The sequence below is a fragment of the Gorilla gorilla genome, chromosome 2 (assembly GCF_029281585.2).
Source record: "Gorilla gorilla gorilla isolate KB3781 chromosome 2, NHGRI_mGorGor1-v2.1_pri, whole genome shotgun sequence".
In the NCBI taxonomy this organism is placed as follows: domain Eukaryota; kingdom Metazoa; phylum Chordata; class Mammalia; order Primates; family Hominidae; genus Gorilla; species Gorilla gorilla.
This window is the reverse complement of record NC_086017.1, coordinates 52,159,242-52,303,420: the sequence shown is the minus strand read 5'-3', so window position 1 is coordinate 52,303,420 and position 144,179 is coordinate 52,159,242. Positions and strand designations below refer to the sequence as shown.

The 144,179-nt window shown below is 42.9% G+C and overlaps 2 protein-coding genes, 1 long non-coding RNA gene and 2 pseudogenes across 8 annotated transcripts in view; 2 read left to right on the top strand and 3 right to left on the bottom strand.

Annotated features, from left to right (window-relative positions):
• Window positions 1-28,713, bottom strand: part of LOC129532331 (uncharacterized) — a 40,705-nt gene extending 11,992 nt beyond the window's left edge. Inside the window, exons 1-4 of one of the 3 annotated variants that reach the window (XR_008678025.2) lie at window positions 28,483-28,713; window positions 5,756-5,852; window positions 1,766-1,903; window positions 898-1,009 (exon numbers count right to left, since the gene is read on the bottom strand). This is a non-coding gene — a long non-coding RNA (uncharacterized lncRNA). Of the gene's footprint in view, window positions 1-897; window positions 1,010-1,765; window positions 1,904-5,755; window positions 5,853-6,009; window positions 6,147-8,123; window positions 8,457-28,482 lie in introns of those variants that run through there. The other 2 variants (XR_008678023.2, XR_008678024.2) reach the window with 2 other exon arrangements.
• The window catches only part of LYZL4 (lysozyme like 4), a 49,736-nt gene extending 12,519 nt beyond the window's left edge, over window positions 1-37,217 (top strand). For 3 of the 4 annotated variants that reach the window (XM_055381389.2, XM_019023543.4, XM_004033918.5), the window contains one exon: window positions 800-1,051. In XM_055381389.2, the coding sequence (XP_055237364.1) occupies window positions 800-869 (70 nt within the window). In that variant the 3' untranslated portion in view covers window positions 870-1,051. Of the gene's footprint in view, window positions 1-799; window positions 1,052-36,797 lie in introns of those variants that run through there. The other variant, XM_055381388.2, reaches the window with a different exon arrangement.
• Window positions 37,218-57,130: 19,913 nt separating this feature from the next.
• On the bottom strand, window positions 57,131-58,936 carry LOC109026101 (eukaryotic translation initiation factor 4B-like; annotated as a pseudogene).
• Window positions 58,937-76,794: 17,858 nt separating this feature from the next.
• On the bottom strand, window positions 76,795-134,081 carry LOC101149813 (sal-like protein 4; annotated as a pseudogene).
• On the top strand, window positions 133,608-141,933 carry CCK (cholecystokinin). The gene is made up of 5 exons (XM_031009881.3): window positions 133,608-134,110; window positions 134,357-134,525; window positions 134,888-135,098; window positions 136,163-136,378; window positions 141,520-141,933. The coding sequence occupies exons 4-5, from the start codon at window positions 136,165-136,167 to the stop codon at window positions 141,651-141,653; spliced, it is 348 nt and encodes a 115-aa protein (XP_030865741.1). The 5' UTR covers window positions 133,608-134,110; window positions 134,357-134,525; window positions 134,888-135,098; window positions 136,163-136,164; the 3' UTR covers window positions 141,654-141,933.
• Window positions 141,934-144,179: the final 2,246 nt, after the last annotated feature.

Here is a 144,179-nt window from a genome sequence, read left to right as displayed (position 1 = left end):
TACCTGTGTGTATGTTTCCCTGCCACTCTGTAACTACGAGGGGCCAGAGGTCCACAGCCCTGTCTTCCACTGTGGGACCTCCTACCCTGGAAGACCCGTGGAAACCGGCCCACTGAGGGGTGGGATGACCAAACAGGATTTCTAATGGCGTACAGCTGGCCTGAGTGACTCCCCACCCTGGAGGTAGGGACTGGAGAAGCTAAAGTCTGGGTGCTGGCATGGGGACCCAGAACAAGGGAATCACTTTTACAGGCACCAGGAGAAAAGGTTAGAGAAACTCAGTGCAGCTGACTTAGGTGGGGCTAAAGAGTTGGAAGGAATTTTGGAAGGTGAAGAGTGGAGCAGGTACATGGAAAGGTGAAAGGGGCCCTGGCCCAGGGGACAAAGTTTCTATTTGCAGGCCTAGGGTCTGCCAAATACTCATCATGTGACTCTGGGAAAGTCACGGAACTTCTCTGAAGCTCACTTCAGAGAAGCAAATGATACTTCCGTTGCAGGGTTGGGGGAGAATTTCACAGTTCACAGTTCAGCCTCCTCATCTCACCATGTGGGGTTTATGGAATGAGGTGGGGGCTGATGTGGGCACTAGGATGGAGGAAGCACCAGTATTCAAGCCAGGATGTGATGAAGACAGCACTGGAGATGCACAAAAGCCTTCAGAATCGTGCCCACGGCAGAGGTGGCAAACTCAAAGGCTCCAAGAGGCAGGCAGGTGTAAATGGCCTGAGTGGGGCTGTGAAGCCCTGGAGACCCTGAGTTCTGACTTTGAGGAGCCCTTCCTGTTCACTTCTCTCCACAGGCCCACCTGGTCCCGGTACTGCCAGTACTCCGACACCCTGGCGCGGTGGCTGGATGGTTGCAAGCTGTAGCCGCCTGCATGGCCCCTGCAGCACTCACCAGTTGCATCTGGTGAATGAAGGTGCTTTTCTGCTTGCTGCTTCAGTCAATCCTTTTGATGATCTCACCACTTTAAGAGCTCCAGATGGAAAAGGACAAAAGTTTGCTTCATCTGGGGATGCAGGATGCAGAATAAACCAAACTAGTTACTCAACTTGGGCCAAAGGTCTCTGCTTTGATTATGATTATTTCTGTAATCACCATTATTTACTATTATTGTGATTTATTATTATTTAATCTCATATGGAGGAATTGAAGGAAGGAAATTATCTGAAAAACGAGATGTGTCCATGAATGTCAATACTAAACAGGAAAAGGAAGAACAGGTACAGTGGAACCAAAGAAGAAAGAAGAGAGGAAGAGAGGCTGGCACAAGCAGGGCCTCCAGCCAAGGCGTGTCCACACTGGGACACACAGGGGGAAGGGAGAGACCACAGAATCCTCTTTGTACATCCATGAAGGGAATCAAATGACAGTTGCTCATTTCTTATAAAAAGTCTCTGAAAGTTATAAATAACACATATTTGCATTAGAGAAATTTGGGAAAATACAGAAATGTTAAAAAGGAGAAAAATTTTCCTATAATCTCAGTACTCAAAGACAATTGCTGTTACGTTTTGGTTGCATTTCCTGCTGATCTTTTTTCTGTATAGGTTTTTATTCTTTTTCAAAAATGCCATGATAATGCTGTAGTTAGAGAATTTTGCACCTGACTTTTTAGAAAGAAAGCAAACAAATAAGGTAAGACACTTTCCCCCTATATCTGTTTCAATTTTAAGTAGCAAGGGGTTTATTTTAAAAGCTTAGTGGCTTACAGCTTCTTTCATGGGATGGAGTACAGCTGTCAGCCTGGGCTTCCTGGACACACCTGCCTGAGATCCGGTAGCAGCAGCAGCGAGAGCACAGGTATCTGCTCAGCAGGTCAGGTCACCTATGGGACCACACCATCATGGGGGTTGGAGAACATAGTTCTTCACCTTTCAGTCCTCATACAGGAAGAAAAGAACTAGAGTGGTAAGGAGAGAGCCTGTCAGTCACATGTGCTTCACCATGGTGTTGTAGATTCTTCAAAGTGAAATTTTAGTGCCAGTGAATATTTCAGTATATGACACACCATATTTTATTTAACTTTTGCTCTACTGTTAGATGTTTTCTTTTTTTCTTTTCTTTTCTTTTTTTTGAGGCAGAGTCTTGCTCTGTCACCCATTGCTGGAGTGCAATGGCGTGATCTCGGCTCACTGCATCTTCCACCCCCCAGGTTCAAGCGACTCTTCTGACTCAGCCTCCCGAGTAGCTGGGATTACAGGCACGCACCAACAACACCTGGCTAATTTTTCTATTTTTAGTAAAGACGGGGTTTCACCATGTTGGCCAGGATGGTCTTGAACTCCTGACCTCAAGTGATCCACCCGCCTCGGCCTCCCAAAATGTTGGGGTTAGGGGTGTGAGCCACCGAGCTCGGCCATGTTAGATCTTTAGGTATTGCCATTTTAAAAACCATTACAAAGAGTGCTGAAGTCCCTGTTTGGGGCTGCCCCTTGTTATTTCTCACATTTTAAAAAATTACCCCAAAAACATATATTTAATGAAGAAAACCTGGGTAGCATAAGTAGTCATAAAGAAGGAAATTAAGAATATCCCCTCACTGGAAACAGAAGTTTTCATCATTGTCATGTTGCTAAAGTGGGGAATCCTGACTTAGGAAAAGAAACTTTTCGTGTGTATGTCTTCCCTGCTTTCGTGTGTGTGTGTGTGTGTGTGTGTGTGTGTGTGTGTGTGTGTGCGCGCGCGCGCGCATTTTTCCCCTTACAGACATGGACTACTACTAAACATACAGTTTTGTATCTTCCTTTTTTCACTCAATATTTTGCGATCTAATATTTCCAGGTCTACAGCAGGGATCCTAGCACCATTTTTAACAACTGCACAGCTTTCCATTATATAGACAAACTATGATGTATATAACTCTTTATTGTTACTCTTTGTAATTTAGGAAAACAATTGAAGAAATTAGGTAAAAAGTGGCTACCTGAAAGGCAGGCAAGATCCAAATCAATTCAGCCTTTCTTTTTGTCTTAACCTTGGTTACTTTCAGAAGGAAGAAATGGCTGTAAGTTAGAATTTCAGAGACAGAACTTTTACTCAAGTTCAGTAACGATTGTTGAGCTTAATCAAACAGTTTTGTGTGGCTTTCCCTCCTCTCTAGAGAAGAGGGTATTCTATATTCCCCAACCACACAGCATGAATCATACAGTAAAATTACTGGCAGTGGCACTTGCAGTTGAGATCAATGTGAAGCTTTGATCAACTTTTTTATTGAGCTGGGAACCCCACACTGTTTCCGAGGGTGGGTCCAAGAACGATAATGCACATGACCTCAATCCAATCTTAACCCAGAATTAATAACCTGCAATTGATGAAAACACTATCTCCTCGAGTGCCAAATCCAGCGTGCTGCCGCCTCTTTCCAGCCCATTGCGTCTGCTGCGGCTCACCATCCTCTAATGGGCACTTGTGTCAACATGGGCGTGAGGCATGAGGACAAAGCAAATGTTAGTGTATTGATTGGAACAGCCTCTCTTGGGTTGCCCAAGCCCACTGATAATGGGTGTTACAGTGAGCACTCATTCTGGGGGCAGATCTCCTTGTCTGGTTTACAGAATGATCCAAGCTGGATTAGGAAATCTCAATAACAACAACTCCTATTATTATTACTTCTGTTACCATCAGCTATCATATTAACTCCAACTGTATAAATATTACACAGACCTTTACACAATATTTCCAAGCTTTACAAAACCTCCTAAGGTAGTTATGAAATATACCCATATTACAGATGGTGAAATTGAGGCTTAGGGCTAAATAATGTGGCTTTACTCCAGTTTGGTAAGTGATGAAGTTGGGATTGGTATCTCCTCAAAACCTATATCCCCACACAGAGCTCCCTTCCAAACCCTGGTACTATATTGGTATTAATTTTCTACTCCATTAGCTGGAAAATTGGGTCTCTAGCTTTTTAATTAAGATGCTGCACTTAAGAGGTATTAGGCAACTAGTGCAGGACAATGGTCATCGTGTTGGTGCCCAGTTCACAGGCTGGGAAATTGAGTGAATTTTCTCAACTGCACAAAATAAATCGAGAAGACAGTGTGGAAATCTACAGCATTTCTAAGCTTCTGTCATAGTAAAAATCACTTGGGGCAGGCCGGGCACGGTGGCTCATGCCTGTAATCCCAGCACTTTGGGAGGCCGAGGTGAGCGGATCACCTGGGGCCAGGAGTTCGAGACCAGCCTGGTCAACATGGCCAAACCCCATCTCTAGTAAAAATACAAAAAATTAGCTGGGTATGGTGGTGGATGCCTGTAGTCCCAGCTGCCCGTGAGGCTGAAGCATGAGAATCACTTGAACTCAGGAGGTGGAGGTTGCAGTGAGCCGAGATCACGCCACTGCGCTCCAGCCTGAGAGACAGAGCAAGACTCTGTCTCAAAAAAACAAACAAACAAAAATCACCTGGGGCGACTGTTAAAATGCTGATTCCTGGGCCATGTGTCTGACCTACTGAATCCATATTTCCAGAGATGTGGTCCAGGGAATCTGTGTTTTCAAAGTTTCTCCAGATAACTCTGATCTTTGGGAAACTTGGAGGAAACCGGCTAGTGCGAAGAGTACAGGGTTGGAAAATGTCAGAAGTCATAGGGATCGTTCCTGGCTCTGCCACTTATCATTGAGCCAGTTAATTCCTTGAGCCTTATTTTTCCTACCTGCAATGAAGTGAGTGACCCTGGCTGCACTGGCTACACAGTGGTGATGTTGAGGGGGCAGCAGTGAGGCCATGGGGGTCTTCTGATTTCTGGGCCCTTCGCCTGCTTCCCAGCACCATGCTGACTTTATGAGTAAAAACGCTGCTACAGATCTGCCACCAGGAGGGCCTGGTTGTGTGTGTGTGTGTGTGTGTGTGTGCACGCGCACACGTCTGGTGCCATGTGTATCCTGCAGCACAGCCTGTCCAAGTCCCTTACTGGAGTAAGAAGATTGCATCTCATGCACCCTCAGGACACTGGTTTCCATGATTGTCCCTAAGTTGTGGCTGGTTTTGCTTTGTATTTCAAACCCTGCATACTTCTGAGCTAAAGATGAGCCAGGCAGCCTCTGCTCCCCATTGCTGCTTCCTCCTTCCTCCCTGAAGTCCTCTAGGTCCTTTGAAGTAAGCGTTCCTCCTGCATTCTCCTGTTCCTGCCCCCCATTCACTGAAGATTTTGGCTTTTGGCTCACTATTTTTCCACCACTACTGGAGTTATCATTCTTGGTGGCTTCAGTATTTATTTAGGCAAGTCACCAGCACCCTGGCATCTTGGTTCCTTGAGTTCATCTCCTGAAAAGATCTTGTCCTCCACTTCACTTCAGCCTATCAGCCTTGCCATTACTAGTAACTCCACCACCTTAAAAATCTCAATTCTAAGACCCCACTCTTCGAACGCCATCTCATATCTTTCCATTGCATCCCTCAAGCAGCTCTCTGATGCCAATAATTCTTTGGCTCCACTGGAATCTCTTAGGATTGGTCCTATCACCCTCACACTGTCTCTCACCTCATGTCCTCACTTCTCTCCTGCCCTGGCTTAGATTCCACAGCCACCATCATAATGATGTCATGCACGCACCCTCATCCCCTGTGCTCTTCCCTCTGACATACTCACCTGGCTGCCCAATCCTGGTTACAACCAACTTTACCTATTTTGTGTTTGCACCCAAGTAGCTGTACATATTTAAAGAAGAAAAAATCCCACAAAATCCTGTTGACTAGTGTCACTTTAAATTCTTAAAAACCATTATCAAGTGCACCTTTACATTTCTGACCTCTTAGATGACTGTTTCATGCTTTCTCCTCTCTCTTTAACTCTCCCACGCCTCCTTCTTCATTCACCTTTAGCTGCTGCTGCTGCTTCCTAGTTCACTGAGGAAATAGAAGCCATCAGTTAAGACCATCTACAGCCCCATCCCCACAACTGTCTACCCCCACACTCTGCCATTCCCCATGTGGTTATGAACTGCGGGTGCTCCCAGCTAAGGCAGGCCTCTCCACTTGGTTCCTGGATCTCAATTTCCCTTACCTTGTCTCACTGATAGGCCAGGTGCAGTGGCTCATGCCTGTAATGCCAACACTTTGGGAGGCCAAGGCAAGCCAATCACTTGAGCCCAAGAGTTCAAGACCAGCCTGGGCAACACGGCGAAACCCTGTCTCTACAAAAAAAAATACAAAAAGTTAGTTGGGTGTGGTGGCGTGCACTGTAGTCCCAGCTACTTGGGAGGCTGAGGTGGGAGGATCGATTGAGCCCAGGGGCAGAAGTTGCAGTGAGATCGCGCCACTGCACTCTAGCCTGGGTGACAGAGTGAGACTCCATCTCAGAAAAAAAAAAAAAAAGAGAGAGAAGTGATAATATACGGTCACTTTCTCCCTCCCTGCTTGATTGCTTACACCATCAAAAAAACATATTGTAATATCTCCTACTTAAGGCAATCTCTCTCGGCCTCTGATTTCCTACCATTTCTTAAAACTGATATTGTAATATCTCCCACTTAAAACAATCTCTCTCGGCTTCTGATTTCCTACCATTTCTTTAAAAATTCCTCAAAAAACGTATCCAAGTTTCCTCTCTTCTCTGTATTACCTTCCCTTCTCTCTTCAATCCACTTTATTGGAAGCATGTTTATTATAAGCATTATGGTCTCATATTGCAAAATGCTATGATCAATTCTTAGTCCACATCTTAGCCCTCAGCAGCATTTGACATGATTGCTCATTCCCTCCTTGAAACACCAGATTCACTGTCTTTTGGGCCACCTATATTCCTGGTGTCTCCCCTCTTTCTGGTCACTACTCCTTGAGCTCCTTTATTGGTGTCCCCTCCTCTTCCTGGTCAATGTTGGAGGGACCTCGGCTCAGTCCTCAGATTTCTTCTCTGTTTTCATCTACTCCTACAGTTTCAAATAACATCAGTGTTTTTATGACTTCTAAATATGTATATATTTCTTCCCCAATATTTCCCTCAAACTCCAAATTCACATACAAAAATACCTGTTATATGTTTCATTTGACTATTGAATAGACATCTGTACATACAGTACAATAGTAGCAGAAAATGGATATGCATTGAAAGGGGCCCAGATAGCTCAGGTGCAGACTTCTTTATCCTCACAATGCTGGGTCACACTGGACATGTATTGTCTCCAGGTCTCTTATTACCATGGGTACATATGTCAAACATCTCGGTAGCAGAGAACATGGTTGTGGTTGGGGTATCTTAAAATGAGCTGGTCATATAAGCATGCTGTAGCTATGTGGCCAGCCTTAATAATTGAAATCCCCCTTCCAAGGCTCCACCAAAACCAGGTGCAAACTATCAGTCCAATTATTCTGGCATGCTGATCCATCTTGTTCCAAAGTAACTCACTGACCCAAGGGTACAGAACATCAGTCTTAGTTAATACATCCCATGGTATCAGCCAAGGGTTATTTGCCCTAGAATATAGGCATGTAGTCAATCTCCACCACTTGCAATTAACCTATGCTATGCAGATACCATAACAATGGGTAAAGCCATGGATGGTGGAGCTGGCAGAAGTATTGCAAGCAGGGCAGGCACATATTCCAGTAAATATAAAAATAACTGCTCCCCTTGCAGTGAGCCGAGATCGTGCCACTGTACTCCAGCCTGGGCGACAGAGCGAGACTCCATCTTAAAAAAAAAAAAAAAAATAGCTGCTCCTGCCATGATGAAAGGGGTCCAGTGTAATCCACCTGCCACAAAGTGTCCAGTTAGTCCCTCTGGGGATTGATGTTATATTAGGGTCTTTGCTATTGGTAGGTTGGGCAGGCCAGTCTTGGAGAAGAGAAATCGTTGTTGTTGAGAACATGCAAAAACTTCATCCTTGTCACCATAGCCACTTCGTTTGTTCACCAGGTGTGGCTAGGGAAAGAGGCTGCTGACATCTATAGCTCATCTTGTCTATCAGATTATTAAAAGCTTTTCCTGCTGTGGGCATCTTAAGGCAAGCATTCACACAGCATACAGATATCCTCACGTTGTGCCGATTCCAAAAGGACTATCTACAAATCCCTTTTCCAGACCTTATAGCCACCAATCTCTTAGTCTTGTTCCTTCTAAATCCCTGACCATCCAGCCAAATCATTAGCTACCTCCCATAAATCAGCATAGATCTCTACCTGTAAACATCTTTCTTTCCAGGCAAAATGAACAACCAGTGGTCTTTTTTAAAGTATTGCTCAGAGGGAGAATTTCCCTCCCCATTATGTTCCGTATAATGTGTAGCACTCTTCATCTAGTTGGTGCAGCACCCTGTGCAGATCCATTCGTAAACTTTGTCGGAGCTTTTTCTTCCTCAGTCAACTGATCATAAAGAACTCCCCATGAAGTCATAGGTGAAGACTGAGGGAGTGGAGAGAGGTACTATAGGAATCCCGCTTATGGATTCCTATAAGTAGGAAGGCACCTACTGGTGCCTTCAGGACCTGACTGAGACCAATGTTACTTCTGTCACTGGATGATGCCATGCTGCTGCATACATAAAGCCACCTTTGTGACTTGGGCATCAGAGAACATCTAGTTCACAGTAGCCCGTTCAGATCATGTGGTCTCCTACAGTCAGCCCTAGGAGCAAGGTAGGAACTGCTTCTCAAAAGGAAAGTAGTTATTTCTGGAATAGGGCACAGCTTTGCTTTAAGACCCTATGGTGCTATGCTGTGACTCTCCTATCAGGGTTTTCCAGAGGCTCTGTGGAATTAGTTGCCGGCAAAATTAACAGAAGAGCTACAGGAGCAAGTCAGCCACCTGTAGGGTTTACCATTGCGCCTGTGGTGCGGGGAGTCAGAAAGTGGCTGCTGCTTCTAGGATGTCTGAAATGTGTAGGAAACTGCTGCCAACTTCCCAGCAACTCAGCAGCCTTGAGTGAGGTAACTGGCAGGGAAGCCGTGGCCTACTATAAGAATTCTGGCCTGTGAATCTAGGGTCACATTTTCTGTCCAGAACAGTTTCTGTCAGAGGAAGAATGTCTGTTACCTCCCTTCTGCCTTCTAGATCTCCATGAATATATATCTGTGGTGAAGCCTAGACTGTAAGCAGAACCCTGTCAGCATGAGCACCTCCCAGGGCCCTGGCTCCCAGCACCCAGGGGAGGACATAGAAGCAGGTGCAAGTGGAGCTGGATGCCAATAGACAATGTCTTGGCCATTTGCACTTTGAAGTTAATGAATAACGTTTGTTTTGCCCAGGCACAATCATATGGCTTTCAGTCCCTCAGCAGCCTAAGCTTCTTGGCAAGGCACATAGAGCCCTCCTTGCTGGGGCTCTCCAATGCCTCGCAGCCACCCTCTCTTTGCTTCCCTACCTCCTCTCCACCACTCACCCCTCCCCAGTTCCCAGTCAGGGCAGCTGTCATCACAAAATGTTTTTATTATCTATTGGTCACCCGTTTTGAAGGAAGATGGAATTTTAAATTCACATGTCAAAAACAGCCTCAGCAGGACTGATTGTCATTTTTACAAGAGATCCCATCTATGCAGACACTCATTAAAAATAAGACTCACACAACTAGCTTAGCAGTTCTGAATGCTTGTTCAGCAAATGTTCAAAAATTTTACTGGTTTCAGTTTATGTCCAGGTTCCGTGGGAGCCGCCTCTCTAGTGCTGAGCATCTCAAGAAGCGTTCAACTCTGCTGGCATTCATGACTCTCTGAGGGGCCCTCTGCACATCCTGTTTAACTTCCTGAGACAGCCTGTGAATAATTGAAAAACAGCTTCTGAATAACCCCAAGCCTGGTAGAAGGAGCTTGGGTTGAATCATCAGATTGATCTGTGTCTGTGCTGTTGCTCACCAGCCGTGAGCATCCACCAAGTTGCTTGTCTTTTGGGAGTTTTTTTTGTTGTTGTTTGTTTGTCATTTCCACTTTTAAGATCAGGATAAAATCCAGGCGTGCTTGATTACTGGGAGGCTGATACAACATCTGACCCTTGGACTGGGGACTCCAGAAAAAGTTCTTTTCTTGACAAGAGTGCGCATAGCTAGGTGAAGGATGTTTTTAACTGCCCACATTTCATTCTACACGTTGTTTCCTGTATATGACTCCCCTTTTGTTTTTTCTTCTGGCCACCCACTGTCACAATGAGCTCCGGGGAAGGGAGTCCCACTTACAGGATGATGAATGAACAGGGGGGAAAAGGAGAGATGGAGCTGTGCGAATTGCTCTCCCGCTCACGACCCCTGGAGGCTGTGATGACCGACCTTGTGGTTGCAGTGTTTGTTGCTACCTTGGAGCCTGGGAGGTGAAGACCACTGCTTGGCTGACAGGTGGGAAAGGTCTCCGTGGCCCGGTGAGATTCGTCCCAACAATCAGCTGAGGAGAGGCTTCCCCCTTTAGACAGAAGCAGGAGGAGATGGAAAAAGAGGGCCGAGCTGGGTGGGAGGGGTAGCCCTGGCTGGAGACAGGAGGACCTAGAGGTGAGGGAGGTAGGCAGATGATCCATGTTGCTGAATTACTGAGGCAGAATTTCTGAGCTTGGAAAGTGAGGCAAGTTTCATGTTCCTGGCAAATTTTCTCTTCCTTTCTCTTTTGTTCTTTTTGAACCTCCCACCCTGCACACCTGTCTAAAAGGAAATCAATGGCAGCAGGGAGAGTTGGGGTGCTGGAGCAGGGACGGCGATGAGGGGTTGGGGGGAGGCGGCATGTGGAGCACCAAGGGACGGCAGGTGTGGAGATAAGGATGCTTCACCCTCTGTGGCTCTCCCTCCACAGCCTTGGGTGAGATCTGTGTTTCGCCTTCACAGAAGTCAAACTGTTACTGTTGAGAGGCAATTCATGTCCTATCTTCTCTTCGTCTCTCTTATAGTTGTAAGAAGTGACACCACGAAATTCTCTGTTTGTATGAGGCCCACGCTAGGTGGTTCACATAAGTTATCTCATGAAGTCCTTCATTGCAACCTTATGAACCAGGCATTTGGATTCCAGCTCTATGACTTCCTGACCTTGGGCACGGTACTTAATCTTGTTAAGTCTCACTTCCCTCGTCTGCAAAATGGAGATAAATACCGACAACAATAGCAATGCACGAGGGATTGCTGTGAAAGTTAAATGAAATATTGCACAGTATGTTGTTATTATTATTATTGTCCTCAGGTGAGGAAATGAAGAAATAAAATAGGAGTAAAGGTAAAGTGGGTGACTGGAGTAATATTAAGCCTTGAGGTGGTGGAAGTTAGCAGAGAAATAAAACGCAAATATAAAGGCGAATTTAAAAAAATCTTTTCATTATGGAAAATTTTAAACATATAAAGACAAAGCACAGTGAACCCCCACATACTTATCAATCAGCTTCTTCTATAGTCAACTTGTGGCCAACTTGGTTACTTCTATTCCTACTCATTCCTTCAATATAAGATTATTTTGAAGCAAATCCAAGACATCATAACATTTTATCTGTGAATATTTTAATACATGTCTCTGAGAAATAAGAAACCAAAAAAATATGAGCCAACCATTATCAGATCCAAAAAATTAACAGTAACTTCTTAAAATTAACAAACTTTGTTGTTCAAATTTTGAAGAAACATTTTTAAAAGGGAGAGAATAGTGAAATCATCTAACTTTTTGTTACTTCTGAAAATCAACTTCATCCTTGTGATAGGCAGAATAATCGGCTCTGCAAAGATATACATGTCCTAGTCCCCCAAACCTGGAAATATGTGACCTTTTATGGAAAAAAAGGGGGGCTTTGAAGATGTGACTAAGTTAAGGATCTTGAGGTGAGAAGATAATTCTGGATATCCATTTGGGCCCAAAGTAACCACAAGGGTCCTTAAAAGAGGGAGGCAGGGGTGGGGCATGGTGGCTCAAGCCTGTAATCCCAGCACTCTGGGAGGCTGAGGCGGGCAGATCACTTGAGGTCAGGAGTTCAAGACCAGCCTAGCCAACATGGTAAAACCCCGCCCCTACTAAAAATACAAAAATTAGCCGGGCGTGGTGGCAGGTGCCTGTAATCCCAGCTGCTCAGGAGGCTGAGGCACAAGAATCTCTTGAACCCGGGAGGCGGAAGTTGCAGTGAGCCAAGATCACACCACTGCACTCCAGCCTGGGCAATAGAGTGAGACCCTGTCTCAAAAAAAGAAAGAAGAAAAAAGGATGCAGGAGTGAGGGTCGGGGGGAGATGTGATGGTGGAAGCAGGAATCAGAACGGTGCAGCCTCTTGAAGCTGGAGAAGGCAAAGAAATGGTTTATCCCCTAGAGTTTCCAGAAGGAACACAGCTCTACTGACACCTTGATTTTAGACCTCTGACTTCCAGAACCCTCAGTTAACACAATTGTGTTTTTTCGAGTCACTAACTTTGTGGCCATTGGGTACAGCAGCAATAGAAACCAACACAATTGTGTTTTCTTAGTTCATGCTTTATAATATCTACTATTTATCGGGTGCCTGACCCTCAATATTATAATCCTTTGAAAGCAGACAGGCGTTAGTATTACCGTTTTACAGAAGGGGAAACTGAGGCTTAGAGCGTTTTAATAACTTAGAGTCCGCAAGGCTAGAAAGTGGTGAGGGTAGCATTTGAATCCAGGCTCTTTGTGGTCCCCATAATCCCACAGGGCCTCCCATGGTGCTGAGTGAATAGCATCATCTCTTCCTCAGTAGGGGATTTATTTAGAGTCATGCCTTACTTAATGATGGGGATACATCCAAGAAGTGCATCTTGAGGCAATTTTGCCATCATGTGAATATCACGGAATGTATTTAACAAACCTAGATGGCATAGCCTACTATGCACCTAGGCTATATGCAATATAGCCTATTGTTCCTAGGCTACAGACTTGCACACCATGTTACTGTACTGAATACTGTAGGCAATTGCAACACAGTGCTAAGTATTCGTGTATCTAAACATAGCTAAACATAGAAAAGGTACAGAAAAAATATGGTATTGTAATCTTATGGGACCACCGTTTGTATGGGACCGCCGTTTGTATGGGACCACCATTTGTTGACCAAAACATTGTTACGTAATGCATGACTGTCCTTGAAAAGAGGCAAAAGACTTTTATTTTTATTTTTTAAAAGAGGCAAAAGACTTTACAAATCCTGAGAGAGGGCAGATTTAATTAGGTTTTTTTTAAAGTAATTATCACAGGAAAAATATTTAAGTTAATGTAGTTTGTTTCTTTTAATTATTAATTTTCCATCAAGTTATATAAGCTCATAATAGAAAGAGCAAAATAGATTTTGTCGTGAAGATCAACACTCCTTCATTTTTCTCTCTTGTTCCACTCCTTAGGAAAGAAAAAAACATGTTCAACTCTTTCAGCTGATGCTTTGGGTATTTACCTCCAATTCTCTAAGAATATGCTCTTTTCCTACTTCTTGGTTTGTGTGAAATCAGGGTTTGCCTTACACCAGGAAGATGGAGATCCAGCTGTCTTTTGCTCCTTACCCTCATCACACACACACACCCCATCCTTCCAGTATAATGCACCTTTAACTTGGGTTCCATCGATGTTTGGCTTTCACTGTGACTGTGAAAATGCTCTTCACAGCTGAGCCACAGAGTGCTCTACTATAACTTCTTTTTCCTGAACAGTGTTTTTCTTCTTTAGTGAAGCATTGTTTTTGCTTGTTTGCTTAGTTTCCTACGTACTTATCATTCATTCAACCCCAAAAGTTTCTGCAGTTGTCTAATTCTCCTCTCAGGATGTTCAGATTCATTGGGTTTTCTTTCAGTTCATCTTCTCGAAGAAACCTCCTCCTCATGACTTCTGACTGCTTCAGTCTTCACTGGTCTCTTCACCTCATGCACACCTGTCATTCTTGAATCTTCCTTTATCACCATCAATTTCACCTCTCTCCTGAGATCCCTTGTTTCCCAGAGCCTATCCCTTCTTTATCCTTGGTTTATACCCTTGTTTTATTGAAATTCGCCCTCCACAAGCTTTCTTAGAAAGAGTGCAAGGGACTCTTGAAATTTTTTGAGATGTTGCACGTCTGAAATGTCTTTATTCCACCTTGATACTTGAGATTGATACTTTGGTTGGGTGCAGAACTCTAAGTCAAAAATAATTTTCCTCTAGAATATTGATTACATTGCTCTTGATTAGCCATAAGCCATTTTTGATTCTAGTTCTTTGTATGTCTTTTCTTTCTGGAAGGTTGTAGGATTGTCTCTAACACTTTGAAATTTCACAGTGACATGCCTCAATGTGGGGTCTATTTCCTCCAATATAATGGGGCTTTCAATCTGGAAACCTGTGTACTTCACTTCTAGACAATCATCTTGGAATGTTGTATAGAATTTTCTTTTATGATTTTTGATTCTCTCTGGAATTCCCATTATTTGTGCATCTTGTATTTGTCATTCATTCATTCATTTAATAGTTTCTCCATTTTCTATTTCTTTCACTTTTTCCTCTACTTTGTGGGAACTTTTCTCAATTTTCTCGACTTCTTCTTTCAAACCTTCCATTTATTTTTCATTTCTATTTTCATGTTTTTTATGTCTAAGGGCTTTCTTTGCTCTCTGAATGTTTCTTTCTCCCTTTTTTATTAGCATCCTATGTTGTTTTGAAGATGCAATTCTGGTTTTTTCTTTTTATGATACATTTTTGTTAGTTTCTTCTGGCAGCAGTCTCTTTCTTTCTACCTATTTATTTTATTTACAGTCTTCTCTAAGACGTCTATTGATCCCTGTTTGGTTATTTATATTTAAGAAGCTGATTGGAGCTTTCAGTTAGTCAGGTTCATCAAGTTATATAAGCACATAATATAAAGAGTAAAATAAGGTTGTTTTTTTTTTTTTTTCGTGGAAATCAGTTGTTACTGGAGATACTGGAGATGATGGGGTTCACCATGGAGCCATCCGGCTGGACAGTTTCCCTGCAGACATCACTGATGTCAGGTCTTTCACTCTGCCCTCCTAGGCTGCCCTTGTTCCCCAGAGAAGGCTGCTGCAGCCTCCCACTTGGAGTATATAGGCTTGGCTGCCCCTTTCTTGGAGCCAGTTTGGGAGGAAGATTGAGCAGTAGGCTGGGTCTCATATTTCACATGTATAAATGTTTATTTAAACCTCTTGTTTTCAGTATAATACTCTTGCCCTAAACTGTGCCTGATGCCCCCAGTTCAGAAACCCCCAGCATTGACCTCTTCAGATAACTGAATGATAGTTTTCTGCTAGAGTAGTGGGGGACAGGCACCTGGCTGTATGGAGTGGAAAGGAAAGCTGGGGCCTAACTGACTCTTAGGCAGACTTTGAGCCACTTAGCCTCACTTTACCCTCACTGCCAAGCATCACTGCTGCCGGTTGTTCATGAGTCTCTGAGGCCGCCTAGGGGCAAATCCGGCTGTGTCTGTTCTATGCTGGCCAAAGAGTCAGCTTTCTAGGGTCTGCTACAGGAGGTGCTATGCATCCTCTGCTTTCCCACTTCTAGCAGGCTGTCCAGTTGTCTCTTCTGCTTGTCCTTGAAAGTTTATGTATTTAAAAAATTCCTTTAAGCTAAAATGGAGGCCATTCAGGGAGGCCGTTCAGAGTAGGGACCTTGGGGTTCAGTGGATCTGGGCTCTAGTTCCAGCCCCATGGTTTACTAGCTATTGGATCCCCTGGAAAGTTGGTCATCTCAATTTCCTGATCTATATAAACAGGGCAATCAGTAGAGAAATTGGGAATTTAATATAATGATTGGGGTTATATGAGGATTAAATGAGATGTCCCCAGTGCATGGTATACACTCAATAGTCAATACATGCTAGCTAGCGTACCTCAATAATAGCAATAATATTTTTCTTGATAAATATTAATATGACATATTAATATGACATATTAATATGACATATACTCTGGAATAGATTGAAATCCTGGTAAATAAAGATTTGTCAAAGACTGTCTCTTCCCTGGAGCAAAGACTATCTGTCAAGACTACACGCACACACACACAGAAACACAATTTCTATATTGTCTGCTATGGCCTAATTTAGCACATTCTATGATTAAGGAATATCTTTCTAAAACTTTGTTGAGCAAGGGAGAGAAATGGGTCAACCACTGGAACATTGCACAGCCCAATCCACCAAAGCAGGCTGCAAATATCAGTTGTAGTTATTAGTGAAAGACTTTGTATGTACAACACTGAGCTCCGTTTCTGGCAAACAGTAGGTGATCCGTATGTGTCCTCTGACATTGGATCTGCGTTCTTACTTCTTCTCCTCTCTAGAATTGGCCTGCTCTGTTTTGCCATGGTGGATGCTTTAAAAGTTTTAAAGTGCTTGTTGGAATACAGTGTGATCCCTAGGATGTTTTTCCCCCTCACAGAAAGCTACAGTTTTCAGCTCATGTGCTTTAGAATAAGATGCGCAAGTCAGAGTGTAATCCACTTAGATCCTAATGAAAGTCACTGGCCAGGACTCCGCCTTTAGGAGGGAGGTCTCTCCCACTGAGTGTCTTGAAGGGTAAATGTAAATAACAGTTTCCATGACCAAAAGGTAGATTTATTTCTGTAGAATTTTATATTTTACAGTGATCTCCACCCAGTGAAACGGGGCCTAGCAAAGAAGCCAGGAAATTGCTTACCCTTTCCCATGAGACTTGGCCTTTAAAATACTTACAACTTTTGGTCACTTTTTGCCATTTCAGATAGATTTTCCTTCCAGAACGTTCCAATTTATTACCTTGGCAGTAAATTCTTGCTCCTTCTGGATGTGCTGTCGTTTCAACGCTGGCTTTCATTTTCTGTAGCTTTTTTCCGAGTTCAGGATCATATGTCAGTTTTAAACCAGTTGACTTTGATCACTTTACACAGCCGGCAAAGAATATGGCCTAGTTCATCCCTTCTTAATTATTTTTAAGTGAAATTTTAAAATAGTCTCTTGGTTTAGTTCATTCCTGGGGGGCAGGGGATGACTTTCTTTAGATGAATTGATATAGACTGAAATACTAAAATCTGAAAAAAAATTCAAAATTTCATGCAGGTCTTGGTGTAGGCATTTATGAAATGAAGGGGGTCAAGGAATAGTTTAAAGAACAGGAAAGGTCCAACATCAGTCACTGCATCAATTAGCTTTTATCACAACAGTGTTATGTAACAAACCACTCTAGACCTCAGTAGCCTACCATAGTAGGCATTTATCTTTCTCTCCCATGTCTGCAGGTGACCTGATCTAATTTGGGCTCACTAGGACTTGGCACTAGCCAGTATTGGGTTCAGGTCTGCACCATTGAGTTTTTCACTTTTCTGGGACCACTGAGCTACCCTCAGAAGCACTTCTCAAGGCAGAAGCATAGGAAGGCAAACCCAACCACACAAGTATATTTTATGCCACAGCTGCTAACAGCCCATTGGCCAAAGCCAATAACATGGCCAAATACAAAGTTGGTAGGCAGCAGGGGTAGACATCAACCATGGGGCCAAAATAAGACCCAGGGCTCAGCCCCACATCGGTGGATCAAGGAAGCACACTCCCCCCATGGAAGTGTGGTGGGAAAGTGAATATTTGTTAGCAGCCATCCTTGACTAGTTTACTCCAGAAGCTCCAATAAGAAGAAATCCTGTAATGTAGATATCTGTTCTTTTAGATCAGTGGTTCACAAAATATGGTCCCTGGGCCAGCATCATCATCATCATCATCACCTGGGAACTGGTTAGAAAGCTGGTCTCCGGGCCCCACCCTAGACCAACTGAATCAGAAACTCTGAGGGAGGGACAATTATATATACAGAGAACACTCTGCTGTTTTGATTTTAATACAAAGGGATTGAGTTTACATTGACAAGGGAAGTATTATTTAACATGGTTCAGCTGCCCACTAACCATTTTCACCAAGAGAACTTGGTAAATGCAAGGGCTGCTTAGCTCCAACGTTTTATTTACTCCATGGCCCTTTAGAGGAAGCAGAAAGATCATGAACATAACTATAGGATTTACAATTTATCAGTTATGTGACTTTGGGCAAATAACTTACACTCACAAGATTCCCAGTTACTTATCTATGAAACAGGGCAGTAAACACTGTCCTTTTTTGGGAAAGTGCCTGAAGTGCAGACATGGACCCCCTAGCCATAGGTGATGAATCCAGGATGGACAACTGATCTGTCTTAGGTTCCAGCCACTGTTACAGATTACTACAGGCTGGGTGGCTTAAACAACAAACATTATTTCTCACAGTTCTGAAGACTTGAAAGTCCAAGAGGTGGTGTCCGATGAGGGCCCACTTCCTAGTTTGCAGACGGCTGTCTTCTGCAGTTGCCCATCAATTGCTTACACTTTCCCATGAGACTTGGCCTTCAAAATACTTACAATTTTTGGTCACTGCTCATATGGCAGGAAGGAGAGAGAGAGATCCTGTGTTTCCTTCCCTTTTTATAAGAGCACTAATCCCAGGATAAGGGTCCTACCCCCATGAGCTAATCTAATCCTAATTACCTCCCAAAGGCCCCACTTCCAAATACCATCACATTGAGGATTAGGATTTCAACATATGAGTTTTGGGAGGGCACAAAGTTTCAGTCCATAAGAGGATCGGAGTGAGTCAATCTGATTGTCTTTTTGAGGAGTTTGGGATTTTGCAATGAGAAACACAGAGGCTGGAAGACAGCAGAGCTGAGTTTCTTTGATGGCAGAGTTCTGGAGAGGAGAGACATAACTCCCAGTGATGAAGCAGCTGGGTCTTCTCTTGGTTCCTGGCCTTCTGGAATTCTTGAGATAACATGAGGACTTCTAATAAACTTCCCTTTTGCTTGAGCTAATGTAGTAGTTTGAGAATATGGCTGGCCACATTCTTTGATATCCCTCCTCTCAAGAGGCAAGGTCAATGCCCCTCCCCAGATTCTGTTAATTGGTAATTGAATAACTATTAGAATACAGTGGAAGTTACATTGTGCCATTTTCCAGGCCCAGGCCTTAAGAAACTGGCACTCACACTTTCTTTCTCATGGTGCTTGCTCTTAGAACCCAGCCCCTACGTTGAGGAGTGTCCGAGCTGCCCACAGGGGCACCCAAGTGGAGAAGAATGAACAGCCAGCACTGACTAACCAGCAATATGAGTGAGGCAGTTTGGAATTAGATCTTCCTGCCTCAATCCAGCTGTCCCAGTTGATGCCATGTGGAGCAGGCATAAGCTGACCCTGCTGGGCCCTGCCAAATCACAGACTTGTGAGCAAACAATCATTGCTATTGGTATAAGCCACTCAGTTTGGAGTGGCTTGATATGCAGCAATAGGTGAATAGAGTCACCAGCTGCAGTTTTCTTCTCTGTTGCTCACAAGCAGAAGAGCAGCAGCACAGAGATTAAGCACTTAAGCTCTGGACTCAAATCCTGCTTTGCAACTTGCTAGGTGCAATTTTTGGGCCAACTGTGACATCTTTATATAATTCAGTTTTCTCACTTGTCAAATAAAAAGAGAAATAGAAAAACAGTGGTTTTTCATCAGATTGCTGTGAGAATGAAGTGAGATTATGCATGTAAAGTATTTAGTGTGGGTCACCAGCACAGTGAACAGTAAGCACTAAATCTACACGTTAGCTGCACTCCATCTTATTAATATAGAGATGAGTTTCAGGAATGGGCTGCAAGGTAGTGCACCTTAACACATGGAACCAGCTGAGTTGAGGTGCACTGGGAAGAAGTGAGGCATCCCTAACCCCAGCCTGGGGTGCTGGCAGGCCTTTTACATACAGGGACAATGCAATCCATTAAACAACCTTTTATTGTCTCCCAGAAGCCAGACCATGTGGTCAGTGGTGGAGACTTGGGGACAGACCAGCAAAATATCAGAGTATTTCAGGGATTAGAGATCGTCTACAGACTTTAGTAAGTGACTCAAGAAGGATACAAACTCCAGGCAAGCTGGGATGGCCACTTGAAAGCAGTGTGACAGCAACAGAATGGATATATAACTTTGGCAAAGGAAATTCTTGCTGTCAACCCTCTGAGGCCACTAGGAGTTAAACAGTTGGGCCTTGCTAAATTTCAGAGGCCACATTCTCTGCTACCCGTAAATAAGTGCCTTGATGAACACTGTAGGCCCCTGTAATAGAGATGCCTGGGAGAAACTAGGGGAGATGGGAATGGAATGCTGATTTTGTACCAATCTCAACACTTCCTGTTGGGACACTGGGGACTTTGCCACCACCAAAGTGGCTGTTGGCTCACAAGTTCTGCTCCCCTGGGAACAGCTCATGAATCCTGTGTGGATGAGCCCTCATAGGCTTTGTTTACAAAAAACATACCCACCCCCTTGGCCATCCCTGATAGATCCAGGGGAGAACCCAATCTTGGCTGTATCTATCACACTCTTTGTCCTTGAACTGAGGTCTCTCAGACATAGACCTTGGCGAGCTGAGTCATGGTAATGTCAGTGCACCAGAAAGGCAGTCAGCAAACCCACTGCTGAGTGAACAGATCTGCCGAAGGCTCCTGCCTTTCTCCAGCCTTGGTTGGAATTATGGTTGAAGTGATTCTGAGGTTCTTTAAGATGACTAAGCTGCACAGGACCTTACCATGTATCTGTTGGCATGTGTGACTTGGGGTGAAAATATCAGGCCCAGATAATAGTCAAATTGCCTCACTTTCTGCAAGCTAAACACAGTCTAACTGCATTAGTGACACACACACACACACACACACACACACACACACACACACACAGAGAGAGAGAGTCATGCATCACTTAATGATGGAAACACGTTCAGGTAATTTCATCACTGTGTGGATATCAGACAGTGCCTTTACACAAACCTAGATGGTATAACCCACTACATACCTGGGCTTTTGTGTTTTTCCCTATCACTCTGTGGGACATAGTATTTGCCTAGAATCCCTACATGTAAGGGAGAGAGAATAGGATAAACTCAGAATGGCACCTGGTATACCCAAAGAACTGCTTGGGGGGATAGTTGATTTTCAAGCTAGCTGGAATTGGTTTCTCTCTTTTGCCACCCAAGGAAACTTATTATAACAGAGATTTTTAAAACCCAGAAAATGATCTACCCCATATGCAGACAGTGAGGGTTAAAGGAGATTACATAGTCAAGTTTACTAGCCTAGCTCCTGGACAAATTATGCTCAACACACACCCTATTCCCTATTCCCTGCTTCTCCTGGACACATGCTCAGGAGACTCACTTGTCACCAAAAGGTCAGACTGCTCTGGAATACCGTCCTACTGCTTCAGGATCCTGCAGCCCTTTGCCCCATCTCATTTCCATGCCTAATGTAATTTTAGAGCATGATGTGTAGTAAGCATGGCTAAAAATTCTGGAAGATTTATTACATTCCCTTGTTCTATAGATCAAGGACAATTTTTAATAAATCCTTGCTTTTGCTGAACGATTTAATATGCCATTGTCTAGGCAACAGAATTGTCTTCAATTAGATTTTAAAACTAATATAGGAAGAAACTTTCCCCTTTCCTTGCCAACATTATTAGATAAGGCCATAAGTCCTGATCAAGAACAAAATTTGCTGGTGCCTCATGGGGACCTTGAAACTGGATTCTCTTTTGCAGCAGTATGGCTCCCTACCTTTTATTCCAGGGCAGGCACCTTGTTGAGGTGGTTGAGGCTACCAGTGGGAAGTGCCCACAGCCACATAGGGCCAGGTGCTGCTCATACAGAGAGATCCCCCCCACCAGAGGAAACTGACTTTGGAGAATGAGTCACTCGTTGGGGTCTGGCCCTCAGCCATGTAAGCTCAGAAATTCAATCTTTTAAGTTCCAGAAGTTATTGGATGCTTGAATAAACAACCACTGAGGGACCTGAGAACAAACTGGAAAGAAAATTGACTAATTCTAAGCAGTCTGGAGGTTCACATCAGCCAGATGAGCACATGTTCTCCCTGGAGGCATTGATCCTGGGAAGCCATGTTATCCCACAGTGGCTTCCTACCCAGGAACTGGCAATGAAGGGCTATCGATGTAAAGTGATGTTTTAATGGCCCCAGGCTTCCCAGGGCAGAGGGTGGGGGGGCACCAAAAATGTTCAGCCTCTACTTCCCCATCTTCAGGCTTCCCTGGTCAGCCATGGCCTCCATTGATGGTCCCATTCTCCCTGCGAAGGGTGGATTCCACTGCAGGCCTGGAACTTGTCCTTGGGCCTCTGCACTTCTGTACATTCCTTAATGAGCTGATTTTATGGCTTAACTCTCAGGACATCCTTAATTCCTTCATTTCCACAACCCTGAGGGGTCTGTTTTAGTCACCCTTATGTGGGTAGAATCTTGGTTTTGACAGCACATGAAGGTGGGGAGGATTGTGGATTTGGGTGGCAGGCGGTGCCATTCTGAGTAGTGTGATAACAGGAGTCACAGTGGGGTGCTGTCGATACACACCTCAGAATCATTAGCTCCTTTAATCCTTCCCACAATCCTGTAAGGAAAGTACTAGTATATTTCCCAATTGACTGAATTCATTCCATCTTTATAACAATGTCTTAAAAGAACATCCAATGTCCCCGCTCCTGCTTTCTGCTGCTGCTGGTGGAGCCTGAAGATAAAGAGGGGGAGTCAAAGGGCTAAAGAGAAGCATAATATATTCTTTAATAAGGAGAACTCTGATGAGCATATTCCTCATGCTTTCTTGTTCATATTACAGGGCATATTTTCATGAATGTGTTCTCCTTATGCCTCCTCAGCCCCCAGCCTGCCTCTCTAGTCCTGTCTCTCCGGCTCTTCCCTCAACTTCCCTCTCTCTGGGTACTTCAGTCTTCAGTCGAAGAGCAGAGTGCTAAGGCAGACCCAAGTTGCATATTTCATAAAATCCTATTATGTATACAAGATGAAAGCTGGCTAATGAAAACAGAATACTTAAAAGAATCAGATAATTTGGTGGCTCGCTCATTTGGCAGGATGGCTCCCAGTGTATTGGGCAAACTTAGCCATTTGGCTTGACTTTTGACTGTCTTTAGGTAAAGTAACCAGGGCTTGTTTTCCAAATAAGGCAAGCAGAAGCTAGAGAGGCTGAGGAAGTTGCTGGATGTCACAATAACAACTGTTAGATCGACAATTCTACAAAAGTCTGTCTGAAGCTGAGTTGGTGTCTTTGTGCCATTCAGCAGGATAAGAGCACAGGAGAGAAGACAGGTTAGAACTCAGAATGGCTCTTGGTATAGCTGAAGAACTGCTTGTGGAGGGGGGGGATCCTTGATTTTTATGCACCAAAAAGTCAGATACTAGGCCAGGTACAGTGGCTCACACCTGTAATCCCAGCACTTTGGGAGGCTGAGGTGGGCGAATTGCTTGAGCCCAGGAGTTCAAGACCAGACTGGGCAACATGGTGAAACCTGGTCTCCACTAAAAATACAAAAAATTAGCTAGGTATGGTGGTGCACCCCTTTAGTCCCAGCCACTCAGGGGAGCTGAGGTGGGAGGATGGGTTGAGGCTTCAGTGGGCTGTGATCATGCCACTGCACTCCAGCCTGGGCAACAGAGTGAGACCCTGTCTCAAAAAAGTTAAAAAAAAAAAGTCAAATACTATGAATGCCAGAAAGGAGAGAAAATAATTGAGGAGCAATTAGAAAAACTTAATTTATTGTAAGAAAATACGCAATGCAAGGTGTGATGCTCTGTGGCTCCTGTCACTTGGCACCAGTGGCGAGGATACAGCAGGGACAGGTGGGGACTGAGGTGAGCTGAAGGGAGGGCCGTATCAGTGTTGTTGATTCTGTAATTTTTCAAAAACAGCTAGAAATCCTGATTTTGATATTAAATCTCCCAAGTCGTAAGTGTAACTTCAAATTAATTCATACTGGCTCAGGATATCGGTGGCCTCGACAGTTGGTTGGCATGAAACCATCACTAAATCCCAAAGCTGAGTGAAAAGTACTGTGCTGTGGGGGTTGAAAATTCTGACTACAGTGAAGAATAGATGAAGAGGTCAAGAAGTACTTACAAGAATAATATTTTACCACTAAAAAGAAATCCATTTCAACTATGTCACCCCCTGCACTTGGAGTGAATAATTTAAAGGACAGGTTTTGGAACCAGAAAAGTCTGTTGCTGAATCCCAGCTCTACCACTGATTTGCTCTGCAACCCACAGCAAATCGATCAACCCTTCAGTGCCTTTGTTTCCTCACACCTTAATTCCTGAGCTTTCAGTGCAATAAGATATATGAAAAGCAAGATAAGGAGCAGATGGAAGGTTCTTAAACAATGGTACTTGCTAAAATAGCAATACTGAGAATTATCATTGTGATAATAATGATAACTATTATCAGTAAATTTATAAACCTCGAGGAACACTCTACTGGGAACTCGGTTTCTAAAAGTTATTTTCCTGGGTGTTTTTTCCATGAGGATGATGAGGCACTTTGGTCTTACTTTTTCATTTCATTATCCTTACATTTAGAAGTCACAAAGCCTAACCCATATATATATATATATACATATTAGCAAATATATACATGTATTTGTATTTCTGTCTGCAAAGCATTCAGGGAACTCAAGTAATCCATTCAAATTCAAACCCAGTGGGAATTTCTGACACTGGACTTTAACAGCTTAAGGCATCTCAAAAAGCTTCTATCTACTGACCTTTAAGGGAAGGTGTGCTTTGGGAGGATTCACACAGAATTCAGCCGCTTTCTGATGCACAGGGCTTCTTAATTCCATTCTTCATCCCTTCCTGATTGTGCATGTCTTAGTGTGCTACTCAGCTTAGCCCAATCTGTAGCCATTGCCGGCAATGAGAAAAGTGGTCGTTCTTAAGGTTCTCCCCCAAGGACCTGCACACACACATGCACACCCTCCCCCACGCCCATGCTATGGCTAAAGCTAAACAGCTTGTACTAAGTGCTGGGTAAGGGTGTGTGTGTAAAATAGTAACCCTTGTGTTTTGGAAAGAGTAAGAAATTCTCTCAACACAGTCCCATGTTGCCCTAGGTCATCCCAATAGAGAGAAAGCTGATCTGCTACAAATGTGGCTGGCACCCAGGAATATAGAGTTTGGGGCTTCCAAGGCAGCTGATGACAAATGTCCAGGGCCCTCACCTCATTCCTGACTCAGTTTCCACCTCCCCAGGCTCTCCGCACCAGCTCCAAGCTTTTAGGTTTTGCATCCTAACTCTTTTTTTGTTTTTATTTTGAGACAGAGTTTTGCTTGTCGCTCAGGCTGGAGTGCAGTGGTGCAATCTCAGCTCTCTACAACCTCTGCCTCCAGGGTTCAAGCAATTCTCCTACCTCAGCCTCCCAAGTAGCTGGGACTACAGGCACTCGCCACCATGCCCTGCTAAAATTTTTTTTTGTGTTTTTGTGGAGACAAGGTCTCACCATGTTGGCCAGGCTGGTCTCAAGCTCCTGACCTCAAGAGATCTGCCCTTCTCAGCCTCCCAAAGTGCTGGGATTACAGGCATGAGCCACCACACCCAGCCATGCATCCTAATTCTAGCCCAGTTGGGACATAATATGACAGCCCTGGCTTCTCCTGATGAGCTTTGGAACCTTGTAATACATGCTATGGTTGCCCCACACTGACCTTTCCCATGCACATGGACCCCATATGTCAATTGCCAGCAGCTGCAACTTGCTGCCCAAAGCAGGCTTTCTCAGGCTTCTTAAGCCCATTAAGCTGTTGCAAAGAGCAAGTTGTGCTGGAAAGTTAAGCCCCACTCCCCAGCAGCCATGACCAATGGTGGATGGGAGTTGGGGTGGATAAATACCTCAACTTCCTCACCCTTTGCTGGCGGGGACAATGCTGAGGCATGCTCCACCCTGACTCTTAAAGGTGCCCAGAACTCTCACTGTTCTCAGGGTAACCTACACATTAAAGCCTGCTGTATCGCTGTCTTCCTTTCTGTAACTCACTTCCCCACTGTCATACTGGTGTTTCCCAGAATCACCTCCAAATCAACTCCTTGTCTCAGGGTCTGCCTCTGGCAGCCCTCTTTCTTATCTTATGCAGTAACACAGTATTCACTAACCATCGCTATATGTCAGACACAGTATTCATCTCACATCAACTCTTTGAGGCAGGTGCAGTGATCACTCGCACCTGACAAATGAGAAAATGGAGCCCACAGAACCAGCAAGTGGCAGAGTTAGGATTTGAATTCAAATCTTTCTGGTTCCAAAAGTCTTTCCTATCCCATCACATGATGCTCACCTGATTCTTTTCACTCTGGGTCTCTCCCCTGCCTGACCAAGCCCTGGCTACCAGGACAGAAATGGACGTGGCTGACCAGTTACTATGACACCAATTATCACCAGAAGTAGGAAATTGTAGTTCAGGAACCAATTGTGTTGAGACAGCTGGCTCCAGCCCACAGAAGCAGGCAGCACTATTATTTTAAGAATCCTCCTGGCCACAGAATAGCAGCCTTTGTGACTGTGGAGGTTGGCACAGGAACGGTGATGCCCTCCCTATTAACAGGCTGTGTAGGAAGACCCAATGGAAAAACCCAGCTTGGAGGCTCTCTAGTCTGTTTTGTCATGGAATCTTCTACTCCTTGTAAGGAATAGAGAACTGACAATTTGGAGGTCTGGAGTCCAGTTCCCATCCTTGCCTTTATTGTCTGCATGGGTTTCAGATTCCTGCTTCCCTACACCAAACCTCAGTTTCATGGATTATATGTACTGAGCCTGCAAGCATAGGCCATTGTGGTCCCATCAACTGTAACATTAAAAACTGTGTGAATTTTAAGTGTCGGGTGCTTCATTTGGATGTTTCTCAATAATATTTGGTCTGTGGTTGACACCCAGGTCTTGGCAGCTGTCCAAGACCCAACTTCATCTTTGGACAAGGTGAAAAAATCATGGCTATGTTTCATCCAGATCAAAGGAACCACGTGATTGGCCAGGAATATATCTCTATTACGTACTCAGATTCTAGAAAAGATGGGCATTTGTTCATTCCTGTATTCAAATAACCCTTTAGAGTACACCCTTGTTCCAGGCCCTGAGCTTGGCATATGAATACAAAAGTAGACAACACAGGACCCTTGATTTCAAGTGTCAGGAAATCCCACTGGAAAGTGATTAATGGGGATGAGTGACATTGAACAAGATTTGGTATTTCTCTGCCTCCCCGAGTGCTGGTCTCCATAAATTCTCCTCTAGTAAGGCAATAAACCACAGCAGCTCTTTAGAGAAAGATAGGCACCATCCAGACTAGGACAACTAGGGCAAGTGCATCCAGTAGTACAGAGGGGAGGTGGGAGTTCCAGGGGAGAATCAGGAAGGACTTCCTCAAAGAGGTGATGTTTAGAAGATTCACAGGACTCAGCAGTTGAAGATAGAGAGAATGCTGCCACCAGACCAAATGTGTGCAAAGTCCTCCAGGGAGGAAACAGGGAAACCTGTTCGGGACACAGGTTGTTTCAGTTGGATGCAGCCGAGGCTCCCTGAAGACAAAAGGAGATGGGGAAAAGGCTGGAAATGACCATTCAGATCATATGAGGAAGGTTCTGAATTCAGATGGAGACATAGTCAATTCTGGAGAGGAGATTTAGTAGACGAACTCTACCAGTCAGCATTCTGAGTTGCAAGCAACAGAAATCCATTCCCACTAACTTTAGCAAAGAGAGGAATTTATTAGAAGAATGTAGTAAAGCCTGAAGATTTGAAAGAAAAGCTGACCAAGTGGGCCTCAGAAGATACAAGTATCGGGACATGTAGAAGGAAATAGTGGTAGTGAGTAATGAGCAGTGTATTAGTTAGGTATTGCTGCAATAAAGTTGCCTAACAAATAGTCCCTAAATCTTAGTGGTTCACAACAACAAACATTTCATTTTTCTTTTTCATTGGCCTGGAGATTGGCTGGCATGACTCTACTTCAGGCCACAGCTGAGTTTAGGTCTGTAATACGTATCTCTTTGTTCTCCCTGGACCAGGGGCTACCTGGGACTTTTATTTTCATAACAGAGGGCAGAAGAGCAAGCCAAACCACAGAAGAATATTTAAGGCCTGTGTTCTGATCAGGCTCAGTAATATTCCCTTGGCCAGGGCATGTCCTGGAGAAAGAGAAGGAAAAATAAGGAGGTGGGAGTCCATGGTGGTGGGGTGTCTGTGTGGGAAGGGGGTGGGGTTTCAAGGGAAAATGCTGTAACTACTAAATAGGGGCAGTGTTGCCAGTGGGATTGCAGTATACTGAAGTCCAGCAAGCCAGCTACAGTCCCTTCCTCTACTCAGAATCTTAGTGACTCCAGAACTCTAGTGACTCCAGCTTTTCCTTACATCTGATGATGGATGCAGAACATCCTGGAAGTGTTAATATTATCCCCCAGCTTCACAGCGTGGGAACCCCTGGAGTCTTTGTTTTGTTTTGTTTTGTTTGAGATGGGGTCTTGCTGTGTTATCCAGGCTGGATTTGAATTCCTGAGCTCAAGCAGTCCTCCCACCTCTATCTCTCGAGTAGCTGGGATTACAGGTATGCACCACCACACCCAGTACATATTCCTGCTCAGACCCAGGTGGTAAAACTGAACTCGCAGGGAGCAGCCTGCATCCCCAAATGCTTGCATGAAGCCTCAAGCCTTGTGGCCCCCCAGAACTGACCAGGGTCCCAAGAGATCAGATCATGCAGGGGTTGTGGGGTAGGGGAGTTAAAACCTCTTTTCTGGATCCAAGTCGAAAGCATTCCACTTGCCATTGCCCCTCCGGATGGGGAGCAAAGCTCCCAAAGTTTGATGCTGAAGCCATCAGCCCTCCCCAACTCTGCGTCTGGGCCTCCGAGAGCCTGGAGTTCCTCTGGGAGGACAGCTTGGCGACTGCATCCTGCTAGGCGCTGCACCTTTGGCTGCTCTCTAGTTCAAACATAAAACTTTTTATTCCAACTGGTGATTTTCCTCTCTTGGCCAGGGCCAAGGCTTCTGTTTCTATAAGCAGAGCCCTGGTTGCTAGGTGACAGCCTCACTTCAGGTTCCAGAGGCAGCTAAGGCAGAAATGAACCAAAGACATCTGAAGCCTTCACTTTAAAGACAAAATATGAAACCAAAAGAGAAAATAAGACCCTAAATTAATTGGAGAGTTACATAACAACCAGACATGGTTCTGATGTCCTTCCTACCATGCCGCCAAGACCAGTAGGATATATTTAAATGTATTTTTCAAAATAGGAAAAAAGTAGGAAGTTAAACTGATAAATATAGTTGGCTTTTGACTGAGAAAGGAAACTTCTAATTACATAGCTTTTCCAAGCTCCACAGATCAGATCTATACCTTCATTAGGCTTTGAGTCTTTGTGGAACTTATTAAAACAATTAGATCTGCAGAGAACTGCAGCCATCAGCGTTTCTCACAGCTGTGCTGGGGATTTAAGCTTTTCATTAAAATTGGATGGAGGCTTGCAAATCAATAAGAAATAGATGAACATTCCAAGTGAAAAACGAGTAAAGAATGTGAATAGGCAATTCACAATAGAACCGCAAGTGGCCAATAAACAAATAAAAAAATTGTCAAACTCATTAGCAGCTGAGGGAATACATTAAAACAATAACGAGGACACATTTTTAATCTACTAAATGGCAAGTACTTTTTTAAATGATAGTATACAGATGGGTGAATATACTATGGGTGAACTGCCATTTTGCTGCACTTGGTTAGAATACAGTTAGAGAAGACCTTTCTAGAAAGGAATCTGGGCACATATTGAAAGTCTTAAACATATGCACACCTTTTGGCTGAGCAATATGGTGCCCTTATTTACAAAAATGTTCACATAGTATTATTGATAGAAATTTGAAAAAAAAAATCTATCCAACAATGGAATATTAGCTAAATAAAAAGAAATCACTTAAATACAGGCATAAGTATTCTCAGATTGTGAAAGGGAAGAAAAGCAGGTTATAAAATTCCATATATGTCATGAGTTCATTTTGTAAGTGAAAAAGAAGGTGGTATACACCTGCATAGAATACTATCAGCTGGATGTTCTAAAACGTTCTCAGCCCATGGAAACTTTAGTATCTCAGCAATTCTTTACAAAGCCCCTAGACACCCCTCGACATCCTCGCCCCACCAAATAAAAACCCAACAGTTTTATTTGTTAAGTAGTTGGATCCAAACAACTTAATAGTAGTAATTAATCTGTGGCCGATAGCTATTACTATATTTCCATTAACTATTTGAAATACCCCATAAGTTTACTGCAGAGCCCTGGGGCTCCACAGCAACTAGTTTGGAACTGCAGCTGTAAACCAAAATGGTCCTAATGGTTAAGAAAGAGGGTTCTGGAACTCAGGCTGCCTGTGTTGGAATGTGGGCTCTCGTTTGCTAATCAGTGGTCCTGTGCAAATTGCTTATCTTTCCCAGGCCTCCGTTTCCCCATCTAGCAAATGCAGCTAAGAGTACCTGCCTCTTAGGATTCTTGTGAGACCTGTGAAATGCTGGGTGCTCCACTCTCAGCAAGAAATATCAGCCACTGTTAACTCTTGCAGAAGACTGTAGGTGACTTTTATTTTTTTCCTTATGCTTTGTTGAGTGTTCCAAATATTACATAATAAACATGTATTTCTTTTGTAATGAATATTTTTTAAATGTTTAAATTAAAGAAAGATAGCATTTTAGCTCACCCTGTCCCGAGCACTGTACCCAGCAGAGCCAAGGATAGAATAGGTCACACACCTTGGCAATCATTCAAGAAAGCCCCTCATATCCTGCCTTGGGAAAGCAGGACTTCCTTTGGGCATCTTATTCTTTAGAAACACTGGACAGCTTAGCTGCCTCTTCCCCAGCCACAGGCATCCCAGCCTTTGCCATGGCTCCCATTGCCACCTCTGCTGGGAGCACCCTTGACCCTCCTGTGCCTGGCCTGTTCTCATGCCCTCCAGCCAACTCAGTCCTCCAGCCCAGTCTTGATAGGCCTTGGAAGCTGTCCTTGATGACTTCATCTTTACTATATTGAAATTTTCCATGTCTGTGTCCGTTATTCCTCCCACCTCATGCTTCCTTGATGGGGAGCTATATGAGTTTCATCTGCCTGTACTTAATAAACATTTGTTGACTTGAACATTTGCTTCTTGGAGGGGCCCAAGTATCATATCAGGGATTTATATTTGTTGTTGTTATAGTCCTTGGGGACAAGGTTGCCCTTGGCACACTCAATTTTGTCAGAAGGGTAGGGATCCTGGTAGGGGGTCAGTGGGCAGGCAGCTGTCTTCTAGGGTATGTGTGTGGGGTGCTTTATTGGGTCATCGAGGCAACCGGTGCTTCAGCCCTGGGCTTAGGGAAGCATTGACTATTTCTGAGAATGAATGGCTAGCTAGAAGGAGCTGATCCCCATGGCACTGGTCTAAGGCCACCAGGCCATCATATCCACACAAGCCATCCACAACTGATTGCTGTCTATTCACTTGATCACTCGGCAAATGGTGATTAAGCACAAGCTATAAACACAGCCCTGCACCAGAAACTAGAAACGAGATCAGAGGTGGGGTCTAGGTCTCATGGCGAGACAGACACAGACACCAGTGTGGGTTGTTCATGGATTAATTATTTCCCAATCACTTCTTTGTGTTTTCTGTCTCTCCCACTGGAATGTTGTGTTTGCAGTTGCATACCCAGGGCCTTAAAGCAGGGCCTGGCACATAGTAGGTACTTGGCATGTTTGTCTAATGAAATGAGTAAACAGCATTTGAGTGTGAGGGCTGTGAGCCCCAGCCCAAGCCATGGCTGCTGGGATGGAAGTGTGAACAAAGCCTGCTGAAAACCAAGGCTGGAGATGGAGAAGAGACAGAGAAAGGAGGGGATCGTTTGGTGTGAGGAAGATTAAGACTCTCCTGCCTGGAGGGTGACACTGGAGTCAAGATGTAAGGAGGAAGAGAGGAAGGGGAAGCAGGATCCCAGGCAGTGGTAACAGCCTGAGCAAATCAAGAGTGAGGGCTTCCGGGGAGGGAGACCCAGCGCAGCAGTGGCATAGCTTCTGCCTGGTGCCACCACAACCTCCCCTCCTCAGGAAGTGTGCCAGGGAAGAAAGGCAGCCCCAGGCCCACTCAGTGCTCACTGCTCTACTCCCCGTGTTCTGGCAATGGGCAGTGGCTTCCAAGGCTGGGGCCTCACAAGGTGGATTCTGAAAAGATCAGGTCAAAGTTTCGACAAATGGGAGACACACACGAGGGCCTGCCGTTCAGAAGCACTTCCTGGAGGTCCTGAGACAAGCCCCAGGGACAGGCCAATTGGTCTGGCATCCTTCCTTCCCATCAGCCTCCCAATGTGGACAAACATGGCCTTTTATCTAGTGGCTTGGGGAGAGAGAAGTCTCCTTCCCCTACCCTTCCACAATTCCCCACTCCCTAACCCCAGTGCCTGGAACAGAGCAGCCTCTCCAGAAGTAGGTACGTTTAACTAAGTAGAGTAAAATCTTCCCAGTTGATATGAAATTGGAGGTAGAGGGCTTGGAGTGATAAGGTGGAACTTCTAAGTAGCTGTTTACTTATTTAAGTTTTAAACTAAAATTGTCATTATTTCAATACACAGTATATGTTTATTACAGAAAATTAGAAAAATGCCAATAAGTAAAAATTTAAAAAATGTGAACATCATATTTCTACTACTTAACTGTTACTGTTGTAACTTTTGTCTAGAGCATACCCTTTGTGGTAGATTAAAATATTGGTACCAATTCTCCATTCCCCTGGAGTAGTATTATATATCCACACCATGTCGTGGCCTTGTGGTGGGTAGACTAAATCACTCTGCCCCTTGATTTTGCACCTAGCTATGTGACTTGCTTTGGCCAATGGGATGTTAGCAAACAGGGTACAATTAGAGGCTCGATGTGTTCTCACATGGTTGACCTTGCCAATTTGCACTCTAGCCTCTCACCAAGAAAAGGATGTGCCTCAGGTAGGAGTTGGTCCAAGGAGGATGAGATGCACATGGAGTAGATCTAGGTTCAACCTTCAGCCCAGTCAAGGCCAGCCTAGATAACTACAGAGAACCTACAGATGAGAGAGCATGAAATAGACGCTTATTATTGCATGCCACCCAAATTTATTTTGTTACACAGCATTTTGTGGCAATTGGTGACTGATACACCCTTTAAGATATTTTTCTATACACATTTGTAAGCCAAAATAAAATCATACTATGCAGTTTTGTAAGCCACTTGGTTCCAATCTTATATTTAGATAAATTTTTATTAATACTCAAACCATATTCAAATTTCCCCAAATTACCATGAAATACCCTTTATAGCTGGTTTATCCAAACCAGTTTCAAATCAAGGACCTGACATTGCATCTGATTATGTCGTTAAATCTCTTTTAGTCTAGCACAATCCCCTTTTGTATGACACTGACATGTTGAAGATGAACATAGTTTGGCTAGAGTATGCTGCGTGCTTCATAGCACAGCACTTTGGGGAGCCATAATGCCCAGATGACCCTTTTGTCTAGCTCTCACATACAAGACAAGGCAAGACCAAGGCTAAAACCTGACCAGTTATATCAGTAAAGTCACAGTAGGCCACTTTTAGACTTAGGCAGCTTATTACCTACTAAGACAGTGAAAGGAAGTATGCTAAAGGTACCAGTTACCCATGGTTCTTGTGTCACACGCCAAAAAGATGACACTGAGGCTGGGCATGGTGGCTCATGCTTGTAATCCTAGCATTTTGGGAGGTCAAGGTGGGAGGTCCACTTGAAGGCAGGAGTTCGAGACCTGCCTGGCCAACATAGCAAGACCCTCTCTCAAAAAAGAAAAAGAGGCAAGCACAGTGGCTCATGCCTGTAATCCCAGCACTTTGGGAGACCGAGGCGGGCGGATCACCTGAGGTCAGGAGTTTGAGACCAGCCTGGCTAACATGGTGAAACCCCGTCTCTACTAAAAATACAAAAAAATTAGCTGGGCGTGGTGGCGAGTACCTGTAATCCCAGCTACTTGGGAGGCTGAAGCAGGAGAATCACTTGAACCCAGGAGGCAGAGGTTGCAGTGAGCCAAGATCGTGCCACTGCACTCCAGCCTGGGCGACAAGAGCAAGACTCCGCCTGAAACAAAAAAAAAGAAAAGAAAAAGGAAAAGAAAAGATGACACTGAAACAAAAGGGGCCAGATAATTGCAATGCAGGTTGTAGGATACCCCATTGCTGAGGAGTCAAATGTAGACTGTAGTTAAGTGGAGTTATATTCTGCAGCAATGTTCTGAGGCAGGGAGCAACAGGGGTGGAGCAGAAAGCCCCATACCTCATCAGTGCCGGGGAGGCCATGAGAAGCTCTCCCATGACTGCCTCCCAGGGGAGATAGGGAGGTAGGTGGGAGATGGCCCCACAACCGCTCTTTTCTTGCCTCTTACCATCTCGTGTTCTGGGAGGGTCACAAGGTGTTCTACCAAGACTCAGATTAGCTGTGGCTCAAGCCTTTGCCTGTGTGGGTCATGCCAGGTCACCGCATCACAGTGGAGCTGTTTTCCTATACCTTCCTGACTGAGCCTAAATTTCACTGTTGGGAAAGGGTGATGATGGTCTGAGTCCTTCACTAGAGACGATCCGTGTAATGTTCCTATGGCACCATACGAACGCTTAGTCCCATCAACCATTCATCTGATGATTGTAGTAATAAATACTTCTTGCTTGAATCAACCATTTTCATAGTGCTGGTGAAATGATGTTTTTTCTGTCCGCCCTTCCTTCTACATCTGTTACCTCAATTCTTCTGTGACATAGAGCTTTCCTTCAGCAACTTGGGCTATCTGGTTCCTCTGAAATAAATTTTCAACAGAGAATGTGGGATTGATGCTTGATTTTTACAACCGCATTTTCCAACATTTTATTATAAGGAAATTTCAAATACACAGCAAAGTTGAAAGAATAATACTGTGAACACTCCTATACCCACCAACTAGATTGAACAATTGTTAACATGTGTATATATTTTATTTTTGCTGAAAATAGATTGCAGATATCATGATACTTCACCCCTAATTATTTCAGCATGCATCTCCTTAGAATAAGGATATTTTGCTACATAAACACAATGTCTTTGTGACTCCTAAGATAATTAACATTAATCCCTAATATCACCCAACATTAGACCCAAATTTAAATTTCCCCAACTGTTCCCCAAAAATGTATTTTATGGCTGTTTAAAATAAATAAGTGAAGTTTAATCAAGTTTCATGTATTACAATGGTTATGTCTATTTATTTTATCGTAGAATAATCTACTTTTTTTTTCCCATGGAATTTATTTTTAAAGAGACCATGCCAGCTGTTTTATAGAATGTCTCACATTCTAGATTAATTTAATTGCTTCTTCACAGTTCACTTGACTTGTTCTTCTACCTCCCTGGGTTTCTTTTAGATTCAAATTTTGTCCAAAAGCTTGACTGGATCTCAGTTAAACAATTTTGGCATCCTGGGTAATGCTGTTTCTTTCATGTTGCATCTTTCAGGACATACATAGTGTTAGGTTGTCCCATGGTAAAGGTTGCTACGTTGAATCACTTAGTTGAGTTAGTGACTACCAGATTTCTCCATTATAAAGGCACATTTCCCCTTTGTAATCTATGGGGTGATACTTTGGCAGTGTAGATATGCATTCTCCAACAGCCTTTCATTATCTGCTATGGCCTGAATATTTATGTCCCCCCAAAATTCATAAATTGAAACCTAATTCCCAATGTAATGGTATTAGGAGGTGGGGCCTTTGGGAGATGATTAGGTCATGAGGGTGGAGCCCTTGTGAATGGGATTAGTGCCCTTATAAAAGAGGCCCCAGAGAGCTGACTTGCCCCTTCCAACACGTGAGGACACAGCTAGAAGTTTCCATCTATGAAACAGAAAGCAAGCCGTCATGAGACCCCAAATCAGCTAGTGCCTTGATCTTGGGCTTCCCAGCCTCCAGAACTGAGAAAAATATAATACATTTCTATTGTTTATAAGCACCCAGTCTATGGTACCTTGTTATAGCAGTTCAGTGAACTAAGATAACCTCCATGAATTGCCTGAATTTGTTATTACATTGGGGATCGTCAGATGGTGCCTTTCTAAATCTATTGTTTCTTCTGTTTATGAACTGGCATTTTTCTGTAAAGAAGAGCTTCCCCTAATTAACTGAGGATGAACTAATGTTCCTACACACAAATAAGCAGGATGGATGTCTTTTTTGTTTTTTAATTATAATTTTCAGAATAAGGACTTGGTATATTAGTTATCTTCAAGGGCAGCAATTAATATTTTTTCTTTTTTCCTCTCTCTTATGGTTCTCTGTTTATTCAGTGTTTTATAATAAATTGTAGTCATTGTCAAACTGTTTCAAATTTGGCCACTGGGAGGGCTTGCCAACTGGCTCTTGTGACATGTTCCTAATGTACACCTCACCAAGATCCTCATTAGTTAAAATTCTTTTAATTAAAAAAGGAATACAACAAAAGGGAACCCTAATAGAAACTACGGACCTTGGGTGATAATGGTGCGTCAATATAGGTTCATCATTTGTAATAACTGCACCACTCTGGTGTGGGAGGTTGATAGTGGGAGAGGTCGTGTATTTGTGGGGCAAAGGGTATATGAGAAATCTCTGTACCTTCTCCTCAATTTTGCTGTGAACCTAAACCTGCTCTAAAAAGATAAAGTCTATTATTTATTTATTTATTTAGAGACAGTGTCTCACTCAGTTAACCAGGCTGGAGTGCAGTGGCGTGACCACAGCTCACTACAGCCTCAACCTCCTGGGCTCAATCCACCCTCCCACCTCAGCCTGACAAATAGCTGGAACAACAGGTGTGCACCACCACACCCAGCTATAAAAAAAAATTTTTTTAAGAGATGGGGTTTCACCATGTTGCCCAGGCTAAGTCTATTTCTTTAAAAGAGGAATACATTAATTTTTTTTATTAGAAAACATTAAATAATAATTATATAGAATACAATATAGAAGTATAGAAGTCTTTCACCTCTCTTCTGTCCTTCCTACCCTCCCTTTCTCTCAGTCCCTTCTCAGAAGTAAACACTGGGAGCCATAGAAGACACCACTGTATCTGCACCCTTGGTTTGCTATGAAGATGTGAAAAAGAATGAGGAAGACCTCCATGTGTTCCTATGGAGTGACTACAATACATGTTGTTAGATGGAAAAAATCAAGCTGCAGAACAGTGTATATAGTATGTTACCATATGTAAAAGAAAGGTGGAGAAATAAGAACATATACACACATATGTTACATACACATATTCATTTGCTTAGTTTTACAAAAAGAAACACTGGAAAGATAAACTAGAAACTAATAAAAATTGTTGCTCATGGGAGGTGGAATGGGAAAAGTGAAGGAGGGGATACGAGTGGAAATGAGACTTCTCTGAATACGGCTTTTCACATAATTTTGACTTTGCATTCAAATTTTACATATTCACAAAATAAATTAAATCAAAAAGAAAGAAAAGACAAACTTGAAAATTGAAAACATATCAGGCTTGGCTAAAGGAACCTAATTGCGTACCAAATTAGTAACACAGATATGCCGAGAAAAGAAAAAAATTCAGACATCTCTAATACAGTTCTCTGGTTCTAGTCCTCTGTGAAAAATATTCCAAGAGTAAAAAAAAAACTGCACACAAATATTTAAGGTTACTTTGTAATTGTATTAGTACTGGTAATAGTGGTTTTTAACTTTGGAAAATTTTTAAGTATATTGTAAGATTAAAGCAAAGAAGTAAATTCCTGAAACTATTCTATCTATGTATATTAGAGAATAAAGAAAATAAGTAAATATATTCTAATAGTATTAAGAATCAAAAGATTTTTAGAGTAAGAAAAAAGCGATTTATATACAAAATACAATAGATTTAATGAAAACCTGAAATGTTACATTTGAATTGGAGTAAATATAAACTCATAATTATATATATTATATATAATACATATATTTTTATTTTTTCTCTGTCAACTGAAAGGCCCTAGAAGCAATAACACCTCAGTATACCAAGTCCCCAAATCTTAGCTTCTAATAACAGTACTGACTGGGTGCCACTGGTGGCTCACGGCTATAATCCCAGCAATTTGGGAAGCCAAGGTGGGCAGATCACTTGAGGCCAGGAGTTTGAGACCAGCCTCGCCAACATGGCAAAACCCCATCTCTACTAAAAATACAAAAATTAGCTGAGCGTGGTGGTGGGCACCTGTAATCCCAGTTACTCAGGGAGCTGAGGCAGGAGAATTGCTTGAACCCAGGAGGTGGAAGTTGCAGTGAGCCGAGATCATGCCATGCACTCCAGCCTGGGCAACAGAGCGAGACTCCATCTCAAAAAATAAAAATAAAACAGTATCCTTCCCCACTCTAATGAATGATGGCTCTTTTAGGAAATAGCTGATTCCAGGGAAATACAAGAGGAATCTCATAAGTCTGGTTGGTCCAGAAATGCTTAAAGATGAATGGGACAAAGTTTGTCTGAGACTGAGGGAATTTTCTGCACACGGGACTTCCAGTTTTAAAACTGGAACAAGTAGGTCACTCTATCAAATCCCCTGTGGATGGACATTTGGATTATTTCTAATTTTTGCTATTATAACTAATGTCACTATAAAAAACCTCCTGCACATGTTGCTTTGTATCTGTGGACGTGTATCTTAAAGGTGAATTTCTGGAAGTGGGATTGCTTAGGTTGGCTAAAGAGTAAATGAGTCTGTAGCTTTGTTAAATGTCGACAAGTTCTCCTCTGCAGGAAGTGTACTCTCTTGCCTGCCATTATTTGCCCCAGTGCAGGGACCTGATCCAGCAGGAACAGAATATCTCATGCCACACTTAGGAAGAAGGATGCAAATACCCCTGAGATTTACTCGTAGGGAGTATAAATGACTAATATCAGCCTCTTTCCTGAGTAATGATTTTGTTGGTGGGAAAGGGGGCAGGGAGGAAAAGATGCATTGATATCCTTGTGGGAGGCCCTAAATCCAGACTTCTCCTGCTTACAGGTTTTCCCTGGACTAGACCTGTGCTTTCTGCCTGAATTTCTTACCCTCTGATAACTTACGCAAATGAGATTGCAGATTCCAACCCTTTAACTCTATAACCCATTCTCTTTGGCATCCAGACCCCCTCTACTAATTAATACAGGGCATTCTCATTTCCCCAGGTCTTCCTTTTTGGGCCCTTTGCTTATTGGTGCTATTGGATTGGTACCTAGGCAGCATAAGAGGGCCTCCCTTCTCCATCCCAGCATTCCCACCTGTACTGGGACATGGTGTTTCTTCTCTTAGGACTGTCAATAGATATTCAGGAGAGGACCCTGTGTCCATTTACAAAATAGCAAAATGCCTCCCTAGTCCTGCTGTTCCCAATTTTTTGTTTTCCTCCCAGCAAATATAACATTTACATATTGATAGTGAAGGAAATAACGTATACAGTGGTCCAAGACAAAGTGCCTTGAATCGGTTTAGGTCAGCAAACTACAGAAAAAAACAGGATACACTAGGCCCCTGCTTGGATAGCCAATGCCTGCTTGTCGCGCACCTCCCTGCACCACCCCTGACCCCGTTAGTTGCCCCCACCCAAACCAAAAAAGTTTAGTCTAAGATGAAAGTTTACTAGCCTGCAAAATAGCTCGCTTTGTCTATTCTCATCAGCCTGCCCAGCTACTTAAGTCATAAGTCAAATACTTAAAGAGCCCCTGAGCTGACTAGGAATGCAACGCATTGTGGGCTGCAACAAAATGCAGCAAGACAACCCCAAAGAAAACACCTAAGCCCCAGCCCAGCAACTGACAGGTGACGTGTGGGAAGATTGTGACCCCATAGTAGTCAGCCTATGAGGAACTGGGGGAGGCACCTGTGCACTAGGGGGTAAATTGTTTGTTGTGACTGTGCTGGGTGTGCCTGCCCATCAGACACCTGATATTGCAAGATGGTCATTAAAAGTCTCACTTTCGCTGTTCTCCGGGTCTCTGAGTCCATTCTTTAAATTTGGACAAGTGAGTTTGTTTCTCACAGTAGGCATTCCCAAATTTTATGAAACCTCAAATTCTGCAAGTAAATGAAGCAATGGGCATGACAGCCTTTTTTGGCCCAATCCTCACAAAAGCATCTCATATACTTGTGTGAGGTTCAAGGCCCAGCTATGGCCCTGTTAGGACAGGCTCTGTTTGTATGACCCCCAGTTTCCTGGACATAACTTCCTTCCTCTCCCCATCAAGAAAGCATGATGTTATCGAGAGTGAGCTAGACTTATCAGTATTTACAGGAAGCAATCTCCAAGCATAATGTTGAGTGAAAGACAAGTTGCAAAAGGAAATAGAGTGTGCTAATATCTCTTGAAGACTCACAAAACAATGCATTGTTAATGAAAGACTACTTATGAACAGAACTAACATTCAGGGGTCAATGCTGGGTAAGCTGAGTGGTATATGGTTGGTTATCACTCTGGTTGGTGCCATGCTCCGTACATGCTCTTAAATATCTTCATATTTTGTCCCCCCAACCATAGTAGCGAACTATGAAAACAAGGATGAAAAAAATATACAGCATTAGAATGGTGAGTACTTCAAAAATGTCAGGAGGAGAGAAATGAGGCACAGGGAGAGAATTTAGCTTTACTTGCAACTGATTTTTGTTTCCATTCTCTTTTCTTTTTTTTAGTATTTGAAGAAATACAGGCATCATGGAGATATTGCAGGTGTCAGAACAAAATGAATTGTACAAATTTTTTGGTTTCCCAATGCATGTAAATGTTACATTTACACTATATTGTAATTTATTAAGTATACAATGACAGTATGTCTAAAAAATGTACATAGCTTAATTTAAAAATGCTTTATTGCTGAGAAAATGCTAATGATCATCTGACCCTTCAGCAAGTCATCTTTTTGCTAATGGAGGGTGTTGCCCTGATGTTGATGGCTGCTAACTGATCAGTTGGTGGTTGCCAAAAGTTGGGGTGGCTGTAGCAATTTCTTAAAATAAGACAACAATGAAGTTTGCCTCATTGATTGACTCTTTCATGAAAGATTTCTCTGTAGCATACAATGTTGTTTGATAGCCCTCTAACCATAGCAGAACTTCTTTCAAAATTGGAGTCAATCCTCTCAAACCCTGCTGCTGCTTTATCAACTAAGAATATGTAATATTCTAAATCCTTCGTTGTCATTTCAACAGTGTACACAGCATCTTCACCAGGAGTAGATTCCATCTCAAGAAACCACTTTCTTTGCTCATTCACAAGAAGCAACTCCTCATCCATTCAAGTTTGATCATGAGAACGCAGCAATTCAGTCTCATCTTCAGGCTTCACTTCTAAATCTAGTTCTCTTGCTATTTCCGCCACACCTGCAGTGACTTCCTCCACTGAATTCTTGAACTTCTATAAGTCACCCTTGACAGCTAAAATCAACTTCTTCCAAACTCCAGCTAATGTTGATATTTTGACCTCCTCCCTTAAATTGTGAATTTTTTTTTTTTTTTTTTTGAGACGGAGTTTCAATCTTGTCACCCAGGCTGGAGTGCAATGGCATGATCTCGGCTCACCGCAACCTCTGCTTCCTGGGTTCAAGCGATTCTCCTGCCTCAGCCTCCTGAGTAGCTGGGATTACAGGCATGCACCGCCATGCCCAGCTAATTTTGTATTTTTAGTAGAGATGGGGTTTCTCCATGTTAGTCAGTCTGATCTTAAATTCCCAACCTCAGGTGATCTGCCCGCCTTGGCCTCCAAAATTGCTGGGAGTACAGGCCTGAGCCACCGTGCCTGGCCAAATTGTGAAAGTTCTTAATGGCATCTAGAATGGTGAATGTTTTCCAGAAGGTTTTCAATTTATTTTACCCAAATCCATCAGAGGAATTACTATTTATGGCAGCTATATCCTTATGAAATGTGTTTCTGAAATAATAGAATTTGAAAGTCAAAATTACTCATTTCACTATTTCATGAGCTTCAGAATGGATGTTGTGTTAGCAGGCATGAAAAAAACATTAATCTCCTTGTAAATCTCCACCAGAGCTCTTGAGTGTCTAGGTGTATTGTCAATGAGCAGTAATATTTTGACAGGAATTCTTTTTTTCTGAGCAGTAGTTTCGATAGTTGGTTTAAAATATTCGGTAAACCATGCTGCAAACAGATGTGCTGTCAGGCTTTGTTGGTTCATTTATAGAGCACAGGCAGAGTAGATTTGGAATAATTCTGATGGCCCCTAGCAATTTCAGAATGGTCATGAGCATTGGCTTCAACTTAAAGACACCAGCTGCATTAGCTCTTAACAAGAGAGTCAACCTGTCTTTTGAAGTTTTGAAGACAGACATTGGCTTCTCCTCTCCAGCTATGAATGTCCTAGATGGCATCTTCTTCCAATATAAGGCTGTTTGGTCTACATTGAAAATCTGTTGTTTAGTGTAGATGCCTTCATCAATGTTCTTAGCTAGATCTTCTGGATCTCTTGCTGCAGCTTCTCCATCAGCACTTGCTGCTTCACCTTGCACTTTTATGTTATGGAGATGGCTTCTTTCCTCAAACTGTATGGACCAACCTCTGCTAACTTCAAAGTTTTCTTCTGCAGCTTCCTCACCTCTCTCAGCCTTCACAGAATCAAACAGAGTTATGGCCTTGCTCTGGATCAGGTTTTGGCTTAAAGAAATATTGTGGCTGGTTTGATCTTCTACCCATACCACTAAAACTTTCCCCATATCAACAATAAAGCTATTTCCCTTTCTTATAATTTGTGTTTACTGGAGTAACATTTATAATATTCTTCAATAATTTTTCCTTTGCTTTCACAGCTTGGCTAACCATTTGGCATAAGGGGACTAGCTTTCAGCCTATTTCAGGATGAGGAGGAACATGCCTTCCTCACTAAGCTTAATCATTTCTAGCTTTTTATTTAAAATGAGAGATGTGCAACTCTTCCTTTCATTTGAACACTTGGAAGCCATAGTAGGGTTATTAATTGTTCTCATTTCAATATTGTTGTGAATCAGGGAATAGGGAGGCCAGAGGAGAGAAAGATTGGAGAATGGCTGGTTGGTGGAGCAGTCAGAACACAGACAACATTTGTTAAGTTCACTGTCTTCTATGGGTGTGGTTTATGGTGCCCCTAAACAATTACAATAGTAACTTCAGAGATCACTGATCATAAATCATCATAACACATATAATAATAAAAAAGTTTGAAATATTGTGAGAATTACCAAAATGTGACATAGAGACACAAAGTGAGCACATGCTGTTGGAAAAATGAGACCAATAGACTTTCTTGGCACAGAGTTGCTGGAAACCTTCAATTTGTAAAAAACACAGTATTTGAAAAGCAAAATAAAGCAAAGCTCAATAAAATGAGATATGCCTGTATTTCAAAATATTACTGCTTGTTAAATGTGCATGTAGATGTTTTATATGATTCTCTACACTTGTCCATATTTTAAAAATATTTCAGAATTAGAATATTTGTATGCATATATATTTAAGAGTGAGAAGAAAGTCAGAATGCAAAGGAGTGAGAATGACATTTTAGGAATGGACTTAAGACCTCTAATTTGTATAAAGGATGAAAAGGAGGAGGTGGGAGAGAAGGAGGAGGGAGAAAAGGAGGAGGAGGAGTGTGAGGAACAAGAGGAAGAAGGTAAGGAGGAAGAGGAGGAGGGTGAAGAAGAAGAAAGGAGGAGGAGGAAAAGGGGTAAATTCATTCCCAAACACCTGCACTCTAACTCCATTAGTTACAAATTCCCTTGACCATCCATAGTGGGCTGGTAACAGATGGGGCAGTTCAGCAACCACTGAAAAGAGTTAAGCTGACCTATAAGTCCTGGATATGGAAAATGTCCAAGATGCATTCTATTAAACGAAAGAAGCAAGCACTGCATAACATTCATTGTGTGGTCGACTGTTCCCAATGATTTCCTCGGGGAAGGGGTGGGGAGTAGGGAGGCAGTGGTGGAGGAGTTCATACTTTTTTCTAGATAATTATGCATTTCTTAATGTTTTCTATTAAGAATAAGCTCATCTATTGCCTTTTTAATTGAATCCATTTTAAAGTGTTGAGGATAATGGGAGAAGTGCAGGCAAAAGACCTTAAAAGACACAAGAAAGACCTCATAGAGGAGGCAAGGCACCCTGAGGCACAGGTAGAATCTGGGATGCACAAGTAGGGTGGGAGAAGGGACAGCAGACCAGAGACATGGAGCCAGAGAGTGGGGATGGCTTCTAGGAAGGGTGTGTGGACCTGGGATGTAGGCTGGGGCCAGATTACACTGGATTGCATTATCAGACTAGGAAGCTTGGTTTCCACCTATTCCTTCCCTTCCTCAAACAGACTCCTGTCTTGAGGAGCCAGGGCTGTCTAGGCAGAGCTGGGCCCACAGACTGCAATGAGCTCAGCCCAAGGGCTGCTGGGAGATGGGCCAAGGTAAAGATCAACCCCAAATGCCATGTTCTGGAACATGGAGGTGGGTGGGAGGAGGAAGGTAGGCAGGGCCAGTGCATCCTTACCCAGCTATGATCAACTGCTGGGCACTTGGCTTGGAGCTGGGAATGAAAATACAATCTGCTAATTAAGCTAATTGTTTGAAAAGCATTTTTTTTTTGCATAGTCATCAAAAAGAGGCATAATGAGCATAAAAACAAAGGGATCTTTTATTTTTCATTAATGCCTTAATCATCATTTCAAGTACCCTAGCCCGGTCAGTATAATTATAGGCTCTTGGTACAGAACTAAAGCTAATTTCCCAAAGGACATTGAGTTCACATCTCTGTTCTGCCAGAAAGCTGGCCCTGTTCTCTCAGGAACTTCTGGAATTAGGAATGCTTCTTCTCTCTGTGCCCAGACTTGGATGCCTTTTGATCGCATGGAGATGGACATTTCAGATCACCAAGAGACAGAGACTCTGAGAAGGCCTTCTTTCTCCCTACACGGAGAAATCATTTTGTGATAGAAAAACTCAGTGCTGTAGTGAGGGCCATGGGGAATAGGCAGCCAAAAATGACAACTGTCCCCCAGTCAGTGTTGGTCTGAGGACTGCAGAGCAGGATGCAGGGTGGTCTCGCCATAAGCCTGGACGCTGATGGGTGGTGATGGAGAATTAGGCAGAATGGACACTTCTGCTGTCACCAGACTCATTGATAAGACCATCTTGAGGCAGCTGAAAGTGTTCACCCATATCCCATCAGAGACCCTTGCTATTTCAGGGCATGGTATCAGCCTGACTGCCATCAGCCATCTTTGTTGCCTGTAGGAGGGAAGGAGTGGGAAGAACCAGGGAATTACCATCTGGGCCATCCCTTAAGCCATGACTGGCAGGTGTGAATTCCCCAGCTTTGTTACCTTTCACCGTTTCCCAGGGTTTCCTCTTAAGCTTAAGCACCAGTTCCATATTGCAGTAGCTGGCATGACAGCACACACTTACTAGCTGCCTTCCCTTGCTCAAATATCTTTCTTCTTCACCTACCCATGTTCCTTCCACTTCCCAAATAAACTACTTGCACTCATATCCTTATCTGAGGGTCAGCTTCTTGGGGAGTTCAAACTAAGACCCATGTGTGAACCTTGCTGTGAGCAGCTATGTCCATATTCCCTCACACTTTAGAACATTCATTTCCTCCAAGACCTTCTGAGTCCTTGTTCACCACCCAGCCTTCTGAACTTTGCTACAGGTTTTCCCGCTGTGTCCCGCATCCTGGGGATGTGCCCCAGGAGCCTCTATGGGCAGAGGACTAGGTGGTTCTGGGGACCCTTTGCCCTGTATTAGCCTGAATGGCTATGCTTTAACCTGTTTACATATGAATTTAATTTGAAAAAAGGGTTCTGTTACTGCCACTGAAGAGAAAAGGTGATTCCCAGATGAGAATCTGCTTTTAATGAGTTGAGCTCCTCAGGATCCTGAGTTTACAAGCCTGTGCCTTTCCACCATGTAGGCCCTCATGGAGGTGTCTGCTGACCTTGCCCCATGGCTGCCACCCTGGCATCACAATAGCAGCCTGAGCAAAGGATGTGGTCCATGGCCACTTAGGCCCTCTGAAGAGAATCGAGAAAACGTTTCTCTCCCTTCCTGAATCTCCAGTCTATACTTCTGGTTCCACATCTTTCCTCATACATTCCTTCCAATCCAGGCAAATGGACTATTCACTTTTCCTATTTTGCAAGGACACTGTCCTTACTTGGCATGTGTGGTAGACAAAATAATGCCCCCCACCCAAGACATCCACTCTCTAGTCCCAGGAGCCTGTGAATGTGTTACTTCACATGGCAAAGGAGATTCTGCAGATGTGGTCAAATTAAGGATCTTGAAGTGGGGAGTGTGTCCTCGATTATGCAGCAGGGGGCCCAGTGTAATCACCAGATCCTTACATGAGAGACGGAGGTGACAGTGGTCAGTCAGTGTGATGCAATGTGAGAAACACTCGACCAGCTGTTGCTGGCTTTGAAGATGGAACGCAGCCTTGAGCCAGGGAACGTGGGCCACCTCTAGAAGCTAGAAAAGGCAAGAACTCAATTCTAGAGCTTCCATAAGGGGACACAGCCTGTTGACACTTTGATTTAGCCCAGTGAGATCCATTTCAGACTTCCGACCCCCGGAACTGTGAGATAGTAAATCTGGGTTGCTTTAAGCCACTGAGTTTGCAATAATTTGTTACAGCAGCAATAGGAAACTCATACAGTATCTTATGCTGCTCCCTCTGTCTGGGACACCTACCTTTCCCCACTCTCATCTCCACAAGTCCTCCCTAACCTTTCAAGGTCCAGCTTCAGTTCCCCCTCTTATCACGGAACTTCACTTGTCCTGCGTCTCCCCCCGAGCTATTATCCACTGCTTGGGAATTGTCCAACACATTCCCAGCTCCACAGCCCAGGCCCAGGACTGTCCTTCTGCCCTTAAAACACTGTGGTCAATGGCACCAGTTTTTCCCTTTAGCACGACTGGTGCAGACATTTTCAAGAATTCTACTAAAAATCAAAGGGGAAAGGGAATGATCTTCCAAACCACAAACATGAGAAAAATGTGTTATGCTCTCAAGTACAATTTTTTAATTCAAAAAATCCAAGTAGCAGTAGAATGCTGCCAGTAGCAACCCTGAGGCACTGTCCTGGCTTCCTGCCCTCCTCCTCCCTGCTGGCTGTCTCCCGGATGATGTCTTGCCCACCGTGGAGCCATCTGATCCCCTCTGAGGCCTCCCACATTTATAGGCTCACACCTTCTGGAGCTCATTTGTTCACTCAGTTCTAGTACGAGGGCCTCAACCAGTCTGCAGCCTTTGGAAGGGCTCTCCTGATGGTCACAGTGGCGGGAGTGCCATATAATTCATGGTCCAAACTAAAACACTTTAGAGAGTAAAAGGAGGTATTAATTGTGCTTCAGTCAGGCGTGGTGGCTCACACCTGTAATCCCAGCATTTTGGGAGGCTGAGGCAGGCGGATCACTTGAGGCCAGGAGTTCAAGACCAGCCTGGCCAATATGGTGAAACTCTGTCTCTACTTAAAGGATACAAAAATTGGCTGGGCATGGTGGCACGCGCCTGTAGTTCCAGCTACTCGGGAGGCTGAGGCAGGAGAATCGCTTGAACTCGGGAGGCAGAGGTTGCAGTGAGCCAAGATTGCAACACTGCACTCCAGCCTGGGTGACAGAGCGAGACCCCATCTCAAAAAAAATAAAAAATAAAAAATACATTGTGCTTGAAGAATGAGTATAAACCCGACTGTCCTGGGCAAACCACCCACCTCAGCAGTGAGGGGTCTGACTCTTGCTGGCTTGGGTTGTTTGAGGACCCACTTGGGAGCAGCCAGCGCTGCTCTCCTCAGTTCATTTACTAACGCTGATAAAGGGAACAACGTGCTAACCTCATGCTAACCACCCAGACATAAAAGATACAGTCAGACACTAGCAGAAGGCCAAATCAGCGGAGGGTTAAGAAGCATTCTATGGAAAATTGTGCTCTGTGCTCAGATAAGTCTGGAAAAGCTGTTTTGCATAAGAGTATTTAAGTTTTGGTCTTTAAGTGCAGGACTTCTCAGGACCTTTAATGTCCTAATGTGTGTTATGAAGCTCCAAGAAGAAAATACAGTATGCCGTATTTCAGATTTATTTTCCTGTGGCATATGGCCCCTCAGAATACATTTGGTTGCTTTCCAGGAATCACATATGGTTCCTTGAGGGATTGTTTGAGGCAGATCTGAAATATCAAAGTGGCTAGTATTCTCTGATTTAGGAAATCCAAGTTCCCTTTCACTAAGGAAGGCTCCAGAGATAGATTGCTTATCCCTGAAGAGTCCTTGGGATCCATAAGCCATGTTTCTCTGGATGTGGTAGGAAAGGCTCCGGGGAAGGGAGGGGGTGTTGACAGGCGCATATTGAGTGACTGCTTGTATCAGGTAAAATCTGGCCGGGGCTCCTTGTCTCCTGAGTGATGGTTGTTTTAGCAGTTGTGTTATCTTTTGCTAAAAAACCCAGGGGATTCTAGAGTGTCAAGCGATAACAGGGTGGGGCTTCTATCTTCAGCCTTACCCTTGGACCTGAGGCCTGAAGATAAGCCTGCTTCTTATCACAGATTTATTTTTACTATCTTCCAAGCCTGGGACAACAGCTGTTTATAGGGGATGGTTGAGTTGAGTGTTGATTCTGCTGTGGAGGAGGCAAAGTCCCTGCAGTCTGCACGTTCGACAGTCTTCATCCATAATGCATGAGGCTGGAGACCCGTAAAAAGAGTACATTCCTGCGATGGCCCACAGTTGATTATCCACACAGGAAAAATGAAGAACATTTCTTCTTCCAAGAGTCAGTATTTATCATCTCCCTGTTTCTGTCATCATCCTGGGCTTTTATTTCTAGACAATTTTGTACCATTGAGTGCCTTATGATTAGAAATAAATTAGTCCAAGTGTGGTGGCTCATGTCTGTAATCTCAGCACTTTGGGAGCCCAAGGTGGTAGAGATGCTTGAGCCCAAGAGTTCTAGACCAGCCTGGGCAACATAATGAGATCCTGTCACTACAAAAAATTAAAAAAATTAGCTGGCCTGGTGGCACATGTTTCTGACTCTGGCTTCTTGGGAGTCTGAGGTGGGAGGATTGCCTGAGCCTGGGAGATTAAGGCTGCAGTGAGCTGTGACTGCACCACTGCACTCCAGCCTGAAAAACAGAGTGACAGCCTGTCTCAAAAAACAAAGAGAGAAAGAGAGAAAGAAAGAGAAGAAAGAAAGAAAGAAAGAAAGAAAGAAAGAAAGAAAGAAAGAAAGAAGGAAGGAAAAGAAAAGAAAAAAGAAAAGAAAAGAAAAAGAAATAGATCAAAGCTCATCATATCAACCAGGAACAGTGCACACCCAAGGATTCTGAGGACGAACACGCTGTGTAGTGGGGAGACCACTGATGAGGAAGTCGGAAGACCCAGGCCTGTCTCCAATGTTTTGCCCCTTACCAGCTCTGGGCTTCAGGGTTTTCGTGTTTGTTTGTTTTTAATCCATAAAATAAGATTTTGAATGAGATTATAATAACCAAGTGTCCGGTATATCATTTGTATCAAATGTAGCAGCATCAAAGTTTACTAACCAAGAATAAGAAATGCATTAATTTTGTGTGTGTACACGCACACACACACACACAAACACACACACACATTTGACCACATCGTGCTTTAGAGTTATTTCCTTCTAAAAGCAAAAAACATTTACATTTACCAATTAAAGGTAATTCTGCCTCTTCTAATTCGACTGTCTCTTTTGTGTAAATATTCAGTTAATTCTAAGTTCAGCTTGCTGTCTGAAATGATGATACTCATCTCCCAAGGAATCTCCTTACCCCTCTTCCTTTCCAAGGCACCTCTCGAGGCAGGGGAAGACACATGGATTCTCCTGGAGTGGTGGGGAGGTAGGTCTGGGCTCCATGTGCTGTCCTCCAGGGCCCTGCCAACCTCCTCTGGGTGGCTCCCCACTCCCACCTTGGCTGCTGGTTTCCCTGCACTGGTGTCCACTAAGCTTTGGTGGCTCCTGCCTTGTCGTGGGTACAGAGCAGGTTTCATGCTGATGGCCATGATCCCTGCCATTGCCCCTGGTCAGGGTGTCTCCCACTATAAGCCTTTTTGTTCCAACTCCAGGGCTGTTGATACTTGCATGTACTCTCTGGTGGCACCTGCGGCTCAAGGCTGCCGGGAGCACCATGCCCATCTCACCACCTGGCACCTCCATCCACCAATGCTGCTCTAAAGCTGGCACACCATGTTGGGTCTGAGATCTGAGGCTCCTGTCATCTTTTCTCCCTGCCACTCTGAGTCAAGGCTTGGGGGTGGGGCATTCTGGATCTCTTCTTAGAGCCTCAGGTAGTATCTAAACTTCCATCCTGTCACCTCCCCATCTCCTGTTGTCAGTGTCCTGTCCCCAGCTCTGCAATCATCTCCTGGTACTCTACATTACACTTAGAGTAAAATTCTCTGTGCATGGACCTCCAAGCTTTGTATTGATATACTGAGGCATTTAGTCCAAAGGGTACAGATATTCCAGGTCCATGATACTTTTATTAAACGGAAATAAATTCCATAACAGTGAGAAGATGGGAAAGAGGAGAGAGATACACAGATACAACCACTCTTAGACTCAGTCAGGATGACATAGAAAGAAAGATCTGAAGATGGAACAGAGTATAATGCACAGAGCTGTAGAGGCCATTGTCTCCTCAGCTTTGAATCCAACTTAACTTTGGAACAAGACTTCCAGAATTTTCTTTGCTACATAAACCCTGCTGTGGGTAACAGGTGCCCAACTCTGCACACAGGTGTGCTGGGCCCTAAGAAATGTCTCTACTGAGTCCACTCCTCACCGAGGCCGAGCAGGGCTAGAAGCCTGATGTCCCTGATGTCCCGGGGCTCAGAGTCACAGGCTGCTCTGTAATACAAGACTGATTTTGCAGCTGGGTTGGCGATTCTAATTTCCACCACTTCTTGCTGGAAAATGTCTTAGACATTCAAAGCAAAATGTAGAGTAAGTGAACTCGTTAAAACCACAAATCATTTGACCTAGAGATAAAAAGTTACACAAAATCTAGTTAGTTTCTAAAAAAGCTATGTGGAATTTATTCAAGCTATTAGATTTAGCAAATGTAAGACCACAAATATAAATGTTTAAGCTGGAAGAAATCTAAGCTCAGAGGTTTCTATTCTACAAACCAAGTTTATTTCAAAAAAGAAGAAAGCTCTCCTTCCTTTTCACAGGTTCTTTTTTCACTCCAAATAAGCCTAGGTTGGCACAGGAAGCCAGAGTCACGGGGCTGGCTGTCGAAATGCCACGGATTTGGCCGTGCAGTGACTACTCAACAATCCCACCTTCTTATCAAGCCAAATGCCATCATCTTATTAAAATTTGCTGCTTTAATTTGTGCAGTAGCAACAGAAATAAATAAATAAATACAAACTAAAATGTACTTCTGAACAGATTTAAAGTTGCATTTTTAAGTTTAATTAAACAGTTTGGGTTTGTCATGAAGTGAGCTAAGGTGGAGCTAGGGCCTCAGACAGACAGGCAGTGTTCGAGCTGAGAGAGCAGGGTCAGAATGGAGAGAAAAGGAAAGCTGTCTGAAGCCCAGAAGGCAAGAAGAGGAGCCCATGGTCAGGCAAGTGTGGGAGAAGAGAGAGGCACTACATTAATTATGTCTCACATTCAGGACTTTAGAGAAAGCAGGATCAAGGAGCATTGGGCAGCAGACTCAAGAACAAAAGCCAAGGATCTGGGCAAGGTCTGGGCCAGCAGAGGTCAGGAAGGGGATCAGAGGGTCTTCGAGCCAGGTGGATGGAACTCAAAGGCAGCAGGAACGACTGGGAAAGCTCTGCCCCTGGGCTGAGAGCTGCCAGTCATAGGCAGGTGCCCCTGACTGGTGGAGAGGGAGGGGCAAGTCTCACCTGCACCCCAGCTTGCCTGGGTTGGTTTTGCTTCCAACCTTGACCCAGCCTCAAACCTAGCTCCCGTGTCTCCACTTGCTGGGCTCTGTATGTCCTGGCTTTGGACCTGGCGCAAGCATCTGACCTCCAGAACAGCTGCTCTGCCCAACAGTTCTGCTCTCCACCAGCACTCCCCTCCAAAGCTGGAAGCCTGAAATCCTTGCTTCTCCCATCCTGGCTGTCCACCATCCCCCATGCCTCCTCTGCCCCCGCAAGCCAGCCTGCCCATCCTCCCGAGTCCTCCTTGCACTTGCTGCCTTCCTGGCACAGCTCCTCTGTTCCTTGATGCCCAATAAATGTTTCAATTGAGTGAATGAGACCATTGGGTAGAGTTTTCTTTTCAACTGCCTTCTCAGCCTGATAGCAGGAGGCTTTTGCTAACAAGCTGTCCCAAATAATGTTGGTTTTGTATTTCAGTATTGGGAACTGCATTTTGGGATGTTAGTAAAAACAAAACCCAAGGGTGCTTTTTAAGTAAGGGACCCAATGTTTAAAGTCCACAGCGAAAATTAAATAATGAATACCCTGGTGGGATCTTGAAGCCAGGGCTGGAATTTCATATTTGTTACAAGTATTTTTCCATCCAGCTTGAGAACTGTGAAAGCAGCTCAGAATTTCCCTTAAATGTCATAAACAATCTCAAGTAAGGGACACCACTCGTAGCTGGGGATGGAGATGCTTCACCTTAGTAACAAGAAGCCAATTCTGGGCCGGGAGAGGGAAGTTGATGGAAACGATTGTTTGGTAGAAAAGCACCAATTAGTAAAATAAACATAAATAACATTTGATGATATTAGATCATTACTGATCATTTTTAGAAACCCTCATGTCGTCATCCTGTCCCTCACTTTTTGTCAGATGCTCTATTGACTCTGTCTCCTGAACACCTCTTGGGTCTATTCACCCTTTCTAATCTGATGACCATTACTGATTAAAACCCTTGTCGGCCAGGCACGGTGGCTCACGCCTATAATCCCAGCACTTTGGGAAGCCAAGGCAGGCAGATCACGAGGTCAGGAGATCAAGACCATCCTGGCTAACACAGTGAAACTCCATCTCTACTAAAAATACAAAAAATTAGCTGGGCATGGTGGCGGGTGCCTGTAGTCCCAGTTACACGGGAGGCTGAGGGAGGAGAATGGCGTGAACCCAGGAGGCGGAGCTTGCAGTGAGCCAAGATCGCGCCACTGCACTCCAGCCTGGGCGACAGAGCGAGACTCCACCTCAAAAAAAAAAAAGAAAAATTAAACCCTTGTCACCTCTTTCTTGGATCCTGACAACAGACTCACACCCTGGCTAGTTCTGAGTGAATGAATTTAAGGTATTTTCTTGAGTGATAAGAGAATTATCTCAGAAAGGCAGGCAGTGGCCAAGCAGTAAAGGGCTTTTGGCCAGCCTGGGAACTGGATCTTTAACCATGCTCTTTCCACTGCCTTTGCAGAAGGGTATAAGGTCCTTATCCAAGCAGATGGGCACCATAGCACTGTTCCAGATATCACAGACAAAGGGAGGATCAGGGAGAAGGTCTAGATTCTTGGTTTCAGAAAGTATCAAACTAGGGTTCCTAGTTTGAGAAGGCCATATAGGGTAGCTTCCAAAAGTTGCCATGGCATCTGTAAACTGTCATGACACTGGTGGGAGTTTCTCTTAGCATGCTAATGCATTATAATTAATATGTAATGAATGAGCAGTGAAGACAGCAAGAGGTTGCTTTTGTCACCATCTTGATTCTGGCTGGTTTCAACCAGCTTCTTTACCACATCCTGTTTCATCAGCGGGGGCTTTGCAACCTGTGTCTTAAGAAACAAGTCTTACCAGCATGAGAAGCATGGGCTGACGCCAAAGCGGCAGAGAGTTTAGGGACACACAGGTCCCTGGAGCTCACACAGGTCCCAATACCACGAGAAACTAAACCAAAAATTCCCTAGTGCTCAGGTTTCCACTCTTACCTTTAGTAGGATCAGGGACCAGGCAGGAGGAACCCCTGATGGGGGATGCTGTCCATTGTTCTTTCTCAAAGGAGCTGGAGAAAGTAGAACCGTATGAGTATTCTTGTTATCTCTGCTATTTTTCATGTGCAATTTCTGCTGTATCACATAACTGCCTATCAGTTTGCAAATTAATTCAACCTTTTTTCACAATGGTGACTACTTCCTATTTGTAATTCTCAAGCTCTTACCTGCAAAGTGTTGAACATTCTTATTAAAGCTTGTTTAAAGATGTCTTCCTTTGATAAAGTGGCAATTATCAGGTGTATGGGTTGTGCCTCAGAATCTTTTATCATCTTATAATCAATGGGATTGATTTAGCTTCTGAACACTATGCATCTGGATGCTTTCCAAGCAACAGTAGCATCACTGTTGATCGAGTCATTGTTATTGCAATGGATAATAGATGAACCTTTGGCAGTAATGGGATTCAAGAACACCATGATCCTCTAGAGGTCTTCCTTTCAGTCTTAGAATCGTTACTGGGAAATAGTCCAGATTCTAATTTTGCTGTTTTCTTATCTCTGCTCTTGGAACCCAAGAACATCTTTGTCAATGTTGCTTAACTGCCTGGTTGTACTTTTTGAAAAGTACGTATCTTGAATCAAGAGAACTATATGCATTTGCTGCAGTCTCCCCATACAAATCTCTAGAAAATTAAGAAAAATGTATCTTTTTAAAATTCATAACTATGTTGGAAAGCAGGAGAGAGTGCCTTTAGTGGAAATTACAAGAGATGCCTAAAAATCTGAAGGCAAATCGGATCAGATTGAATGGGGAAGCCAAATCCCAAAACAGGCAAAGGAAGAACTCTTAAAAAAAGAGAGGTATTCTAGGGGGAGCTCCAAGTTTGAAGAGGCAGGTATAGATATCTGAAGTGGCTCTGGTTGGAATATGGAAGGAGAAACAGCCCTTATTTTTTTTTTTTTTTTTTGAGACGGAGTCTTGCTCTGTCGCCCAGGCTGGAGTGCAGTGGCACGATCTTGGCTCACTGCAACTTCCACCTCCCGGGTTCAAGTGATTCTCCTGCCTCAGCCTCCCGAGTAGCTGGGACTACAGGTGCCTGCCACCATGCCTGGCTAATTTATTATTATTTTTTTATTTTTAGTAGAGACAGGGTTTCACCATATTGGCCAGGCTGGTCTTCTACTCCTTACCTTGTGATCCACCTGCCTCGGCCTCCCAAAATGCTGGGATTACAGGCATGAGCCAGCCCCTCTTCTTATGCAAAGCAAAAGGTGACAAAGGTGTCATCATTCAGGTGGGAGCAGTAAGTGTAGATATTTAGGTCAAGAGATGTCAGTACCCTTCATGGTTGATGATCCAAAAAGACCAGTAGCCCGTACTTCCTGAAATCCAGACACTCCTCGCACAGCTGCACACCACCCCTTGCCTGCATCTTTGGTAATAGGCTGTGGGGAACAATACCACGTGGACAGAAAGGCTTTCAGGAAAACAAATGCAAAAAGGAACACAACATCAAAATGTACAAGAACAGAGAAAATCAAGATTATAAGAGAGGCACTAATGAAACAGATGAATGCACACCTGAGGAAGCACGGTTAATCCAGCAAATAAAACTTCAGTTGGTTAAGACAGAATTTCATATCAAGCAAGAACAAGTTACTAAGAAAAAAGAGTTAATTAAAAAAACTAAAAAAAGAAGCCAGGTATGGTGGCTCACTCCTGTAATCCCAGCACTTTGGGAGGCTGAAGTGGGTGGATCACTTAAGGTCAGGAGTTCGAGATCAGCCTGGCCAACATGGTGAAACCCCATCTCTACTAAAAATACAAAACTTAGCTGGATGTGGTGGTGCACACCTGTAGTCCCAGCTACTCAGGAGGCTGAGACACAAGAATCGCTTGAACCCAGGAGGTGGAGGCTGCAGTGAGCTGAGATCGCACCACTGCACTCTAGCCTGGGCAACAGAGCGAGACTCTGTCTGGAAAAAAAAAAAGTTTGAATTTGAGTTTTTCTTATAATAAATGAGATTGAATATGTTTTCATATGTTTAAAGGATATTTGAACTTTCTTTTCTATAAACTGTGTGTTCATGTCTTTTGCCCATTTTTCTATAGTTTTATTTTTGTACCTTTTCTTCTTAATTGTGAGAATATTTACATATTATGGAGATTGGCCCTTTGTATCTGATACAAGTTGTAAATACTTTTTTTCCCAGTTGTTATTTGTCATTTGTCTTTGTCTTGGCATTTGTTTTGTTTTGTCATGCAAAAATGTTTAAAAGTTCTTTTATTTAATTAAATTTATCAATCTTTTTAAAAAATTGCATCTGAATTTTAAGTTATAGTTAAAAAGGCACTATCCACTTCAGGTTTTATAGGAATTGATTCATATTTTCTTCTAGTATTTATAATTTTTTTTGTTTATTTTTTGAGACGGAGTCTTGCTCTGTCACCCAGGCTGGAGTGCAGTGGCATGATCTCAGCTCACCGCAACTTCTGCCTCTCAGGTTCAGGTGATTCTCCTGCCTCAGCCTCCTGAGCAGCTGGGATTACAGGCGCACGCCACCATGCCTGGCTAATGTTTGTATTTTTAGTAGACCTGGGGTTTCACCATGTTGGCCAGGCTGGTCTGGAACTCCTGATGTCAAGTGATCTGCCCACCTGGGCCTCCCAAACTGCTGGGATTATAGGCGTGAGCCACCATGCCCAGCCTCAAAACCAATTCTTAAACATCCCACTTCCTCAGTGATTTGAGACACCTTTAATAGGTACTGAATTGGCACACACATGGGGTTTACTGCAGTTCTTTTTATTTTGTTTTATTGATCTGCCTGTTTTTAAGTATGTCGGTTTAATTATTGAGGACTTCTAGTATGTTTTAATATTTGGCAGGGCTGGACGCAATATTTCCCAATATTTTTTAAATTTTTGTTTCAGAATTCTCCTGGCCAATTTTGCCTTTTTATTTCTTCATGAGAACTTCATATTCATCTCATCATGTTATTGCGGGGCGCAGGGTGGGGGTGGGGATTTTCGGTACTTTTATAGGGATCACATTAAATCTTTTAAATAATTTGAGGAGGATTAAAATCTTTATGATTCTGTCTTCCTATCTAAGCATATTTTATATCTTCCATTGGTTCAGGTCTACTTTTTGGACTTTCAGGGACTGTTATAGAGTTTTACACGTAAACATTTACACACTTCTTATTTAATTTATTCAGATATTGTATCTTTCTGATGCTAAAGAGTGCTGGCAATAGTTACTTCCTCACATTGTTCATTTCTCTAGCAGAAATGTCTTCAGTATTTCCAAATTAAATAGGAAGCTTGCCTTTGGGTTGAGACATAGCTATTTTATCAGAACTTGACCCTGATTTTTTCCTCCCCCAGGAGGTGGTGAGTGTTATTTTGTCTTGTCTGGATGTAGGTTTGCTTTGCTCTTGAATGTTCCAGAGTGGAGAGAGACTAGGAGAAAGCACAGGAGGTCTATTTGGTGTAATCTGCTCCTTCCTTTTCATCTTCACCATCAACAGAGACAGCAGCACACTTGCTTGCAGAACTGAACTTGGAGGCTGGATTTTCCTCAGGTTTCTTTGGCTCAGGTGCAGATCTGCAAACTTGATCGTTTTTGCCATCTTTCCTGTCTGACTCCCTCCAGCGGTCTTTGTTCCCTCCATCTCCTGGACCACGGCCCGAGTTCCCAGTTTGGACTTTTGGACATTCATCCCGTCTACTTTATTTTCATCTTTCTTTGCTGGTCCTTCCTCTGAGGGTTGAACTGGAGGTACTTTTCCCTCACTACCTGTAGGGGGTTGCTGCTCTGTTTCTGAGCTCTGAGATGGAATAAGAGGATTAGAACTGCTCTTCACCTAAGCAGTCTCCTTTGGTGGAGGGGCTTGAATCACCTTTAGGAGTTGATCAGGTTTGGAAGGCTTAGAAATTGGAGACTGGCAGTGTTTCTCTTTATTGAGTGTTTCATTTTCTAGAGACTTCTCACTCTCTCTTCTTCATGCATCCTGGTCTGACTTGCTTCTGCCTGATGTGGCTGGGGTCCCAGTCTGCACTGGCTCACTTCCCGTCCTCCACCATTCCCGTTCCTGAGTTTCTTCACTTTGCCAGCTTGGATGTCTCTCCAGAGGCCATTGTTCTAGATTTGGCTCATCCAGCTGCCAATATGGCTTCTCTTGTTTCTTCTGTAGCTGTTCTTCTGCTTCTCTTTTTCTAGCAACTGTGTCAATGGACTTTCCCCCTCCAAAGATAGAAGCCACTCAACTGAGCTGGGGGGTGCTAGAAGAGGGATCATCTTCCTTATGAGTGCTCTGAGGCTTTAGATTCAGTTCTGATCTTTGGGAGGGACCCCTATCATCATGCCTATAATCACCCTAAGAGTAATAATCTCTGGAGTTCCATGACCAATTGTCCTGTCTGTCTTACTGGTCTTCATCCACCTCCTCAGTAGTCATCATCTCTGAGGTACCCACTACCAAATGCTCTTCTGCAACTGCCTGTTGCAGAATCATAGCCTCTATCATAGTCTGTGCTGCCTCAGTCATCATCTTAATCCCGGCCCCCACATTGACCCATATCCTGGTGTGAGCCATCTCTAAACCCGCCCTGACACCCATCATGATACTGGTCTGAATTGCATGATCTTGATACTTGTCTCCAAAGCTATCAACACCTCTTCTAGGCAGGTGGTCATCAAAGCTGTCTGTGGCAGGATGGACCTCCAGTATATCTGTTTTGTCAGTATCCTAATTTCTATCCTGGCCAAGAGGACAGTCATCCCTGTCTTTATCCTGTGCTTGGTCAGCAATGTCCACTCTAATTATCCTGTTACCTACAGACTCTTCATTGAGACGCAGGGAACTGAACAGGGAATCCAGGTCCTCAAACTCAGGATAACTAAAACTTTCAACCTCTCTGGATGCCGGGTTCATGTGGTCAGTGCGCTGTACCACTATTTAATCCTCTAAATAATTCCTTAATTGAGTCTTCTATCACATCATAGAGCAAGTTCCCTAGAAGAGCATTGTAGGATGGTGATTTGGGAAGATGGCTCCAATCAATATGGGGTTCTCCAGCATCCTGTGGAGCAGTGAAAAGAATGGAATGACCAATTGGAGATGTCCTATACACATCTTATCATTAGTGTGCTAAGTGGTTGAAGCATTTCCTTCTGGCTCATCTGTTTCATCAGCCCAGTCTGGGGATATAGGTGCTTCCTCCACCAGTCTGCCCATCCTCAGTCAGAAAGTCTATTAGGGAAATTGTCTTTTTCTTCTCCTTCTCCTTCTCCTTCTTCTTCTTCTTCTCCTCCTCCTCCCTCCTCCCTGCTCCTCCTCCCCCCTCCTCCCCCTTACCCTCCTCCCCCTCCTCCCCCTCCTCCTCCCCCTCCTCCTACTCCCCCTCCCGCTCCTCCTCCTTCTCCTCCTTCTCCTTCTGCTTTTCTGAGGCCACCATGTTGGGAGACAGAGAGAACACCAAGGCTTGATTTTACTTTTAAGGGTTACTTTTACCAAGGTGGAGATGTAGGAAAATTATATCCCAGGATTGTGTAAAAGAAAGGCACAATTAGAGAATCATAAGACCTTTAATGTGGCTAGACAGTGGATTGCCTGTTAAGGGAGAGACAGGAAACATAGATGGAGATCATTCAGGGGCATCTCACAAAGACCCCACAGGCTATGCTGTTCAACTTGGACTTTCTCTCATTGGTAATAGAAAATCATTGAAAGGTTTTAAGCAAGAGGATGGCATTATTAGATTTATATTTTAGTAAGATTCTGGGGGCAATGGCTGATAAATTCCACTGGCAAAGCATTTCAAACGTGTCTGCAAATCAGACCAGATATCATCCAACCAAATAAGCCGAGAGGAAGAACAAGAACAATCACAGCCGTATCACTTCTATTTTTCTTAAAAAATGACTTAAAAATTATAGAGTAGGTAGACTAACAGTGAAGACCATATATTTATGTCTCCAAAACCTGAGAGTTCTGCAAGAGATACTGAGCTCCAGATGATTATGCTGGGTCTTTCTCCAACCTCAGCATAAGCCAGGAGTGGGCAAAGCAGGTCTGGGAGAGCTCTGCCTGAAAGTGGACTCCAAGCTCCATGCTAGGGGCCTGGGCACCCTTAAAGCAAGCCACAGAATCACTTTCAGTCAGTGAGGATATGCCTGTCTTCTCTCCTTTTCTGTTTTTTTGAGTGGAGTATTGAAAATAATCAGGCACAAAGCATAGCATAGTGGACAAAGAAAATAATGTTTATGTTCATGAAAAATTCAACCCTAATTATACCTCTGGGAGCCAGTGGGAGTAATGAAATAGTGTGCCTGGGGTGTTCGTTTTATTAATAGATGCCAGTCACAGGGTACTTATTTTCTGTGCCATTTATAAAGCCTTTGACGGACAGCGCTGCTTGCGTCAGTTCATACAATTATAAGATATAAAGGATATTATGGTAATTCTTTGGAATGATGTTCATTTAGTATCTGGTCATGAGAATGCAGTTCCTCCTGTTAGTGCCATATTCCAGCAAATGCAATAGGCAGCTTAGCAGGGGCTCTGAAAAGTGTATGTATTAACTTTGGCTCAGACACCAGGGATACATTTTGCTGCCATTTAAGATTAATTATTTGTAATATGTTTGTTAAGAAAATTGTTTTAAAATTTTATTTCTGTCTCTCAATTTAGGAGTGATAGCTCCTAGATTTCAATCACATGGACTGAATGACATATACAAGGGTTTTTGAAGTGTCTGAGATGGACAAAGCTCAAAGTATGTTTTCCAATGGCAAAGGCAGAACTAGATCCACTTTTTTCCAACACGACAGCCAGGTTTCCAAGAGCAAATGAGCAGTGAGGTGAGGTGAACATGGAAAAGTGAAAAGATAAAACTAGCTAGTTGTTTTGTTAGAGGGACAGAGGATATATATAAGCAAGGTTCCTTGGCCTGAAACCAAATTCAGCAACTCAACCATATTGACTTTTGCCCATATTTGTTTAGGTTGAGCCCTATAAACTTCCTGATATTATACTGGTTTTGACCAACAACGTCAGTTATTGCATATGCTTCAACCTAATGCTTCAGAAAGAAAGTCATGGCCACCTAGAACTTGGCATAACCTGCAACTGCCTTAACTCCAAAGCTTTAAACGCCATGGCTGCAGCCTCCTGTCCTCTAAACCTCTCATTTCCTCACCTCTATCACAAATCCATGTAAAGTCAGATTGGTTTACAGCTCTTCAGGCCCAGTGAGCCACAGGTCCCCTCGGCATCTTTACAAACAACTCCCACAGATACCTCAGTATAATTATTTTTAAAATATGTCCAGGAATTTTTTTCCTTAAGCCACGAAGCTTGCCAAAATACTTCGTAGAAAATACTATTTTGATAGTATTAGAATTTTACCAATGACTTAAGCAAGAGGCACAAAAGTGGAATGACCTCCAACTATGAGTTTTGATGAAAGTGAAAAATGCTACCTAAGCCAAAACCACTAGTTCAGGCATTCAGCTTTCCCCTGTCTTATAAAATCCCAACCCCACTTTAATCTAGGGTCAGCTGTCCTCTAGATGCTCTCTGATATGTATCAGTTGAACAAAGTCTTTAATCTCTCTGATGTGTATCCGTTGAATAAAGCCTTAATCTCTATTTGAGTCACTTAAATAACTTTCTTTTGACTTTTGATACCCAGAAAAATGGATTTGGAATGCTGTTTTGATTGTCTGTCCTCAAAGCTGTCTATTGGTGTGTGTCCAGTGGTGTTTGGGTGGGTAGAGTGGGATCTGCCTCTCTCTACCATGGTGCTGAGTTTTGTCTAATGTTGCTTTACTAAGAACACTGCTGTACAGGACAGAGCAAGTTTGAGGATGGACACTGTATGAGTTAGATGGAGCTCCAAGGTGATTATTTGATTACACTGTCTTTGAAACCATTTGAAAGGAAAGAAGGTGGAATGAAATAGGGGCAGAAGGGAATTAAAATATCCTTGGGTGTGTGATGAGTGTACATTTCAGCTCATGAACTAAGGAGTCCAATAACTAGAACTTACTTTATAGTCCACGACTCTGCTTAATTTCCGACTCAAGTCCTGGGCCTGAGGGCTGGGCAACAGGGCGAAACTCTGTCTCTACAAAAAATACAAATATTGCCCTGCTTGGCTGCAAGAAAAACAACCTCAGCTTTTCTTGGGAAACCCACACAAGCCTAGGGTCTTTCTAAGGCACTGGGAGTAGGGGAAAGCTATTTGGTCCTCAGTCATCAGTGCCTATGGGAAGTCACAATGACATCTGTTATCCTGTCCTCCTGACTCCTTCAAGGCTAGGCAGGTCTCAACTATTCCTGTGCTGGAAGTCTTTCTGAAATGTGTCTTTCTCTGGAATCTTGCTCTAACAGGGCTACCAAAAAAACAGGGTAATGCACCTCTAATCCTGCCACCACAGCACTCTTCTCTTCTTCCCAGCCTGGAACAATCTAATTTTTTTTTTTTTTTTTTTTGAGACGGAGTCTCACTCTACCACCCAGGCTGGAGTGCAGTGGCATGATCTTGGCTCACTGCAACCTCTGCCTCCCAGGTTCAAGCGATTCTCCTGCCTCAGCCTCCCAAGTAGCTGGGATTACAGGCGCCCACCACTACACCCAGCTAATTTTTTTTTTTTTTTTTTTGTATTTTTAGTAGAGATGGGGTTTTGCCATGTTGGCCAGGCTAGTCTCGAACTCCTGACCTCATGATTCGCCCGCCTCGGCCTCCCAAAGTGCTGGAATTACAGGCTTGATCCACCGCATCCGGCCGGAACAATCTATTTTTAGTCTGGGGAAAATCCTTCTCCTTTCATGTTTCTTCAACTAAATTATTCTCAGGAATTCACTTCTTCTAAGTATAAAAAGCCAGCACGACTTCTAGGGTAGTTCTGTTTTCTGACTTGCCACATACCTCCCATGAAGCAATGACCACCAAGCTGACTTCAATGAGGTGAAGGGAAGGGGGAAACAGAGGGAATAAAGAACACATAAATTGATGTATCTTTTGATTTTTACTTCCCTTCCATGATGTCTGCTCCATGCTGAGTCTGGCAACTTGGGCTTTGGAATTTACTGATTGGGTAATGCTCCCTGGAGCTGACAGTGGGTGCCCCTGCCCAAAGGCTTAGATAGCAATCAGGGAAGGGTGGCCCTCCAAAGTGAGTGTTATCATAAAGGAGGCAAAGAGAATTAGGGCGGCAGTAAATACTTGGTAGAAGACTAAGCAGTAAATCTTGGTAGTCTTTTGTGATCTTCTGCCATCCCATAATGGTTGGATGTTTCTCCTGTGCCCCCAGAACACTTTCTTCTATTGCCATAGACCACATTCTACTGGGATGACCATCTTCATTCCAGCCTCCTTCTATATAGAAAGGGAGTTCCTGAGCTGAGGACCTATATTTGTTCATCTGGACAGCATAAACCCCTAAAAGATGGAGACTGAATGAGTAGAGATGGAATGAGTAACTCCTTGGAACATCATGGACTCTGTACCAGCCACAGATGACTCGCATACCCTGGGTGAGCAAGGCCTGCAGATGGAAATTGTGGATAACAGCAAACTGTGTTGCTCAACAAAATGAAGATCAATAGATAGGAAGCACAGGCCAAAGCAAGCCAGACAAAATTTAATGCTCACAAATATAAAATCATGGATTTGAATTGTAAAATTCAGCTGGAATAGAGGTGATATGACTGAAGAGCAGCCACAAATAAACAGCCAGATGAAGGGACACATTTGAGAAGGCCTAGAATTGTCCTGAGCACAGGAGTGTCTGTCCCCATGGAGTTGAGGTGTGCTTTCCACAGGCACTCCAAACTCTGTCCTTTTGGGCTTTTATGGGGGCTTGATTAGCTAATTGGCCATTAGTGAAATTAACCTTCGGCCCCTCTCCTCCCAAGAGGTTATGGGTGGGCTGTAGTCTCAACCCTCTTAATTGTGCCTTGGTCTTCACTGTGACGAGCCCCCATCCTGAAGCTACCTAGGGGCTGCCAGCCACCAGTCTCAATAGCATACCTCGCTTTGGAGATTCTAAGGATATTAGGAGTTGTAAGCCAGAGCGTGGGAGCAAGGGTCAAATATTTAGTTCACACTATCACAGATGGGTCCCAGAAACTTCTTAGTAAATTCTCATTTTATCTAATCCATTAAAAGCTTCAACATAAATATGAAATTACTTGAATTTTTAAAACAGTAACAGTAGAAAACCCAAATGCAGTGCTAATTAGATATAATAGCAATAAGTATTTTTAAATAACATATCCAGAAGAGAGGTGGTGGTTAATATGAGAGTGTAATTAATCCATTTGCTGAATTAATTACCACTTTCCTCATCATCTGGGCTAGCAGAGTGTTAGACAAATAAGAGGAACATTGTCAGTCAAAACATAAATATTAGAACCAACCTAAAAGTGTAGATGAATAGTTAAATAAATTATTCATGAAATACTCTGTACCTGTTTTTCAAAGTGAGATGGAGTTCCTTGCTGTGCCCTAAGAAGGTAACCAGGATTCTTAGTCCCTGGCAACAAGACGTCACCAAAAATAAAAAATAAAAAAAAAGTAACAGAATCTACAGGATGGAGTACAGTGGCACAATCACAGCTCACTGCAGCCTTAACATCCTGGGCTCAAGTGATTCCCTTGCCTCAGCCTCCCAAGTAGCTAAAATTACAGGTGTGCTCCACCATGCCAACTAAGTTTTAAAATTTTTTCGTAGGTTTGGGGTCTCACTATGTTGCTCAGGCTGAAAAAAACTATTAAATAACTAAGTAGATACATTGTTTAGTGAACAAAAGTAAACCATACATAGAACATAATTCCAAACAAAAAGGGATACGTGGGTAAAGCTTTTTTTTTAGTATCTGTATAAACACAGAAAAATACTTGGATGAATACGTGTCAAATTGCTAACGTGGTTACTTAGTGTCAAATTGCTAAAGTGATTACTTCTGAAAAAGGGATTGCAAAGACAGAGAGGGTTTTTCACTTCAGAATAAAAATATCAGGTTTAGAAGGATACATGCTGAAGGTATGTGAAATGAAACATGCAAGATATAAAACTTCACATCAATACAATCACACTTTTATAAGACATCTAGCATATATTCATTTTTAAAAGTAAAAGAATTTGCAAAAAACTAAGAGTAGTCATATTTAGATGGTGAATTATGACTGATCGTTGTTTTCTTTGATGCTTTAAAAAATTTTCCAAAATGTCTGCAATAAAAATTTATTATGTTCATCATAGACAGACCCACGCTTTTTAAAAGAAAATTTTTAAAGGAAGGATTACCCAAACTCAGTTTTGTTAATGTGAAGGCATGCCCACTCCCCCTGTAACTAAAGAGGAATTTCTCTGGTTTCCCTGTCTATCAAACAAGAAAAATTTTCCCGGTGGCAGGGGATGGAGATCTTCCTAACAACTTGTCGTCCTTTGTAGCTGATGCTCACAAGTACGTGGATGGCAATGAAACAAGCCTCTATGGCTAAGCTTCCCCAGACTTGCTCACTCCACTCTTCATTTATCCATTAAGCCCACATGCTGAGGGCTGTCATGCATTTACAGTGTGTATCAAGCTGCCCCAGCCAAAGTGATTTCTGGCTCATTGTGCTACTCCCAATAAATTTGGGGATTGGTCAGCTTCAAAACAAAATTGGGCAAGTTATATATATATATATAGGCAAACAACAAAAATTGAGTTCTGTGTGTGTATGTTTATGAAGGGGTGGTACATTCCCAGAAGACAGTGTGACAGGATAGAATGCAAGTTCCAAAATCACTAAAGATAGGCCCTCCAACTAAGGATCCTCTCCAGGCAGCTTTGCAGGAAGCAATGGAAACAAATAGGAAAAGAAAGGAAGAGAAAGGCACATGCCACATGGCAGTTTGTGAACAATACAAGACAAAACTTTGAACACTGCTCCCTGTCGCAAAATAAATGGGGGCCACTTTTGAGGGGTAAGTTCTGATATATGGTTGATAAATGAATAGGTACTTTATTCATAAGACTAAATCTTCAAACAACAAGAGCAAATAATAGCTGGGTGTGGTGGCTCAAACCTGCAATCCCAGCACTTTGGGAGGCCGAGGTGGGAGGATTGCTTGAGGCAAGACCAGCCTGAGCAACATAGCAAGACCCTGTCTGAAAAAAAAAAAAAGTAAATTATAAGAGACAAAAAGTTCCAACCTCCTCTTTAGAGCACTGCATTCCAGAAAGCAGTAGAGTAACATCTGCAGTTCTGCAGTGTCTGGGAGGAAAGCGTTGGGACCAAGGACTCAGCATGCACCAATTTTATTTCATGAGTAAAGAAAATAGAGATATTATCATAAAAGCTTGAACCTACAACAGACAGAGTGTTGTAGGTTCCCAGACCCAGAACACACAAATGTGGGCAGACAGGGGACATCCATGAGACAGAGGATTCCTCCCACAGAGCTTTTCTGAAGACCTTAGAGTTTGATTCCTGGGACTTGAGGTAGTGTGTCCAATATCCAGTGAGGCTATAAACAGATAAAACCTTTCTAGAGTGAGATTTGTTAAATATGGAACAAAAGCCTTAAAATATATGTATACTTTGATCTAGAAATTCTGCTACCAAGAAGAAAAGAAACCAAGCAATATTTATTTATAAGGATGCTAATTATCATAAAAGAGAAAGCAGAAATATAATAAATGTACAAATATGGGGGACTGGTTCAATAAATTACAGCACATGTATATGTAGTAGTCATTAATGCTGCCCACTGAATATTTCTGGTTGAGTCTTCACCTTTGGGATATATCACAGGACTGCATTTCCTGGCCCCTTCTACTTGGGTAGGGTCATGCAACCTATTCTATCCAATGAATTGTAAGCAAAAGTAATATGTGTTCATCCCAATCCAAGTGTTTGGTTAACAGTGCTAGACCTTCAAGCTCTCTGCTCACTCTGCTGCGGTGACCAGCAATGTTCTAAATATGGTTGCTCTGTAAGCCAGGGTCAAGGAATAATGTTAACAGTGACATAGAGCAGCAGAGTCCCCACAAGTAACCTGAAGAAAAATACACTGTGAGATTTGGTGATTGCTTGTTACTACAACATGACCTAGCCTATCCTGATGAATACAAAGGAAGTATGATGCAACCACTGATAGATATGATCTAGTATATTTATTGACAGAAGCACATTTTCACAGTGTACTGTTACATTAAACAGCAGCTATAAAACATCAAATACAATTTAAATCAGTTTCACATATTATACAAAGTAAAAACACTGAAGAATATTCCCCCAATTTTGCTGATTAATGAATTGTGAAACTATGTAAGCCTCTGTGTGTGTGTGTGTGTGTGTGTGTGTGTGTGTGTGTGTGTGTGTGTTGATGAGGGAAATCAGTACCTTCTTCCTAAGAGTTTTATGTCATATATTCTAAAAGCTAAAAATGCTAAACAAATTCTGTAATTCCATTACAAATATATATCTAAACCACCTTTCTTACTTATATTTTACCTTTTTTAACTTTACTCACCCTACTATCAGAATGTATACTTGAATACTTTTCAAATGTATATTCTAACTTTCATGTATTTCTTTTTTTGTTTGTTTAAATACAAGGACCTCCTCCTATAGTTCTCGAAACACTTTCTGAAAAGTGGGAGGGAATCTTGTGTTATATATAAAAAATAAATGAGGTGAAACTATCATCTACTTCTGGCTGGAGGAAACTCCCCCAAAAGTCACATTTCAAAATTTTTCAAGTCTGTGGTTTTATTCTCACAACAGTGTTTCTCTATATACTTTTTTATTCAAAATTTCAACAATGAATATGCATTGTTAATATAATTGGGGAAAAGTTATGTTAAAAATTACTTGGGATGAACCCAGGTCTCTATATTTTAAAAAGACTCTCAGATGATTCTAATTTATACTAAATTTTGGGAACGATTCTTCTAAACCTATTCTTTAAAACCCCTCATCCTTTTTCAAATTTCAATTAGGATGGTCAAAGAAATATAAGTGAAAGCTGGGAAATAATACTTCCCAGTGCCAGAAACACTCAGGAATATCTTCATGGTGAAATGAGATCAGATCCAGAGATGGGCTGACTGATGCATAACTCACTACAAGTAAAGGAAGCACCTGTGGGGAAAACACCATGGAAGACCTGCTGCCCAACAGAACCCCACTAACATCCCTTGGCTTCCAGCCTGGGAGTTGGAGAAGAGTGCAGGCCGTGAGATGCTTTGGATGTGGTCAATTTCTTTTATTTTTATTTTTACTTATTTATTTTATTTTATTTACCTTTTCAAGATGGAGTTTCACTCATGTTGCTCAGGCTGTAGTGCAGTGGAGCAGTCTCGGCTCACTGCAACCTGTGCCTCCCGGGTTCAAGTGATTCTTCTGCCTCAGCCTCCCGAGAGGCTGGAATTACAGGCATGCGCCACCATACCAGGCTAATTTTTGTATTTTTAGTAGAGACAGGGCTTCACCATGTTGGCAAGTTGTTCTCAAACTCCTGACCTCAAGTGATCCACCCGCCTCGACTTCCCAAAGTGCTGAGATTACAGTCGTGAGCTACCACGCCAAGCCCTTATTTTTATTTTTATTTTTTTGAGACAGGGTCTCACTCTGTCACCCAGGCTGGAGTGCAGTGGCTCAATCTCGGCTCACTGCAACCTCATTCTCCTGGGATCAAGCCATTCTCTCACCTCAGCCTCCCAAGCAGCTGGGACTACAGGCATCTACCACCACGCCTGGCTATTTTTGTTTTGTTTTTTTTTTTTTTTTTTTTGCATTTTTTTAAATTTTACTTTAAGTTCCGGGATACACGTGCAGAATGTGCAGGTTTGTTACATAGGTATACATGTGCCATGGTGGTTTGCTGCACCCACCAACCCATCATCTAGGTTTTAAGCCCCGAATGCATTAGGTATCTGTCCTAATGCTCTCCCTCCCCTTGCTCCCCACCCCCCAAAGTTTTGCATTTTTAGTAGAGACAGGGTCTCACCGTGTTGCCCAGGCTAGTCTCAAACTGCTGAGCTCAAGTGATCTGCCTGCCTTTGCTTCCCAAAGTGCTGGGATTACAGGCATGGGCCACCACACCAGCCTATGCAGTCAATTTCTAACAATACGTTTATATTTTAGGAAAGTTCTTTCTATTCCTATTTTGAGTGCTTTCATTTTGCTTTCTGGAATGAGTTGATTTTTTTCAAATATTTTTTCACTATGTATCAAAATGTGCATATGTTTTTCTTCCTTAACACGTTAATACAGTGACTTACATTGAAATTTTCCTAAAGTTAAGTCATGTTCGCATAGCTGGAATGAACCTGATCGTTAATATATTGCTGGATTTAATTTGCGCTTTTTTCTCCCATAATGTTCATCTTTATAAAATGATCTAGGCTTACAGCCTTCTTTTCTTCTTTCTTCCTTTTTCTGATTTTGGTATCATAGTTGTGGTAGACTTGCAACATACATTGGGAAGATTTCCATATTTTTACTTGATTAAGTAAAATAGAAGTTTTACTTAAGTAATATGAAATTTTTAGTTCCTTGAAAGTCTGGTAGAACTTGCCAGAAGAATTAAGTGGACTTGGTGACATTTTGGTGTAGATATTAGACCACTCTCCTCTATGTTTTTTGGTCTTTTTAAATTTCCTATTTCTTTTGCCAATTTGGCCATTTGACGCCTTGAAAATCATGTGGATTTTTTTCTCCAACTATGAAATTTGCTATTACAAAATTGTATATAACATTCTCTTCAATTTTGTGAAATTCCGCTGCATTTGCAGTTACGGCAGCTTCATCATTCCTAATGTTGTTTATTAGTGTCCTCTCATTTTATCTTGATTAAACTTGTCACCACTTGTCTATTTTATTTGTGTTTCCCCCCAAATGAAAAAGAAAAAAAAAAGTGCTCTTATGGGTTCTATTGTTCCATTTCACTGGCCTCTGTTTTTATATTTATTGTTTACTTTGAAGATTACTTTGATTTTTTTCTTAGCTTCTTCAGTTGAAACCTCAGTTTACTTATTTTAAAAATATCATATTTTCTAATAAATGTTTAAGGCTGTACTTATTTTTAGTATGGTTGGCTGTATCCCAGAGATTTGTATATGTAATGCCTCTTGTCATTAATTTCTAATTTGGTCTATAAGTTGTTTCATTTTTTCTTGCTGACATTCATATATTTTGGAAGGATTATTTCTATTCTAATCCAATAAATCATTTTGGGGAGATTTTAAATTTAGTTTTTCTTTTTTGCTATAATTTGTTTATTATAAATTTGCTTACAGAGTTTTTCTTTTTGGAAAAAATTGAAATGTGCTTTTAAGCCTAAAATATGCTTATTTTTGGTGAATTTTCCACATTTGTTTAAAAAGAATGTTTCCACTTTGATGTTGGGTACAGCTTTCTTTATATAGCTGTTATATCAAGCTTGTTATTTAAATCCTTTAAAGTCTTACTGATTATTTACCTATTGATTTCTATGTTTGATCTTAGCCAAAAGGCCAAAAAGCAATGCCTATTGATTTCTGGAGATACGTGCTAATCTCTATATCAGTTAGCTATTGCTGCAAAACAAACTGCCTCAAAACTCAAGCACTTAAAATAATCATTTGTTATCACTCATGTACCTGTGGTCAGCTGGAACTCAGTTGATCTATAATGCACTTGGCTGAGTGCCTCCGCTCTAGGCTGTGGTGGCCAGGGTGGCTATTGTGGCTCCTAACTGCACGTCTATGGGTCAACTAAGGTGGCAGTAGTTGATTCTGATCCCTACTGCAAGTCTGTGCGTTAGCTAGAAGACCAGATCAGCAAGGAATAAAACTGCCCTTACCAAGCCAACTTGTTGGTCCAACAATCAGGAGAACATGCACTTGTGTCAAGAATTCTGTTGCATCCAGTTTTATAATCTGCCCTGAGCCTGACTTAACACTCTAAAGACCTATGTGGTGGGTTACATGGTGGTCCCAAAAATATATGTACAAGTCCTAAGCCCCAATACCTGTGAATACAGCCTTACTTGAAAATAGTGTCTTTGCAGATATAATTAAGAATCTAAATATGATGTCATCCTGGATATAGCATGGGCCCTAAATCCAATGACAAAATGTATTTTTTCAAAGACAGCAAAAGAGAAGACACGGAGACACACAGAGGAGAACATGATGTGAAGATAAAAGCAGAGATTAGTAATGTATTCACAAGTCGAAAATGCCAAAAATGGCTGGAAACCACCAGAAGCTAGGAGGGAGGCACGGAATCCATTCTCCCTCAGGGTTGGCCTCTAGAAGGAGCCAACCCTGCTGACACCTTGATTTAGGACCTCTGGCCTCCAGAACTGTGAAATAATAAATTAATGTTGTTTTAGGCCACTGGTTTATGGTTATTTGTCACAGCAGTGTCTTAGTCTGTTTGGGCTACTACAATTACCATAGATGGAGTGGCTTATAAGCAACACAAATTTATTTCTTACAGTTCTAGAGGCTGGAAATCCGAGATCAGAGTGCCAGCATGGTCAAGTTCTGGTAAGGACTCTCTTCCAGGTTACAGACTGCTGACTTCTCACAGTGTCTTCACATAGTAGAAGGGGCAGAGCAGCTCTCTGGGACTTCTTTATAAGGACACTAATTCCATTCATGAGGACTCCACACACAAGCTGCTCCCACAAATGTCCCCTAGGTCTTGTTGACACACAGTAAAAAGTTCCATAAGTTCCATTGATATTGAGGCTATTTCTTCTCCATCGAGGCTGTGCTAGGGTCTGTCTAGTGTTTGGCTTGGAAGAAATGACAAATAATGGCAGAAAGTCTTGAGAATCAGTACCTCTTTGTGAGGCACAAATTCAAGTGAGGTTAACATGATTTCCAGGAAAGGGGAAGCTATTCTCCTCTGGCAGAGGAAAGAGATTGCTTTTGCCAACTCAGAGAGTTCAAAGGAATGTTAGGGTTTAAGATAGTTTCATTCAGCTACAAAAACGTTCCCAACTCAGATCTCAAGCTCTCACAAGACTATGTGACCACCTCACATAGTCTTTTCTGCTGTGCTGCCATCATAATCAGATTCTGGGTCTGATTTTCAACACAATCTGACCTGTGATTGCTTCAGACAATGATCTCCTTAAAAGCTGCCATAGAAGTATGAGATGTCAGGATAATAGTTACTGTTGGAAAGAAGGAGAAAGTAATTGGAAGATGGCATAAGAGGGCCTTCATAGATGCTGATAATTTCAAATGTATTAATCCAGGGACTGGTTATATGGTGGTGCTTGCTTTGTGAAAATTCATCAAAGTCTGTAGTTATAACATGTGCACTTTTCTATGTGTTACATGTCAGTAAAAAATATTCCTTTAAAAAAAAACTTTAAAATAATAAAAGCTGCCATACAAGCTCCCTGGCTTTAAAAGTATGTTGACTGCCTTAATCCAACCATTCTCTTGTGTTGTCATAAATAATCAAACTATTACACATTGATTTTAAAAAGCATTATTTCCATAGCAACTAAGAGAAGCTATCCAGCCTCTTAAGACATTGCCCTATCAGCTGGGCATGGTGACTCACAGCTGTAATCCCAACGCTTTGTGAGGCTGAGGCGGGTAGATCACCTGAGGTCAGGAGTTCACGACCAGACTGGCCAACATGGTGAAACTCAGTCTCTACTAAAAATACAAAAATTACCTGGATATGGTTGTGGAAGCCTGCAATCCCAGCTACTCGGGAGGCTGAGGCAGGAGAATTGCTTGAACCTGGTAGGTAGAGGTTGCAGTGAGCTGAGATCGTGGCACTGCACTCCAGCTTGGACTACAAGAGCTAGACTCCATCTCAAAAAAAAAATTGCCTTATAATGAGTTCTTGAGAAATCAGAGGCTGAGGCAAGGATTAATGCGCTAACACTTTACTTTGAAGATACAAGCCCATAAGAGTGAGGGAGAAGGAAATATGAAGTGAAACAAGAAAAAAATGTGTGAGGCAGTGCAAGGTAATTAATTACTGCACTGACCACTGCTTCACAACAAGGCCACAAAGAGACACAGTAGGTCCATATCTGACAACTTTTATGTTCCACTTCAAATCTCAGCCGTATTTCCTACTCCAATCACTTCTGCAGCAACAGTTCTACACAGGTCTCAATCACTTTTATACAGGTACAACCTGAGAGTATCTTTCCTTGGTTTCTCTCCTCACTCTAATGCCATGGTGGGATGCTGGGAGAGTCCACTCAGCACTTATGCATGTACAACCTGGAAGTACCCAAGAGTTAACATTGATGGGGAAACAGGAGCTAATGGATAAGTGTTCCCCTTTCATGTTCCCAGAAGGATAATTCTTAGATGCATTTCACAAAGCTCTTTAGATCACCTGACATCACTGAGCATCAATCACCACCCATAGTGGTGCCTACTTAATAATGTATCTTTATACTGGCTTTCTCACCTTCTCTGCTTCACTCCCCATGTCTCTCATTCCTACTCCTTGGGATCATTTCCCAAGTAAATTATCTGTTTGCTAGCTTTGTCTCTGGCTCTGCTTTAGGGGGAACAAACAAAGCAAAATCTTTCAACAGGAAGTTTGTCCAGCATGCACAACAGATCACAAGCAGCAACTACACCTTGAAGTGGTCCACAGGAGAGATAGGATCCCTCCTATTTCCCATTTTCACTGGTCAAACCTTACCTCACAAGGAGACAACTCCAAGTCTTTCCAGGTTGTGTCATCTGGTCCATTCTCAACCATTCAGGAAGTCTAATCTCATGTTTGAAGGGTGACCTGATGGGATAGGGTGGGGGTAGGAGAAGGGATGGATCAAAACAATCCAATAAGGTGACAAGTTTAGTGTCCCATACAAGGAAGGAAATTATATTCAGAAAAGCAAGAGAGTGGGAAGTTGGCAGAGTTTGAGAGTCTACAAAACAGTCATATGGAGAATCTGTCCAAAAAACTATTGAAGCTCAGGTCTGGAGCTCAGAAGAGAGGCCAGAGCTGGAGATGTGGATTTGAGAATAGTCAGGACACTAGAGGCTTGGAGGCTGTGGTGAGGATGAAGTCAATCTAAGGAAGGGAACAGAGAAGTGTCCAAGTGTCCTTGGTATCCGAGGGGGGCAGAGAGTGCAGAGGAAAGGAACTAAGGGGAGAAAACAATTTGAGTGAGGAGAACAGGTGGATGTTCTGTTGTAGAAGCAGAAGGAGAGAGGGGAAGAGTGGACAAAATGCTGTGAGGGGGTCAAGCAAAAGAAGACTGAGAAAGAATCTGTCCTGTCTGGCAATTAGAAATTCATCTGTAAATCCTATGAAAATTCTGCTGCAGTGGGAATATGGGCATGCAAGCCAGACCACAGTGGGTGAGGAGAAAACAGGAGGCAAAGTGGTACCAGCCTCCATAGATGCTCTCAGAGAAACTTCAGAATGTTGGCCGGGAGGGGAAGCTGCTAAAGTCAGGGAGGGAAAAGAGGAGCTAATATTTACCTGGCAAGGGGCTTCCACAAAAAGTCCTCACCAACTGTAATCCACAATCCTGGGAGAAAGGGATCACCCCAGAAAGAGGGAAGAGGAAATCAAGGCTCAGTGAAATTGCTGGTCCAAGGTCACAAGACCAGTAAAGGTTGAGTTTGCACCCAGGAATTTGCACCTAAGATTGTATGACTCTGATTTTTCTGCTACATTATGCACTGGAGAAGGAAACAAAGATCTAGGAAGGGCGCTTCAGGCTGGGAGGGACTGGTGTTCATGTACAGGTGAAGAGAATACATGGTGGAAATTGTCCCACAGGCGGTGGGAGGTAGGGGGAGAATGCCACAGGTACATAATTGGTTGAAAAATTCAACAAATAACAAAACCATGGACATGCTTTTATCCCTGTCTTGGGGTTATCTTTATTTTCAATCTCTAAATTAATGGATAGCCCTTAGATTCCTTGCCCAGAAATTAGGTTATGTTTCTTCCTAAAATAGCACTGGGTCTGGAGAAGCATAAGCAAGTGGGTGCAAGGAGCCTCTTACGCACAGGCCCAGGCCTAAAATATTTCTCTCTAGGGATGGAAACAATATTATATAATGAACAAGAAATACCAGCATTGCTGTGGAAGTGGCAAAAAATGTAAAAGAAAAGGTTTCTTTTCTTGTCTATAATTTTCAAGTTTTAATTTTGAAATAATTACAGGTTCACAGGAAGTAAAATAAGTAAGTTTTTTGGGGGAAAATTCAAAATGTATTTTCCAACAGACAGACAGCATCAGCAGGTACAACAAAAGGGGTTTCTCCATAGATCATACATTCACAAGGCATTATTAGCTCAACAGTGAGAAAGCCACCGGTGTGTTTTCCGTGACACCCATTTCACAGTCTAAACAGGTACTATTATTGTGTTCATTTACAATTCCAGAAGAAAAGGCACAACCTGGCAGAAATAATAATAATAATAATAATATCTGGGGAATCCTAAAGTCAGGTGAAATAACTAAGAGACAACACCTTGACTAACAGTCTTGGATCCACTGTTCAGCCAGGGTCTTCCACCTAGAGGGAAAAGACTTTTCTCCCAGAAGCTAGAGTCTTTCTTTCTTTCTCCTTTCTTGTTAAACTATGAAAGCAATGTTTCATTTGCTCAATATTACACTTACAAAAGGAGATTACAAAAAAAGGCATCACAAAAACCTCTTGGACGTTCAGCTCTTCCCATCAATACAACTCCTAGATTTTAGACAGGGCCTGGGAATACTTCATCGGTCTTAAAATAGGAAAACAGACACTATAGCTACAAAAGAATTTAAAAATAAATGAGGTAGATAAATTAAAGCTTTTATATCCAGGAATTGCCTATTCCAACTTCATAGCCTTCATGAAATATTCAGGAAGAAAACAAAAAAAATCTTCATAATTACTTGGCTTAAGTCCCAATTATGTTGAATTAAGGAAATTCAACAAAAAAATTAGTATGTGAACGTGTGATAGGAAACACACCCTTCCATGAGTTTCTTTTCAAGAATGAAAACCCAGTTCTTCAATAGAGTAGGCACTGACAAACCAAATTAAGTCATCTGAAATTCCCTGCTCAGGTGCCCACCTGTTCTGGGGTTCAGGAAGAGGACAGCACCTGGGAAGTGTAGGGAGGACACTGGCACTCTCAGGGCTCCAACTGGACGGCATTTAAGCAGCAACACACACACTGACTCCTTAAGGACTACTGTAAGTCCATCTGAGGGCATCCGACTTATGGTTCTAAAGTTGAAGCAGGACAGGCACAGTGGCTCACACCTGTAATCCCAGCACTTTGGGAGGCCAAGGTGGGCAGATCATTTGCAGTCAGGAGTTTGAGACCAGCCTGACCAACATGGTAAAACCCCATCTCTATTAAAAATACAAAAAAATTAGCCAGGCATGGGGGCGCATGCCTGTAGTCCCAGCTACTCAGGAGGCTGAGGCAGGAGAATCACTTGAACCCAGGAGGTGGAGGCTGCAGTGAGCCGAGATCATGCCACTGCACTCCAGCCTGGGTGAAAGAGTGAGACTCCATCTCAAAAAAAAAAAAAAAAAAAAAGTTGAAGCAATTTTATAATTCTACAACCTTAGTTTTATTTTTTTAAAGTACATTCAGAAAAGCAAACAATAAGATGGGGACAGGGTTGGGGTATATAAATAGGCCCCTAAATAGATGGCAGACCTTGTCTTTTTACCCATATACAGTCATCATGGAAGTATACAGTACCCCTCTCCCCTCAATTAGGCTAAGTCATTGTCTTTTCCATGTTGGTTCAACAAGTTCCAATGATTCTACCTTGAAATAGGTAACCAGTCTTTGGAAAAAATTCTAGGTTGTACAAAGGTTCTATGTATACAGTTTGTCACAAGTACAAAAGCTACTTTGCAAGACCCGCTTCTTTCTAAAATTTGTTTTTAATGCTAGTCTTTATTTGTTTTGATATGAACATTTGTTGTTTGATTTTTCAATTTTTTGCAAAGCAGCATAGCAACAGTCGTGATTGTGCGACTTGCCTGAGGTTGCGATCACAACCTTCAAAAACATCATTTGCATATCAGTAAGAAAAAGAAAACGGGAGATGAGTGTTTACCAAAAAAGCAGATTCTAGAGATTTCACGCTGTCTGCATTTCTCCTTCCATGCAAGTTCTCCTTTAGCTTAGCTGACTGCAATCTTGTTTTCTTCCAGGAAGTGAGGGAACGCTGTCAGTAGCACCTGGTTTTCCCACATCTGCACTGATGCCTGATTGGGAGCCATCCATCTTGAAGACGGTGGTGTTATTCACAATGGAGCTGGCCCCCAAGGAAAGCAGGAGGTTAGGAACACCCCCACTCCGGACCACAGAGATCTCACTGGTCTTCATGGCCAGACTGCCACTCGGCATGCTGGGCTACTGGTTCCACACAACAGGGTCCACGTTCACCGAAGGGGCCAGGATTTCCTTGGGAAACATTTCTGAGACTTTTTTCTGTCTGTACTTAACAGAGCCATGGTGTTCTCGATGGCCAGCTTCCTCCCACAGCAGGCTGAGTTATTGTTCGCCCCGTGGATCATGTAATGGACCTTGAAGTTGACTTTGGTGGTAAAACTTGCCCACAAATGTTGCCTACAAAAGACTTCTCTCCAGTGTGGGTCCACCCGTGAATGTGAAGAGCGCCAGTGGACGAGAAGTTCTTCCCACACCACATGCAGCCATGTTGCTTGGCCTGTCGGCGTGGCTGGGCTGCTAGCAAAGCGGTCATCCTGGGGACAATGTTAAGGGTCCCACAAAGGTGCCAGGAACTTCAACTTTGACATTGGTTGGCTGGGATCAGATAAACACGGAAGGGAGACTGCTCTGACACTTGTGCTTGTAGAGGACCGCCTCATCTTTGGGTTTGAGGTTGACTGTGGAGATGTTCGGTGGCTTCCTCTTCCCTTTCTTGGGTGGTTCTAGCGCGACAATGGAGAAAGGACTCTGGAAGAGCACCGAGCCCGGCATCTGAGAAGCAAATCACTTGCGAGAGGAGACATGACGTTTGGGAATAACCTGGTTCCATCTGGCTTCAGAGCAAAGGGCGTCAGCACTGGGGACAGAGAGCTGGTGGCAGAAGGGATGTTGGCAGAAGGAATGTTGGCAGAAGGGATGTTGGCTTGAAGTAGTTTGGCTTCTTTCAAGGCATCTGGAGACAGACCTTGGCTTCCAGCTTTCTGGCTGAGCAAAGTCACAGCCATAGAAACCTGCTGGGACATGCGACTGCCCAAGGTCCCCAAAAACCCCCAAGCATGGGAGGTCCACATGTGCACCTGGATGCGATCTGCTGGGTGAGCTGGACCTGCTGTACCTCCTGCTGCAGACATAGGATCTGCTCAAGCACACATGGGCGCTGGGACAGGCAGCGCATCTGCACTCTGCTGATTCATCACCACCTTGGTGTCTCATAGTGCCTGCAAGATCACATTTGTGTTGGCCACTTTGCCTTTGGGTAAATAAATTATGTCTTGGGGGTGGCGGCAGGACAGTCTCTGTCTTTAGGTACATCACAGAGTCCACAACTGGCTTCACTCACTGCTTGGACTGGGTGGTTGGTAGCTAAGTACAGCTCTGGAGAAGTCCTCTGAAGACACTGGCCTCTCGCTGTCATTCATGAGAACAGGTAGATTTTTAGTGTGATTTTTTCTTATGTTCCAGGAACTCGGAGATGCTAAAGAACTCTACAGAGCATTTCTCACAGACACACGTCTCCTGACGAAGCCACTTTACTGTGGCTTCATCCTCACTCGCCTCATCATCATTCCCTGGGTGGGTCACTGGAGCACCCGGCTTCCCTGCCACTGGTGCCACTGGGGCCACAAGAACTGACCCTGGAGTTTGCAGATGCAGCTCCAGCAGCAGTGGTATAGGACATTGTGATATTATTTATTTAATATCAAAACAAACACAAAATAAATTACCTTCCTAGCTGCATTACTATCAAAGAAATGAGAATGAAAGATGAGAATCAATATGGAATTTCATTGCATTGATATTGTTTTTCTATTTTGCCACGAGAAAATATTCATGTGTCATTTGTGTGTTTAAATTTTTTTGAGAATGAATGAGAAGTTCTAGCATGATGATAGCTGCATGAGATAACATCTTCCCTCTTTCCATTATAATCATGTTAAAACTTCATTTTAAGCAAAACTAGACTCCTACTATTCTTATCCAAAGTTCAGCAGTTTTAAATAAACAAATGCTCTTCATTTTGTTGTTTGCCCTTGGTCTATTCCAAAGCTCTGAAACGATTTTTTTTACAGTTTTGTTCAGTTTTATAATTGTTTTTGAAGAGAGCATTTGCTGACCTGTTCACTCCATAACACTGGAACTCTTATCTTTTAATTTTTATTTGTGTTTATGGTTTTTTTTCTGATTTTATTTTTAGTAGAGTCTGTATTCGTTTTCTAAGGCTGTTGTAACAAGGTACCACACACTGGGTGACTTAAAACAACAGAAATTTATTTTCTCACAGTTAGGAAACTAGAAGTCTGAAATCAAGGTGTGGGTGGGGCCCGCCTCTCTGGGAAGGGTGTAGGGGAGAATCTGTTTCATGCCTTTCTCTTCGCTTCTGGTGTTGCTGGCAATCCTCAGCTTGTGGACACATCACTCCAGTCTCTGCTTCTATCGTCATATTGCATTCAATTTGTGAATCTTCAGATCATCTTCCCACTCTGTATGTCTGCCTCTGTCTCTTCTCCTCTTCTTATAAGGACACCAATCATGTTGGATTGGGGCTGTGAAGGTTGTCAGAATAAAAACAAAGTCACTTGTGTTAAAAATCCTCACAAATAGAGCCAAGAAACACCATGAAGGAAGAGTTCTCATGCACAAATATCTGATAACAAGAATTACGACAAAAGCCTGCAAAAACTAAAGCTGTGCACAAAGGCCATCACAACCTTACACGCACACAAATTCTTCTGCAAGGACATCTGCCCAGCAACTGCCTGTCTAATCTTGGACTGGCACCACTCTTATTATTGATTCTTGGAGCTAAGGACAAGTATCCCGAAACAATTATGTAATTATCCTCATTTTTTCTTTAAAAAGTTTGTCTGTCTTTACTTCCCTAAATATACACATAGTTTACTATGGCACACATGTTCCCATTGCAGTGCCCTATTCCCAAATAAATATTTTTCTCTTAGAGCCCCCCTCTTTGTTATTTAGATTAATAAAAATGATATCTCAGAAGTGGGACCCAAGTGTACCCACCTCAAAGGATTCGGCAGCCCCTGGTATCAAGTGAGGTATCAACTGAGCCCTTTGCGCTCTATGCTGCCATGAGTTACATTTTCTGCTCTAGTAAATACCCTTTTTAATTCTTGGGCTCCCTTCCCTCAGTGAATTCTTTTTCAGTTTCTGAGATAATAAAAGATGTTTTGTCTTTTCTGGCAGGTGCTATCTGGAATAAGAACAATGTTTTTCTGATTTGAGTCCTCTAGTTTCCAAAGAATTTACATTTTGTCTGGGTCTGCATGCCTGGTATAGTATTTTGTGTGGTCTGCATGCCTGGCTTAAAATTTTTGTGAACACTCTTATTTTTTGTTTCATTTGGGTTTGGTCATGTGCATCTGTAAATGATCTGGCTCCTTTTTCCCCCTTGCTTGTTTCTAAACATTTTCTGAGAGCAAAAACAAACACTCTAAATGGTGGGCACAAGACAGCCAATTAAAAACCACTAGGACAGTCACCACTATCTAAAACATCAGTCCAAACTCCGTGACAGGAATTATAGAATTTTCTTCACTCTTGAGAGATTAATATAAAACAAAAATGATATTCTCAAACATTAAGGCATGCCAGGTTTTCAGGGACTCCTGCCAATTACATGACTTTTCCTCATGCATTTCTTTTTATTTAAAAAAAATTTTTTTTGTAGAAATGGTGTTTCACTATGTTGCCCAGGATGGTCCTGAACTCCTGGCCTCAAGTGATCCTCCTGCCTTGGCTTCCCAAAGCACTGGAATTGCAGGCATGAGCCACCATGCCCAGCCATGTTTTTAAACCAGTGGCCATCATGGGGATCATTTGAACTCTCCATACTTGTTTTACTTAAAGCTGAATTAGAAACTGTAACTGCAGAGTTAACATGTAGAGCCTTCTAAGTTTTCTATATCTCTATTTTTTTTCTGCCTACTTTGAATCTGCTGATTTTTCTACTTGTGTTGAGATAAACACACTGCTTATGGCATTCCAGACAAGATTTTTTTTTTCACTGATAATTTTATTTTATTTTATTTTTTGTTTTTGTTTTGTTTTTGTTTTTTTTTCTAATTCTTTTTCTTTTTTTTTTTATTATACTTTAAGTTTTAGGGTACATGTGCACATTGTGCAGGTTAGTTACATATGTATACATGTGCCATGCTGGTGCGCTGCACCCACTAACTCATCATCTAGCATTAGGTATATCTCCCAATGCTATCCCTCCCCCCTCCCCCCACCCCACCACAGTCCCCAGAGTGTGATATTCCCCTTCCTGTGTCCATGTGATCTCATTGTTCAATTCCCACCTATGAGTGAGAATATGCGGTGTTTGGTTTTTTGTTCTTGCGATAGTTTACTGAGAATGATGATTTCCAATTTCATCCATGTCCCTACAAAGGACATGAACTCATCATCAGACAAGATTTTTTTTACAGTCTTAAAGGGCTTTCAAACTAATGGCTTTACAACTTACAACAGCTCCATGGCAACCAACAATCTAGACATGAAATGTAAGTTTGAGTTTGCCTGAAAAACAATTGCTTAGGGTGATGGAATGGTTAATTAAGGGATTGATATTCTGAAATAAAATAGACTACCTATCAGGGTAAATAACATTTAGCTGTATGAACAGACCCCATTTTCTAAGAAATATAATTTGGATCCAACTATCTTTTATAAACCAATAAGTATATATTGCTATGTGTTTAAAATTCTAAAGTTATGTTAAATAAAGTGATACTCATTGAATGTCCAAGTCATTTCCAAATAAGATAAATTCCAAAACATAAATAAATGTTTATAAATTAGGCTCTCAGATTAAACAGGTCAAAATCTTAAGCTCAGAGCAATAATATGAGGTGTCTCTCTGGCATAAAAATGCCTTTCTTTATCTGCCATGCCCAGAAAAAGCAAACAAAGCAAAACAAAAAACCTGCTAAAATGCTTTCTCACCCACATTGACTAATCAAGCAAACTAGACAAAAAAAAAAAAAACATAAATTTGTTACTAAAACACCCAAGGCTATTTGGAGATTTGATTTTTCTTATACAATTCAGCCAATTCATGCTGAAAAATAAACAATTGAATGTTTAACCCTAAATTCATTTGAAACCGATAAACAAAAAGAGGGGGTGTAAAGGGGCAAAAGAGATTTTAAAAAAGAAAACCAAACTGTTTTGTTCAAAATTTTGGTCCACAGCCTTCATTAGACTACCTATCAGGGTAAATAACATTTAGCTATATGAACAGACCCCATTTTCTAAGAAATATAATTTGGATCCAACTATCTTTTATAAACCAATAAGTGTATATTACTATGTATTACTATCTCATGACTAAAATTCTAAAATGAAAGCTGTACGATCTTTATTGTGGCTTGCGTATCTATATGTGTTTACACATTTTGTATGTTGTATCTGCATGGTAAAATCTGGCATAGTCAGCTAGAAATCCTTTAAGGAATTCTATTCAGATTGGCTCAGATAAATGAGTGCTTATATAAATTATGGAGTAATCAACCCAAATGCCTTTTAGTGCATGTGACTTAAGTATTTCTTTAATAAATAAGCTGGCTTTAAATTTGTTGATGAAATAAAAATAAAAACATCTTCAGAATTTCAGCATACATTTTTGTCTGGGTTTACTAGTCAGATAGGATTATATTTGTCTCTGCTAGATATTTTAAGATAATAAAACTATAAACCCAGCCTAAAAACATAATGATCTGTTTGTGTAACTCTTTGACAAGTAAGACTAATTTAATAGTGTTGGCTTAATAAAAACAGCTATGTCTTCTAAGCCATCAGCAAAATATCCATATAATTAACTTTCAAGTTCTTACTTAGGTGAACACCTGATATTCACAGACTGTACACATGTTTAACAGGGAAATTACTTGAAATGATGAATAGCTTTATCTCATATCTCAGTTTTCATAAGTAATTTAAGTAATGTTGATAAAAATAAATAAATTAGGTAAACGTAAATGGAATAAATATTTATAATGAATTTTTTGTGTGATTTAAAGTTCTAAAGTTATATTAAATTAAGTGATACTCATTGAATGTCCAAGTCATTTCCAAATAAGATAAACTCCAAAACACAAATTCCTGAACATAAGTATTTTTGTCTTTGGCTTCTTAAATTTTATAGAAAGACTAAGTATATTTGAGTCTAACAATACAAAAAAATTACATTATGGGGAAATGTTTCTAAAATAATAAAATTCTCATTTATAAAATACCAATGTGTGACAGACAGTTCAAAATTGCTCCCTTTGCTTGGCAAAGAATTTATGACTAAAAGCAAATGCAACAAACATGAAAATAGACAAATGGGACTTTTTTTTTCTGAGACGGAGTCTCGCTGTGTCGCCTAGGCTGGAGTGCAGTGGCGCAATCTCAGCTCACTGCAAGCTTCACCTCCCGGGTTTGTGCCATTCTCCTGCCTCAGCCTCCCAAGTAGCTGGGATTACAGGTGCCCGCCACCACACCCAGCTAATTTTTTGTATTTTTAGTAGAGACGGGGTTTTACCATGTTAGCCAGGATGGTCTTGATCTCCTGAACTCATGATCCACCTGCCTCGGCCTCCCAAAGTTCTGGGGACAAACGGGACTTAATTAAACTAAAAAGCTTCTGCACAGCAAAATAAATAATCAACAGAGTGAAAGACAACCTACAGAATGGGAGAAAACATTTGCAAACTATGCATCTGACCAGGGACTAATATTCAGAATCTACAAGGAACTAAAATATCTCAACCACAACAAAAAACAAATAGCCCTGTTGAAAACTGGGCAAAGGACATGAATAGGCATTTTTCAAAAGAAGACATACAAATGACCAAGAAGCAGATGAAAAGATGCTCAACATCACTAATCAGTGGAGAAATGTTCATTATAACCAAGGTGAGATGCCATCTTATATCAATGAGAATGGCTATTATTAAAAAGTCAAAAAATTACAGATGTTGGTGAGGATATGGAAAAAAGGGAATTCTTAAACACAATTGGTAGGAATGTAAATTAGTACAACCTCTACAGGAAACAGTACGGATATTTCTTATAGAACTTAAAGTAGAACTACCATTTAATCCAGCAAGCCCACTACTGGGTATCTACTCAAAGGAAAATAAATCATTACATAAAAAGGATATCTGCAGTCATATGTTTATTGTAGCACTATTCACAAAAGCAAAGATATGGGATCTACTTAAATATCCATCAATGATTGGATAAAGAAAATGTGGCATATATATACATCATGAAATACTCGTCAGCTATGAAAAGAATAAAATCATGTATTTTGCAAAAACACACATGAAACTACAGGTTATTAAGTGAAATAACTCGGAAACAGAAAGTCAAATACTGCATGTCCTCACTTAGAAGTGAGAGCTAGGCTGGGTGCAGTGTAATCTCTGCACTTTGGGAGGCCAAGACAGGTAGATCACTTGAGGCCAGGAGTTCAGGACCAGCCTGGCCAACACGGAAAAACCCCACCTCTACTAAAAATACAAAAATTAGTCAGGCATGGTGGCAGGTGCCTGTAATCCCAGCTACTCAGGAGGCTGAGGCAGAAGAATTGCTTGAAACTGGGAGGCAGAGATTGTAGTGAGCTGAGATCACACCACTGTACTGTAGTCTGGGTGATAGAATGAAACGCTGTCTCAAAAAAAAAAAAAGTGGGATCTAAATAATGTGCACATATGAACATATTGTGTGGAATAATGGACACTGGAAACTTGGAAGGGTGGGAGGGTGGAAGGAGGGTGAGGGTTGATAAACTATTTGATGGTTACAGTGAACACTATTCAGGTGATGGCTACACTAAAAGCTTATACTTCAGTGCTATGCAATATATCCATTTAACAAAACTGCACTTGTACCTCCTAAATCTATTTTTTAAACTGCACTTCACCTCCAAAATCTATAAAAATAAAAATACTTTAAAATAAACATGTTGTCATAACATTTTTAAACATTTCTTGCTTCCTAGGTTTTCACTAGAAATTAAGGGTACTAAGAATTAAAAATTCTAATTAATATATAAAATTCTGTATATAAAGCATACCAAAGATTTTTATGAGATAAAATATAAGAAAGGCATAAAAATGTGTTCTTCATTTAGAATAATAAAAAACACGTGTTCTAATTGTAAGTTCAGCAGTTATTAAAGGTTATTTTAAAATATGAATTTAGGAAGGAAATATAAACAAGATAGAAAGAAACCAGTAAGTAGGAGAGAGAGAGATGTAAAGAAAGTTATAAGTATGAGGATACAGTTTTGGTAAAGAGTTAAAAAGGAAAAAGAATAATTTTGTATGGGAAAGAATCATGTGTGGCAAATTTTTGTCTGAAAGTCAAATGGCTGGTTATTTAAGAAACAGGAAGTATAGTTCAAGCAGAAAGTCTAAGCATGTCGTGGAAGGTATGTGTACATCACAAAATGTTTGTGAAGGATGAATTTATGAAAGACATTTTTGTGTGTGATCAAGTTGGCTATAAATTAGAAGGAAATTATAAGTCCTTCTAAAAATTGAGCTGTGATATTAAAAATACAATGATAGGGCTGGGTGTGGTGGCACATGCCTGTAATCCAAGCACTGTGGGAGGCTGAGGCAGGCGAATCACAAGGTCAGGAGATCAAGACCATCCTGGCTAACAAGGTGAAACCCTGTCTCTACTAAAAAAACACAAAAAAATTAGCCAGGCGTGGTGGCGGACACCTGTATTTCCAGTTACTCGGGAGGCTGAGGCAGGAGAGTGGTGTGAACTCGGGAGGCAGAGCTTGCAGTGAGCCGAGATTGTGCCACTGCACTCTAGCCTGGGTGACAGAGCGAGACTCTGTCTCAAAAAAAAAAAATACAATGATAGAAAACAAAATAATCTGCTCTCCTATGTTAAAACAACAAAGTTTTCTTGAAGTATTGATCTGCTCTTAGTAACACCGCAAGAAGTTTTGATTTTTAATTCTGAAATCTGTTTAACAGGTGTATTACAAACTGCAGCTTCTTCCTGTTTTACAGTTTCTATTTCTGCTAAGTTTCTTTCTGAGATGCATTTAATTTCCCTAGTTTCAGGTTGGAAATGCCATCTTCTTTGTTTAGAGTGGTTATTTAATTTCTCAAGGTAGAGAAATTCTCTAAGGCTCTTAAGGCTTCTCAAATTCATGTCTCGGAAATTCAACTTTTGCTGTATTTTGCTGCACGTGATTTGCAGGTCACACACACACACATCTTCTGGTTTGGCTGGGGTGATAACTCTTTTAACTTTCTTGTCTGCTTCTGTAACTTTTTTCTTCAGTACTAACTCTGCTGTTATGACCTGACACTGAAATGGTCTATTTTGAAGGCCTGGGAAAGCAATGTTTTCCTCCTGCATAACAATTTCTTGATGTGTCCTAATTGCTCCATGTAACAAGGAGACATCTCATACTTTTTCTAAGAGCCATGCATTTCCCTGTACAAGGTACTAGTTTTCTTTTTACATTTCTCTATAATATGATACATGCTCATAACCTTTGGGCCCACACTCTTAAAATGTCTGACAAAATGCAAGTTCAACATCCAGGTATGTGAATGGGCTTCCTATGAGGAGATGTAATCACAATGAAGGAGGTTTTTCTTTATCTTTTTGGTAACTAGCCTGAGAACACTAGCCTGAAGACACTTTCCTGTGTTGTCTTTATTAGGTTTTCTGATTACTTGGGAAAACCGGGCTTTGAAAGGGTTAAAGCATTTTTTTCTTTTACATCAGTGTAAGTTTCTATATTGTGTTTGAATTCTGATTATCACTCTGGTTAAATGAATTACTATTATTTAATTTTATTATTTAATTAACAGTGACCTGTTATCCTGTCTTTTTTTTTTTTCTTCCCGAGACAGGGTCTCACTCTGTCACCCAGGCTGAAGTGCAGTGGTGCCATCATGGCTCACTGCAGCCTTGACCTCCTGGGCTCAGGTGATTCTCCCACCTCAGCCTCCTAAATAGCTGGGACTACAGGGGCACACCACCATGCCCAGCTAATTTTTGTATTTTTTATACTGACAGGGTCTCACTATGTTGCACAGGCTTGTCTCAAACTCCTGGGCTCAAGTGATCTGCCTGCCTTGGACTCCCAGAGTGCTAAAATTACAGGCATGAGCCACTGTATTCAGCCTGTTATCCTGTCTTAATCAAGGGTTTTAAACATTTTGTCATCTTTAACAGGTCTCTCCATTATCAAAATTCTAAATTAAGTCTTTTTGACCTATAATCAACTTTGGGATATTACAGCCAGATCCCTGGAGAGCATCAAAGGATGTATCTCTCATCTTTAGAGATATTAAATGATTAGCCTTATTTGGTAAGTTACATGGGAAGCATTGTCAAATAAATGATGCTAGATCTTCTTTCAGTTGCATCTATGTGTTACTGATATGAATGTTCCAAAGTGTATAAAACTCTTAAAATCCAATATATCATCAGTCATAATTCTTGTTATTATGTTATATGCCACAGAAATAATCAATTTCCTTATCAATTGCTGATTATAATGAACTTCTATCAGATTTTCAACCATGGTTCTTCTAAGTTTTTGTCATCCATAGCTATTGTTTTGATTTTTCTCTAACAGTATTTGCAATAAGATTTGTGAAAAAGACTCTAACAAGTACTCTTAAATAGAGGTTTGGGTTTTTTTGTTTGTTTGTTTCTTGTTTTTTGTTTCGAGATGGAGTGTTGCCAGGCTGGAGTGCAGTGGGGAAATCTCGGTTCACTGCAGCCTCTGCCTCCTGGGTTCAAGTGATCCTCCCACCTCATCCTCGTGAGTAGCTGGGATTACAGGTGTGCACCACAATACCCAGCTAATTTTTCTATTTTTTGTAGAGACAGGGTTTCACCATGTTGGCCAGGCTGGTTTCAAACTCCCAACCTCAAGAGATCTGATCGCCTAGGCCTCCCAAAGTTCTGGGATTGCAGGCATGAGCCACAGCACCTGGCCAGAGGTTTTTTCTTTTTTAAATAACTTTAAGAACAATTGACTAAATAAAAAATCTCAGAACTCTAAGAAGAAACTGATGAATTTGTGAGACAACAAATCAATGTCAAGCAGAACAAAAATTAATTACATGAGATTAAATAACTGATGAAGATAATGTTTTTATAACTTATATTTGAAACATTATTGGTTCTTCACTTAAGTGTTTTGTTTTCCAGATTTAAGGAAATGTTCTCTCAGCCGAGTGCAGTGGCTCATGCCTATAATCCAAGCACTTTGGGAGGCCAAAGCAGGCAGATCCCTTGAGACCAGGAATTCAAGACCAGCTTGGGCAACATGGTGAAAACCAGTCTGTACTAAAAATACAAAAAATTACCGGAATGTAGTGGCACCTGCCTGTAGTCATATCTACTTAGGAAATTGAGGTGGGAGGATCATCTGAGCCTGGGAGGCAGGGGTTTAAGTGACAGCCTGGGAGGCAGGGGTTTAAGTGAGCCAAAATCACACCACTGCAATCCAGCCTCGGCAACAGAGCGAGACCCTGTCTCAAAAAAAAAAAAAAAGAAAAAAGAATAAATTCTGTCTTAAGCTGTCTGTAGTTTAAAGAAATTTGGTAAAGTATATTTTTATGAACAAAGGTGGAAGCATTTACTTCTTTCTCCCTACTTGAATTCTCCAAAATGTGGAAACTATCTGTGAATATTCATTTAATTATTTGCATAATATAGTTATATATTTGTGTGTGATATAGGCAATATAGTTATTTGCATAAGTTCAATAAAAATTTGCTCTCTTTATAACAGCATACAACTGGAAACATTGGTTATATTACCAAGGCTCTGACTGGAATATTACATTTGAGAATGTGCACAGAATGCCTGGTTTCAAGGGTTCCCAGTCTTACAGAGAGTAAGTAAAAATCGTCATTTCCTGGCAGGCTCAGGAACCTTAAGACTGGAAGTAAAATCTAAAGTCTGCTTTGGTTTAGCTTCTTAGCCTCAAGATTTCAAATATGAGATTCTTACGTGATCAATATAGACAGAAAAAGTTATATTTCCAAGGAAAACTATAATACACTTGTTATTAGATTGTAGTCCTATGCATTATTTTGAGTACTTGTTATGTACCTGTAGACTAGACTAGATTCTAAATTCTTCTATGTTTCTTCAATACAGCTTCTATAAAATTATAAAAAATGGTAACCATTTTATTCATGAAGGCCTACAAGTAGAAACTAGATAATTTTAAGAAACAAGTCTCATGCCTGATGTATAGGCCACTCTGAAAGTTCAACAAGCCACCCTATGCCATAATCAGAAACATTCAGACTGCAAACTTGGAAAAGAAGTTGACAACTTCATGCTGTGGGCAGCTTTTCCCAAGATGTCAGCACAAGACTCCTTATCATAATGAGACTCTTTTTCACTTGGCAGAATAATGTGCTAATTGAAATTTCACAATCAGGAAGGTAGAGCAACATGGCAGAATGGAAGACTTCACCATTTGTCCTCCCTGCTGGAACACCAGACTTTAACAACTATCTACACAGAGAAAAGCAGCATCACAGGAAACAAAAATCAGGTAAGCAATCACAATACCTGGATTTAACTTTGTATCACAAAAACAGTCATTGAGGAAGGCAGGAGAGAGTCTTGAATCGCCAGTGCCACCCATCACCCATCCCCCAGCAGCAGTAGCAGTGCAGAGCTGAGAGAGAACCTGTGCCCTTTGGGGAGGGAGAGCGCAATGACTGGGGAACATTACATTGACCTCTGTACTGCTCTGCCATAGAGGAGAATAAAGCCATGCTGGGCTCAGCAAGTGCCTATGAATGGACCAGACCGAGCCAGAGGGGAATAGTCCATCCCAGCAGTCAGAACTTGAGTTTCTCACCAAGCCTCACTACTGTGGGCTGAAGTGCTCTGGAGTCATAGGTGAATTTGAAAGGCAGTCTAGGACAAAAGGACTGCAATTCCTAGGCAACTCCTAATGCTGCACTGGACTTACAGCCAGTAAACTAGGGTGACTAGTGACCTATGGAGACACCAGCTGAGGTGGCTAAGGGAATATTTTTGCCATCCCTCCTCCCATCCCAGGGAGTGCAGCTTGCAGCAGTGAAAGTAATTCTCTCCTTCTGCTTAAAGAGAGGAGAGCAAAGAGTGAAGAGGACTTTGTCTTGCACCTTGGATACCAGCTTAGCCACAGTAGGATAGGGAATTGGACAGAGACGTAAGGCCTTCACTGAAGCCCTGGCACCTGGACATTTCTAGACACATCCTGGACCTAAACAGAACCTGCTGCCTTGAAGGCAAGGACCCACTCTTGGCAGGATTTATCACCTGTTGATTAAAGAGCCCGTGGGGCCTGAATAACTACTAGTGACACCCAGGGTGTATGCCATGGGCCTTGGGCTCTGACATGTGTTGGCTTTGGGGTGATCCAGCACATTCCCAGCTATATGGCTACAGGGAAAGACTCCATCTGTTTGAGAAAAGCAGAGGGAAAAGTAAAGGGGACTCTGTGTTCCACTTTAAGTACCAGCTCAACCACAGTGGGATAGAGCTCTTAGAGGTCCCAAGTTCAGGCCTAGGCTCTTAGACAGCATTTCTGGACCTGCTCTGGGCTAGAGAGGAGCCCACTGCCCTGAAGGGTGAGCCCCAGGCCTGGCAGCATTCGCCACAAGCTGACGGAAGAAACTTTGGGCTTTAAGTAAGCATTAGCGGTGGCCTGGCAGAACACCCCCATGGACCAGTGGTGGTGGTGGCCACAGGGAGAGATTTCTCTGCCTGTGGAAATGGGAGGGAAGAGCAGGAAGGACTTTGTATTGTGGTTTGAGTGCCAGCTTAGCCATGGAGAATAGAACATCAGATAAATTGCTAAGGTTTTTCACTCCAATTCCTGGCTCCCAGACAGCACCTCTGGATATGTCTGGGACCTGGTGTAACTCACCACCCTGAGGGAAGAGCCTTGGGCAAGGCCCAGTGTTGTGCTGGCTTCAGATCTGACCCAGAGCAGTCCCTGTGGTGATGACCACAGATGTGCTTGCATCATCACACCCCCAGTTACAGGTAGCTCAGCACACAGAGAGAGACTCTGTTTGTTTGAGAAAAAGTAAGGGGAAAAAAACAAGAGATTCTTGATGATAATCTAGAGAAGACTTCTGGGTCTTATCCAAGACCACAAAGCTGGTACCTCTGAGTCTGCAAAAACCACAGTGTTATTGGGCTTGAATCCCAAGTCCCTTTGAATACATAGAAAGCCTTCCCAAGAAAGACAGGTACAAACAAGCCCAGGCTGTGAAGACTACAAATACCTAACTCTTCAATGCCCAGACACTGAAGAACATCTGCAAGTATCAACATCATCCAAGAAAACATGATCTCACCAAATGAATTCAATAAGCTATCAGGAACCAAGCCTGGAGAAACAGAGGTATATGACCTTTCAGACAAAGAAATCAAAATAGCTTTTTTGAGGAAACTCAAATATAATGCAGAGAAGGAATTTAGAATTCTATCAGATAAATTTAACAAAGAGATTACAATAATTAAAAAGAATCAAGCAGAAATTCTAGATTTGAAAATGCAACTGACATGCTGAAGAATGCATGAGATTCTCTTAATAGCAGAATTGATCAAGCAGAAAAAAGAATTAGTGAGCTTGAAGACAGACTTTTTGAAAGTATACAGTCAGAGGAGACAAAAGAAAAAGGATTAAAGAAACAATGAAGCATGACTACAAGATCTAGAAAATAGCCAGTAGCCTCAAATGGGCAACTCTAAGAGTTATTGGCCTTGAGGAGGAGGTAGCAAAAGAGATAGGGGTAGAAAGTTTACTAAAAGGGGTACTAACAGAGAATTTCTCGCACCTAGAGAAATATATCAACATTCAAGTGCAAGAAGGTTATAGAATACTAGGCAGATTTAACCCAAAGAAGACTACTTCGAGGCGTTTTATAATCAAACTCCCAAAGGTCAAAGATAAAGAATCCTGAAAGCACCAAGAGAAAAGAAACATGTAACATACAATGGAGCTCCAAAATGACTGGCCGCAGACTTTTCAGTGAAACCTTATAGGCCAGGAGAGAGTGGCATGACACATTTAAAGTGCTGAAGGAAAAAACTTTTACCCTAGAGTAATATATCTGGTGAAAATATCCTTTAAGCACGAAGGAAGAAACAAAGACATTCCCAGACAAACAAAAGCTGAGGGATTTCAACACCAGACCTGTCCCACAAGAAACGCCGAAGGGATTTCTTCAACCTGAAAGAAAAGCATTGGCTGGGCGTGGTGGCTAATACCTGTAATCCCAGCACTTTGGAAGGCCAAGGCAGGCAGATCACTTGAGGTTAGGAGTTTGAGACCAGCCTGGCCAACATGGTGAAACCCTGTCTCTACTAAAAACACAAAAAATTAGCCAGGTGTGGTGGTGCATGCCTGTAGTCCCAGATACTCAGGAGGCTGAGGCAAGAGAATCACTTGAATCCAGGAGGAGGAGGTTCCAGTGAGCTGAGATCACACCACTGCACTCCAGCCTGGGCAACAGACTGAGACTCAGTCTCGAACAAACAAAAAAATCCTTTATATTATCCAATATTCATTTTATGTTTATATGTTCCCAATTGTTCTCCAAATGACTTTTTAGCTAATTGGTTTGAACAAACACCAAATCAAGGTCCACAGATTGCCTTTGTTGTTGTGTCTTTCAAATCTCTTTTCATCTAGAATATCCTCCCTTTCCCCCCTTTTTATTGTTTCATGACACTGACCAATTGAAGAGACCTGACCAGACAGATGTCTTATAGAACAACCCATCTTCTGAGACTAAAAGTTATTTCTAAATTAAGGTTAAAATGTTGGGAAAAAATATGTCATAGCACTATGTATTTCAAACTGCATTATATTAGGAGACACATAAAGTCTATGTACTATAATAATCGTTGTCCCATTATTGATGATGTTCCAATTATAAATTGACTTTAAAATCAGCTTTAAAAGCAATATTAAATACATTAAAAAGATAAAATATATATTCCTTAATTCAAAAATCAAATTCATGGAATCATACTTTAAGGAAATAAGGAACCCATGGGGGGAATCTATTCATGAATATTTTAAACACTTATCTATTTTATGAAAAAGCTAGAAAAAATATGAATACTTGACAGTAGCAACTCTGGTTCATTCATTCCTTTATTCAATAAACATTTATTTAGCTCTTGCTATGTGTTAACAGTGGGTTAGCTACTAAGTATTTAAAGACAAATATGGCATGGCCTCTGCCTTGGGGATCAGTTCGAGAAGCAAGCAAGCACACAGACACTGACACCACAAAGTGAGGAAAACCACAAAGGGGAGAATTTTCCACCTTTAATGACTTCAGGGTACTTCCCCCAGTACTCCACCGCCTCCCCAGATGAGGAGGCACTCAAGAATTGATTACCAATTCATTTGACATTAATTTCTAATGTAATTGCAATGTGGCTTTATAAAAGATAAACAAAATGATATTTCAGATAGCAAACAGTGACCACCTGTAGCCCTGAAACATTAAAGAGAGTCAAGATATCAGAGTTGATATTTGTTCTACAATAGAATTGTATCCATCAATTTTTTTATTGCTTGAGAGAGAATATATGGGGGAAGTTTGAGCATGATTTATTTGTACATGTAAATAATATCAGTTTTAATGATACCTTCTTACAGTTTTAATGATGCTACTTATTGAGCCTAAAATTACGTTTCAAAGGCAGTTTATTAATGGCAATGGTGGGTCATGTTTGCCCCATCTCTAGTCCCAGGACAGCAGCAGAGTGTGCACACTGCAGCTGGCATGCTGAACAGACCTGTGTCCCACATCACTGCTGATCTTGACACAAAGGCTTTACCACTCACAGTCTCAAAATGGACCTTGTCAAGTTAAGTTCAGGCACTTTTAAATGTTCACTCAAGTTGCAGTGAGCTGAGATCGTGCCATAGCACTCCAATCTGGGTGACAGAGCAAGACTGTCTCATAAATAAATTAAATAAATAAATATTCTTTCAATTAGCTACTTTTTTTTTAGACCGAGTCTCGCTCTGCCACCCAGACTGGAGTGCGGTACAGTGGCTCAATGTTGGCTCACTGCAACCTCTGCCTACTAGGTTCAAACAATTCTCCCACCTCAGCCTCCCGAGTAGCTGGGATCACAGGCGTGCACCACCATGCTCAGATAATATTTGTATTTTTAGTAGAGACAGGATTTCACCATGTTGGCCAGGCTGGTCTCAAACTCCTGATCTCAGGTGATCCACCCACCTCAGCCTCCCAAAGTGCTGGAATTCAGGCGTTAGCCACCACGCCGGGCCAGCTACTCTTAAAGTATGTTTATGTAAAACACTTTAACTTTTATGACAGTCAGAACTGGATGAGATTTTAGAATATCTTTAGTCCATTCCTCTGCCTTTAGACTGGACCCATGGCTACTTGGAGTCATAAAGATAAGAATATATCTTTTTAAAATAAAGTGGAATGCCACAAGGAGCAACTTCACCATTTCTGCTACTAACTTGCTTCATTGTTTAGAGACATTGGCATTTAAAGGCAATCCTCCTACATTCCTTGTGCTTGAGTTTAAATTTCATTTCTTTGATTTTAACCTTGACAAAGGTCTAGTGCCCAGGATCAGTCCCTGTCTACCTCTCACCCTCCTTTCACGTTATTCCTCTCATCTTCCACTCCATCCCCCTAATATGCTTGGCTCTTCCTCGCTAGCTCCTATTGCAAAGTTTCCATATCACACACCACCACCCCAGCTAGCATATGGCTTGTTTCTCAAGGGACAGTGAGAGGAAAACTAGGAATTTAGAGCAGGGCAGAGAGTGCCTCTGCCCTCAACTGGACAAATTCAGGGGAGCTTTCCCCACCTGCTCAGAGGAGGCAGCCCGGTCCTGCCTAGACACTGTTTTAAACTTACTCTGACATTGTTATTAGCAATTCAAAAAAAATGGAAACTAATCAATAGTAATGGAAAAGAGATCAGGGGTTGCATGGGGAGGGGGTTAAAGGAAGGAAGGGGCACCAGAAAACTTTGAGGGGAGATGGAAATATTTGTTACCTTGATTGTGATGATGGCTTCAAGGGTGTAGACGGATGTACATTCTAAGTATGTGTAGTTTATTGTACTTTAATTATATGTTAATGAAGGTATAATTGTTTTAAAAATTCTTATTAGCTCTTAATTCAACTTATTTCAGACCTGGCCTAATTTCAGAAGGCTTGTATTACTAATTTGTAAAGCCAATAGTTTGTCTCCCTAGTCCTCGGAGCTTGAAAGTACAGTAGTAACATCTTTGCACAAGCCCTACTTTGTAAATCAGCCTTAGTTCCTTGTAATCATGTAGCCACTTCACTGTCAATGGGGCTCAGAGAAATCAAGTAGATTGCAGTTTGTTCCTGCCAGAGAGCACCACGCTTGCAGTTCAGCTGTGTGTGGGCCACCCTGTGACATTGGAGAGGCAGATCTGGCTCAGTACAAGGGACATTTCATAGGTGAATATTCTGAAGAGGACATTCAACATCATGCATATGGATGATCATCCCCCCACCCTCACCAAGACATTCTCAAGGCCACAGCTAAGTCTTACGCATTCTAAATGTTTGCTGAGATGAAATGGGGTTCACGAACTGTTTCCTTCCCAGCAGCATCCCAGCTGTGTGTTAAGGGGAAGAGATCTAAAGGTCTCTCTCCATCAGCATGGGGAAGCAGTGGAGAGAGACTGTGAAAACCTTGAGCATTTTACAACTCCAGAGCCTTCCAGACTGAGGGCTCAAATTGCATTTAGCTCCAGCACAAGGCAGAAGATGGCAGGAAAAGACGATAATCAACACAATGTATGCACATTTCCTTTTCCAAGGAGGAGTGTGAATCTTTGATTCTGGTCACAAATATCCTTCCCACCCCAAGAAAAAAAGATTTCTTCCACCATTCACCTGGATAAATACAGTACAGAATTTATAGAAGTCAAGATTCAAATGTAATTGAATGTAACATGAACGTGGCTCAAATGAGCTTGCACAGAATTAGAATTTATTGACTACTATAGGCAGGAAATCCAGTAATTGGTCTCCATTCAGGCATAGATGGGTTCAGGTGTTAAAGGATGCTGTCCAACTTCTGTCCCTTTCCTTTTCTCTCACCCCTCTCAATCCTCTGCAATGCCGGCTGCATTATGAAGCAGACTCATTCATCTTACTTTATCCAAGATAAAGACAGAGGCAGCTGCCTCATTGTTAATATAACAAATCTTGTGGAAGAACTTTGATTGTTTCTGCTTGGATTAAGTGCTCATTTGTGGACCAATCACTGCAACCAAGAGAATGAGGTGCTCTGATTGGCAACATCAGTGGTCACTGTTCATCCTGTGGCTAGGACTGAGAGAGTGGGGAGGAGGAGAATTATAGGCCCATCCAAACCATATGGACTGGTTTTCCCAAAGTAATAAGAGTTCTATTGGCAGAATAAGGACAGAAGAGCATGCTGGGAAGCTGTCATAGTCCACTAAAAAGAGGAACAGGAAGAGCTGGCATGCCCGATCAGAAAGACTGTTGTCTGAAGAAAAAACCCCTCTTCCACTTCCTGCCACCTGGAGGGTCACAGAGCTTTTCTCTCTTGTGAACTCCCATAGTTCTCATTCATCTGGAGGAAAAAGATTCAGCTTTGGTGGAAAGGTGAATGCCCTGCCTCTGCCTCTGCTATCTTCCTTCTGCAGCAGGAGGAAAGGCCATGGGCCTGCCCTCACCATTCACAGGAAAATCACGAAGGCAGCTTTTAATTTATTCAGAGTGGAGAGAAACTTGACCTTCACAGAACAGAAAACCACTCTGAGGGTGAGGGAAGTACTGATGAATAAAATATCACCATTCTTGCCTTGACCTGTGAGACTTAGATATATGATAACAGATACTCATGACAGAATGGTGGAACCTATTACATAATCACTTTCTGTGATAAGTTTGAGTTTTGGTCTCTCTAAAAGTCCACAACTTGAGATTCTTTCTCCTTCTTCCTTTCTTAGTACTATTCTATCCAAGAGAAAGAAGGAGACATGCTAGACCTGCTTTTGATTCACAGGGACACTAGCTAAAATTCCCTGTGACTCAAAAACAGGTCTAGCTTATGCTGGGCCTTTCTTTTACCATTGAACCTCACACCTCCCTGGTCCCCAGTCTGCCATTTTACTGTGTGGCCTTTGGCAAGTATTCTGATCTCGCCAAATCCGTTCTCTCAAGGTCAGTGGAAGTAATGAGATCTACTTTTGCAGGAAGACACACCAGAAAAAGTTTCCATAATTCCTTTCTTTCCTGAAAACCTGAAACAGTTGTTGGAACCTCATTTTTAACAGACTGCATTAGTATTATGAAACATATACTATATATCAATGAAAGTTAATATCCACAACTCCTAAAATGTTAATTAATACACATTGTACATCTCTGTGCTATGCTAAGAATTGTGTTTTTATCAAATGCTTTTCTCAAGTCCATGCACAGTTGCATCTCATTTCTCCTGACTCTGAGGCACAGCCAGCCTACTTCCTTGTTAGTATCACTGTGTTAGTCCATTCTCCCATTGCTATAAATACCTGAGACTGGGTACTTTATAAAGAAAAGAGGTTTAATTGGCTCATGGTTCTGCAGGCTGTACAGGAAGCATGGGGCTTCTGGGGAAACCTCAGGAAACTTTCAATCATGGCGGAAGGTGAAGGAAAAACAGGCATGTCTTACATGGCTGGAGCAGGAGGAAGAGAGAGAGCAAGTAGGTGTTATATAGTTTTAAACAACCAGATCTCATGAGAACTCTATCACAAGAACAGCACTGGGAGATGATGCTAAACCGTTAGAGACCTCCCCTAATCCAATCACCTCCCATCAGGCCCCACCTCCAACCCTGGGAATTACAATTTGGCATGAGATTTAAGTGGGAACACAGATCCAAAACTTACCAACTACTGAGGCAATAATGGGAGAAGAAAGGGAAAAAGAACAGTATGTGCATGTGTGTGTCCCCACCTACTCACACGCACACCACAATAATCTGGTGATGTAGACACCATTCTTTGTCATGAATAAAGTATTTTGCCACATCCCCCATCTGGGTTCCACTCCCATCAGTACCCTTCGTGGGAGCCCAGTGACTCCATAGTGTCAGGGCACATTCAACCAGTTCTAACCTCATACCAAAAGGAAGAGACATACCTTCTGCAAAATTATTATACTCAAAGAAAAGCAGAAGAGAAGGAAACCCTACACCCTGATGTCATTCCCTCTGCCTTGTTTTAGATCCTTACTGCCAAGTAGAGGAGCACATAGTTTAGGCTTGGTTGGAACAGGATGTGAGAACACAGATTTAAAGACCACTTCAGGAATTCATTTTTGAGTGACTCATGGGAAAATGGGTGTTAAGTGACTTTTTGGGGGCTGGGATGTGGCTGATACAGTCAGTCATCAGAGAGCAACACTTGGTGTCCCTGTGCCTTTATGAAAAAAGGGAGAAGCCAGCTGCATGCCTTTTGTAGGCTGGACAGAAAGATAGTGTTACTTGTTCCTCATCCTTTGTTGTCCTTGCCAAGGCTCTCTTGTTGGCCATGTATACATGTATACACCCTTGCTCCACTGGTTTTGGGTTTGATCTGTGACTTGGAATGTGAGTAGAGGTACCATATGCCCATTCAACCAAAGGCATTAAAGGTACTTGCATGGTTTGGTTTGCTTTCTTCGGCTTCTGCCATCTGTCATCAGAACAGCATTCCCCAGGAAGCTACCTCCCATCCAGCCTGAGTCCCAAAATAAGTGACATGTAGAAAATTAAACTCAACCCACAGCCTGAAGCAGTGTCTGGAGGTCCTTCCCATCACATATCTTCCCATCCTTCAACCACCTCCTGCTCTCTCCTGGCCTGGGCCATGTGGACTCAGTCGTAGCTAGACTCTCCTCAAGAGGATGAATTCCAGTCTCAACCGACCCCTTCATGACCACCCCACTGATGTTTCTCACCTCCCTTGAGTCACCCTACTGTGACCTTTCTCCCTTATTCTCAGAAGATGACACACCATATGCTGTACTAGAAAGATGAAAGCTTTTCTGTCTGGTTTAGGTTTTACCAAAAGCAGACTCTCAAACAAGAATTTGAGTGAGGAGGTTTATTTGTGAGGTGATCCCAGGAGACAGATGTGAGGAAAAAGGGAAAGTAAGACAGGTAAAGGAGACAAGCCAACAAATGGTGCTATGGTTTGAATGTGTCCCCTCCAAAATTCAGGTGTTGCCAGTGACATGATAGTATTAAGAGGCAGTGCCTTTAAGAGGTGATTAGGCCATGAAGGCCCCTCCCTCATGAATGGGATTAGGGGTCTTTATAAAGGAGCTTGATGATGGGAGTTCTTCCTGCTTCCCCTCTTCTGCCTTGTGCCATCTAAGGACACAGCAAGAAGGCCCTAATCAGATGCTGGTGTCTTGATCTTGGACTGTAAGAAATAAATTTCTGGGTTTTTGTAAATAAATAACTCAGTCCCAGGTATTCTGTTATAGCAGCACAAAATGGACTAAGACAGGTGGCATTAGTGAACTTCTGGGCAACTGGGGCTCAATCCATTGCATACCCTCTGAGGAACTATGTAAAATGTGCCTCCAATTTTCCCCCAAAAGAGGACCAGGGACACGATCTCGTCAACTATTGACTGAGGATTGGGAGTGGTAACTCCCTTGTACTTCTGGGATGTGCCTGCACCTGGCTAAGTAATCTCCTGCCTCTGATGTGAAAGCCTGAGGTTTTGTGTGGAAGCCGGTCACAGCAGGGAACTGTCCTCCACTGCAGTGCTGAAACTAGACAGGCCAAGGGGTTCTTGTTTCAAATGCTCTATTCGTGTGCTATCCATGTCCCTGTGTCTCTGGCCAAGTGGCAAAAACAGGTCTAGAGTGAGATGTAAGAGGCAGAGACAGAGACAGAGAAACTGCTGGTGGTATTCAATCCTGGTTCCAGGCATTCCTCTTTGTCACAGAACACTCCTAACTTTCCGTTGGTTTGGAGGAGGATCTGCCAGGTTCCAGCAAGAAACAGAGGGTAGTCTCAAAGGGTTTCAGTGAAGAAAGTTAATTATCCTCTTGTCCTACTATTATTCCTATAGATCAGACATAGCAAGGACAAAAGTTTGAAGAGAAGTTATGTGAGAATAACTTGAAGTGAAGAAAGTCCTAGAAAGATTGCCAGATTTAATTTTACTGGTGGATTCCAAGTTTGGTTATTTGAGTTCAGATGATCGCTGAGTTTGAGAAGTCCTCTGTTCCCCTCCAGTCCATTTGGCCCCAGAACCATAATAATTTCTTCCCCCTGGTTGCCAAACAATGGTATGTAAGATGGTTCTACTGCCCTGGGTTTAGGCAGAGAGAGATGTCTTGTCATCCTTTTCTTGGATTTAAATGATTGAGTTCCCAGACCACTAGTAAATCTTTGGACAGTTAGCCTGATGTGGGCTGGGGAAGGGATGAGTGGCTTGATATTTTCCTAGAGACCCTCATCAGGATCAGGGGCCTAGCTAGGGGTACAATTCTAAATTGGCATTTAGTTTTCCTCAGTACCTTAAGGACATTAATCTGTTGTTTCCTGAAATTTATTAATATTTTTACTGTTGAGAAACTGATTGTCAAGCTCATTATAGTTATTTTGCATGATTTTTATTTTCTTTCTTTGAATTTTTTTAATTCCTTCATCCTTATTGTTCTGCAGTTTTCATCAAATGTGTCTACATATGGATTTATTTTTATCCTGCATGATTTTTAGTACATGCTATGAATTCAGGGACTTTTGTCTTTCTTTAATTCTAGAAAATTCTAAGCATTTTCTTAGAATATTAATTTTCTGCATTTTTCTAACTGACTTCTTGGACTCCTTTTACTTATTTATTTATTTTTCAGAGACAGGGTCTCGCTCTGTCACTCAGGATGGAGTTCAGTGGTGTGATAACACACACTGCAGCCTCGAACTCCTGGGCTCAAGGAATCCCCTTGCCTCAGCTTCCTGAGTAAGTACGTAGGTGAACCATCATGCCTAGCTATTTTTTCCTCCATTTTGTGGAGACAAAGTCTTGCTATGTTTCCCAGGCTGGTCTCGAACTCCTGGCATCAAGAAATCATCCCATTTTTGCCTCCCAAAGTACCAGAATTACAAGCAGGAGCCTCTGTGCCTGGCCTGGAACTCCTTTTAGATGTTTGCTAAAGACTGTCAAACTACCCTGATTTTGTGTGTATGTTTTATCCTTCTGTGCTATATTCTAGATTCACCCTTTAGGACTAATTTTCCAATTGCTTAGTATAAAATTAGACTTTGTCATGTCCAACGGACTTTTATTTCAATGACCTTATTTTTCAATTTCTAAGATTTCTATTTGGTTCTTAGCATATTTACCTGGTCTCACTTCTGTTTGTTTTTGTTCAGTAATTTCTCATTCCACGGCTATTTATTCATCTCTTGAGAATTCTCAGCATATGTAGTTTTCAGATTACTCTGTAGCTGTTGACTCTCGAACAACACAGGTTTGAACTGCTCAGGTCCACTTATTTTCTTCTGCCTCCACCACTCCTGTTGCAGCAAGACCAACCCCTCCTCTTACTCCTCCTTCTCAGCCTATTCAAAGTGAAGATGACAACGATGATGACACTTATGATGATCCAATTCCACTTAATGAATAGTAAATATATTTTCTCTTCTTCATAATTTTTAATAGCATTTTTCTTTCTCCAGCTTATTTTATTGTAAGAATATAGTATATAATACATATGACATATGAAATATGTGTTTATCAACTGTTGATGTTATTGTTAAGGCTTCCAGTCAACATTGGCTACTAGCGGGTAGGTTTTTGGAGAGCCAGAAGTTATATGTGGATTTTTGACTGCATGGCTGGGTGGTGGGGGGGTTGTCAGTGTACCTAACCCCATGATGTTCAAGGGTCAACTGTATTTTCATTTTATCTGATATGAATTCATCTCTTGATTGTTGATTTTATTGCTGTTTTTCTTAGAATTTGATTTTCCTCGGGTGTTTTCAAATTTTTTAGCCTGTCTCAAAGTGATGTCCCTCTTCTCTCTCTTTTCTCCCTCTCTCACCCTACCCCTCAAGTACATTACTTCCTACTAACTGGTTTGCTGCTGCCTCTGCTCATCCTCCCAGGACATCCAGCCGCCTTGTGATGATATTAGAGATTCTGCATATCCATTTACCCAGGCTTGGTCCAGGTCCCGGCTGTGAAGTTCTGTCTGCTTCCTCTGCCCACCCTGGGAAGGTAGATTAAGTAAGACATAATTCCTGGAATTGATGGGGAATGATTTTCCTTCCTCACCTTGTTTCTCAGGCAAGGAAACTCCAGACCAGCTTGTGGCTTGCATGGGTGACCCTGGATCTGGAGCCTTGCCTTGTATGGAGCAATTTTAGCTTGCAATTCCCTGAGTAATGGGAAGTGCTGCTGTTGCCTATCTCTGCCCCTGGAGGCCTGATGCCTATACCTTTAGCCCCAGCTCACCACCATATGTATCTATTATGTTTCCAGTCCATGTATCTATAGATTTTGGTTGTAATGGTAGCTATATCTTCCTAATTTACACGTTTTACATTTTACCTATTACCTTTTGGAGGTTATTAGAAAGGCGGCACTGACTAGATGAACGTTAAGACAAAGTTTTAAGAAAATGGCACCTCTATACCTACCTGCATGGTTTATTTCATTTATTCGCATTGGAAAATCCCTGCTTCAACTGAGAAATACTGTAGCACAGTTGTTTTTTCATTACATTAATATTTCTGCCTGGCTCAACAGTCAGTAACTTTATTAAGATGTGATAAAGCAAGCTAAAATTATTTTATTAACCCCCAAAGCCAGAATTGAGTCTCAGATAGCATCTTCAAATCATGAACAGCCTAAACAATGTGACCAACTTTAATTTCAAGGAGCATCCTGGCCACCCAAGGTTATAAGGAAGTCAGTAAAAATTGAAATATTCACCCAGAAACACACACATACACACACACACACACACACACACACACACACATTTTCCTGACAGCTGGGAAAAAGAGAAGCATTTGGACCTACATTTTAAATAAGTCCCCCTCAAAATTGAAGCTGATATTAAATGTTTTTAATTTAAAAGCAATTTAAGGAATAAAGCCATTTTTTGATTGTGGAGTTTTTCTTCTTTTCTCTCTCTTACTTATTTCCCCCACCCCCATCAACACATGCCTAATCACTATCTCACATTTTTCCCGCTTGGAGGAAAATGAGAGGTTAAACAAATTCAAAAACCCTGGTAAATGTCCCGTAGGCATGTGGCCATTGCTACCTAAGTTACCTTAGTTATCTAAGTCAACTGTTTGCCAAAGTATGGTCTAAGCCCAAACGTGAGACATGGGGGTCCTTCCGAAGGCCACAAAAAAGAGAGGGTGTTGCACTGGAGTTCTGAGATGAACCCTAGAAAAGTTGAAATAATTTAAAAAATAATACTTAGTCTGTGTCAGGCACTGAGAGAGGCACTTTACATTTATCTCACTTAATTCTCACAATAGCTCCAAAAGGAAGACACTATTGTTCTTGTCCTCATTTTACTGATGACAAAATGAAGGCTCTGAAAGGATAAGTGATTTTCACAGCTAAGGAGAAGAATCAGCATTTGATCCCAGGCAGTCTGGATCCAGAGTCTGTGCTCTTAACCACCACAGGGCACTAGTCTGGTAACCTGAGTAACCCAGAGCTATTTTTTTCGGTGTTGTTGTGTTGCTGTGTTTCTTGGGGATTTTTTTGTTTGTTCATTTGGTTGTTTTTTGTTTTTTGTTGTTTGTTTGCTTTTGTTTTTTGAGACAGGGTCTCACTATGTCATCCAGGCTCAAATGCAGTGGCTCAATCTTGGCTTACTGCAGCCTCGACCTCCAGGGCTCAGGCAATCCTCCCACCTCAGTCTCCCAAGTAGCTGGGACTACAGGTGCGTGCCACCATGTCCAGCTAATTTTTACATTTTTTTTCTACATACGGGGTCTCCCTGTGTTGCCCCGGATGCTCAGAAACTCCTGAGCTCAAGTAGTCTGCCCACCTCAGCCTCCCGAAGTGCCAGAATTACAAATGTGAACCACCACACCCAGCCTTTTTTTTAAAAAAATAGAGACAATGTCTCATTATGTTGCCCAGGCTGGTCTCAAACTCCTGGCCTCAAACGGTCCTCTTGCTTTAGCCTCCCAAAGCGGTAGGCCTCCCAAAGTTCTGGGATTGTAGGCATGAGCCATTGTGCCTGGCCATTATTTTTAGTTTTATTCTTTCAATTTCTGGTCTACTGATCTATTCACTCATTGTGTCCATCTTTTCTTAAAATTTTAGGCATACTTTTAATAACTGTTAAAATTTTTATCTTCTTACCCTTCTATTCTCTCACTTTGTAATCCTTTTTTTTTTAAATCCTCGAACATACTTGTAATAACAACTTTAAAATCGTTTGCTAATTTCAACACCTAGGTTATTTCAGAGTATCTATTTAGTGCTTTTTCTATTGATTATGGGTCCTGTTTTCCTGCTTCACATGTATGATAATTTTTGATTATATGATGGACATCGTAAATGATACCTTGTACAAAGTCTGAACTATGTTGTCTTCCCTTAAAAAACAACAAAAAAAAGTTCAGTTTTTTCTGACTAGTGGTTAAATGACTGGTAGATTCTCTTGATGCAGTCAGAATTTGGTAGGTTTTGTTAGGGCCAATCTATTTCTAGTTTTGTCCATAGTCCTAGAAACATGGCCTTCAATCCAGAATGTGGTCCTTACTCCTAAATTATGGCTTTTCTGACATCTCAACTGAATGCTTGAGGTGCTCGGCAAGGGCTCTGAACACTGACTGTGTGGGAACTCGAACATTTCCCAGGACTTCACTACTTCTGTGATCTTGACTTAGTTCTCTGCATTCCAGCACAGCCTTGCTCCGCACACGGACAGCCCAGAATGCTCTGCCTTGTGCACTCTCTCCTTTTAGCACCCTTCCCTACTAAATCCAAACACCCCAAATGTCATTCTCTGCTTTCTCCACCCAGAAAGACCCCTGTGTTCCACTGGGGCTCAACTTTCCTGCTGCAGTCTGGGAAGGGCCTCCAGGACCGGGACAAATGTGAATTTCTCTTCCTTCAAGAATCAGAGACTTGCATTGTCTGCTGCATTGTGCTGAAAACATTTGCCTCATAGGTTTTGTCTAGTTGTAGAATTGTTTACAGGAGGGACCAAAGAACAAAGGAAGTATGAGAGTTTTGTGGGGGCAGGGGAGCCTGTTATGTGTACAATTGCTAAATGTATTTTATAGGTGATGACAGCATTTGCTGCTAATGAATAGTTATGTGTCATTTTCAATGTACTATATTTCATGGACTCTAAGACTCAATTGATTATAAGATATACCATTATTTTAAAAACACTAAAGGGGCTGGGCGCCGTGGTTCATGCCTGTAATCCCAGCAATTTGGGAGGCTGAGGCGGGCAGATCAATTGAGGTCAGGAGTTTGAGACCAGCCTGGCCAACATGGTGAAACCCTATCTCTACTAAGAATTAGCCAGGCATGGTGGCATCTGCCTGTAGTCCCACCTATTCAGGAGGCTGAGGCAGGAGAATCACTTGAACCGGGGAGGTAGAGGTTGCAGTGAGCCAAGATCGCACCACTGGACTCCAGCCTGGGTGACAGAGTGAAACTCCATCTCAATAAATAAATAAATAAACAAATAAATAAATTAAAACACTAAAGGATAAAAATGCTGCTGTTAAACATAATTCCTTGAGAATCATCCTGCATAATGCATAAATCAGTCACACCTACCTCTTGTTACCTTGGAGTTTCTTTTATCTAATCCAAGGAATTTGGCAATTTCTTCTGCCTGTAGGTACATGGCTTGATGTGTACTGAACAATTCTTTTGCAAGTATCTCAATGAAAATACAGCACAGCTTCATCTACTTGTGGGTGATATGGTTTGGATGTTTTGTTCCCTCCAAATCTCATGTTGAAACGTGACCTCCAGTGTTGGAGGTGGGCCTAGCAGGAAATATTTGGGTCATGGGGACCAATCCTTCATGAATGGTTTGGTGCAGTTCTCCCAGTAATGAGTGAGTTCTCACTCTATGAGTTAACGTGAGATTGGATTGTTGGAAAGAGCCTGGCACCTCCTTCCTCTCTGTCTTGCTCCCTGCCTTGCTATGTGACACACTGGCTCTCCTTTGCTTTCCAGCATGGCTGGAACCTACCTAAGGCCCTCACCAGAAGCAGATGCCAACTATGCTTCATGTGCAGCCTGCAAAACTGTAAGCCAAATAAATCTCCTTTCTTTATAAATTACCTAGTGTATTAGTCCGTTTTCACATTGCTGATAAAGACATATCCAAGACTGGGCAACTTGTAAAGAAAAAGAGGTTTAATGGGCTCATAGTTCCACGTGGCTAGGGAGGCCTTACAATCATGGTGGAAGGCAAAAGGCATGTCTTACACGGCAGCAAGCAAGAGAGAAAAATGAGAGCCAAGTGAAAGAGGAAACCCTTTATAAAAACATCAGATATCATGAGACTTATTCACTTATATGAGAACAGTATGGGGGAAACCACCCCCATGATTCAATGATCTCCCACCAGGTCTCTCCTACAACATATGGGAATTATGGGAGCTACAATTCAAGATGAAATTTGGGTGGGGACACAGCCAAACCATATCACTCAGTCTCAGGTATTTCTTTACAGCAACACAAATGGACTAACACAGTGGGTATCTACTTTTTATGAAGTATATAAAGCATTTGGTTATTGCTTTCTGACAAAATATGGAATTGCAGTCATTTCTCCAATAATGAACATTTACTTCACTAACAACATCTCAAGGTTTTACTGCTGTTTCTGTGCCTTTCTAGGCCACAACAACCTTTCATTTCAATGCCAGATTGTAGTGTAACCTTTCTGAAGGCATTTCAAATAGCATTTAAAGTTAACACACATTGGCCGGTGCAATGGCTCACACCTGTAATCCCAGCACTTTGGGAGGCTGAGGCAGGTGGATCACCAAGACCAGCCTGGGAAACATGATTAAATCTCATCTCCACTAAAAATACAAAAAATTAGCCAGGCACACACCTGTGGTCCCAGCTACTTGGGAGGCTGATGCAGGAGAATCACTTGAACCTGGAGGCAGAGGTTGCAGTGAGCCCAGATTTTGCCACTGCACTCCAGCCTGCATGACAGAGAGAGACTCTGTCTCAAAAAAAAAAAAAGTTAACGCACATAATACCAATAAACCACGCCGATGAAGTGATGTCAGTATGAATGACCAAGACAACACTCAGGTGAAGTGATATCAGTATGAACAAGCAAGTCCAAGTTTGTGTATCTCCAGGCCATGACAATGACAGACCATCTAGTTCCAGTGATCGTAAGATGCCATAGATTGTGACACATATACTGATTTCAGTTATCTTACAATGTGAAAAAATAAATCTATGACTTAGAATTGACAAAACATGGTAAACATAGTTTTTATATATATGTACTTTATGTCACATATATTTATAAGACATAAAGCCATATCCAAAGGAAATAATGTACTCACAAAAAGGCTCTCTAATTGCTGTTCCCATTTTGACAACTTGAAGTACCCTTCAAAATTGCATCACCATTGACCTGCTAGTTGGCCTAGTTTTGTAAACTGGACTACAATTTAAGCACACTTCTCATAAAATGAAAATAATAACAGTGTGGCCATTCTGAAGGGCATTCCTTGCACTTACCACACACACCCAGCTGGGAAAGTGTAAATCATCCTAAACGTACGTCCTTTGCTGTAAGGACTGACTTTAGCTAAGGGTTGCTTTCTCAAACTGAGTGATTGCTGTGAATGTCCCCGCCCTAAGATGAGGGTCAAAGATGCTTCTCTTGGACTTGTAGTCTCTTTTGGAAGCAAGACCAAGGCACTTCCCAGCTCTAGACTGGTTCCTATGGGCGAGACACTGCAGATGACCACAATACCACACCTTCTCTCCAACCTTCAACCCTGGAAACATACATAAATGATCCAGGCCTCTTAAAACTGGCTTTAAGTGCATTTAACTTTTCTAAAATTGGGAACTATCTAGGCAAGGTGAAAGTTTATTTCCTTGAGCCAACCCTAAAAGTGGTTTTTGACTTTTCAAGTTTCCAGAAAATTTGTTCAAAAGACTCAGGATATCCCAACAAGCAAAATGCAAGCTTTAATTTTCAATGATTATGGTAATAGTTGGTATATATGATGTATGGTTACATGTTGGAACTTCATATACATGATCTAACCCTGACAGCTACCGAGAAAAGTAGGTGTCATCATAATGCTCATTTTACAGATGAAAAACAGGATCAGAAAGACAGAATAATACAGGCAAGGCCACACAGCCAATAGGGACAAAGCAATTGTTTAAACTTTAGTTTATCTGACACGAAAGCCCATGCACTTATGACTAAGAGAATGTTCTCCCCCAACGCACATGCTTCCTCATCCAAATCCCTTTCAAGTATAATCTGCCATTTCAATTAAAAATACTTTTCCAGCTTGAACCCAGGAGTTTTAGACCAGCCCAAGCAACATGATAAAACTGTGTCTCTCTCTAAAAACAATACAAAAATTAGCCAAGCATGGTGACACACACCTGTAGTCCCAGCTACTCAGGAGGCTGCAGCAGGAGGAACACTTGAGCCTGGGAAGTTGAAGCTTCAGTTAGTCATGATAGCACTACTGCACTCCAGCCTGGTGACAAAGCAAGACTCTGCCTCAAAAAACAGAAACTAAAACTAAAACTAAAACTTTTCCACCCAAAGGACTGTCTGAGAAGGTGAGAAATAAATGCTAAGCTCATACCTCAAAGTGCAGAGTGAACTAACAATTGGCTGCAAGTGTCCTACTCTAGACAAGTTGGGGGAAGCTCAGCTGGTACCCCATTTTTCAAGCACAGCAGGCTTGGTCCTTACCTGATTTCTCATCCTCAGCATCATAAACAATCCATGAGTTCCTAGCTTTCCAGAGCTCACTCAATCCCTTAAACTAATTTTTGCCTGAAGAAGGGGTATAAGAATATGCCCTCAGGTGTTCTTGGCCATATTTGGCCAAGTGTGAAAGGCAAATTGGAAAATTTAGCTAACAGTGAGTAGGGAGAGGGAGAAGGAGAATCTCCAGGGCTGAAAATTAGGGAGAGGCTCCAGGGCTAAAAATTTAGGCTCCAGGGACAGGCTCCAGGGCTGAAAATTTAGCTAACAGTGAGTATGGAGAGGGAGAGGCGCCTGGTCCCAGAAATATTCTTCCTTAGATGCACTTACTCGGGCTTGGCCCCAAATATCAGGCCCAGAGAAAGGACAGATGCAGGCAGGGAAACTGTGTAGTCAGGAGAATGCAGAGGTCACTACCAGAAAAAGTTCCTGAACAGGTTCATGTTGGGGTGATTAGTAATGCAACAATAGATATTTAAATAAAAGAAGAAAGGGAGGGAGGGAGGGAGGAAAGGAGAAAGAGGGATGGAATTAGGAGGCTACAATAAGAGCCTAGGTAAGAGACAATGAGGACCTGAACTATACGAATTGAGAGGAAAGGCAAGCTCACCTCTGATTTGACCCAGAAAGCTGAGAGCCTCTAAGCCTTGACAGATACTCAAATAGCCCAGCAGTCAGAATTTCCATTGTCAAAGCCTTCAAAACTGAACAATAAAGAATCAGGCATTTCAAAAGCTGCCCCAGAAAAGGGTCTATTTGTATATTTTCCCTGAAAGGAAAAGCATGTTTTCATTTACAGAGGTGATCAGGTGCTAGCCGCACAGACTTCGTTGACCTCATTGACAAGTCCTTTAAAGGAGTGTTTTTGAGAGGTAGCTGCCCTCAGACACAGATGAAAATGTGAGTGAGGAGAGAATGTGTTACAAGGCCTGTGGCACCTGGTGTCCCTCCCTCCCTTTCCTAAATGTATCCACTCTTTTATATTTTTCCATAACAATTCAGCATTTTTCTTTTCTTTTTTCTTTTCTTTTTTTTTTTTTTTGAGAAGGACTCTCGCTCTGTCGCCCAGGCTGAAGTGCAATGGCAAGATCTCAGCTCACTGCAACCTCTGCCTCCCAAGTTCAAGCGATTCTCCTGCCTCAGCCTCCCGAGTAGCTGGGATTACAGGTGTTCACCACCATGCCCAGCTACTTTTTGTATTTTTAGTAGATACAGGGTTTCACCATGTTGGCCAGGCTGGTTTAGAACTCTGACCTCAGGTGATCTGCCTGCCTTGGCCTCCAAAAGTACTGGGATTGCAAGCATGAACCACACACCTGGTTGGCAATTCATTTCTTTTTCTTTTTTTATTTGTATAAATTTATGGAGTACAAGTGTAATTTTGTTACATGCATAGATTGTGTAGTGGTAAAGTGAGGGCTTTTAGGGTATCCATCACCCAAATAACATACATTGTACCCCTTAAGTAATCTCCTCATTCACCCCCTCCCATCCCCTTATGCTTCCAAGAAATTTATTTATTTTATGTGGACAAAATCTCTCTTCCACCAAAAAAAGTAATAATCATAAGCCTAGTTTTCCCAGAACAGTCCTGCTGCTTGACATCAAGACAACTGCTTAGAAATAAAAGCCTGTGAAGTATTTCTCTCTCAGCATTCAAATAATTACAAGCAACCTCTCCATTTGGAAACCTGTAGGGGATTGGGACGTCCTTTACAGCATCTGTAGGGAGAAGAGGAACTTGGCAATATGCCCTGGGGTTTCCATTCCCTTCCGGCAGAGAGAAGCTTTGAAGGTTTCACACAATTATGCTTTTTCTAATGCTGGACATGTATATGTGTTTGTGTGTGGGCATGTGTGTGTGTGGGGGGGTGTGTGTACACAAAACATTACCCACCACACAACTACAAAAAATGATAAGGCATATTTGCACATCTCAGTGGTGGGGAGATCTCAAAAAGAGCTGGCTAGGAGCCAGCCCATCTGGAATTGCTAAACTAAAGCCCACCCCTCCCCCATCCCCACTCCATGATGGGGAAGAGAGATGAGGGTCCAGTATCCTGACGTCTAATCACCTGCTGTAGTGGGCACTGTGTTCTGCTTAGAGGCCCTGGGATCCCTTTGCTGCTTCTGTCCTTCCCTCGTACTTCACTAAATTCCCATGGCTTCCACTTGTAACTCAGTGTGTAGGGCTGTGCTCAGGCTATGAGAATCTCTCTGCCTGAACCTACAGAGAACCAGAAGTACTTCAAGTCAAGCCCTTAGCCAATGACTGACAAGTTCAGGAGTAGGAGAGTCCAGCCCCATTGCCTCAAGCTCCTGCAGACTCCCCTGGAGCATCAGACTGGGACTTTGGCCAGATGGGACTTTATCAGAGACCACACCCTTCCTTGGCATCCTGTGCCTGTCCCCAGGTAGGCTTCTGGGGAGCCCAGCCTAAGGAGTTCCAGTAGCCAGTTAAAAAGCAGATCCTGGCCCTACCTCCAGAGATTCTGATGCAGTAAGCTCTGCCTGTTTAACAAGCAATCTCAATGATTCTGAAATAAAGGATCAGTGGATCCACGTTGAGAATGATTTTTCCTGTTAACTAAAAAATCCCATGGTCTTCATAAATTGAGAAAGGAGAGCTTTATTTCTTATAAAGGGTTATGCCCTGAAAGATGGTCATTTTGACAAGCTAGGAAGCATAGCCTCTGGTAAAAGCCCAGAAGCAGGCACTTGGAAGAAGGAGGGGTTGGGCAGGAGCTTCATGCTGAATAGGTTGGCTCAACATACATATTTATCAGTTTAAAGAAGAAGTTATGAATATTCATTGAGGGGATCCAGATGCAAGCATTGGGGTGGAGAATTAACATTTAAATATATTACAATTGGAGGAGGAGCCAAGATGGCTGAATAGGAACAGCTCCGGTCAACAGCTCCCAGCGTGAGCAACACAGAAGACAGGGGACTTCTGCATTTCCATCTGAGGTACTGGGTTCATCTCGCTAGGGAGTGCCAGACAGTGGGCGCAGGACAGTGGGTGCAGTGTGCCGTGCATGAGCCGAAGCAGGGTGAGGCATTGCCTCACTCAGGAAGCGTGAGGGGTCAGGGAGTTCCCTTTCCTGGTCAAGGAAAGGGGTGACACACTGCACCTGGAAAATCAGGTCACTCCCACCTGAATACTGCGCTTTTCCGATGGGCTTAGGAAACAGCGCACCAGGAGAATTATATCCCGCACCTGGCTCAGAGGGTCCTACGCCCACAGAGTCTCACTGATTGCTAGCACAGCAGTCTGAGATCAAACTGCAAGGTGGCAGCGAGGCTGGGGGAGGGGTGCCTGCCATTGCCAAGGCTCACTTAGGTAAACAAAGCAGCCTCGAAGCTCGAACTGGGTGGAGCCCACCACAGCTCAAAGAGGCCTGCCTGCCTCTATAGGCTCCAGCTCTAGGGGCAGGGCACAGACAAACAAAAAGACAGCGGTAACCTCTGCAGACTTAAATGTCCCTGTCTGACAGCTTTGAAGAGAGCAGTGGTTCTCCCAGCACGCAGCTGGAGATCTGAGAACTGGCAGACTGCCTCCTCAACTGAGTCCCTGACCCCTGACCCCAAAGCAGCCTAACTGGGAGGCACCCCCCAGTAGGGGCAGACTGACACCTCACACGGCTGGGTACTCCTCTGAGACAAAACTTCCAGAGGAACGATCAGACAGCAGCATTCGCGGTTCATGAAAATCCGCTGTTCTGCAGCCACCGCTGCTGATACCCAGGCAAACAGGGTCTGGAGTGGACCTCTAGCAAACTCCAACAGACCTGCAGCTGAGGGTCCTGTCTGTTAAAAGGAAAACTAACGAACAGAAAGGACATGCACAGCAAAAACCCATCTGTACATCATCATCAAAGACCAAAAGTAGATAAAACCACAAAGATGGGGAAAAAACAGAGGAGAAAAACTGGAAACTCTAAAAAGCAGAGCGCCTCTCCTCCTCCAAAGGAATGCAGTTCCTCACCAGCAACAGAACAAAGCTGGATGGAGAATGACTTTGACGAGTTGAGAGAAGAAGGCTTCAGACGATCAAACTACTCTGAGCTACAGGAGGAAATTCAAACCAAAGGCAAAGAAGTTGAAAACTTTGAAAACAATTTAGATGAATGTATAACTAGAATAACCAATACAGAGAAGTGCTTAAAGGAGCTGATGGAGCTGAAAGCCAAGGCTCGAGAACTACAAGAAGAATGCAGAAGCCTCAGGAGCCAATGTGACCAACTGGAAGAAAGGGTATCAGTGATGGAAGATGAAATGAATGAAATGAAGTGAGAAGGGAAGTTTAGAGAAAAAAGAATAAAAAGAAATGAACAAAGCCTCCAAGAAATATGGGACTATATGAAAAGACCAAATCTACATCTGATTGGTGTACCTGAAAGTGACGGGGAGAATGGAACCAAGTTGGGAAACACTCTGCAGGATATTATCCAGGAGAACTTCCCCAATCTAGCAGGGCAGGCCAACATTCAGATTCAGGAAATACAGAGAATGCCACAAAGATACCCTTCGAGAAGAGCAACTCCAAGACACATAATTGTCAGATTCACCAAATTTGAAATGAAGGAAAAAATATTAAGGGCAGCCATAGAGAAAGGTTGGGTTGCCCACAAAGGGAAGCCCATCAGACTAACAGCAGATCTCTTGGCAGAAACTCTACAAGCCAGAAGAGAGTGGGGGCCAATATTCAACATTCTTAAAGAAAAGAATTTTCAAACCAGAATTTCATATCCAGCCAAACTAAGCCTCATAAGTGAAGGGGAAATAAAATACTTTACAGACAAGCAAATGCTGAGAGATTTTGTCACCACCAGGCCTGCCCTAAAAGAGCTCCTGAAGGAAGCAAACATGGAAAGGAACAGCCAGTACCAGCCGCTGCAAAATCATGCCAAAATGTAAAGACCATTGAGACTAGGAAGAAACTGCATCAACTAACGAGCAAAATAACCAGCTAACATCATAATGACAGGATCAAATTCACACATAACAATATTAACTTTAAATGTAAATGGACTAAATGCTCCAATTAAAAGACACAGACTGGCAAATTGGATAAAGAGTCAAGACCCATCAGTGTGCTGTATTCAGGAAACCCATCTCATGTGCAGAGACACATAGGCTCAAAATAAAAGGATGGAGAAAGAGCTACCAAGCAAATGGAAAACAAAAAAAGGCAGGGGTTGCAATCCTAGTCTCTGATAAAACAGACTTTAAACCAACAAAGATCAAAAGAGACAAAGAAGGCCATTACATAATGGTAAAGGGATCAATTCAACAAGAAGAGCTAACTATCCTAAATATATATGCACCCAATACAGGAGCACCCAGATTCATAAAGCGAGTCCTGAGTGACCTACAAAGAGACTTAGACTCCCACACAATAATAATGGGAGACTTTAACACCCCACTGTCAACATTAGACAGATCAACAAGACAGAAAGTTAACAAGGATACCCAGGAATTGAATTCAGCTCTGCACCAAGTGGACCTAATAGACATCTACAGAACTCTCCACCCCAAATCAACAGAATATACATTTTTTTCACCACCACACCACACCTATTCCAAAATTGACCACATAGTTGGAAGTAAAGCTCTCCTCAGCAAATGTAAAAGAACAGAAATTATAACAAACTGTCTCTCAGACCACAGTGCAATCAAACTAGAACTCAGGATTAAGAAACTCACTCAAAACTGCTCAACTACATGGAAACTGAACAACCTGCTCCTGAATGACTACTGGGTACATAACAAAATGAAGGCAGAAATAATGATGTTCTTTGAAACCAACGAGAACAAAGACACAACATACCAGAATCTCTGGGACACATTCAAAGCAGTGTGTAGAGGGAAATTTATAGCACTAAATGCCCACAAGAGAAAGCAGGAAAGATCCAAAATTGACACCCTAACATCACAATTAAAAGAACTAGAAAAGCAAGAGCAAACACATTCGAAAGCTAGCAGAAGGCAAGAAATAACTAAAATCAGAGCAGAACTGAAGGAAATAGAGACACAAAACACCCTTCAAAAAATTAATGAATCCAGGAGCTGGTTTTTTCAAAGGATCAACGAAATCGATAGACCACTAGCAAGACTAATAAAGAAAAAAAGAGAGAAGAATCAAATAGACACAATAAAAGATGATAAAGGGGATATCACCACCAATCCCACAGAAATACAAACTACCATCAGAGAATACTACAAACACCTCTACGCAAATAAACTAGAAAATCTAGAATAAATGGATAAATTCCTCGACACACACACCCTCCCAAGACTAAACCAGGAAGAAGTGAATCTCTGAATAGACCAATAACAGGCTCTGAAATTGTGGCAATAATCAATAGCTTACCAACCAAAAAGAGTCCAGGATCAGATGGATTCACAGCCGAATTGTACCAGAGGTACAAGGAGGAACTGGTACCATTCCTTCTGAAACTATTCCAATCAATAGAAAAAGAGGGAATCCTCTCTAACTCATTTTATGAGGCCAGCATCATCCTGATACCAAAGCCAGGCAGAGACATAACCAAAAATGAGAATTTTAGACCAATACCCTTGATGAACATTGATGCAAAAATCCTCAATAAAATACTGGCAAACCAAATCCAGCAGCACATCAAAAAGCTTATCCACCATGATCAAGTGGGCTTCATCCCTGGGGTGCAAGGCTGGCTCAATATATGCAAATCAATAAAGGTAATCCAGCATATAAACAGAACCAAAGACAAAAACCACATGATTATCTCAGTAGATGCAGAAAAGACCTTTGACAAAATTCAACAATGCTTCATGCTAAAAACTCTCAATAAATCCAGTATTGATGGGACGTATCTCAAAATAATAAGAGCTATCTACGACAAACCCACAGCCAATATCATACTGAATGGGCAAAAACTGGAAGCATTCCCTTTGAAAACTGGCACAAGACAGGGATGCCCTCTCTCACCACTCCTATTCAACATAGTGTTGGTAGTTCTGGCCAGGGCAATTAGGCAGGAGAAGGAAATAAAGTGTATTCAATTAGGAAAAGAGGAAGTCAAATTGTCCCTGTTTGCAGATGACATGATTGTATATCTAGAAAACCCCATTGTCTCAGCCCAAAATCTCCTTAAGCTGATAAGCAACTTCAGCAAAGTCTCAGGATACAAAATCAATGTACAAATCTCAAGCATTCTTATACACCAATAACAGACAAACAGACAGCCAAATCATGAGTGAACTCCCATTCACAATTGCTTCAAAGAGAATAAAATACCTAGGAATCCAGCTTACAAGGGATGTGAAGGACCTCTTCAAGGAGAACTACAAACCAATGCTCAATGAAATTAAAGAGGATACAAACAAATGGAAGAACATTCCATGCTCATGGGTAGGAAGAATCAATATCGTGAAAATGGCCATACTGCCCAAGGTAATTTATAGATTCAATGCCATACCCATCAAGCTACCAATGACTTTCTTCATGGAATTGGAAAAAACTACTTTCAAGTTCATATGGAACCAAAAAAAGCCTGCATCGCCAAGTCAGTCATAAGCCAAAAGAACAAAGCTGGAGGCATCATGCTACCTGACTTCAAACTATACTACAAGGCTACAGTAACCAAAACAGCATGGTACTGGTACCAAAACAGAGATGTAAATCAATGGAACAGAACAGAGCCCTCAGAAATAATGCTGCATATCTACAACTATCTGATCTTTGACAAACCTGAGAAAAACAAGCAATGGGGAAAGGATTCCCTATTTAATTAATGGTGCTGGGAAAACTGGCTAGCCATATGTAGAAAGCTGAAACTGGATCCCTTCCTTACACCTTATACAAAAATTAATTCAAGATGGATTAAAGACTTAAATGTTAGACCTAAAACCATAAGAACCCTAGAAGAAAACCTAGGCATTACCCATTCAGGACATAGGCATGGGCAAGGACTTCATGTCTAAAACACCAAAAGCAATGGCAACAAAAGCCAAAATTGACAAATGGGATCTAATGAAACTAAAGAGCTTCTGCACAGCAAAAGAAACTACCATCAGAGTGAACAGGCAACCTACAAAATGGGAGAAAATTTTTGCAACCTACTCATCTGACAAAGAGCTAATATCCAGAATCTACAACGAACTCAAACAAATTTACAAGAAAAAACAAACAACCCCATCAAAAAGTGGGCAAAGGATATGAACAGACAATTCTCAAAAGAAGACATTTATGCAGCCAAAAGACACATGAAAAAATTCTCATCATCACTGGGCATCAGAGAAATGCAAATCAAAACCACAATGAGATATCATCTCACACCAGTTAGAATGGCAATCATTAAAAAGTCAGGAAACAACAGGTGCTGGAGAGGATGTGGAGAAATAGGAACGCTTTGACACTGTTGGTGGGACTGTAAACTAGTTCAACCATTGTGGAAGTCAGTGTGGTGATTCCTTAGGGATCTAGAACTAGAAATACCATTTGACCCAGCCATCCCATTTATACCCAAAGGACTATAAATCATGCTGCTATAAAGACACATGCACATGTATGTTTATTGCAGCACTATTCACAATAGCAAAGACTTGGAACCAATCCAAATGTTCAACAATGATAGACTGGATTAAGAAAATGTGGCACATATACACCATGGAATACTATGCAGCCATAAAAAATGATGAGTTCATGTCCTTTGTAGGGACATGGATGAAATTAAAAATCATCATTCTCAGTAAACTATCACAAGGACAAAAAACCAAACACCACATGTTCTCACTCATAGGTGGGAATTGAACAATGAGAACACATGGACACAGGAAGGGGAACATCACACTCTGGGGACTGTTGTGGGGTGGGGGTAGGGGGGAGGGATTGCATTAGAAGATATACCTAATGCTAAATGACAAGTTAATGGGTGCAGCACACCAGCATAGCACATGTATACATATGTAACTAACCTGCACATTGTGCACCTGTACCCTAAAACTTAAAGTATAATAATAATAAAAAAATAAAAATAAAAATAAATAAATAAATAAATAAATATATTACAATTAGGCCCTACATATCAAAAGGTTTTTTTCAGGACACAAAGGTACTCAAGTGTGCAGCCACTGTGTCCAGCCAGAACCAGTCCATGGTCAGTGGTCTTCTTATCAGGAGAAAGTTACTGAAATCAGCCTCTTGTCCCATCAAGGCTGGTGGAACAGGGGGTCAGTTAGTCAGCATTTGGCAGTGAATGAGCTGTAAATTGTTTCACCATTGCTTATGTCAAGGTCAGTGCTTCTTTAGCTGCTAGGGAAAAGGAAAAACCTTGTGGCAGTTAAAACATAGTTTATTCTTTAAGTGTAGGGACAGGGAGTGACTTAACCCTTACCTGGAATGGCCTCAGATCCTGTTTATAACTTTGTGTCCTACTGCTATAAAGAGTCTATTCTGTCAGCTTTATGGTTATTTTAACATTAATGTTGTTAAGTTGCATCTAACCACAATGGGGAGGAGACATAATGAGGTGTGTCTGAATTCCCATCCCATCATGACAAGGAACTCAGTTTTTAAGGTTTCTCTGGGGCCCTCTTGGCCAACAGGGGGTCCATTCAGTCAGGTGGGGCACTTAGGATTTTATTTTTAGTTTACAATCCAAAACAAGTGACTCTGTATTAATCCATTCTCATGCTGCTATAAAGATACTACCAGAGACTGGGTAATTTATAAACAAAGGAGGTTTAGTTGACTCACAGTTCCACATGGCTGGGGAGGCCTCAGGAAACTTACAATCATGGCAGAAGGTGAAGGAGAAGCAAGGACATTCTTCACATGGAGGCAGGAGAGAGAAGTGAGAATGCAGGAAAAAAAAGCTGCTACTTTTAAAACCACCAGATCTTGTGAGGATTCACCCACTATCATGAGAGCAGCATGGGGGAAACTGCCCCCATGATCGAATCACCTCCCTCCCTTGACAGGTGGGGATTACAATTTGAGATGAAATCTGGGTGGGGACACAGAGCCAAACCATGTCATTCCACTCCTTCCTCTTCCCAAATCTCATGTCTTTTCACATTTCAGAACCAATCATGCCTTCCCAACAGTCCCTCAAAGTTTTAATTCATTCCGGCATTAACCCAAAAGTTCAAGTCCAAAGTCTCATCTGAGACAAGGCAAGTCCCTCCTACCTAGGAGCCTGTAAAATCAAAAGCAAGTTAGTTACTTCCTAGATACAATGGGGGTACAGGAATTGGATAAATGCTCCCATTCCAAATGGGAGAAATTGGCCAAAACAAAGGGGCTACATGCCCCACGCAAGTCCAAATTCCAGCAGGGCAGTCATTAAATCTTAAAGCTCTAAAATCATCTCTTTTGACTCCCTGTCTCACATCTGGGGAACACTGATGAAAGGGGTGGACTCCCATGGTCTTGGGCAGCTCCACCCCTGTGACTTTGCAGGGTACAACCTCTGCCCCAGCTGCTTTCATGGGCTGGGGTTGAGTGTCTGCAGCTTTTCCAGGTGCACAGTGCAAGCTGTCAGTGGAACTACCATTCTGGGGGCTGGAGGACAGTGGCCCTTTTCCCACAGCTCCACTAAGCAGTGCCCCAATGGGGACTCAGTGTGGGAGCTCCAACCTCACATTCTCTTCCACACTACCCTAGCACAGGTTCTCCATGAGGGCTCCACTCCTGCAGCAAACTTCTGCCTGGACATCCAGGCATTTCTGTACATCCTCTGAGATCTAGGCAAAGGTTCCCAAACCTCAATTCTTGACTTCTGCGCATCCCCAGGCCCAACACCACATGGAAGCTGCCAAGGCTTGGGGCTTGCACCCTCAGAAGTTATGGCCTGAGCTGTACCTTGGCCCCCTTAACACCAGCTTGAGCTGGAACAGCAGCAGCTGGGATGCAGGGTGCCAAGTCTTGAGGCTGCACAGAGCAGCAGGGCCCTAGGTCCAGCCCACAAGACCATTTTTCCCTCTTAAGCTTCCAGGCCTGTGATAGAAGGGGCTGCCATCAAGATCTCTGACATGCCCTGGAGACATTTTCCCCATTGTCTTGGCTGTTAACATTTGCCTCCTCGTTACATATGCAAATTTCTGCAGCTAGATTGAATTTCTGTGGAGAAAAATGGGTTTTTCTTTTCTATTGCATCATCAGGCTGCAAACTTTCCAAACTTTTATGCTCTGCTTCTGTTTTAAACATCAGTTACCATTTCAAAACATCTCTTTGTGAACACATAAATCCGAATGCTTTCAGAATAATCCAGGTCACATCTCAAATGCTTTGCTGCTTAGAAATTTATTCCACCAGATATCCTAAATCATCTCTCTCAAGTTCAAAGTTTCACAGATCTCTAGGGCAGTGGCAAAATGCCACTAGTCTCTTTGCTAAAGCACAGCATGAGTGAATTTTACTCCCGTTTCCAATAAGTTCCTCATCTCCACCTAAGACCACCTCAGCCTGGACTTCATTGTTCACATCACTATCAGCATTTTGGTCAAAACCATTCAACAAGTCTCTAGGAAGTTCCAAACTTTCCCACATCTTCCTGCCTTCTTCTAAGCCCTCCATACTGTTCCAACCTCTGCCTGTTACCCAGTTCCGAAGCTGTGTCCACATTTTTGAGTATCTTTATAGCAGTACTCCACTCCTGGCACCAATTTACTATATTAGTCCATTCTGACACTGCTATAGAGACACCACCTGAGACTGGGTAATTTATGAACAAAGGAGGTTTAATTGACTTACAGTTCTACATGGCTGGGGAGGCCTCAGGAAACTTACAATCATGGCAGAAGACAAAAGAGAAGCAAGGACCTTCTTCACATGGTGGCAAGAGAGAGAAGTGAGAATACAGGAAAAAATTGCCACTTTTAAAACCAGATCATGTGAGGATTCACTCACTATCACAAGAACAAAATGGGGGACACGGCCCCCATGATCCAATCACCTCCCTCCTTCAACAGGTGGGGATTACAGGTCCTTCCCTCGACATGTGGGGATTACAATTTGAGATGAGATTTGAGTGGGGACACGGAGCCAAACCATATTTTAGGGGCCCCTAAAGAAAGGATGAGGGTCTGAATGTTGGGGTAAGGCCACCCCTGAGGGAACATTAGGGGCCATGAAACATTCAGCAAATGGTTTATCAACTTGTATAAAAGCAATCTTCTCAACCTGCAAAGATAAGTCTTAGTGTTTACATCCACACATCAGTCCCTGGCCCCTGGCCAAAGTAAAATCTCCAAAGCCAAACACCTGCCCCGTTTATCAAGGATCCCAGGACTGCGCAAGTCTCTTAGCCACGTGGCCAGCAGGAGATTCATTGCCTGTGGACAGGCGTAATACAAGTGAAGAATATTTTAAACTCTGGAACATGTCTCAAGTTGATGGAAGCTGAAAGTTCAACCATTGTAGTTTGCATTTTCCCATAAGTAGATGCTGAGCAAAAGCTTTGAGGGCCAGTGATTTATTTGGGAGGTGATCCCACGAAACATAGATATGAAAATGAAGAAGTGAGACAGGGCAGAGAATTTCCACCAATAAAGGGCACATTTCTGCACATGCTACCACCAAGGGCCACTGGAGCTGGGTCCTGCTGGGGAACTCCAGGAGCCAACATAGAACATGGCCTGTGACCTTCTGGAAGGGTGGGAGAGCTGAGTTAACTCTCCACCAATTCCCACTAGTTACTGGTTGAGGGCTGCTCCCGCGGGGCAATAATCCTCCAACACTTGAAACCTGGGTTCCCACTCCAGAAAGAACACTGGAGCAAAGAGTCACAGGGGCAGGGAGCTGGAAGTCAGGTCAACCCCGGAGAATAGATGTGGGCAGGGCACCCAGCATCTGATAAAGCATCTATGTTAATATTTGCAGGCCTGCTGTGTAAAGGCAAGCTCTTCCCAATCACACTGCCTATGGTATGGTCCTTTTTAAAGCAAGAAAGAAAATAGTTACGAGCAGAAGAAAAAGAAACATAACACATCCATGAAACCGGCAGCATCTTCTCTAAACCAACCCTGTAGGGCCATCTGTGTCTTCTCAACGAAAACAGATTGCTTTGTAAGTTCCAGGGCTTTGGCTGATAACAAACCCCGCTCCTGGCTTCTGATTTTCTCGGCTGTGTGCACAGTACATGCGTATGCCTTTAGCAGCCTGGCACCTCTTGCAGCAATTAGGGCTGCCAAGAAATAGCTGCACTTTCTCTCCTGCTCTCTGCATCCATAATTTATCTTTAAAATTAGCATCTCATTATACAAGGGGTCGTCCACAAGGAGCCCAGAATAAACCTCCTGCAACTTTATCGTTTTAGTGGACTTGAGCTTTTAGTGTTGTTTTCCCTCCGCTTTTACCTCAAGAAGCCACTGTTCTCATAAAAGAGAGTGAGTGATAGCACTCCGGAGCCTTGGGATGGACTTACGTAACCGAGACAGTCCCAAGATGCCTGTCACCTCTATACCACCCTCCCATGGGCTGTTTCTTCCTCAATGTCTTATTCAGAGACCAGCCTTTTTGTTCTAAGAGTTTAAAGTGGAAAATGACCAAAAATGCAAATTTTCTTGATCCTAAGGCCTCATCTCACATGGCTGTAGTTTAGCCCCTTCAGACCTCACAATGTTCTAGGGACTGATTCCTATCCACCTCATTTGACAGTTGTACAAATGCAGGGTCACAAAACCACAGTTACTTGCTCTAAGTTACACAGAGAGTGGACGGGAGACCTAGGACTCAAATCTAGTATCATTTTCACTATGAAATTCCCAGGGTCAGAGAGGAAAGAGAACAGTATCCGGCATGGAAAAAAGGACATATTTCTTGAGCATTTCTCTGGGGCAAAATATGTGTATGTCTTGGTATACATGTTTCCCCAAAACCAAGAACAAAAGAGTTACACTTGTGTGTTTTTGCAGTTTGAGAATGTAATAGGGTCTTTCCTGAGATTTGTGCTTAGGGGCTGTGGGAGACACTGTTGATGCTGCACCCCAGGGCCCCTCTGCCCACTCTGGTTCACCTGCAGCTGCAGGAGACTATTCCAAGACAGCCTTCTGTCTTCCCACACTGAGTAGCAGCACCTTTCTCCTCTGCCTGTCTTAGCACTAGCAGGCCCCTCCCAACCCTGCCTGCTGGAGTAACCCTCAAACAATAGGAGATAGAGGCCATGGATAAATGCTTCAGTGGGACAATTCTAGGGCATTTATCTTCTCAAAGGAGCCCTGGCAGGACTGACCCCAGTTGTCACCAGCAGTCACCTGCTTGTTAACTCACAAGTTATTGACTTTTCTCGCTTTCCTGTCTCACTTTCCACCTCCTCAGTTCAGCTCTCTGGGGTGCTCTCCCAAATACACCACCTGCATCTAGGTCTTCATCTGACTGTCTGGTTTTCTTGTGGGGTTGTGGGGAGGTATGCAAAGCAAGACAGAGACCCAAAATGTAAACCAAGATTCTTGTTTGAAGACTGAGTCTCTTTCCTCTCAACTTCAAGCTCCAGCAACTTACATAAGAAATGCAATCTGGCAGATAAAAATCACTTTCTCACTCCTCTTCAAGTTCTCAGTAGACCCTGCACCCAGCACTCAGAAGCCCTTCATTCATCTGGAAGCCCGTCTGTTGCCAGCCATCTCTGGGGATGTTGAGGAAGATGGTAAACAATCTCCTTCCTTTGCTCATCATTCTGGATGCTAGGAAAATATGTGCACAGACCCCTCATTTCCAAGCTGCCAACTTTTAGCATTTCATTTCGTTGCACATGCTGGAGGTTCATGCTATTCCTTAAGGAATGGATGTTTTAAAAATCTAAATAGAACTTTTACTTTCATGGTAAAATTCCTGCCATCCAAATACCATTTCTCTTCAGCATGACATTTTTTTCTCTTTTTCTTGTGGTGACTTTCTCCACCAACATGCCCTTTGGGCACTGCTCAGCATTATCCTTATGCAAAGTAGCCCCAGGCTTGCTTTTTCTAAAACCCTGGACCTCCAGAGAACTTCCCACGCTGGCACTGTCCACCTCCCTGCTGAAATCTGGGAACTTGCTTTCTACCCTTGGCTCTTAGGCTTGTCTAGGAGAAGCCAAGCACAGGTTGATTGGTGTGGTCTGGCCTAATGGTCAATAGTTATCACGGTGAGGAGGAAGAAGAGATGTGTTCAGTGATCTTTCTACACCACTTCTCTGTCTTGGTGACCATGTTCTGGCCCCATTCCCCTAGACCCCCACACTGCATCCCATTTTGCTGGAGCCCCTGCCTTCAATCCCTGATCCAAACTTTTGCTCTTCTACTTTCCCTATGTTGAGTTATCACGGCAGGAAACAGGTGGAGTGTGATGTCCATACTTTTAAGATCTGGATTCCTATCCCCATCTGACTCCACAACCACTTTTGACAACAGATATTTCACACTCTTCCTTTATCATCCTAAAACGGCATTTATAGTGGTTATAATATACCTACTAACAAAGGCTGTCTCCTTGACCAAACTCTAGCCAGGTTCCTCTGAGCCCTTTCTCAACTAGGCCCCAACCTTGGCCTACAAAGACTTGAACAAGCACTAATATAGTTCCTAACAGCTCAAGGCCACATTCTTAGGATACCTCTACCTTCCTTCCCTCTTAAAGTGCCTCCCTGAGAAAACTCAAGGTCGCTAAAAGAATTTATTGTAAGAGCCTGACTTTGAAAAGTACCAGTTTACAAGCCCAGATGGGTTTCAAATGGACCATTGCACCCCCACCATCACCTGTGTCCCACTTTTTGTAATTTTTCACTTTCCTGACTCTACTGAAATACTGCTTAACCTCCTTCCTATTCCCTCTTCTCCCTTTAAAACATCCGGTCACCTCTCTACAAATTCAAATTGCATTCAGTTCACGCTTGACTCTTTTCCCTATTGCAATAAAATAATACTGATTAAAACCTGTCCTTATCACTTTAACTACTGTCCAGTTTTGTTTATCTTTGATGCTGTACCCATGATATTTTTAAAAATCAATATAATGCCCAAATATAATTAAATATTGATATGGTTTGGCTCTGTGTCCCCACTCAAATCTCATCTTGAATTGTAACTCCCATAATTCCCACATGTCCAGGGAGGAACCCAGTGGGAGGTGATTGAATTATGGGGGTGGCTCTTTCCTGCACTGTTCTTGTAACAGTGAATGGGTCTCATGATATTTCATGGTTTTAAAAAACGGGAGTTTGCCTACACAAGCTCTCTCTTTGCCTGCTGCCATTCATGTAAGATGTGACTTGCTCCTCCTTGCCTTCTGCCATGATTGTGGGGCTTCCCCAGCCACTTGAAACTGTAAATCCAATTAAACCTCTTTCTTTTGTAAATTTCCCAGTCTCAGGTATGTCTTTATAAGCAGTGTGAAAAGGGACTAATACAAATATAAAATACATTCTATAACAAAAGGGCTGAGAAAAAAAAAGATAAAGATGCTCTCTTTGACAGTTGGGAACAACTGCCACAGAGAGCAACTTGGCAATATTCACCAACATGCTAAATGTACATATGCTTTAACTCAGCAGTTCCACTTCCAGGAACTCATCCCATAGGTAAACTTGTGCATGTGCAGAATGATGTATATTCAAGAAGCATTGGTTATAATTGGAAAATATTGGAAGCTACTTAAATTTCTATGAATAGGGCCCTGGCTAGATGAATTCAGGTACACCCATACAATGGAATAGTTTACAGATATTGAGGTAGAATTATGCTAACAGTATAAACTGACCTAACTCAAATACATATTTTAAGTGAAAAAAGTAAAATAGAGAACATTTTGTATTTTATGCTTCCATTTGGAGACTGTGTGTGTGTATGTGTGTGTGTGTGTGTGTGTGTGTGTGTGTGTGTGTGTGTGTATTTCTTTGATACTTATTGATTTGCTTGTATATGCATTGACTTTATCTGTAAGAATTTACTAAACGCTAAAACACTCCTTGCCTCTGCATGGTGGAGGAAGAAGAGTGAGGGGAAAAATTGATTTTCACTATATACCCCTTTGCACCTTTTAAATTTTGAATTATATGCACTTAATACTTATTCAAACCATTTTATTTTAAATTTTAAAACTATGAGCCTTTTCTGATAAGGTTGTCCTGGAACAGCTGTGTCCCAAAGCCTTAGTTCAAAGGAGGGCCCATGGCCACCATGCAGGCACCAGGCAGGTTGGTAAGGTAGGAGATGTCTCTGCTGGGGGCTGGGACCATTCCAGAGGACACAGACTTGCCCTCTGCTGTGAGGGCACCTCAGCTTCAGAGAGAAGCTGGATCAGCAGGACCACAAAGACTCCCAGACTTCCCTTCAAGTACTTCAAGTCTCACTGTTTGCTAACACTTCCCAAGGAGAGCCATGGAGGCCTCTTCTAAACCTTCCTCAAAAGAAAGTGAACTAAGCAACAGGCCCGAGGACACTGGTGGCTGGTTTCCCTGGCAACTACGGTTCCTCTTTTAGCTTTTCAATATTAGTTTAAAAAGCAAAAGGAAAGCTTCTTCTGCAGAGAGCTCAATCAGCTGGGAGCTGACCTCTCATTCCTGTCATCCATTCATGAGGTGATCTCCCATTTCTGGTGGCTTTTCTAATCCTGGCTAAATGAAATGGTGCTAAGAACAATTCCTGTGGCTAATTGGGAGTCCACAATCCAACCAAGGGTCAGCAAATGGCTTTTCATTCATAGCTATCCATCTTGTAAGTCCAGTCAACTAAACTGATGAAACTAACAGCCGAATTTGGTGAACATTTATTGGTCACTTAGCATGTGTCCAGCACAATTCTTGCATTTGGGTGAATAAATCACAATTCCTGCTTTCCTGCACATCAGATGGCAGATGAGATGTTCATACAGATGAAGAGTTCATTCAACAAATATTCATTGAGCAGCTATGTCCCAAGCCCTATTGTAGGAAATTAAGATACAATATGGTAAGTGCTAACATTGAGTACATGCAAAGTGTTAGGAGAGTGTAGTGGCTCTGTGGCTGCCCTATTCATATTCCCTCGGGCCTCACTATCACGGTGCTTGCAGGCCCAGCTTCTGGTCGCCAGCATCTGCAGCTCTTCTCTGAAGGTTTCCACTGGGGGCTGGACCCTCAATGGGCCAGAAGTGCTAGGGAATGAATGCCCCAGGAGCTGCCCTTAGCCAGTGAGTGAGTGGAGTTGATGTATAGACATGCACGCACCTTTGCACCCTAGGGTGAGATGGCTCTGAGGCCCACGTTCTGCTCTGGCCCCTAGAGTGCCCCAGGAGGTTAACCACCACCCATAGCTTCACTTGCCCATGATCTCTGTGCTTTTTCTCTTGCTCTTCTCACCCACAGCCCTCTTCACTCCCTTGGGTGGTGTTGGAATTCGTGACCCTTGAACAAGAGGGTCCTCAAGGTCCACCCCAGATTTAGGATTCCTTTATTCCACCAACCTTATAGAAATGCCAGTGAACAAATAAAATGTTAATTTACAGGAATGTTTTACTCTGTTATGGGCCGAATGTTTGTGTCTCCCCAAATTCATATGTTGAAACTGTTAACCAAAAAGTGAGTGACTGTGGCAAGTGTCTAAATCCCAGTACAGGTTTATTGAGCCAAAGTGTGAGGATGCACCTGGGAAAAACACAAGCCACAGAAGCATCTGCAACCTGTCCTTTCCAGGAAACTCAGTATTTAAAGGGAAAGAGCAAGCAGGAGAAAAGAAGGGAAGGGTGTAGGCAGTGAGGCAAACAGCTATCTACTTGTGAGGCTCTGATTGATGCTCAAATAATCTACACTCTACATAAGGTAAACATCTGAAAAGAGGGAGTATGGGAAAAAGTTGATTATGCAGCCATCTCAGGGCAGGCAGAAGAGTGATTGATCTTATCTTGTCCTTGTGTATTAGTCCACTTTCACCCTACTGATAAAGACATACCCAAAACTGTGTAATTTATACAGGAAAAAGGGTTTAATGCACTTACGCATGGCTGGGGAGGCCTCACAATCATGGCAGAAGGCAAGGAGGAGCAAGTCACATCTTACATGGATGGCAGCATGCAGGGAAAATCCACCTTATAAAACCATCAGATCTGATGAGACTTATTCACAATCACAAGAACAGCATGAGAAAGACCTGCCCCCATAATTCAATTACCCCCCACTGGGTCCCTCCAACAACATGTGGGAATTCAACATGAGATGTGGATGGGGACACAGCCAAGCCATTTCATTTGTACCTGGGAAGATAAGCTTATAAACGACATTGTCAGGATGAAATTGAAGAAAGCTCAGTTTTAGGAGTTAAACTTGGCTTACAGACCTAAAGTTACAATTGGTGTGTGCTTGTTTTACAGGGGGATATGTTTCCTGAATGATTTAGAGACCTGCAAGGAATTTCCCTGTGAGCAATTTGTGAGGGTGACCATCCAGAGAGGTGGAAGGCCGTTCATCATTGTGGGAACCTGGCTTATGTATAAAGCTATGAAAACACAGGGTTGTGTCTGTTGTTTAAGCCACCCAGTCTGTGGTATTTTGTTATAGCATCCTGAGTTGACAGTGACACAATCTCTGTTAACGTACCTTTTATGTTCCCTCACCTGTAGCTATTCCCACCTCAGCCATCCGCTTCTCTGTAGATGTTTGTTTCAGGAAAAAGAAAGGCAGTGTTGCATGGCTCAGTCTCCAGGCTTAACTCTCCCCTTGACATAATGAGTTTGGGGATCTTGAGATTTCCAAGATTTGATTTTCTCGTACAAAGCCCTAACCCCCAATGTGATGGTATTAGGAGGTGGGGACTTTGGAAGATGATGGTGATTAGGTTTAGATGAAGTCAGATGGGGGAGGACCCTCATGATAGGATTAATGTCTTTATAAGAAGAGACACCGGAGAGCTAGCACTCTTGCTCTCTCTCTCTCTCTCCACCCCCCAACCTCCCTCTCTCTGCCACGTGTGGGTACAGCAAGAAGTAGTCCATCCGTAAGCCAGGAAAAGAGCCTTCACCAGGACCCTGCCATGCTGGCACCCTAATCTCAAATGTCCCAGTCTTCAGAACTGTGAAAAATAAATGTCCATTGTTTAAGCCACCAGTCCATGGTACTTGTTATAGCACCCTGAGTTGACAGTAACACAGCCACTATTGATTTCCCCTTCATATTCCCTCTCATGTAGCTATTCCTACCTCGGCCATCTGCTTCTCTCTTCTCTGCCTGAGGGCTTTCTCTGGCTCTGCAGGAGCAGGTAAGCCTATTTGGAAGTGAGAGGGAGCTAACACCTGCTGGAACAGCCCTCAACTAATGGGAAATGGGAGTTGGTGCTCCGGCTCTCCTTCTGGCCTCAAGTAGGCTGGCTATGAGCCATGTTCCAAGAGGTATCTCAGAGAGTCCCCAGGGGATTGGGTCCACAGCAGTCATCCACTCTACTCATTACTTCACTGTCTTCTCTCTTCCCTTCTCTCTTACTCCTGCTCCCTTGGAATCACTCTCAAATAAATTACCTGTATCCAGGTGCTGTCCCAGGCTCTGCTTTTGTAGGAACCCAAACTATGACAAGATATTCTAAAGAAATTCATCATTAGGAAAAGGAAACACTTCACAATGACCATAGTTACTTCCCTCTTTCCAGTCTAATCATTCCAGATATTGGCAGATGATATTGGCTATGTGGACTTTGAAAAATTCCAGGACAAATAATAGTATTTTAATACATGTTCAGGAGAAAAAAAGACCCAAAAAAGAAGCCTTCTAACCGTCACGTTTCTGATCACAGCAAATAGCCTCCTGCCTTCTGGTAAGTGGGGCTTGCTTGTAACAAGCTTAAATTCTATGAATAATAAATCAGGAGGCTCTAGCATGTCCCTGGAAATTCCACTAAGTTTTCTACACATACAAAATTGACATATGTCTTTGAGCTAGGTCTCATGACTAAAAAAATCGTGTTTTGAAAATATATCTGTTTCAGGGACTAATCTTCAGGGATACCTCCCCAACTCTGAGCAAGATCTCACTTAAATTCATTTCACCGCAATCAGATGGGAATTTCTAGACTCCAAACCAGTGAACAGTCACAGGTTTCCTCTCTCCACTATTTCCTTTCCAATGCGGCATCTGGATATGGCGCCCTCCACTCTCAGTCCTCCGGATAAAGGCAGGGACCAGCTGGTGCGTCTCATTCCATGATGGGGAAGAGTGGGTGGTGGTGGGAAGGACACAGAGGGCACTGCCTTTTCCATTCCTTTTCTGAGACAAGAGAATGAGCTTGGCAGAAAAGTTAGTTACTGTCTCACATTTGATGAAATACAAAACAATCTCCAAACAGTGCAAACTCCCATACAACTTCCTTTTTCTCTATTTGGACTGAAAAGCAAAACCATTTCTCCATAATGTACATACATAGCAAGGTCTACACAGCAGAGAGCCTAACAGGGCATCCTCCAGCAGTGGTTTGCATACGTTCATGCGGGTGCCCAGTCCTCCGCAGACCCTCCCCCTACTCTACTTTTCTTGAAAACATGTGTGCACCTTCCATGCCTGCTGTGTATTTTTTAAATTGTCTGTCTCCTCCACTAGAATGGAAGCATCACAAGCACAGGGATTTTGTCTGTCTTGCTCACCATTGAATCCCAACAGTGCCTGAAAGACAGTTGGTGTCTTTGATAAGGTTATACTAAAATTAGACAGACTTGAGTACATGTCGTTTATTTGGGAGAGGAGGAAGAAATGAGAAGAGTAAGAAAAAGAAGGAGGAAAAAACAACTAAAGAGATGTTATCGGCTGGGCTTGGTGGCTCACACTTGTAATCCCAACACTTTGGGAGACTGAGAAGGGAGGATTACTTGAGCCTAGGAATTTGAGACAAGCCTAGGCAACATGGTGAGACCCTGTCTCTACAAAAAATTTAAGTATTAGCAGAGTATGGTGGTGTGCACCTGTGTTCCCAGCTACTAAGGAGGCTGAGGTGGGAAGATTGTTTAAGCCAGGAAGCTGGGTTTGCACCACTGCACTCCAGCCTGGGTGACAGAGTAAGACCCTGTCTAAAGAGAGAGAGTGAGAGAGAGAGAGCTGTTATCAAGTTCACCTCTACAGGCAAAGGACCGTCAAGAAGTCTTTAGAAGCTTCCAGAAGGGTTCATACAGAGAGACTGGGGTTCCCATTCCCCACTGGCTGAAGATTGTCTTTCGGGGAGATAACACCCATACTTACAGGCTGAACCTCTGCAGGGGCTGAACTTTGAAGGAGATAAGCCAAGAGGGGTGCTTTGAAAGCTTGAAGTGGGAATGCTGTCTTGCTGAAAACTGCCCAGCCTGGCTAGGCTGCAGCTGAAGCCAGAGGGAGAACGTGGAACTGTGGTGAGGAGCACCAAAGGCATCTGCCTCAGGAGACATCAAGCCCATTTTTTTAAGTGAACAAATGGATTATCTTTAATGCGGATACGCATCTGGATTACAGAAATAGTGTCGGCTCCAGGCCTAACTTGCTTAGGAACGATAGTCAGAATAATTAGTACCTGTTGACCCTGTAAGAAGGAAAAATCATGACTATGGCCAAGGAGTTCAGATCCCTTATGTCTTTCTATTTTCCTAGCAGCTCTTCTATCACACATTTCCTGCTCAAAATTTCCACTCCTGAGAGACAAGCGGCTACAACTGCTTTATTTTACAATAAAGAGGCAAGCAGCTCTCTTTATCGTAAATGAGAAAGGCCCATGCACAAGCCCTTCTTCAGCTTCTGATGGTCCCTGTCACCTCTGGCTCTGCACTGGCATTTCCACGCTGGCCTCCTTGGCCCACTTGTCTGGTTCTGTACCAGCTCCCTTTCCTCCACTCACTCCTTCACGCTGTCACTCCTCAGCGGTCTGTCTAGAGGCACCCTGCCACCCACTGCTAGCTGCCTTCCTCAACTCTCCCTATAACTCCCAGGCTGACAGCCACCACCCACATGCCAGACTCTGGGTCCACCCCTCCAGTGTCTCTCTGCTCAGGACAAAGGCTCCCAAACTCCTCCTAGACTGTCAATGCACAAACGATCAACCAATCCCATACTGGACTCATTACCCACTCCCCACTGGCCCACCACCACCACGGCCACACTCCAAGCCTGCTTTTCCTTCTCAATTCCCTGTCTTGGATAATACTCTACCACCCACCCTTGTCTCCCAGCCTGGAAACTCAAGGTCAGCCTCAGTCACCAAGTCCGGTTCCCTCTACCAGTTTCCTGAGCAGCAACAAGTTGTTCCCTGGGAGGCTGGAATTTTTCTTCTTTTCTCTACTTTTGTTTTCTGAATGTTCTCTGATGAACACTTATGACTTGCATAATGTTTATTATGTTTCCTAATAATTAATGGGTTTCATAATGGCTTATGATTCTAAAACAAATCTACCTTGATTGTTCCTGCTTGCCCATCCCCGAGGGCCTCCTATCCAGCCCTCCCCTTCCAGTCCCTCTGCCTTTCGGGCATCTTCCATATTACCAGCTAGCTCCCCTCACCAAAACATTTCTCCAAGATTACCTCCTACCATCTCCATTCCATAGTCCCCAAATATCAGAATCGTTGAGAGGTGTTTGTCCACTTGTTTGCTTCAGCTCCCCTATTGTATTGTCAGCTCTTGTTCATACTGAATCCCTGGGGCCTGGCACAAAGTAAGTGTTGAATAAACATGAATTAAATGGACCAAGGCCAGGAGTTGAGTAACTGGTATAAGGTAGGGAATTTCTATAGAAATGGTCTCAAAGTGTGCTTGGTGGACTAGCATTTTCAGTATGGCCTGGGAACTTGTTAGAAATGTGGATTCTTGGTGGGGTGTGGTGGCTCACACCTGTAATCCCAGCATTTTGGGAGGCCAAGGTAGGTGGATCACCTGAGGTCAGAAGTTCGAGACCAACCTAGCCAACATGGTGAACCCTTGTCTCTACTAAAAATATAAAAATTAGCCAGGCATGGCAGCACATGCCTGTAATCCCAGCCGCTGGGGAGGCTGAGGCAGGAGAATCGTTTGAACTCGGGAGGCAGAGGTTGCAGTGAGCCAAGATCATGCCACAGTACTCCAGCCTGGGCGACAGAGTGAGACTCTGTCTCAAAGAAGGAAAGGCAAGGGAAGGAAGGAAGGAAGGAAGGAAGGAAGGAAGGAAGGAAGGAAGGAAGGAAGGAAGGAAGGAAGGAAGGAAATGAAGAAAGAAAGAAGGAAATAAAGAAAGAAGAAAGAAAGAAAGAGAGAGAGAAAGAGGGAAAGAGGGAGAAGGAGAGAGGGAGGGAGGTGGGAAGGAGGGAGGGAAGGAAGGAAGGAAGGGAGAGAGACAGAGAGGGAAAGAGGGAAGGGGAGAGAGGGAGGGAAGGAGGAAGGAAGGAAGAAAGGAAGGAAGGAAGGAAGGAAGGAGGAAGGAAGGAAGGAAGGAGGGAGGGAGGGAGGAAGGAAGGAAGGAAGGAAGGAATTCGGATTCTTGGGCCCTTCCGCAGACCTACTGAATTAGAAGCTCTGGGGGTATTTCGACAACAAGTTTATGTTTCCAGATATGTCTTGCCACAATCACAAATAAGACTAGGTTTCGCAACTGAACTACACAAACCTTAGCAGGCTCGTGGCGAAACCACTGGAAAGCATTTAATCAGCTCTTTCAAACATGTTGCCCATAGGTTGCAGAAACGCAGCTGCCTCTCAGGATTAGAAAGTGTAGCAGCAACGGGAGGCGTCCCTGGGCCGCCCCCCCAACCCCCCCCCCCCCCCCCCCGCCTCGCCCACTCCACCCCCACACTGGCGTTGCCACAGTCCCTCCATTCCAGAGGGAATTCCAGAGCGGAATACGGATTCCGATTTTAAAATAAGCGCTTCTAAATCTTTCTCCTTGCATCTAAGACGGGTGGGGGAAAGAAAGGGAGAGGAGTTGAGGTCCCAAGGTTCAAGGCCTGGTGATCTCCAGGTCCCAGGCTGGGCGGCCTCGGTGCACGGAGAGGGCGAGGGGCGTGTTGTGGAGCCTTGGCAAGGCGCTGCTCTTCCTCGCGCCTCGGTTTGCGGTCTGTGAAATGGGGTTGGCAGTGCCTTTGCAGGGAGGCGGCGAACTCAAGCACCAGCAAGCGGACTCGAACTCAAAGGGTTTCAGGGTGTAGACGACCAGAGCGCACTGAGGGGCTCCCGGTCGGCCCGCTCCGGAGCCGGGAGAGTAACCGCGTGCCGGGAAAGGCGCACGGCAGCCTTGGTGCCTCCCTTCCCTCCACCGGACGGGTGACTGACTAGGGGTGAGGTCCTCATCTCCAGGCTGCGCAGCTGAGTTCTGGAAGGTACTGTCCTGGGGGTGTGAGTGTGTGAGCCCTCAGGAAAGGTGGGAGGGGCGGATGCCGTGGTCTACCCGAGCTTGCGGGGGTGCGGTGGTCAAGTTCCCCAGGACCATCGCTGGCGCCGCTTGTGGACAACGGGGAACAGTGGGCGCCGCGGGTGGTGGTAACTTGGCCCGGGAAGAAAACACATCCCTTTCCCAAACCGGATTCCTCTGAGCAAAACCAGATGGTGTCATCCCCATTTTACAGCTGCGTAAAGAGAGGCCCAGGACACCAACAGCCAGCTGTGGCCAGAGCCCTTTCACTGACCCAGAACACTGGCCCTCGGAAACCTGGAGAACTGCGAGGGCTTTTAATGCGGCTGAGAAGAAAGTGAAGACCCCGATTCCTCCTCTCTCCTTCGAAAGAGCCGACACAGGTATGAAGACCAGCGCCTCGGACGCTCCGGGGTAGGGGGCCGACGCCCCCTCCCTCTCAGAATCACGCCTTGCTGACGCTCAGTCCTGCCCAGTGTCCACCCCCCACCCCCGCCCCCAGTTTCCTTTCTAGCCCCTCCGGTCCCCAAAGCGAACTAAGCTAGCGGCAGCTTCTCCATCCCGGAGGAGACTCCAAACTCCTAGGTTTCCCACCTTGGAGAGTACTGCTCTGGAATGCGCGGGGGAGCGGCAGCTGGAAAGGGTTGGGCGGAAGCTTCTCGGACCCAGAGGGGCGCGGACACCCGGCACCGCGCCTGGGAGGGATTAACTCCACCCCACTAGACCACCTCCCCCTCTCTCCCAGGAGCCACTTCAACCGGTTGTCGCCCCAGTGGCCGCCCTCTGAGCACGTGTTACTGCCAGTCTGCGTCAGCGTTGGGTAAATACATGACTGGCCGACGCCGCCGGGCGGGGCTATTTAAGAGACAGCCGCCCGCTGGTCCTCCCTGAACTTGGCTCAGCTGCCAGGCTGCTCCGGTTGGAAACGCCGAGCCAGCTGCGTCCTAATCCAAAAGGTAGGTCCCTCGGTTTGTCAGCGGGGGATCCAAGTGTCCTGTGTCTTTGAAGGATGCTGTCTTCAGCTTTGTGCCCATTTCCATTATGCTTTTCTATTTTCTGTGTCTTCCCTCCGAGAGCTCGAAAGACATTTCTTGAAGTCAGAAATAACGGCTCAGGGTCTAAAAGTGAGGTCTGGGTGGGTAGAGCTGCTTTAGAGCCTTTCATACGCCAGCATCATTAAGGGATGAACTACCCATTCGCTAAGATTCGCATGCAGATTGAGATTTGCTAGCTGTTACACAGCGGTGCGGGGGACTTTGCAATCTTTTCTAATAAAATATTAGAGGGTTTTAAGATTTAAATTCATTTTCTAAATACTGCAGAAAATTTCGAGGCTTTACGGATAGAAACTTGAGGGTGTTTTATCCACTAGCGATCTAAAATGCACGGGGCTTTCGAAGCCTGAGCGCTGGGCACATATTTCTGATTTTAAAACCTGCCTATGTTCTGCGTAGTGGCTTATTGCCATTTCCCACGTACACTTTGAGAAAACTTTATAAATACGGCTTTATTTATTGCTCCTACATTTTAAACTGTGCTTCTCTTTTTCATCATTTACTGTATTTCCATATTGAAAGCTTGTTAGCTATCTGGAAAAGTGCTTTCCCCAGGGTTCTCATTTCTCCCACGGAGTCTTCCCCTTAGGATATTTTTTTCACACTATTTTTAATCTCGTGGGGTTTTATTTTTCTTCTTTCAGTTAGAAGAGAGGCACTCTGCAAACACTTCCTCAAACTTTAGGAAAGCAAAAACATTCCTTCTGCTCAACACGGCAGAAAACAAGGTCTCTGCCCCTTGGTGCTGGGTGAGGAGTTCGCAAAGACCAGCCAGGTGCGCCCGGGGGCGCGCGCCATGGCACTCTGCTGGGGTCAGCGCTTGGCGAGCCCTCGTGCTTGCGGCGGCCTGGCGGGTCTGGAGCACCTGTGTTTGTCCTAAGCCCGCTTCTGGGTGCCCGGCCCGCCGCAGGAGCTCTGTTGCCCAGCCTTTCAGTTAACGCGCCCTCCTCCTTTGCTCCCTACAGCCATGAACAGCGGCGTGTGCCTGTGCGTGCTGATGGCGGTACTGGCGGCTGGCGCCCTGACGCAGCCGGTGCCTCCCGCAGATCCCGCGGGCTCCGGGCTGCAGCGGGCAGAGGAGGTGCCCCGTAGGCAGCTGAGGGTATCGCAGAGAACGGATGGCGAGTCCCGAGCGCACCTGGGCGCCCTGCTGGCAAGATACATCCAGCAGGCCCGGAAAGGTAAGAATGCTGCCTCCCCATCCCTCACTTCTGCCCTTGTTCCCAGGCTCCCGATGCTGACCCTCTTCTCTAGCGCTGGCCTGATGGGGATGACCTCTCTCGGTAGGAAACAAGCAACATGGTTTCTGGCGGTCCTTTGTAGCAATCTGAGAAGGGGTATGGAGGACTTAATTTATAAGTAAGGGGAACCTTCTTGAAAAGCTTTCTTTGAACTAATTTTTAGCAGTGTTGCTGATTAAGTTCAACACCATTTTACCAAGCCATTAAAAGATAATTATTGAACCCTAGGAAAGGGTTCCTAGATACACTGAATACCCTCTACTGAAAACGCAAAGGACCTTGGAGCCACCCAGATACCAACCCTTGGAAATCCTCTAGCAGGAAGGGGTCAATGCTGAGAATGCCTGAGATCTGGCTACAACAGTTTAAAAAAGCAGTGACAATGTGTCCATTTCCACCAAAGTATGTAACAGAAGGAAAGAATCAGCAGCAGTTTTGTGTTCTCCTTGCAATGACTTACAAATGATTACCCAACAAGAGAGGTATTTGTTTTTACTTTACTGTTGCAGAGATGGTCACAGTTGTAGCAAGAGCTGAGCAAGTCAGTTTTCTCAGCATCGAAGTCTTTCTCCAGGAATAAGGTGATTCAGCAGCTCACTAGCCGAGTGGCATGCAGGCAGTTCTGACCTGAGGCTAGCTTTCCCCTAAGCTCCTTTCAATTCTTTGTGTGATTCAGAGGGAGGCCCATTCATCTCTTGTGACCCATAGGAATCATGCTTTGGATTGGGGCAGCTTTTTTCTGCCAACTTTATCCCCAGTGACACTAATGATGAACACCGGCTGTGGAGCAGTGTGCTGAACAGTACAAACACAGCTGGACATTAAAAGAATTCAGCAGGCCAGGAGCAGTGGCTCACACCTGTAATCCCAGCACTTTGGGAGGTTGAGGCAGGTGGATCACATGAGGTCAGGAGTTCGAGACCAGCCTGACCAACATGGTGAAACCCCATCTCTACTAAAAATACAAAATTAGCTGGGCATGGTGGCACATGCTTGTAATCCCAGCTACATGGGAGGCTGAAGCAGGAGAGTAGCTTGAACTTGGGAGGTGGAGGTTGCAGTGAGCCGAGATTGTGCCATTGCACTCTGGCCTGAGTAACAAGAGTGAAACTGTCTTAAAAAAAAAAAAAAAAAAAAAAAAGAACTTAGCAAACACTGCTGGAAGGGATGTGGTAGGTGTGTTGCCTTTTCCATGAAGCTCTCTTACCCAACTGGTGTTCCAGGGCCTGGATTTGAACCTTAACCCCTGGCTTGACCAGAGAGGGATAAGATGAAGAGCTTTGGCTCTACAGAGTTCTTCTGTGGGTTCACATGAAGGGAAGACTGGAACTCTGACCCAGAGGCTTCAGAAGGAAAGAACAAATCAGTGATTTGTTGTATTTCTTCCTGTCTTTGGGAAATTGCCCCACCCACCACCTTCTGTTTTGCTTTCCTGCTAATTAAATTGAAGAAGATAGAAATACTTATCAGATGGAGAGAGAAAGTCTGAAAGCTTTTGAGTTCCTGCTGATTCTCTGCCTGAAAATAATTTAGTATCTGTCCCCAGATACAGGCTGAATTTCAGCCAGACCAGTCTGAAATATCCTAGGCTTTTCATTTAACTGTGGACCTGGACTCCCCTCTCCAATTTAGGAAAGACCCTTGTTTTTCTTCTATGTAGGCTGAGGATATCTGCAAAAAGGCCTGAAATGTGCCGAATTGAGTCTTGGTTCCAAAATTGTTCTAGGGAAAAAAAAAAAAAAAGCTCATTACCAAATTATTTCCTAGAACCAATACTAGACAATGGCTCTTACAGCAAATCTTAGCTGGAAAGTTCTTTCTAGTCCCTCTTCTCAGCCCCCCTCTCCCTTTGCCTTCAGCCAATTGTGCCAAACAAACCCAGGAGGGAATAGCAATCACTTGGAAATTTAGATGCCAACACCTAGGATCAACTCTAGCTAAAAAACAAGCAAACTCTTCTATGTGACAAACATGAACTAGGACTACACATATAGATACTGCACAGTTTCTTTGAATATTTTACATATTTTGAGATCATATCAGATTTTTGCTCCACTATAGTATATATTACGCTTAAAAGTTCTAAACAAGACAATGCATTCTTTGAGCAGTACTTAAGAGTTTATCATTAGGAAATATCTGCAGCACTTTCAATGGCCCAAGAAGAAACAATTCTATTGGAGGGCAGTGGGTAAAGATATCTAGAGGCATTTAGTGTACGCCTCCCCCATGCCCAGCAAAGCTTCAATGCTACATCTATATTGTCTTTCTCAGCACAACAGCCCTGCACGGTGAATATTATTATACCCATTTTGCCAGTGTGGAAGCTGGGGCTCTAAAAGCCTGAGTAACCTACATGCAGCTGCGTATCTACGCAACAGCAGGGCTGAGACTCTATCTAGTCCTGCTCCCCCCGGGAGGGCCTGGAAGCCATTCAGCTTCCTAGCTGTACTGCCTATTCCACATTTTAAAGTTTAAAAGAGCTAAACCCTTCAGTTGTAGCAAGAGCTAAGAAAGTCACTGTTTTCTCAGCACCAAAGTCTTTCTCCAGGAATAAGGTGATTCAGCAGCCCACTAGCTGAGTGACATGCAGACAGTCCCGAGGCTAGCTTTCCAATAAGCCCCTTCCAATTCTTTGTGTGATTCAGAGGGAGGCCCGTCCATCTCTTGTGGCCCATAGGAATCAGGCTTTGATCAATTCCATACATCAGATGTAAGCCCCTACTCTATGTCAGCACTGGGAAAGTGAGTGAGGACCCTGGTAAATACACATGACATGAGGACAGAACTGTACATGGAACGGGGAAGTCAGGGTGTGTGATAAATGCAGCTTCCATGACTGAACATGGTGCCCCCACCGTTAACTGAGGCTGCTTGCTCGTATTGAAGCTGTCACCTTGCTTCCATTAGATGGAAATTTTGGTTTTGCCCAGGCCTTAGAGTGGGCACTCATCATCACAGCAGGCAGGAGGATGGGTCATGTTTCCATGTGACTGTGTACAGGTAACTGGGTCTATAGGTTTTCCTGAATTCAAGGGTAATATTTCACCTGAATGATGAACAATTAAATAGCAGGGGCTATTTTTCTTCTACGTAGGCTGAGGATATCTGCAAAAAGGCCTGAAATGTGCTGAATTGACTGTTGGTTCCAAAACTGGGAACGGTTGGGGGTGGGGAGAGAAAGGGTGGGGATGTTGTTCTGTGTTGTTTCTGTTTTTAATTAAACTTGCTTAATTTCATTACCCAGGGTAACTGCCTTTGCATTTTCATTTATCAACACATAAGCCATAGTCTGACTCTACTCAGCCTATGGGCAGGAGCTGGCAAGGGCAGCCTCATGCAGAAGGGATATAGACCAGCATGACAGGAGGTGGGGACACAGTGGCCCCCAACACAGTGGGAGTCATTGAGTGGTCCTCCACTCCTCTACCATTGAATTGGCCTGGGTTTTGTCCATTGAAGTCCCTGAAGGGCCTTTCTTAAGACTGAGCTTGCACAGGAGAAGGTGTTCTACTGATTTTGTACCCCTGGAGGCTTCTGTCTATGAACTTTGAGCTAGGACTATGTCTCATGTCTCCAAATAAACTGCCTCTTCATGTCCCTGCTCACTCAGTGTGAGCTCTACAAAAGGATCACACTGTTCCTGAAGACTTAACTTCCATCCCAATGGGACAATTTCAGGTTCAGTTATTGCATTTTGGTCAAAATTGCTGATTTAAATCACCTTTGTTATCACCTCTCTCCCCCGCTTCTTTGAGTCTTACTGAGGTGCCAAGATTTAATCCGACAGTCTTTTTCTGAATATCATTTTTAATTGATATTGATTTATCATTAAAAATAAAATGATCATCAACTCAAAACACTTACTGATAAATGACAAAAGATTTCTGAATATAACTTTCAAATTCATATTTTTAAAAGAGTATTTATGTAGCAAAGGGGCTTTATTTATCTATTTTTTATTATACTTTAAGCTCTGGGGTACATGTGCAGAACATGCAGGTTTGTTACATAGGTATACACATGCCATGGTGGTTTGCTGCACCCATCAACCAGTCATCTACATTAGGTATTTCTCCTAATGCTATCCCTCCCCTAACCCCCACCCCCTGATAGGCCCTGGTGTGTGATGTTCCCCTCCCTGTGTCCATGTATTCTCATTGTTCAACTTCCATTTATGAGTGAGAACGTGCGGTGTTTGGTCTTCTGTTCCTGTGTTAGTTTGCTGAGAATGATGGTTTCCAGCTTCATCCATGTCCCTGCAAAGGACATGAATGCATCCTTTTTAAGGCTGCATAGTACTCCATGGTGTAAATGTGCCACATTTTCTTTATCCAGTCTATCATTGATGGGCATTTGGGTTGGTTCCAAGTCTTTGCTATTGTGAATAGTGCTGCAGTAAACATACATGTGCATGTGTCTTTATAGCAGAATGGTTTATAATCCTTTGGGTATATACCCAGTAATGGGATTGCTGGGTCATATGGTATTTCTGGTTCTAGATCCTTGAGGGATTGCCACACTGTCTTCCACAATGGTTGAACTAGTTTACACTCCCACCAACGATTTTTTTTTTAACCATTCCAACATCAAGATATTATAATTGTGCTACCTTAATAACAAGAGCTCTCCAGGAGTCAGGAATGTTGATGGATATTAAGGGATGAATTTAGGAACAATTAAGTACTGGAAAAATCTTTGGTTGGTTTCTGCTGATGCCATCTACAAAAGGAAAACACCCATCTACCAAAAGAAAGCAAACGGTAGGGAGACTAAGGAAAATCTAGGCAAGTCCCCAGACTGCAAGGCTGGATAAAATGAATCCACCTAAATACTTGCAGAACGCAAAGCACACCCCTAACTTGTAAATATATTGTCCTCTCTCCAGTTACACAGACACTGGTCCTTCTCCTCTCTCAGATTTTGGTCCATCAATTCCACTACTTTGATAGCTCTTTGATACCTTTAAGGTGGTGTCTGCTATATTGTGTCTGGCTTTTTCCATTGCTCTCCTTCACAAATTGAACTAGAGATGCTTTTAGATGCAATGTCCCTGTTTCCTTCCTCCCTGCTCCTTGTAGCTCCTTCTGGACGAATGTCCATCGTTAAGAACCTGCAGAACCTGGACCCCAGCCACAGGATAAGTGACCGGGACTACATGGGCTGGATGGATTTTGGCCGTCGCAGTGCCGAGGAGTATGAGTACCCCTCCTAGAGGACCCAGCCTCCATCAGCCCAACGGGAAGCAACCTCCCAACCCAGAGGAGGCAGAATAAGAAAACAATCACACTCATAACTCATTGTCTGTGGAGTTTGACATTGTATGTATCTATTTATTAAGTTCTCAATGTGAAAAATTTGTCTGTAAGATTGTCCAGTGCAACCACACACCTCACCAGAATTGTGCAAATGGAAGACAAAATGTTTTCTTCACCTGTGACTCCTGGTCTGAAAATGTTGTTATGCTATTAAAGTGATTTCATTCTGCCCTGTCATTCCCTGCGTCTACTGAGGGCAAAGGGCTCCATTTGGTCCTCAGAACATGCAAGGAGGGAAGGCTGATAGATGCTACACCGGGACAAATCCTTGTAGTAGATGTCCCCAGAAAGGGCTTGGGAAATGCAGCTCAGGCCTGGAGCTGACTTTGCTACAGGCCAGGTGGACAGTGAAAGGGCCATCTGTGGGCAACTCCAGAGCCCAGCCCTGGCCACCCTGATCCCCGATCTTATTTACCAATCCTACTCCCATCAGGGTTTCCTTGGGGTTCTCTTGACCTTTAAACAAGTTACAGGCAGTAACTGGCCATGGTTTTGCATACATTTGATCACTCCATGGCTCTGTGGCACAGAAGTTATCATCCTTTCTTTACAGATGAGGAAACAGGCTCTGAAGAGTGAAAGTGACTGGCCCTTATGCCCCGTCTAAGGAGATTCACAGACTGGAGGGCTTAATGTTCCGAGGCTATCAGGACCTTCATCACTCTAGCACTTCTCCAACTGAGTGCACAGGAATCACCTGGGGAATCTTGTTAAACTGCACATTCTGATTCAACAAGTCTGGGCAGGAGCCTGAGCAAGCTCCAGGTGATGTCAATGCTGCTGGTTGCAGACCGCACTTGGAGCTGCAGTGGTGCAGAGAAGAGCCTATAATCGCTTTTCCTTGAGCCCCGCCATGTTTTGGAGTTGGTGGGACTCCAAAGTGCTGGGGAGACTCTGGTAGTTACACAGAGCAGAAGCCAATCTGTCTGTTGGTTCTCTGTAGAAATCAGTGAGGGGAAATAGTCCAAGGCGACACCCAGAGATGATCCAGTACCCACCACCCACAGTGCAACCTTTCCATGCCTCCTGCTGAGGCCTCCAAGACCCTCTGATCCTTGTCCAATAGAGGCCCCAGGTGCCTAGTGCAACAGAACCTGGCAGTCCCCAAGGGAAATACGTTGAAAACAATACTGGCAAATCTAAAACCTTACCCAGCCCGGCACCACTCGCTACTGGCACTCCGTGCCACCTTCCTTAGTGTTGGGGACAGGACACTGGGAGGGAGCCCCAGGAAGACTTGGTCAGTACAATTCTTTCACTTGAGCTGAAGTTGGGATTCAGTGTAAAACTTACTCCAAATAGGGAACACTATATTAGTCCCTCCCGAGGTACCACCTCATTCAGTCCCTACACTTGGTCTCCAAGGCTGCCTCATATCTTAGGTATCCAACCCACATTCAGTCTAAAATATCCAGATGCCTGGGTTTTTAGTGCCACCTCCCCTTGCAAAAATCACTAGTTTTATGGGTGTATAGGGGTTATGTGCCTGTGTGTGTGCATGTGTGTGTTTGTGTGTGTGTGTGCTGTTTGTGTATTGGGGATGGGGGATGAGTGAAGGACTTGGAATTTAATGTAGAATCAGCAGTGGGGAATGGATGGTGAAAGTCTGATCTAAATTACTGATTTATGAATCATCAAGGAAGTGGGTGTTAAAATACCATTTTCAAAGGTAAAGTCATGACTCATACAACACAAAATGAACATATGTCAAAGATATCATTTAACTCATCAATTAATAAAGGAACCAGTAAGATGTCACAATCATTTCAAAGCAGAATCTGAAGGATAGACATGTGTAGATAGCCAGGAATGCTAACAGAGAGAAAACTGGTTCATATCCATAGGTCAAGAAACTACACTGTTTGGAATAATCTGTTATCCATAACAGAAGTTACTTGTATCATTAGAGGACAATATTCACTTATGTTTCTTTAGGTTTTGGGTTTTTTTGTTTTTGTTTTTTGAGACAGGGTCTCAGCTCTGTTGCCCAGGCTAGAGTGCAGTGGCACAATCACAGCTCACTGCAGCCTCAACCTCCCAGGCTCAAGCAATCCTCCCACTTCAGCCTCCCAAGTAGCTGACACTATAGGTGTGTGCACCACTCCCAGCTAATTTTTGTACTTTTTAGAGAGATGGGGTTTTGCTATGTTGCTCAGGTTGATCTCAGACTCCTGAGCTCAAGCAATCCACCTGCCTCTGCCTCCCAAAGTGCTGGGATTACAGGCGTGAGCCACCACACTTATGTTTTGATAGGCAAGAATTGTTTGCATTTCTATCAGTTTTCCAGGGATTATAAGTCACCCAGTCAAAGACACAGACCCCAGCAGCATCAGATAAATGCCCAGTGTTCCACTGAAAGGACACCCAGTCATCCCCTTTGCCCACTTCCAAGCCTTCCACAACTTCTTCTAATACAGGAAAGG

Coding starts and splice junctions, on each gene's coding strand:
- CCK (XM_031009881.3), top strand. CDS start 136,165: ATGAACAGCGGCGTGTGCCTGTGCGTGCTGATGGCGGTACTGGCGGCT. Junction 136,379..141,519: donor CATCCAGCAGGCCCGGAAAG/GTAAGAATGCTG, acceptor TGCTCCTTGTAG/CTCCTTCTGGACGAATGTCC.